General features: G+C 45.1%; 2 protein-coding genes across 3 annotated transcripts; both read right to left on the bottom strand.

Moving 5' to 3' along the window:
- Positions 1-16,517: 16,517 nt before the first annotated feature.
- Positions 16,518-114,335, bottom strand: ALG12 (homolog of asparagine-linked glycosylation 12). Of its 2 annotated transcripts, none has more exons than XM_086795886.1 (20): positions 114,212-114,335; positions 71,934-72,019; positions 59,519-59,560; positions 59,340-59,385; positions 58,984-59,073; positions 58,697-58,752; positions 58,426-58,543; positions 58,238-58,296; positions 22,471-22,542; positions 22,293-22,356; positions 19,813-19,916; positions 19,613-19,684; positions 18,908-18,994; positions 18,714-18,781; positions 18,447-18,515; positions 18,258-18,340; positions 17,993-18,155; positions 17,821-17,914; positions 17,505-17,719; positions 16,518-16,880 (listed from the first exon to the last, which is right to left on the bottom strand). In XM_086795886.1, exons 1-19 carry the CDS (start codon positions 114,231-114,233, stop codon positions 17,630-17,632), a joined length of 1,485 nt encoding a protein of 494 aa, XP_086652012.1. In that variant the 5' UTR covers positions 114,234-114,335; the 3' UTR covers positions 16,518-16,880; positions 17,505-17,629. The 2 variants fall into 2 exon arrangements, with proteins under 2 accessions (XP_086652012.1, XP_086652013.1); XM_086795887.1 differs by having other exon boundaries at positions 114,190-114,236.
- On the bottom strand, positions 97,348-99,327 carry LOC147603698 (uncharacterized). The gene is made up of 2 exons (XM_086796360.1): positions 98,566-99,327; positions 97,348-97,652 (listed from the first exon to the last, which is right to left on the bottom strand). The coding sequence occupies exon 1, from the start codon at positions 99,311-99,313 to the stop codon at positions 98,732-98,734; it is 582 nt and encodes a 193-aa protein (XP_086652486.1). The 5' UTR covers positions 99,314-99,327; the 3' UTR covers positions 97,348-97,652; positions 98,566-98,731.
- Positions 114,336-124,461: the final 10,126 nt, after the last annotated feature.

The following is a 124,461-nucleotide window of genomic DNA, read 5'->3' as shown; positions in this document are numbered from 1 at the left end:
AAGCAAGCATAGTAGAGAGAGAGCAAGAAGTCCAAACAACACCTCCATAGGCGTGTTTCTAGAGTTCGTCTTATAATTAAGGATGCCAACTGTAGATGCTAAAACTGTAGTTTCCTTTTGCAAAAGGCTGCTTCCGAATGGGCCTTTGTGCACAAGGGTGGACTCCGGTACCACGATAGATGCTCCCCGTACCAAGAAACTAATAGCCTTGTTATGACCACCACGATCACTCCGCAACAACCGCAACACAACCTCCCAATGTATGCCTAGTGATAACCCTTATCGAGAGCGGTATATTTAGACCACATCTGTCATATCCACCTTTGGTATTATTACTACGTCAACCAGTTCCTCCAAGAACTGCACTAGTACAACATTATTCGTGGCGGTGACTCTTTGTAGAGATAAAATCCTAGGAACAGGAGAGCCGAGTCTTACAAACAACAAGACCCATATAAGTAGCAGTATAATCCCTATGGGTATCCTGAATAGGATTTAACTCTAGATTATGCCTCCTTGTTCATATCTATGGTCCAACAAAGAGCAAGAGACTTTAACAATATGGCATGTAGGTCATTGATGCAGTGCTTTTTGGATGTAAAGGCCCACATTGTATTGCGGAATGTCCTCACAAGGACCCTACATCAAATCCCCCAAGTGCTCAAAGAACTTTAAATCCCATCCCAAATCCCAATGTTATTCTTTCTTATATGGAGGCACATGTTAAGTGCGGATTCAACCATGCTTATAAGGATAATGGGCTCTTTGCCCTTCTTGGAGAGCATGCATTTTTAAACCAATTTTACTCTAGGGCTAAAAGGTTGTTATGGTAAATTATCATTTTTAGGCAAGTTCATAGGGTTTTTATTTAGAACCCAATCTTGTGCTTTGTAGCTTCTTATGTTGCCAAATTGGCATTTTCGTAAGATTGTGTTTTTTGTTTAGGTAGTCAATTGTTAGGATTACCTTGATAAAAAGCTTGATATTAAAGTACATATTTAGGAACCCATGTTTATTGTTGATGGTCAGTACATTGACCTTTGGTTACAACTTTTCACGAATGATTACATGTGACCTTGGAGCACACACCTTTGAGCGTTTGGCAACTACATCCATTTTTTAATAGCTTTGAAAAGAAGCTTCCAAGATTGTTAACCCATTTTGGGATTAACAAGGCACTCCACCACTAAGTGGCATGAAAGTGGAATGAAAAGACACTATAAATATTGCAATCTTTATGAGAAAACATGAGACTATAGAGAGAGTAGAGAGAGAGAGAGGAGTGTCCTTGTAAGTTGGTGTAGCAGCTTCTTGGTGACATCAAGAGGTGAGGCTTGGGAGAGTGGTGCTAGTAATCTGGGTGGAGCTTGGAGGTTATGGAGATCTCGAGCTCAGAAGCAAGGTGAGTATCTCCACGACAATTGGTGCCTATTTCCTTTCCTAAGTGAATGGGAAGGAAACGGAGCTTGGAGGTTATGGTGATCCCGAGCTGAGAAGCAAGGTAAGTATCTACATGATAGTTGGTACCTATTTCCTTACCTAAGTGAATGGTTGGGAGTCTTTAGGGGGTAAAAATGGGCTATAATATCTTTGGCATCATTGTCGGGGAAGTAGTCTTGCTTCTTTCTCTTTCCTTCGAGCATCCAGCTCCTTCCTTACATGCTTACATTTATTGTTTCTTATTTTTGGTGAAGTTGGTGAGAAGAAAAGAGTGGATAAGGTTTCTATTATTATGAGAAAAAAAGGGTCGTAAATGTTACTTTTTATTGTTATTTGGTTGAGAGATTAAGTTGTGAGTACTTAGATAACTTGGGGGAAAGAAAACTGATCATTTTACTTTCGTCTCCACGTAAAAAGCCAGGGTGCTAGCCTTTTTTTTTGTTTTTTTTCAAAAAACTTAAAAAAATAAAGTTTGAATCTTGTTGTGGTTATCATTGCTTTAAACCACTGACATGGATCAAAATGCACCTTTTGAGTTGGAAAACCAAGATCTGGAACCCCAAAATCAAATTAAGCACCAAACACTCGTTTTGAATGCTAGTTGAGATAATCATGTTACGAAAACCTCTTGAAAAGCATGTCATTATTATAGGGATTACCTTACTAAAGTTAAAAAAGCTTTTTCTACGTCTTTTATCTCCTTATCTATAAAGATTTTGCATGTGCAAAACTCAGAGTTAGTCACGTGTGACTAACTTGAGTTTTACACATGATGCAAAACTTAAGTTAGTCACACATGAGTAACTTGAGATAATTATGTCCAAAATAACACTAAGACCAAGACTATTAAAGGGATGGAGGATAGCTACTAAACATGTGAAAGAGTTAGGAGTGAATTTGCACTTGAAGAGTAAAGTTCTTTGGACATGAAAACTAGGTGAGTTAGGCACGTCATGTGACTAATTCACAAAAGTCACGTCTTTGAGACTCAATCAATTCTTACTTATACATGGTGACCTTTTTGTTGGAGCATTACTTGTGCAAAATATCACCTCACAATTGAAAGGCAAGCAAAAATATTTCACATAAGAACCTGGGGTTCGTTACGTTTTGACTAACTCAGCTTCTAGGCAACCAAAAACTACAATAGAAAACTAAAATAGTAAAAGATGAATTTTCTCTAGAAGTCAATGCATCAAACCACCAACGATCTTTCTACTAGAGAAGCATTGGATCAAGGGGCTTGGTTAGCACAGATATGAGTGTGATCTCTAGGACAAGCCATGTTGGAGGAAGTGAAAATGAAACCCCACTTAAGCATATCCTAGACTCTATTTTAGAGCCAATCCTAGAACCTATGAGGGAACCAAAGGCCTTAACCGAACCTATGACCATTCTTAAGAGGCCGCAAAAAGAGTTAGTTTGGGAGCCTGTGCCTTTGGAAACAATTCAACTAGGCCCCACATTGCGAGATGTAGTGAGGAAGGATTCAATGGGGGAGAGGTGAAAATCAGCCTTCCATGGGTCAACATAGTCATCACAACATTTTCTCTAAGGTGATTGTTGGCGATGACTTTATTTTGTCCCCTTGAGAGGTACCACCTCCTAGGGAAGGATCATTTCACATCCCTTACATATTAGTAGCTCATGTTACTTGTGGACTAGGGGAGACTCATCCCATGGGTCGAGGCATTCTCACTAGCCTGATACAATTGTCCAAACCGCTTCCGCCACTTTGTAAGTTCTTGGATAGTGAAGATGAGAACTACAACTACGAGCTTCTTTCTCATCTTGATGACTTTGAAGAGATTAGATTCATGTCTGTACACTATTCCACAAAATCTTAAAACAAGGTTTGCAAGATCGGGACAAATACAACCTCTTTGTTTATGCTTAGTGCAGTAAGCATGCATTAACTTTGAACCAGGGATAGCTAGTGATTTATCATCTAGAGAGGAATCCTTCGTGTAAGAACACAATTTTGCAAGATCGGGACAAATACAACCTCTTTGTTTATGCTTAGTGCAGTAAGCATGCATTAACTTTGAACTAGGGGTAGCTGGTGATTTATCATCTAGAGAGGAATCCTTCGTGTAAGGCTAATGCAAAGAAGGAACAAAAACTCAAAGAGCTCATTGAGCATGTTAAGAGAAAGATCTGAGGTAAAAGTGCTCGAGTATTTCAAATCTTGGATCATTGGAGACATATTGGTACATGGCGAGAAGTCTCAAAGAAGCCCAAGGAAAGAGCATCATATGCCTCTTATGATAGCCCATGGAGGTTAAAGAATGTCAAGACAAGGGTAAGAGTGGGTTAGGACGAGAAACACTAGCACACTAAGAGTGTGGGCGGGTTCAGGGGTGTTTGGGTAAGTGTGGACGGCCAGAGCCCAGCAGCATCACCAGCCATAGCCGACCGTTGCAGCATATCCCATGCCAACAGCCCGCAGCCTGCGTTTGATGCAAAGCCAGCAGCCAATTTTTTTTTGATATATATATATATATATATATATATATATATATATATATATACATACATAAAAGAAAAAGAAAAAACAAAAACTAAGGGGCTGTTCGTGCAGAGAAACATCTCTATCTTTCTCTTGTATGTGAGCAGCCGTGGGCAGCAATCAAAGACAAACATCTTCTCTCTCTCTCTCTCTCTCTCTCTCTCTCTCTCTTGTATACTGAAAGGAGAGAAGAATCTCGAGGAGAGAAGCATCTCTCTCTCTTTCTCTCTCGCATCGACGGAAGGAGAGAAAGAGACACGCAGCAGCAGCAGTTGAACGATGAAGCTTTTACTCGCCCCCAGACTCTCTTTCTTGCTTTCGAGGAGGTTTTCTTTCTATTTCTCTCTAGTCTGCACACAACAAGGGACAAGAGCGGTGTCTATATCAAGGTCGCCAGTACTATCGAGACGCGAGTAAGACGAGCCGGTTTTGGTCAGGTATTCATCTTCATTTTGCATTCGAATTTGATTTGTTACCATGACCTCAGAAGATTCCGGACACTCCAAGGGTCAACAGCATGGCGGTCATCCATCTTTGGATACCGATATCGTTGATCTAGATGTGGGTGATCATGGATTTGTGGATTTTCATGCACATACTTTGTTAGAATCACGCACACCTCGTATTATTGAGCACAGTTTACTTGTTCTTTCTCAAAGTTTACAGACCATGCAAGAGACTCTTAAGCAGTTGGTCACTAGTTCAGAGTTTTGGAGTGTCACGGTTGATTCTCTAGGGGCATCTACTCTTGGGACGTCAACAACGCTTGGGAATTAGGAAGTGGCATCTATACTCAAGAGCATGAAGTCTCCTGTGTTCCGCGGGGAAGAGAAGGAGCATAATAAAGATATAGTGAACACTTTTTTACAAAAGTGGACAGACTTGCACCTCTTGAAGCGTTTTCCTGATGCTGTTCGTGCGCTCGAGGCAAGTCTCATGCTTGAGGGAAAGGCCTACAAGTGGTGGATGAGTCTCGGTTGTAAGAACGATCGACCTATGACCTGGGCTGCTTTTGAGGTACTCTTTTGGAAAGAATTCTTACCCGATATGTGAAGGATCGCAATTGGGATGCTTGGGACAATTGTAAGATGAAGGTCTTACGTTGACCCAATTTATTTCCAAGTATCGTGAGATAATTCTCAAGCTCAAAGGTTTGGATGATTTCCAAAAAATACGAGGTTTTCTACATAGTCTAGATAATGAATATAAAACTAAGGTTAAAACTCAATATCCTAAAACTTTGGAAAAGGCCATAAAAAGTGCGTGGATCTTCGATGATAATATTGAGAAGAAACGCACGGCCAAGATACCTTGGGTTGGAGCATTCAACTTCCGTAGTTCTAAGGGGAACAAACAGAAGGGGGCCAAACAAGGTAATGATGCGGTTAAGAAGGTTAAAGGGCCAAGGGGTCCCTTATCTCAGCAAGATTATGAGAGAGCTAAAAAGGAAAAATTATGTTTTATTTGCATGGCTGCTGATCATCTTGCCAGTTGAAGCTTCTTAGAAGTTTTTTGAAGTTCAAGTATGCTATACCGATGCCACACATGAGTGTTGTGTAACCTCTATGATGTGGGCATCCTCTTTCGAGCCTTATGATTTGGTTCGGATGCACGGACACATTAATGGACGAAGAGTTTGTGTCATGATTGACGATGGGGCTACACATAACTTTTTGAATTATCACTTGATTAAAAAGTTAAAATTGTCACAAAGCCCTAGTGATCATAAATACATGGTATCTCTTGCTAATGGGCATGATAAGCATGTATGGGACACTATGGTTAAGCAAGTACCACTTTGTATTCAGCGACATGAAATGCACTTAGATTTTTAGGTTATGCATATTATGAGAGCTGATGTTATTTTGGGTTGTGAATGGTTGTTTCATCTAGGATCATCTCTTTCTTGTAGTTATTTAGATAATACTTTTGATTTTGAGGTCAATGGTAAACAAGTTCGTTTGCAAGGTGAACATGATGTGCCTCCATCTCCACTCATTTGTTCTACCGAAGTGGATCGCACATACTCATGAAATAGAAAATTTCTGTGTTACATGTCTCCTTCATTTTTGTCTCATGATGATGCTAGTGGTGGTGATTTTAATTCCAATTTGAGTATTAAATCTCTCAATTTTGTCATGTGAACAACATGTTAATGTTGTGCATAATAATGAATAAACTAAATTTTTTCCTCAACTCACTCAACAAGTTTCTACTTCTTTGCAAAATCTTTTTCATGAATTTCATGATGTGTTTCCAAGTGACTTACTGTCTAGTTTGCCCCCTGAGTGCAATGTCTAACATACCATTGAAGTGCTCAAGGATGCAAAGCCAGTCTACAAGCCTCCCTATAGGCTTAGCGCTAGTGAAGCCACTAAGGTAGAGCGTCAACTTGCTAACTACTTGGCCAAGGGCCTCATTAGGCTTTGCAATTCACCATGGGCATCACCAATTTTATTGGTGAAGAAGAAAGATGAGTCTATGCGTTTATGTGTGGACTATCGTGGTTTGAATGCACTCACGATAAAGAATAAGTATCCATTACTGGCTAGTTGATGAGCTTTTTAATCAATTGCAAGGTGTGCAATACTTTAGCAAGATTGACTTAAGGTCAAGCTATCATCAAGTTTGCATCCGCATGGAGGATGTGCCTTATGAGTTTTTAGTTATACCATTTGGTCTAACTAATGCTCCAGCTACGTTTATGATGCTTATGGATAACGTTTTACGCCTTATCTTGGTCAATTTGTTGTAGTATTTCTTGATGATATTTTAATCTTTAGTCGCACCGAGGAAGAGCATTTGCAACACTTAAGATTAGTGTTTGAATTGCTAAGGCAAAACACACTTTATGTTAAAGAGAGCACGTGTGAGTTTTTTGTCTCTCAGAGATCCATCATTTGGGTCACATCATATCAGTAGAGGGATTTCAGATGGATCTTGCGAAAGTAGAAGCAATCCTTAAGTGGCCTCATCTAACCAATTTGGAGGAATTATAGATATTCCTTGCGTTGGTAGCGTTTTATCGTAAATTCATCCGAGATTATGCTAAGTTAGCGGTTCCTATGACGGACCAATTAAAGGCAAAGCATCACAACTTTGTTTGGGTTGCTGACCAACAACAAAATTTCGATAGCCTTAAGGTTGCCATAGCTATCGCACTTGTGTTGGCAATAGTAGATCCTAATCAACCGGTTTGTGGTTGAAACGGATGCTAGTGACCATGTAGTAGCTGTTGTCCTTCTTCAAGGAGGAAGACCGATAGCTTTTGAGAGCAAGAAGTTGGATAGAGCTCAGTAGAATTATTTTGCGTATGAGCATGAGCTTTATGCCATTATTTATGCTCTAGGCAAGTGGAGACATTATCTCTACAATGCCAAGTTTGAGATTGTCTTTGATCATGAGAGTATCAAATGGTTGACAACTCAAACTGATTTGAAAGGTCGTAAAGCTCGGTGGGCAAAAATCCTCCAAGAATTCGACTTTCAACTAAGGTATCACAAAGGCCGATACAATGTCATGGCTGATGCCTTAAGTCACATGCCTCAAGTCAACTCATTGAGTTTCATGGAGTTGAAAAGTGAATTTTTAGATTCACTAAAGACAAGTGCGAACATTATCAGCCACATGCACACGTGTGAAAAGTTGTTACACATAGGGATCCCTCCCACTCCGCAGTAGCGAGTGCAGATGATAGTTCCACACCCAGCTCTTCTCTTTCTAGGGATAAGCTTAATCGTTGGAAGCATTTTTCCATCGATAATGGGTACTTGTTACACAAAGGCAGAGTGTGTGTACCCTCAGACTCCAACACTAGGCACACCAAATAATTTATGAGTGTCATGATAGTCTAAGTGTAGGTCATCCTGGAATTACGAAGACCTATGCCTTCGTGAGAAGGTAATTTTATTGGCATGGACTTCACAAGGACGTCTAAGAATATGTTTTGCATTGTCAAAAATGCTAGGTCAATAAGGCTGAGCGTCTTAAGATAGGTAGGCTATTACAACCATTAGAGATCCCAGATGGTAAGTGGGAAAGCATCTCTATGGATTTTATTATAGGTTTACCTACAACTATCAGAGGTCATGATGCCATCTGGGTTGTAGTGGACAGGTTGACCAAGATGTCTCGATTTATTCGGACTAAAACCACAGTGAAATTGCCAGAGTTAGCTAGGCTTTTCATTGAGAATATCTATGGAGTTTATGGGTTGCCAATATAGTTAGTGATAGAGACCATAAGTTTAATAGTCACTTCTGGTGAGTAGTGTTCAAAAAGTTGGACACAATGCTCAGTATGAGCACAACTGATCACCCCCAGAGTGATGGTCAGACAGAACGGGTCAACCAAGTACTCGAGGATATGCTAAGAGCATATGTGAGTAAACGAAAAACGAATTGGGAAGATTACTTATTACCAATTTTAGAATTCGCCTACAATAGTGCGAAGCATGTTACGATATAGTCTTTAGTCCTTTCATGCTTATGTATGGGTTTCAACCCCGATCTCAAGTAGCGATCGGGTTAGCTACTGAAAGAATTCAAAAAGTGAAAGATTTTCTGCAAGATCATCATGATATGATGCAAATCGCTAAAGAAAATGTTAAACAGGTCCAAGATCATTACAAGCATTATATGGATGAAGACCGTAGAGTGGTCACATTTGAAGAAGGTGACCAAGTATTTCTCAGAGTTCCCTCGAGTTCGAAAACTTTGAAGACAGGCAAAGTGCCAAAGTTGTTGCCTAGGTTTTGTGGACCTTTCACAATACTTAAGCGTGTAGGTGAAGTTGCCTACAAGTTAGCTCTGCTAGAACATTCCAAGGTTCACCCAGTTTTTCATGTTCGTCGTCTGCGAAAACGACTAGGCGAAGATGCCAATGTGGTGGATACAGGTGTTCTTGTATATTTAATTGAGTCTCCGGTGTTACCACATGAGCTAGAGTGCATCTTAGATTTTCAAGAGAAGCAAACTCGTCATAGAATTAGACAACAGTGTCTAGTTAAGTGGAAGGATAGACCGGAAGAAGGTTCAACTTGGGAGGACGTTAGTACTCTCAAGACTTGATATCTTACCTATTTTTTCAAGGATGAAAACTCTTCTAAAAGGGGGGAGTAGTGTCAGGACAAGGGTAGGAGTGGGTTAGGACGAGAAACGCTAGCACACAGAGTGTGGGCGGGTTCAGGGGGGAGTAGTGTCAGGACAAGGGTAGGAGTGGGTTAGGACGAGAAACGCTAGCACACAGTGTGGGCGTATTCAGGGGTGTCCGGGCAAGGGTGGACGGTGCTAAATATAGCACAGCTAGGTCTCTATAACCGGTGGTTTGGGAGGTGAGCCAGGATATTCTCGTCAAGTCTTCTTCTCAAGGGTGCTTGGCGATGGTAGGCATGAGTTCTCACAAAGAAGTTAGTCTTCCTTACTGAAGAACCTAAGAGTGTATTTATTACCAAAGATCTCACCCCTGAGCAAGAAGAAGAATTTCTAGCCTTGATCAAAGAATTCCAAGATGTTTTTTCCTAGAAATATACTAACATGAAGGAAATTCCTCTAGGTGGTGAAACACATGTTTTGCCTAGAAATATGTTGACATGAAGGGAATTTCTCGGGAAGTGGTGAAACACCATGCCTCTCTATGAAGGCATAAACTATCCAAACACAGAGCCTACCACATGAATTCTATAGACAAATGGGCAAAGAAGAGTCAAACAAGCTCATCAAAACGTGAGATTTATGTATGAGATTGAACACACCAAGTGGTTGTCACCGGCGATAGTGAGATTGAACACACCAACCAAGTGCATAAGATTAAACACACCAAGTGATTGTCACCGACAGTGAGATTGAAGACACTGCTTGGTTTATCATTGATATGATCCTTCCTAAGAATAACATAAAGCTTAGAGTGCGCATTAACTACAAAAAGCTTAATGCTACCATGGTTTGTGATCATTACTAGATGGCTTAACTATTGTGGATATACCAAGATGACACTTATGCCACTAGCATGGTTGGTGAGATTGTGGTTGATATACAGCTAGTGGTTTACAAGCTGTATGATAGCCACTTTGGTTGACTAAAGCTATGGCATAGTCATGTTAAGGTTGTACAGAAGTGAATAATAATAAAGAAAATTTAGCAACGTATCTCTCTCTTGTGAGCTTGTCTACTCGTGTGTGAAGAAGTTTACTTGCAAGGACCTCAAGCTCACCCTCTCCCCCACACATTCTTCTCATGGTATCAGAGCACCTTGTATAATGAGCTCAAGAGATAAGTAAGAGGTAAGCAAAGGAAGCAGTACTACATAAGTAAGGGTAACTCCATCTCTTTTCCTTTGATTCAAAAGTAAACCTTTGCAGGTCAGGACAACGAACGACAATATAGGCACACTAGGAGAGGGCATTGCCATATCTTGGGGAGCCCTCTTCAGTGAATCAAAGTGTAATGTGTATTGTGTTTAAGGCACATCCTGAGTCATTTCGGTGCCCATTTTAGCCCTACAAGGTTTTCACAGGCACTGTGATAGTGAGATAGTTTTTCACTAGTGTTTATGTGCATGTTTTGCATAGGCTATTGTTTGATTTGAAGTGCCTAATGAGATTTTTGGATCTACATGTGGTGGAATATGTATGTTGATTAGTTCACATAAAGTGGCCATAGAACAAGTTTGCAATATTGCTAGTAAACTAACTAAGAAAGAATAAGGACATAATCATTATCGTCCTTATCACTCTCTCTTCTCCTATTCCTCCATTGATGAACCAATATACATCTTTCTATGTATAGAATTTAATTTGAATAATTAATATCAATGATATCCATGCATGTTCATAGGTGAATATGCACATGGAGTAAATAAAAATATTTCTTTTAGAATACACAAACGGTGGGAGTTACTCTTTTAGAATAACATAAAAACAAACTTTATTTTCCACAAAATTTAAGAAAATTTTACCATAACCTCCTTTGTATGGTTGAGCATAGACATTATTTGTAGGATTGTTGTGATTATAGAAGTTATTACAAGTTCTATTTTGCTTATAGAATACCATATTTTGATGTAAGTGAAAGTTACTGTATGTACCAGTGTCTGATAATATATCCCAAATTGTGAGAAAAAAGCTGGACAAGAATAACTTTCAAGCATGGAATTTAAAGATGATAAAAATTTCACACATACGGAAGCATTACCTTGGTACTAAGATGATTTTGGGAATCTAATGTATAAAAACCTTATAGATGCTACATGAGAAATCACACGAGTTATAGAGGTGACTAGTGGAATCACAAATCTCAATGGGTATGTAATCCTCACTTCTGAATTAAGGGAATCAAGAACTAGAATTCTTAGGCATCTAAGAGGCTGAAGGGCATTGTGATATAGATTTACGAGATGAGCTCATGTCAATGCAACTCAAGAATGAAGGAGGCCAACTTGCCAAGGTTAGAGAAACTCAAAAGGTAGACAAATGGGTAAAGATTCAAGAAGGGTAAGAAATCGAATCCTAGACCAAGCAAGCCCACCATGTGTAGCTAATAGAAACCCACAATATATATATATATATATATATATATATATATATATATATATATATATATATATATATTGTTTTGGATTAGACTAGTGCGTCTATTGCAAACACATAATATCTATTTTATTTTTTTGTTTTTGATTAGAGTGGTATGACTTGAAGTATATGTATTGGTCCCAAAGATCATATAGGTGCTTCATTGGCGATAACATCTCTCTATGTGTGTGGGTGATGGGTGTGGGTGTGTAGAGAGAGAGAGAGAGAGAGAGAGAGAGATTAACACCCACTAAAAACCTAAAGGGTCTACGATGTGATCCATGAGTAGATTGAATGTTCATGAAACATGACATACAATAGAAAAGCTAACTATCCCAAAATAGGGCCAATGTACTGGTGAGCTCTGTGTGTAATAATGAGCAATGGAAGTAACCCATCTCATTGTGTAGTAACCTCCAGAGCTGGTGGGAAGAGGGTTTGGATATTGGGGAGTAAGTGCATTTAACTCTTTGAAAATGTATGCTCACTTTCTCACAACTCAGATGTGTGTGCGAGTGTCCCCATCAACACTTGTGAGAGGTGCGGATAGTACTACCTTGCTAGGATTCAGGGGGGCTTCCATGAGTTGGTTGCTTCCTTGGAGTGGTAACTATGATTTGGTGGGAGAAAAAGAAGTAATAGCTATCTAAGTGGTATCACATTGGATGTCCTCGTCGTGAGCTGTTCAATATCAATGCTCCACTATGATATTATATTTTCCAAGCACTGAGACTAGCTCATGTTTGTATGTCCCCCCATTACGAGGAATAGCCATGGGTTAACATAGGCACCCAAAACCTTGGGAAGGTGGCGTGTGAATTCAGATGGTTTAGAGACAACTTGGATTATATCTGGCACACTGCCAAATAAGCTACATGGGTTACACTGGACCATTATCTCACAACGGTCCATAGATCTAGCACACTACCAAATAGGCTACATGCTATAGTGGAGCGATATCTCACATGGAGTAGGTAGACTTTACACTTGGACACCCTGTCCCCTAACATTGTAAGACCCGAACGGGACCAAAGATGAGCCTGGATGGCCATGGGAGGTGGTAAACTGTAGTTCATAGTTCATCTTATGAGGGGCCGAGCCTATACTACGAATAGTGGCACTGACTATAAGTGCAGACTTACGTGGTCATGTCATGGCCATGTCCCATCTCGTCCTGTATAAATACATGCCCAGTCCATTCTCCACATAAGTCATCAGTCATCATCACTTGTGAGTTTAGTTCCTAGCTTCTACCAACATACAACCTCCATCTCTTAGTAGTCCTAGATCATTCATCAAAGCTCCCTTTATAAGAGCACATGGGTGTGGAGCTTTGCCATCTATTGTATCACTTTAATAATACAATATTCTTCTCTATCTGTGATTTGTGCAATTTGAGTTTTAAAGATTTGTGTGGTGAAAGATTCTACTTCTTGTGAGTATTCTCTTTTATACATTGCATGTTGTATCCTCTTACATGGTATCACAACTTCAGCTCAGTACAAAATTCTTTGCAAATTACTTTCTAGCAGTCCGTTAGAAGAAATGCCATCTTCGCAAGACCCTTCTCTCACCACATTCATTGTTGATGGAAAGCTTAATGGCATGAACTGTCTTCTTTTGGATATTCAAGCTTAAGACAATCATGCTACAAAAATAAAGCTATTTATTATTACCATTGAAGAAGTCTGTACCGAGATAGCTAATGTTATGGCACACATGATTATTCTTGGATCATCAATAGTGGGGCTCCTAGGCACATGACTTGTCTCGCAAGGATTGGTTTTCCTTTCTAACGTCTATGGGAGATGACATCATGGTGGTAGTGGGAATGACACAATGCCCGATCACAAGGTTTAGGTACTATTTTAATTATCTGTAAAGAAGATTGTACAAAAAGTCTTTCAAATGCTTTTTGGATTCTAGATATGAAGATAATGTTCCTTTCTATATTGGCTATCATTGACCCCGTGACTTATGGGCTTACTTGGACAAGAAAAGTGCAGTCATTCTTGATGGAGATGATAAGGTCACTAGTAAAGGGCATTTGGAGGAACAACTTATATGAGCTTAACATTTACAGTCCATGCCGATTTGGGTAGCATCAAACTTTAGCATGAGAGATATAACATCTCAATATGCAAACTCTTTCAAAGATGTAGATTAGTAAGCGGCGTTTGCCACCAATTTCTAATAGTCTAGATGTATGTGTAGCTTTCATGAGCAACACCCATAGAAACCCTTTCCACAAGAGGCTAGTTTTAGGGCCAAGGCTCCTCTTCCACTCATACACGCCAATCTCTGTGGAAAGATGAGTACAATTGCACTTGGAGGTTCTTCCTATTTTTTCACATTAATAGATGATTACAATAGGAAGATTGGGTGTCTTTTCCCTTAGGCTTTTGGAAAGTCTAAGGAATGGTTTACATTAGTTGAAACTAAGACATGAACAAAATTAAAACAATTCACAATAAAAGGAGGATAATTCATGTCATAAATCTCTCGGGCTTCTACATTAAAGCACATCATAACTTTCATCTCTATGCAGAAAAGCTAGGTTCTACATTACAAATACTTCCAAGTCTACAAAATAATCAAGAGCTTTAGCAAATGTAATCTTTCATTGCAATGGGACATACAAGATACTCATGATATGGTTTTTCACCACCTCACGCACCAAAATTCTTGTATCAATTAGATTTTAGAGGCTGATCTTGGTTGCCAAAGGATGGTAGCTGCCTAATCAAAGGATGTTAGATGTCTAGCCAAAGCTATAGTCTTTTTACAGCATACAGCACCCCTTCGCTCTTGAAAGGAGATCGGTGACAAAGGGACCCATGTGCATAGGATGGCCTCTCACTGTCTACGCATGCAATCGAACCCGCCCTAAAACCTCCCCCATTGACTGCAATGGGTATGACGTCCAAATGGAGTTAGAATGCCCTTGATGGCCTTGTTGCAAATTGGCCTGCCAAATATGCTGTGAAGCTATGTTCATAATGATCTCCTATCTCGAGCTGGTGCTCAGAGTGACCACGGCTCCTGTTGTTCTATCGAGGGTGGGATTGGCGATGGGAATTGTATCAATTTTTGCAATGAGATTCATAGTAGTGTGTCACGTTCTCCCCTACTTGAATTGTAGATTTCCTCAGTTGCATGGCCTCCTAAAAACTCTCAACATGGGCAAGACTCATTCGTGAATTGATCCTCATCAAACCATATTTATTGCCCATGAGATTGGATAGCCCTTGAACTTGAGGAGATTATTGTAGTTGCTTATGACCAAAACCCCACTTGTAAAACAACTTGCTCTGGTACCAAGACCTCCAATAATCCTCTGTCATCCACCAACTCGCTTTTGTCCTAATCAAGTGGAGTGCTCAAATATAGCCCATCATGGTTCCTCGAACGAAACACTCAACACATCTTCCACTGAGCTTCTTGAGTCTATTCTAGTACCTGCATATTGCACCCCTACCTATTACAACCTTGAGTTGTTAGGATTAAGATGGATTTTACCCTCCATGGTCCACAATCTTACCCTTCATGGAGGTCTTTCCTCCAACAATCTTTTGGTACCAAGACCTCCAATAATCCTCTGTCATCCACCAACTCGCTTTTGTCCTAATCAAGTGGAGTGCTCAAATATAGCCCATCATGGTTCCTCGAACGAAACACCCAACACATCTTCCACTGAGCTTCTTGAGTCTATTCTAGTACCTGCATATTGCACCCCTACCTATTACAACCTTGAGTTGTTAGGATTAAGATGGATTTTACCCTCCATGGTCCACAATCTTACCCTTCATGGAGTTCTTCCTCCAACAATCTTACCCTTCATGGAGTTCTTCCTCCAACAATCTTTTGATTAGATATGCGGGCCAACTGACCCTTATTGAAGGTAGGATGATCTAGCATCTATACCTTAAGTCTTAGTGAAACTTTGTGGAGGTTAACATTAATTTGTGAGGGTATGCATATTAGACTAAGATGTAAGGGTGTAGGAGAATCCACACATGTATCATTATTGATGTAAGCGTCCCCCTACCTTCTCTACATCTAGTGAGGTGGAGAGAATGTAGGGGTGGTGGTGGAAAGATTGGGGGGAAGAAGACACCTAGCTCCAATGGGCCTATAATACCTTTGCACACTATGTGAGTGTGAGAGCATGCTATGTAGAGTACCTTACTTTGTGGTTAATATACTTTGTGATTCTTTGTGAAATCAAGCTCTTGCTCTTATTTGTGCTCACTCTTCATGTGAATTAGTATTAATCATCATCATTTAGGTTTGAGATTAGTACCAATCCTCTTTGTTACGCATTAGCTGTAAGTGCTATCCCTAGGCATGCTTCTAGTTCATGAGTCACATGATTGAAATAGCAAGCTTCATTCAATCTTTGTGGGGATTCTAACCCTAAACCAAGACGCTATGGAGGAGGATATCTGAGCTCCATTGCAGAGGGTTCTAATTGTGGAGTTTCATGACCAGAGCTATTACTCCTAATCTGAGGTTGCAAAGAACCCAACCTAATTCTATGGATTTGGGAGAACCCCTTCCCTACATTCGTGGTCAGACACCACTATGTTTGCCTATGCCTTTTCACCCTAGATCACCATGATTATCACTTGGGATATGCTTGCATGGTCGACAAAGCGGGCATCACCCTCCTCTCTTACTATTGTGAGTGTTCTCTCTCAGATGTATACATTTTTTACTAAAAGAAGGATCTTGTTGTTGGAAGATTAAAACAGTGGCAGCAATATGAATCCATTACAAGGTTTTGTCAACAGATATGTCTTTCACTTGGTTTATATGAAGTGATAAAAAGCACTTTCAAAGAGCCTCTAGCATCACCCAGGACAAAGTATATTGCATGTTTTCTAGCAGCTTACAGAATGTTTCAACATGAACCTACCATTATGAGGCGAATATGGTATTAAACTTTCTAAATAGCATTTTTAATTCCACCATTGGGTTAAGAACACATTTTGACAGTTGTTTCTTGAGGGCATCCAGTGTCAAGGGTCATCCACAAAAAAGTTATTAACATACAGATCCCACCCCATCGGACAGGCAGGAGGTGGTAAAGGGAGGTCCCCAGTCCAGCAGGGACAGGTGGGTGAGATCTCCCCTTTTCATGGGCAGTAGTTATCTGAGTAAAGACCCTGAATCATATGCTAGTCACATCATAAGCACTCCTCTATCACAAAGCTTAAATGGAAAAACAGTGAGATCACAGCACAAAACATTGAATGTTTCTCCAATCACTCAAAAATACACTGTTAAGCTGGTTACATGTTTTTAAGGGGCATGCCAGTGAGGTGACCCATCATGACCATTTGCAATCTCGCCCATCCAATCCGAACACCTCTATATCATTGGATATGGACTTTCTTAATTTGTCCTCTTACTTTATGTCTATTCTTCTGTACCATTATTTAAGTAACTACCTCATAGGATTGGAATCTTTGATTCCACCTCCATGTGATGTTGCTTTTTGGAATCCGCATTGAGATTGCCTGTGAGATCGCTCGATGCCTTGCGTGGATCATATCACCACACTTCCTTGTTCAGTGAAGTATGAACCATGAGCCTCAAGTATCTGATGCATTAAAGAACAACATAGGATACCCACAATTAAACTTAAAATATTACATGTACATTTTAATTATAACTAAATAGTGACCACTCTTTCCATATTGTGCATAATGCAATTTGAAGTCCACGCTTGCATCATTGAATTATAAAAGTTTACCACCGCCTCTTTAAATGCATCGGCATTATCACAATTAAATGTCATGTTTTATGAAAGTGTGCATAGATGTATCATATACCACCTCTTGGAAAAAAAATATATTAATCCCATCAGAGGCTTGCAGGGCCCTTGTCCGTAGGCCTACAGAGGCTTGCTTTTTCCTCGTGCATCGCGCCTTTACAATATTTCTTGCACCAATCTTGAGAAAGCTACCTTGGGTATAATCAACTAAATGCTCGTCCCACGAGCGGGTCTCCAGCCTTAAAGTTGGAACTCTTTCTCACTTAAGATTGCACTTTACTCATGCATCAGGCAATGTCTTCTCCTTGGCAAATCTGACAGCCAAATGTGCAGTCTACACTTGCATTTCGCATCCAGGCCATTGCTTCATATCAGCTAGCATGCTCCCTTTGTTTCCATGTATGAAAACTGTGGGCTCTGTTACCTGCGAAGTCCGGCCTCACAATAAGCAAATTAATGAAAAAAAAAAAAACATGATGTATGTACAAGCCTCTTCTACCCTGAGAGAGTGACACCAAGTTTTACCAGGGTAACTGGTGGCAGAGAAAAATGCAGTTCAACTTTCGAGAAACCCTCAATAGACATCAGGCAGCTGAATCCAGGTACATTGGGCTGTGCACTGTTCACACCTTCATATATGGGCATCATATTCGAAATAGGAAGAACATTGACCACTGCATCACAATAGAGAATGTACCTGAGCAGGTATGTAAAGTTGTGCATGGATAGGTCTTCGACAGAGAGACCCTCCTCCTTTGAATACATCCATGGTGGGCCTTTCTCGCAAAAACGGGAGACTCCAGTCATTGCAGGCAGGACATCGATGTGGACGATTCGAGGAGCCCCACTCGAAGAATTATCTGAAACATCATGCTTTTTGTTCATATACCAAGGACTGCAGAAGAGGAACTGGTAGGCTAGATTTCAAAGGAAAATGCTTTACTAATGGCCTGCATACACACCCATTACATGGAGGATACCAAGAGCCTTTCCTCCAGGATAGTTACCATAGGAAGCTCCAGAGAATATGCCTATGATACTTGCACTGTTACATGAAGGCTTTTCACCCACTCAGCTTGACTAAATCAACAAACAACATGCTGCAAAAGGCTAAACTCAACAACAGCCGCAAGATAAGTCTGCAAAATTACCTTGCCAAAAACATGAAAATGCATCCGGTAAACAACAATGCCCACAATGGCTTCCTTCGATTATTGTAACTGGAAGACAAGAAACTAAACACACGTAAGTTTCCACTTAGAAACGAGGGGGTAATTAGCCCAATTATGCATAGTTTTGCCACTAATCAAACCTTAATATTAAGGTTTGATAAGGGCTGTAATGATGGCTGCACTTCTTCCTCTGCATACTTTCATCAATCAATTACGAAACTGAAAGATTTTTTGAACAAGCCTTACATTCTGGTAAGAGCAACTGCAGCAGACAAATTGAGGATCGGAAGAGCAAATAGGATAAATCGAAGCTCCTTAAGGCCACATCAACTGTATTGTTAGCACCATTTTCTCCAAAGCATGGATGCCTAAGACAATCCAAATCTTTAGCTTAATTCAAAATTTTTGATTTTTTTCCAAGGGAGGGCCAGCAGGCTCACCTTATGCGCAAGCTTGGAATACAGTAAAAGAAAAGCAAATACCGGAAGCACATATTGAGCCATCCGCCGTTCCAATACCAAGCCTAGCTGTCCATCTCAGGTATTCACAAAATATATGAAAATCAGGTCCAAAATCTGATTAATTTACAGGCTTTTGGGTGCTTAAACTATTCAGTGATCTACAGGTATTCACAATATATGAAAATCAGGCCCAAAATCTGATTAATTTACAGGCTTCTGGGTGCTCAAACTACACAGTGATCTACAGGTATTCACAATATATGAAAATCAGGGACTAATTTACAGGCTTGTGGGTGCTCAAACTACACAGTGATCTACAGGTATTCACAATATATGAAAATCAGGGTCAAAATCTGATTAATTACAGGCTTTTGGGTGCTCAAACTACACAGTGATCTACAGGTATTCACAATATATGAAAATCAGGTCCAAAATCTGATTAATTCACAGGCTTTTGGGTGCTCAAGCTACACAGTGATCTAAAGGTATTCACAATATATGAAAATCAGGTCCAAAATCTGATTAATTTACAGGCTTTTGGGTGCTCAAACTACATAGTGATCTACAGGTATTCAAAATATATGAAAATCAGGGCCAAGATCTGATTAATTTACAGGCTTTTGGGTGCTCAAACCAGACAGTGATCTATAAACTTTTTTCAAAAAAACTGGCAGTTTCGCTTACAAAACACAATGGGTAAGCTCCTAGCATCGCTCGTGGAAGAGCTGATGTGAAGTACCAGTGAGACGGAGATACCTGCATTATAAGTAAACATATAAGCCACACCGACACAGACAAGGATACTGACACCACATACAGGCTCTTGTTCATAGAAAATATCAAAGCAGGGACCTGAACACTCTCACAGGACAGAAGATATTTACCCCCCATTCAGAGCTACGATTCAGTATGGAGTTGAACCAAAACACCTCCATTTCCGGCCACAACCATCGCCGCCACATGACTGAATCAACTGCGACTGTTAACCCTATGTGAAGACCAATTCATAATAATAATCAGAGGTGCACCTTCCGCCAGCAGCCTTCGCTTTGGGGCCATGAACAACATAAACAAAGCAATTGAAATCCAATTGCAAACTCTATATCAAACCATTCTCATATCAAGTATTAATGTCGACCACGTCTACAGCATGTAATTTGTGTGACAAATAAGGATGTAGGATTCCCAACTATGTGTGTCAGTTGGAAATGTCAAGCTCTGGTTAAGTTGTGCGTTAAATGTACTCAATGTATCAAAAGAAACTACATGGAGGCTAAATTGAAGTGTCTTAATGTACACATGAAAAGCAATTAGGAAAGCCTGTCATATTTCTGAATCATTGCAGGCACCTGATATGATACCACAACATGGTGGTGAAGAATGATTGGACAGATTTCCAAAGCTTTCCTTCCTGCAAATAGGTTTGGGAAGTTGTGGGAGTACTATGAAGAATACTTTGCAATGTATGATCATGATTTGCACAGTGTCTTGTGAGAAACTTGGTCCCGGTCCTCTAGAGAAATGTTTGATCCCAGGATGGAGGGACACAAAGATAAATCAAAGATAGCAAAAGCTAAGGAAATAAGGATGAGGTTGATCGCAGCACGTTTGGTTTACAGGTACATGTATGACAATGCACATCAGATTCATTTACTGCAGGATTCATATAGATGATTGGCAATGTTAGCAAGGGATCAGTTGTTGATGATGAGAACAACCTTGAGATCAGTTGAAGGCTAACACACAGGAGGCACGAGTGAAGTTGCATTCGCTTGAGGTACTGCAGAAACCTCTGCAGAAGAGAGCCGTGAGTGTGGAGTGCTCCATGAGCTACAAAGAAACCCGACCAAAGGACTAGTGCAAGAGTGGGCTTGCAAGCATAGTTACCACGGAACATCGTTCCGCCTTCCTGGAACGCCGGAACACCGTTCCGGGCGAAGGCACGTTCCCGGAACGTCCCGAAACGTTCTGATTTTTTTTTTAAAATTATTTTTAAGTTTTGCTTGCAGAAATGTATGTTCATGTCGTGGGGGAGCAAATATTATGAAGCATATTTGGCTATCCGTATACAAAAAAATACATTTTTTGTGTCATATGCTGACATGTCATATGACGTGGCGTTCCGCGACGTCCCCGATCCGCTCCCGTTCCCGTTCCCGCTCCCGCTCCCGTTCTAGCATCCGACGTTCCCGGAACGTTCCCGTTCCGCGGTAACTATGCTTGCAAGCCGCAAATCATTAGGGGGGGGTGGGGCTAATGTAGTGTTTAAAGTGGGTTTAGATGCACAAGCAGTAAAGGAAGACTTTGGGGAACATAAGTTTACTGATTCTAATGATGTGCAAGGTTGTGAGCCATTCATAGTTAAGACAACTGAGACATATATTCATACAGTTGTATTGAATGACGAGTTTGATACCCTGCTTCTAGAGTACAGTAATGGAAATGTGAAAGGGGTAAATGGGTATATGGGTTTGCGGATTTGGTGGACACTTGAGAATGAAAGCATTTCTTTCGTGTTACTGAGGTTGGTGTATCTCTGTTTTTTGGTGGGTAAGAGACAGCCCTTACTACTCTTTAAAAAAACTAAATGCCAGTGCATAAATATGGATCGGGAGCTGCTTGGCCCCCAGATAAATTATGTCAAATTTTGGTGCAGAGGGTAGTAAGGGTTCTTTGAACTTTCTCAACCTCCTATGGACATATTACGTTTGCAGTAGTCCTTTTGGAACAATACACCAGTTAGTGGGATGTTGGAGAACCTTCAAGCACTCTAGTGATGGCCCTTAGGGGTTGAAACAAGATGCCCACCCTCCCCTAAAATCTACCCTCAAATCTATCATATAGATGCAGACAAGCCCCTGGGTTACATGCAGGAGATGGACAAAGGGGGTGGCTATTTGTGTACCCTTGCAGATTATCACTGTTTCTGGAGAATATGCAGCTGTATACTCCGTGGGATGTCATAAGAGGCTTGCTACAATGCAGAAGCATTGAGCATGATACAGTTTACCTTGCATTCAATATAGCAAATCCTGCTTCTCCTAAAATGGAGGGTATGAATGGAGGACCGTCAATCTTTGTCTGAAATATATTAGGACCAAAAAGAGTGGGCAAAGGCCAAGAAGACTAATGATTTGCTTTGATGGAAGCATGACTGATCCCAGGCCTCTGCAGGACATCAAATACAGAAATTGAAAATGTTTCAAGAGATCCACAAGTACTTTCTACTTTGCAGGGCTATTGGCAAATAGCACTTTATTAACCACTTGAGAACTATTAAGGCCACAGAAACATGCCTGAACTCTTCAAGCATAGAGCACACCGAAAGGAGAAAATCAAAGTGGTAGTAGGATTGGTTGGTTACCTATGCTCAGGACCAAGACGGTAAAACATCGCTTTACAGCACTCCGTATCTCAATCTCTCTCCTCTGTTGCATACCAACCACACAAGAACAGCACAGTCCATGTATATCAGCAGCACATCATCACTTACGATGACATAAAATTGAAACATGCTTAACCTCTTCAAGCGCAAAGCATACCAATAAGAGAGAGAATCCAATTGGACCCATAAGCAATATGACATCACACCTAAACACAACGGCTGCAAATACCTGCAAGGCAAACAAAGATATTGCATTTTTTGCAAGAAAAAAGACTTTCAAAATGCAGCTTTTATTAAAGGAAATGGTCTTAACCTTTTAGGCACAAGCGTGATAGTTGGTGAAGTAAGTCATGCTTTTGGACCTTGAATTTAAAAAGGCTCCATGCAAACCTATAACCGTGAGGTTGAAATAATTGAATATAAAAACCATTTAAATATAGCATTTGAAGATAACTAGGAATGGGGGAAACTTCAGTCTTGGACACTCAAGGCCTCTAATTTCCCTTTATAGCTTTGGGCTCACTGCATGGTTGATACCTCTAACCATCATTAGTAGCCCTACCAAGACACATACATCTGAGTGTTAGAGCTTATGCATGTGACATCCCCTCTTGAAGAGTGGGAAAGGTGATCATCCGAATGCTCCACCTAGAACTGGATTTACATCAACCGGGATCAGTACTACTCTAACAGCTTGGAGGTCGGAATCTAATACTTAAGACTGCTGCTTCTCGATCTGGTTCTATCTTCCCCCTAGTCTTGCCAAAATCTCTTGATTTTCTTGCTCCCAAAACAAAACCAGAACTGATCAGAGCTGAGGCAAGATAAATTAGCAAAGAACCATTTGAGCTAAGCCGACTTGAGAACATGTTGGTGGAATGGTTGGAAAAAAGACGGGTCCTCCCCAAGCCATGCCATCAAAAATAAATGTAGTGCATCTGGACAATGATGTTTGTTACCCATTCACAAGTCCCTTGCCGATAAAATGGGTACAATCTGATATTGGTCTGAAGAATCCATCCTTTGAAAAGTTCTCTTGTGAACTAGTTGGGAATCAAGGTCTTACCTGTGTGTGTACCACTCATATAAGTGTGGTAGTATGTTTCTCTCTAAGGCTATTAAGCCTGGTTCTGTATGCGAAAGGCTATTAAGCCTGAATATGTATGCGCGTGTGTGAACATCCTCTAGCAAAGGAGTAAACACCCACTTACGTGTTTATGTGTGTGAACCACCTCTTAGAACCACGATGAATGATATATAGATATTTGTATCTGTAGCAATGATGTCAGAAGAGAACCTTTGTAACCTATAAAGGCACATGTACTTCATTGAAAGAATACAAGCTAATGTCACATCATTGAGTCGTGTACTCTCTCTCTCTCTCTCTCTCTCTCTCTCTCTCTCTCTCTAGTGGGCAAAAAAAGCGGAGGCAACGGGGAAACATCAAAGGAAAGAGCTCTCATACTTCGCTTCCCTTCTATTGAGGCGAAGAAGGAGTTCTTGAAGAGACGACCCACTTTAAAGAATACAGGCATTTTTCTTGGTGATGATCTTACTCTTTCACAGCTTGCACATATGAAGGAAGTCATGCCAGAGATTAGAGCAGCAAGAGAAAAGGGTAAGATAGCATTTTATAGAGAAGGGAGGGTGGTCATCGTGGAGCGACGCTCTACATGACGGTGCGAGACCTATGGGACCAAATTAAAGCTGGCAGCCTGGAACTGCAATGGATCCCTCAGACTTGATGTGGGTGCCTTTGAGGACAGCTTTAGAGATAGAGATATAGTCTTCTACTCGGAGACTCACCAGGCCCCTGGTCAGATGATGCCACAGGTGACAGGATACAGATGGGAGACAGCTTGCAGAGTAGGGACGAGATCGGTACACAGTAGTAGAGGATCAGGAGGGGTGGCAGTTCTTTTCAGGGAGGAGCTGCAACCGCTTATACACATAGTTCGGAGAGATGATCAGGCCAGATATATGTGGGTGAGACTAAGGGCCGACACAGGCAGATTCCTGTATATTGCCATATGCTATTTTGCTCCTAGTACATCGACATATGCAGCACCTAGAGGGCAGTCTCCTTTCTTTGTGCTAGATGATGACATATGGGAGTTCTCTAGGGATGGAGACATCATCCTGTTAGGGGACTTTAATGCCCGGACGGGCAACCGCCAGACAGCCTTTTATGATACCTCGGAGGAGATGCTGAGAGAGTTGGACACTCTGGATATGGGATTAGACAGAAGCTCACAGGATGTGGAGTGCACAGAGTATGGGAGATATTTGGTAGATATGGGGACTGCGCATGGGTTGGCCATACTTAATGGCTTGCAGAGGTTTCCGTCAGCAGCTGGATTTACTTGCTTTCCACATAGACATGGTGCTAGCACAGTGGATTATGTTATGGCTATGCCGAGCTTTGTTCCATGCATTGAGGACTTCACAGTTGGATCTCGGCCCATTGGGGTAGTAGTGGATCATGCATTGTTGACATTGACTATCTCTTTTCACTTTACCACAGCTCAGAGGACACGAGGGGCAGATCACACTTGATATACTTTTACCTCAGAGACTGATGCTGTCTACACAGATGGGATTTATAGACGTCTGTACACAGAGGAGCCAGGGAGACCTTTGGAGGAGTTGACCCATATACTGACAGAGACTTTACATGATGCAGCGAGAGAGGCATATCCACATACTCAGCCTGGACAGAGACAGCATTCTAGATGTATGCCCCAGAACAGCTGGTATGATGAGGAGTGCAGAGAGACCAGAGCCCGACTGCAGCGGGAGGTTGCTTTGGGAGTCACTACTCACCGACAGTCACGTATTGCCTTCCGACGCCTTGCGCGAAGGAAGAAGCGGGCCTTCCTTACTCAGCTAGAGCAGGAATTATACCAGCTGTTCTTGAGCCAGGATTCGAGGGAGGCTTGGCGTCTGTTTCATGAGTCCTCCCCTGCTTTGGCCATCACTTCTACAGAGGTCTGGGGTAGTTATGCAGCATCTCTATATACAGTTCCTGGACAGACACCTTTTCCTGACCCGCCAGCACCATGCCCACAGACATGTACTTTCTTTACCGCAGAGATGGTAAGGAAGGCCATTGATAGGATGAAGACTGGGAGAGCATATGATCACGATGGATTGGTTGCTGAGCACTTTATTCATGCGAGAGACATGCTGGCAGAGCTTCTAGCAGTGATGTTCAATCGTGCTATGTGCGAAGGCTTACCCGAGACTTGGAGTAGGTCCACCATCGTGCCTATCTTCAAGTCAGGGGACCCTATGCAGCCAGGGAATTATCGCACTATTATGATTGGTCACACACTAGCACGATTGTATGCATCCATTCTTGAGCAGCAGTTGAGTAGATGGGCAGAGAGAGTTGGCATTCGAGCAGAGGGACAGGCAGGGTTCAGGAGAGGTTTCTCTACTCTTGACCACATCTTGACTCTCCGGGCCATTATTGAGGAGGGCAGGTCGCATGGGCGACGGATTTATTGTAGCTTTGTGGACTTCCGCAAAGCATTTGATACAGTGCCCAGAGCCAGATTGATGAGGCGATTACAGGAGATGGGGGTACCCACAGAGCTCATATGGGGAATTATGGCTTTATACAGATCAGTTGCAGGACAGGTACGCACCCCAGAGGGGGTCTCTACTTTGGTTCACTCCACTATAGGAGTGAAGCAAGGTTGCCCGTTATCTCCTTCACTGTTTGGTATGTATGTGGATGAGGCTTCTGACTACATTGAGAGATTGGGGGACAGAGGAGCCCAGCTAGCAGGTACATGGATCCCACTATTGTTATATGCTGATGATATTGTGTTGATCTCTGACTCTCCTGAGGGTATGCAGCGTCATCTGGATGCTTTACATGAGTTTGCACATGATAGTGGATTGTCTGTCAACCTTGGCAAAACCAAGGTTATGGTGTTTAACACCACGCCACAGTGGGTTAGGCAATCAGCTTCCACATTTACATATGGGCAGGAGATTGTGGAGTATACAGATGCATATACATATCTTGGGGTAGTATTCAGTGGGCCAGTGTTTTCGATGAGGAGAGCAGCAGAGACTAGATTGACTAGAGCACATGCAGCCCTGGGTGGTTTGGAGAGGATGTGTTCGCAGGTTCAGTTTCAGGAACCTCGAACAAAACTCTGGCTTTTTGACACTCTAGTGACATCAGCTATGCTTTATGGAGTGCAGATATGGGGACCTTCAGTGGGCCATCACAGCGCAGGCGGGTGGAGAGGTATGGAGAGGCCTTTGGTATCTATGATTGCTAGGCTTATTAGAGCCAAGGCTGTGGTACCTCATGAGATTATTCGAGCAGAGCTGGCGGCTGCCCCTCTGGTGATTGAGGCTCTTACGAGATCAGTCTCCTACATACATGGCTTGTGGGATCTCCCCCGAGACAGATATGCACGCCTCACCCTGGAGTCCTCCCGACAGTTAGCTTTACAGGGAGACACGGCTTGTTGGTATGGACAGATGACATCTTGGTTCCAGGCACATGGTTTTAGCATGGACAGATTGCCTCCCTTCCAGTATTCTCTGGAGGCACCCTCTCTCACTCTTACACGGACAGAGATTACCAGACTCATCCGTCAGGATTTAGTTCAGCTGGACATTAGGAGGACATGGATGCAGCCGACTGAGGAGCTGGGCACGAAGATGGCTTTCTACAGAGAACATTTTCTTCAGCTCACAGCAGATGGTTTTGTGATCAGACCCAGTTACATGGATGTACACTTGTCTCATGCAGTACGATGTGCTATTGGTCAGATTCGCACATCCTCACACCAGCTTGAGATTGAGATTGGCCGATATAGAGGTATACCAGCTGAGGCCAGGATATGCCGAGTATGCCATGGGGAGCCAGAGACAGAGCTGCATTATATATGCCATTGTACTGCATACTATGAGATACGTGGTCGTTTCCACTGTTTATTCAGAGAGGGTTTTGGACCACTTTCCAGAGTCATGGGGTACCAGGACCAGAGGTGTTTGGGATTGTTCTTGCTTGAGTTGCGGAGACATAGAGATAGCCTGCTTAGGCGCACAGAGAGCCAGACTCAGAGGCACATTACAGACTTCTTTAGTCCGGCCATCACTGCGCGAGATGGACCACAGCAGCAGCAGGACATGGATACCGCCCACACCAGGGGTACACTGATTGATCGTGCGATTGAGCTTGGGTGGTCCAGACGCCCACGACCACGGAGGAGGGCATCCCAGCATAGACGGAGGTTGCAGCGGCAGATTCGGATTATTCTTGCGAGGCATGCGAGACACCCAGTCAGGGTGCTGACCACAGAGGATATTGAGGAGATCCGCCAGGGTCCGATGCGGCACATATTATGAGATGGAGGTACCTCCATAGTGTACCTTCCAGTTCCAGTTTCATTTTCTAGGTGCCAGTAGTATCATCTTTATTTTTCATTTTTCATTTTCTGGGTTTTTTTATCCAGACATTGTATCAGATCCACCATGATGTAACTTTTGGTCTCATAGGTCATTATGGCCTTTTGAAGACGTTAATATAACATTTCATTTCACAGGCACACAGCCTAACGGAGAGCAAGGGTGGCCATTGCAGCGAGCAGGGCGGCGGCGGCGGCGTCGTACAGCGAACAGGGCGAGCAGGGCAGCGGCGGCGGCGCACAGCAAGCAGAGAGAGAGGCAGAAGCGAAATGTTATATTAACGTATTCAAAAGGCCATAATGACCTATGAGACCAAAAGTTACATCATGGTGGATCTGATACAATGTCTGGATAAAAAAAACCCAGAAAATGAAAAAATAAAGATGATACTACTGGCACCTAGAAAATGAAACTGGAACTGGAAGGTACACTATGGAGGTACCTCCATCTCATAATATGTGCCGCATCGGACACTGGCGGATCTCCTCAATATCCTGTGTGGTCAGCACCCTGACTGGGTGTCTCGCATGCCTCGCAAGAATAATCCGAATCTGCCGCTGCAACCTCCGTCTATGCTGGGATGCCCTCCTCCGTGGTCGTGGGCGTCTGGACCACCCAAGCTCAATCGCACGATCAATCAGTGTACCCCTCGTGTGGGCGGTATCCATGTCCTGCTGCTGCTGTGGTCCATCTGGCGCAGTGATGGCCGGACTAAAGAAGTCTGTAATGTGCCTCTGAGTCTGGCTCTCTGTGCGCCTAAGCAGGCTATCTCTATGTCTCCGCAGCTCAAGCAAGAACAATCCCAAACACCTCTGGTCCTGGTACCCCATGACTCTGGAAAGTGGTCCAAAACCCTCTCTGAATAAACAGTGGAAACGACCACGTATCTCATAGTATGCAGTACAATGGCATATATAATGCAGCTCTGTCTCTGGCTCCCCATGGCATACTCGGCATATCCTGGCCTCAGCTGGTATACCTCTATATCGGCCAATCTCAATCTCAAGCTGGTGTGAGGATGTGCGAATCTGACCAATAGCACATCGTACTGCATGAGACAAGTGTACATCCATGTAACTGGGTCTGATCACAAAACCATCTGCTGTGAGCTGAAGAAAATGTTCTCTGTAGAAAGCCATCTTCGTGCCCAGCTCCTCAGTCGGCTGTATCCATGTCCTCCTAATGTCCAGCTGAACTAAATCCTGACGGATGAGTCTGGTAATCTCTGTCCGTGTAAGAGTGAGAGAGGGTGCCTCCAGAGAATACTGGAAGGGAGGCAATCTGTCCGTGTAAGAGAGAGAGAGAGAGACTAGAGTGCGTATGTATGAGCCTTGAGGGAGGGTATGTATGAGAGAGGGAGAGAGAGTGTGTGTGAAAGAAAGAAAGTTGTATTAAACGTCTGCAAAAGGCCAAAATGACCTATAAGACCAAAATAGTCCATCCTCATCATCCGGATACATCATCAAGATTCAAGGGTACAAAGTAAAATGAAATGAACTGAAATGAACCAGTAGAATATAGAGAGAGCTCCAAAAGTGCGTATAAAAAACATCATCATCCTAGTGTGTTTGAAGTTTGAACTTTGAACTTTGGGTCTTGAGAAAGGCTTAAGGTAGGGAGGGAGAGAATGAGGGAGAGATAGTGTGTGTGAGAGGGGCTCTACCTTGGGCGCTTAAAGCCCCTGTCTAAAGACTCACACTAGCAAAAAATAAAATAAAATAAAATTTTGTGTACGCCTCGATCAGGCAGTCGTATGCCTCGAACGCCTCGAACTGTTAGAGGCGCGCCTCGTAACAACTATGATCAAGGTCTTACCTGTGTGTGTACCCACTCATATAAGTGTGGTAGTATGTTTTTGTGTAAGGCTATTAAGGCTGGTTCTATGTGTGAAAGGCTATTAAGCCTGAATATGTGTGCCTGTATGAACATCCTCTAGCAAAGGAGTAAACACCCACTTATGTGTTTGTGTGTGAACCACCTCTTAGAGCGGGTATAAATACATACGCAATGATGTCAGAAGAGAACCTTTGTAGCCTATAAAGGTACATGTATGTCATTGAAAGAATACAAGCTAATGTCACATTATTGAGTCATGTACCTTCACTCTCTCTCTAGCATTGTTGTCATGTGCAAGACATGTGCATGCTCATTCTCAGGGCTGATCCTTGAAGGGCAACAGATAAAGAACCAGTTTTGGACTAGACTCCGGAGCTTGCGTTGCTTGTATGAGCAAGGGAAGGCTTGTGGAGAGAACAAGGTGGACGTCGGCCAGCGCAGGAAGGGATCTATCTTTTGTCAGGGCAGTAGCAGATGGAAATGGATTTGTCCAAGACCTCGCTGATAGCAGGTCGGCCAGTCCATAGGGACTCCCAAGGCCTATATAAGGCATAGTTTGCTCATTGGTTATATCATTCACTCCTCTAGGGAGTAGACTCACTAGACTAGGACTCTTTTGGGTCAAGAACCTTTTCATGAGGGGCAGCCTATGGCTTGCCACGATGTACACCTTTTTTTACTATATGAATAAACTGAAACTCAACTATTTGTCTCTCTTCTCTCCATCTCTCTTGCTTGCGTTTTGCATCAAGTTGTTCTAGGATGGTGTTTAGGGTTGAAAGAAGACTCCTAGAGCTTCCACATGTGACATTGGTAACAGAGCTTCAGGCTGGTTCTGAGATATTGTTGCTGCCCATGTCCCACGCACCCTTACTGCATCGCGCATGGATGAAACCATTGCCCATGTCTTGATCTTTTGAAGGTGTGGTGACCAGGCAACAGTGTATCAGCATCATTAGGAAGTTCCAAGGAGGTGGGTTGGTAGTGTTCCATAGGACCCAGGGGTAATGGCAATCCTGTGAGTCGGGTGCCACTTGGGGCATATCAGGAAAGCTTCCAGGCAACGGTTCCAAGGGAGGATGATCCTCCAAGGGGTGGAGTGAGAGTGCAAGACTCAATACTCAGGAAGAGAAGACCACAGAAAATGTTCAGGGGCAGGACATGAAGGGAATAGAGGCATCGATCTTCAACAGATTTGGAGTTGGATTTGGAGACCGGGCAGGGTTGTCAATGAAAAGGTTGCCACCAAGAAGGGAAGCATGACAAGTTTGGGAGTCCAGGAAAAGACAAAGGGACAGTCATCCATGTTGGGTGTTGGACTCGCACACTCACACACACAAACCTGCACATTAGGGTTAGGTGCAGGGTAGAGAAGCTCACACACAGAAATGAGAGAGAGAGAGAGAGAGAGAGAGAGAGAGCCAAAAGTGTGGTATCCACAAAATGCAAGTCAACCCTTGCATGTGTGCCACATCCATATAATATAGAAGTACAAAATATTATATGTTAGAGTGTCCTTTCACACTTGATGTCCAAGGGGAAAAACCACATGGGAAAAAGTGCCCTTGGTTAAGCCCTGTTCACACATAGCACTACCATAAGTGAGCATATGCCTACAAATCCCCCCTGTAGTGGAAGTGTGAACCTGTACAAGGTAGCGGATCACTCTCTGTATGAGAGTAAGCCCAAAGCTTTGCGGAAAGCTTCAAACTTTTCTCGAGGTAAAGCCTTTGTGAATAGATCTACAACATTATCTTGTGTAGGGCAATAAGATAAACTGATCTCCCCTGCATGTAGCCTCTCTCTGACATAGTGATAATGAATTTCTATGTGCTTGGTACGTGCATGAAATACTAGATTTCGTGCCACGGCCATAGCACTCTGGCTATCAGTGAGAATGGTGGTGGGTGTCTGCTGACACTCACGAAGATCAGCCAATAGTCTCCTCAACCATACACAATCTACTGTAGCTGTAAAGACTGCCCTGTACTCAGCCTCACAAGTAGATGTAGCAACAGTGGGTTGCTTTTTACTCAACCAAGATATGCATGAACTGCCAAGAAAAAAACAATTCCCACTGGTGGATTGCCTGGTATCATAATCACCAGCCCAATCTGAATCACTGTATGCATAAAGCTGCAAGCTGCCCCCCCGGGATATAACAAACCAAGATCCAGGGTACCCTTAAGATAGCGAAAAATGCGTTTGACTGCTTGCCAATGCTTTGTGCCTGGGCTGTGCATGAATTTGCTCAACAAAGACACTCCAAAAGATATGTCTGGCCTCGTGTTACACAAGTAAATGAGGCATCCCACTGCCTGGCTGTAAATGCCGGCCTCAAAAGGCTCTCCAATATCATGCATAGTAAGCCGTACACCAAGTTCTACCGGAGTAGAAATGGGCTTACATTCATCCATGTGAAACCTTTTTAGCAAACTTTTTATCTACTTAGTTTGCTGCATAACAATGCCATCATCTGTATGCATAAACTGTATGCCAAGATAGTAGTGTAAAGGCCCCAAATCTGACATATCAAATTCAGCTTTCAAATCAGCTTTGAAATCTGAAATTTGTGCTTTGCTTGTACCTGTAATGAGCATGTCATCTACATACAAGATGACTATGAGAATATCGGCATTGGTTTTCTTCACATATAATGTGCTTTCAGCTGGACTATTCTCATAACCTTGGCTGGTTAGATGAGCATGTATCTTATCATACCAAGCTCTTGGAGCTTGCTTTAACCCATACAATGCTTTGTGCAACCTGCATACTTTATGTTCCTCACCAGGAACTACAAAACCAATGGGCTGATTTACATATACTTCCTCCTGTAAATCCCCATTTAAGAATGCAGTTTTGATGTCCAATTGATGCACTTTCCATCCTTTATGGGCAGCCAATGCAATCACAGATCTTATTGTGGTCATTCTCGAAGTAGGAGCAAAAGTCTCTTTATAATCTATTCCCTTTTTCTGGGAGTAGCCTTTAGCCACAAGTCTTGCTTTGTACCTGTCAATAGTACCATCAGACTTTTTTTTGACTTTGTACACCCACTTTGTTCCAATTACATGCTTGCCTTTAGGCAATTCCACAAGATCCCATGTATTATTCTTCATGATAGAAGAAATTTCAGCTTGCATAGCTTGCAACCAATGCTCGTTCTCATGTGCTTCTTCATAAGAAGAAGGCTCTTCTGAATCAAAGAGACCACCCATTGCGAAAGCAGACTCCCCACGATGTACATTCAAAGCATGGCTAGAACTAGCCCTTGTTCTACCTGTGAGTGGAGCTGCAAGTTTGCTTTCTTGCAAAGTTTTCAGCAACCATGTTGGCACTGACTTGGCTGTGTCTATGGCTGTTTGCTCTTCCCTGACAAGATCTTCCACTTCTTCCACAGAAGGGGGCTGAATGGCTGGCTGGTCCACATGTTCTACATGTGGATTTTCTTGTGTAGGGGCTGGCTGATCTGAATCCCCCCTAATTGCAATGGGTAAAAGTCCATCAAACATGTCCTGTATGCCTGTATCATTGGTTTTATACAAGCTGACCATGGGCTGTTCTGAATTTTCAGCAAATACCACATCTCTACTCACAAAAATCCTTCATGTAGTTGGATTATAAAGACGGTATCCTTTGCTTTCATTGCTGTAGCCCACAAAAATGCATTTAATTGCTTTGTCATCAAGCTTTGTTCGGAGTTGTTCTGGCACATGTGCATATGCCAAACACCCAAATGTACGCATATAATCCACTGTTGGCTTTCGGCTATACCAAGCCTCAAATGGTGTTATGGTTTTCAAAGCTTTTGTTCAACACATGAGTTGCACACATTATAGCTTCCATCCAAAATTTGTGAGGCAACTTTTGTGCTTTCACCATGCATCTTGCCATTTCCATGAGAGATCTATTTTTCCTTTCAGCTACACCATTCTGCTGCGGTGTATAAGGCACAGTACATTGGTGTTTGATGCCCTTTTGAAGCATATAATCCTTGAATGCATTTGACATGTATTCTCCACCTCTATCTGAGCGGAGTGTTTGGACTTTACATGCACACATATTTTCAGCCATTGCTACAAAGTGTCGAAAGCATGTAAACACATCTGCTTTTGCTTTCAAAGGGTAAGCCCAAGCAAACCTGGAGTAGTCATCAATGAATGTGACAAAGTAAAGATGCCCCCCTATGGATGGTGTCCGCATTGGACCACATACATCACTATGTATGAGCTGTAATTTACTTTCAGCTCTAACAGCTCCATCTTTGGGGAATGGTTTTCGTTGCATCTTTCCCAAAATACACCCCACATACATGTCTTGGTGGAGACTCAAGAGGCGGCATATTATCAACCATATGATGCTTCTGCAAAAGCATCAAACTCTGAAAATTTACATGCCCAAAACGAGCATGCCATAGCTCTGCATCATGCATAGCAGGAGTGTGGGCAGCCACTGTATTTGCATCATAAGTGCGCTTGTCATAGCTGTCCAGCTTATACAAGCCTTTGTATCGTGTTCCAGAAGTGACTATTTCATAACCCTTTGATGGGTCTTTTACCAAACACTTCCCATCTACAAATTCAACCTTTAAACCTTGGTCGTTTATGGCTGAGACGGAGAGCAGATTTTTCTTTATTCCTGGAACATACAATACATTTTTCATACATATATTGGCACCAGTGGTGGCTGCAATAAGTATGACATTACCAATTCCCTTTATTGGATATGTGGTATGATCTGCACATGATACAGTGCGGCCATTTGAAGCATAAACCAAGTGCTGAAATACATCTTTGCATGAAGTGATGTGGCTCGAAGCACCACTATCAAAATACCATGATGCATTCTGTCTGTCAGATGCAATGCAAGACATATCAATGTCTGAAGCACTTGGTGTGTCACTAGTGCATGTGACCAAAAAAGTGTACTCTTCCTGGATTACATTAGCTGATTGCTGTGCTTTGTCATCCGAAGAGTCTGCTACTGCATTGCCTGCTTCTTTTTTTTTCTCTTTTGCAATCCTTTTCCTACATTCACTGATGTAGTGTCCAGGCTTATGGCAGTAGTGACATTTTCCCTTCTTTTTGGGCTTGTTTGCATCTCCTTTGTCAGACTTTTCACCACTAGAAGAGGGCTGTCCATGACCAGCCTTGCTAGACTGTTGTCTCCCATGCCTAAAGCTCTTTGCTTTACCCTTATCCTTGGCTGTAAATGCCTTTTCTCCACCACGGTTGCTCGATAAGTTTGCTCTTGTTTGCTCTTCTTGCAAGAGTAAACCCACGAGCTCTTCAAAAGTGACGGGATCACCACCTCCTCTCATTGAGAGGTTGAGAGAGGTGTGAAAACCCAAGTAGGAAGGTGGTAAAGAATGAAGAGTGTTGGTGACCATCTGTCTGTCTGGGATAACCTCATCAATGTTGAGCAATTGTTCCTGCAAATCTTTCACTTTGGTGAGATGATCTGCCATGGAGTCACCCTCATCCATAGAAAGAAGATCCAATTGCCTCTTCAAGTAGGCAACTCTTGCCTCGTTGCGTACCTGATACATTGCTTCCAATGTGTCCCATGCAAGCTTCGACGTCTTGCATGAACGAATGTGCGGAATAATAGTCCTTTTCACTGAAAGGGCTATCAATGACATGGCCTGTGCATCTCTAGAGTCCCATCTCTTCTGCTCGTGTGGGAGCAGGATCTACATCAGGAGCTCTTTGAGCACCTCCCCTTTGAGGCGTGGCTGGCTGTATGGTAAGTGGGCGTGTGTCATCACCACACATGATGCCCCAAAGCCCTTTGGCTACAAGCAAATTACGGATCATGAAACTCCAGAGGGAGTAGTTAGATCCATCTAGCTTGTCCTCCTGGGTGAGCACACCAAATACATCTGTAGCATTCTCTGCCATGTCAACAAAATATATCTGCAAGCAAATCAAGCACCAATGTGCACTGCCAGGCAACCAAATGTCCTGTGCAAATGTATGCCTGCAAACCAAAGCAAGTGTAAACCTGCACCAAATTGTCCAATTACACACAATGTGTATACATGCGCGACAAATCGCAGCTGTAATGCCCAATTACATGCTCCAATCAGAAAATCCCCAATTTGTATGCACTCCAATCGCTTCAATGTGCATCTAATTGGCCAATTTTCACAAAAGTCCCAAATTTCTGCAAATGTAAGAGGTTCAATTTGCCAATTTTGACCTCAATTTTGAAAACCCCCAAATTTCTGCAAATGAGAGAGGTTCAATTTGCTGATTTTGACCTCAATTTCAAAAACCCCCAAATTGCAGGCAAAGCAACATGCCCAATTTTCAATTTGTCCTGAAATTGGTAAATTCCCCAAATTGGACCTGCAATTTTTCTTTCAATCTGACTTGCACAGAAGTGCCTGCAAAATCTGCATATGACCTGCACTGGAATGGCTGCAAAATCTGTATTTGTATTTGACCAAAAATTTGTACAGTGAAATACCTTCAGGCAAGAGCAACAGGCTTGGAGCAGACAGTATAGCTGAAGTGACAAGTGTGAGGCCATTTGTCTCACTTTGATCCTTTTTCTAACAAGTGTCAGGCCACTTGTCTCACTTTGGTCCACTTTCTTGCCACATGTCCCAATCTAAGAGATGGGTCCTTCCATAATCTTTACCTCTAAAAATATCCCAATTGGTAGACATTCTGTCATAGGCACTTTGCCAACTCTTGGTATCTGCTCAATTCCAGATGTAATGACGCGAACAGAATTTCCATCGGAGTCGGGCCAAAAATAGCAACTCTCCTAAATTTTAGGAGTGTGGTCCTTTGTATTCTAGGATAATCCCCCATTCCCAAAGCTTGTACTTTCCAAATATTTAGACATCCTGGAGTCTACCAGACCCCTTTCATACTGGGAAATGTCCAGGCTGGTGACATCCTCCCCAACTTCTTAAAAGTTGTTCGCAACTTTAAGCTTCAAGCCATATATTCAAGATATAATCATGTCCCATGAATTAGGCGAGACGAGACAGTCTCAAAAATCCAATATAAGTGAAGAATCCATGTCCCAAAGAAATGGGCGAGACTAAACAAGTCTCCATAATACCAATATCAAAATCATGTCCCAAGATAAATGGGCGAGACAAAAACAGTCCCATAAGTCCAGATATCATAATCATGTCCCAAGATAAATGGGCGAGACAAACCAGTCCCATAAGTCCAGATATCATAATCCATGTCCCAAGTAAATGGGCGAGACAAATCAGTCCCATAAGTCCAGATATCATAATCCATGTCCCAAGTAAATGGGCGAGACAAATCAGTCCCATAAGTCCAGATATCATAATCCATGTCCCAAGTAAATGGGCGAGACAAAACAGTCCCATCATGTCCACTTTACCACTTGCACTCCGTGTTGGTACTCTGACCACACACCTTGGATGAGAGGTGGGCTTACAAAAGACACACAATGAGCCGGAACGGCCGACCCCTCCCTTGAGTAAATTGTATTACTATTGGAGAAATTCAATACATAGCTTCACGGGCATCCATTGCCAAATCCTCCATGCCAATGTATATGAAATTCAGCATTTAGAAAACAATGGTATGTCGATGTAGATCACCAGGAGCTGCCTTGACGCCCGGCCCGACTTCAGTGCCCATATTCTCTACCATTGGCTCTATGTTCTACCAAGCAAGGTAGCAACATCTTGAAGAGCACTTAGGACAAGAGAAATAGTACACAGGGCGGCTAAACAAGGAGTCCTGAAAACAATCACTCGCACGCATAGATAACCTGGTGTTCCATATGCATTTCTGCTACACATAGTTTATAGGCATTTCGGCCACCAACTCACACTACTCTCTCAAGTGCCCATGTTCCCTTCCATCTGCTCTCTATTGTTCCACCCACGCATGGTAGAAACAATCTTCAAGAGAGCATGTAGGACAAGAGAACACTACATAGGGTATGTTGTGCTTGTCTCACTACCCTTTGAAGTGCCCATGTTCCCTTCCATCTGCTCTCTATTGTTCCACCCACACATGGTAGAAACAATCTTCAAGAGAGCACGTAGGACAAGAGAACACTACACAAGGTAAGTGAACCATGAGTTCCATAAGTCCACTGCATCCCATATAAAGGGAGCCAAAAAGAATAATCCATCCCAGTAAAAGGGAGCCATAAACATAATCCATAAACCTGAGGATGGATCCAAATTCCTAGAAAAGAAGTCCAGGAATCCATAGACCTGTATACCATAATCCTTGTATACCATAACTCTTACCACATACTCCGTGCTAACCACACACCTTGGAGTAGAGGTGGACTTTATCCATAAAAGCATCATATCCATGAGATAACCAAAGATTTCTTTTCTATAAACTTGGACAGATTCGTCCAAAGAAATTGCTTGTAAACCCAATATCTATATAAATCTCGTCCAAGAAAGAAATCTCCATAGATATATTCCATCCCAATAAAGGGAGCCATGAAAAGAATTCATCCCATTAAAGGGAGCCATAAACAATGTTTCCCTGAAACCATCTCAAGGCAAACAACAACACCTTTCTCCTTGCATAGCTATACAAGGGTTAGTGAACATCAAAAACACTTGATAGCAAAAGCACTAACTTTGCAAACTCAAAGTACACTTAGCTTTTCTTTGCCAGGTTGGTCATGAAGCCAAAAGAAATATCTCCTCACCATGTCCTTAAGATATCCCAAGATATATCTCCATATAGCTTGCCTGTAAGCTTGATAATATAATCCACAATATCCATATGGAAAGAGTGCTAAATGTGTGCACATAAAGCCAACTCCATACTTCCAAGATAAATTTTGTGAATTCATAAATCCTTAGACCAATCTGTCTATTGCTCATGCTCTTGCTTCATAGGCTCTGAAGTGGCTGGCCATGCTTAATAGCGATGATGGTAAGTGTGGTCCCCACTCGAGATCTTTTCTCTTCCTTATTGATAGAAGGAAGCCTCCGCTTCCAAGAAAGCCTATGCTCTGATACCAATGTAACTCGCGACGGCGGGTGCCCGGGAGACTAGGGTCTTTGACACACTTGTTGATACCATCAATGCATATTAAAACATTTAAACATAGCCACAGCCTTAACACATATCCATCATCACTTTGCATAAAACATAAAGCTGGACGAAACATCCACAAATGCTGCAAATGGAGCTTGCACGAGTGACACTGCATAGAGGCCGGAATGGGCCGACCCCCCCCTTGGAGTATTTTATTACCCAAGGAGAATAATATCATGTACAAGCTTTGAGGGCCTTACTCTCCACACGGGAGATGCCGGATTATCCATATACAAATGCCATAACACAGCCCAACACGAGGCAACCAAGCCGGAACATAGGCTGCAGAAATGTCGAGCCAAGAATATAATCCATATACCTCCGTGTGGGTACTGATTCTTCCCCAAAAACCATGGGTCTTCATGCAATAGAGAGGGTACAGCAAGTACAACTCTCCATTCAGCCGGTATAGCAGGTACAATGGCTGGTACAGCCGGTACAGTGGTTGGAACAGTCGGTACGGTGGCTGGTACAGTAGGTGCAGCAAGTACAGAAGCTAGTACAGCAAGTACAATGGCTGGTACAACAAGTTCAGTGGCTGGTACAGCCGGTACGGTGGCTGGTACAGCAGGTACAACAAGTATAGAGGCTGGTACAACCGGTACGGTGGCTGGTACAGCAAGTACAAATGCTGGTACAACACATACAATGGCTAGAAATCATAATAAATGATTGAATACCCTTGCCTTCAGTATTTCTTCGCGATGGAAGCCTCCAAAACAGTCCCATACAGCCGGTATTCTTCATGGGCAGCCTTCAAGTGAGAGAGAAAGAGAGTAGCCATCGTTAGGGAAGCCTTCAACGGTGGTAGAGGCTAGTGTGCAGCAAGAGAGCCTCCATTAATGAAGAGAGAGGGCTCCAATTTATAGATTTGGGCCTCCCATGAGCTAAAATGGCAAGAGAAGGCTACGATGACAAGTGGAGAGCCACTCAATAGCTGAAGTGACAAGTGTGAGGCCACTTGTCTCACTTTGATCCTTTTTCTAACAAGTGTCAGGCCACTTGTCTCACTTTGGTCCACTTTCTTGCCACATGTCCCAATCTAAGAGATGGGTCCTTCCATAATCTTTACCTCTAAAAATATCCCAATTGGTAGACATTCTGTCATAGGCACTTTGCCAACTCTTGGTATCTGCTCAATTCCAGATGTAATGACGCGAACAGAATTTCCATCGGAGTCGGGCCAAAAATAGCAACTCTCCTAAATTTTAGGAGTGTGGTCCTTTGTATTCTAGGATAATCCCCCATTCCCAAAGCTTGTACTTTCCAAATATTTAGACATCTAGGAGTCCACCAGACCCCTTTCATACTGGGAAATGTCCAGGCTGGTGACATATATACATAGCCCTATGTTACTTTCCTCCATCAAGATCCTCCTATGTCATTACAGAGGACATGCCACAAGAGGAGGAGACAGGCCATACACTTGTCTGTCAGAGGAGATTATGCATTATTCTACACTAGGGGAGGTATTTATTACGGGTGACTTCAATGCCCACACACAGAGCAGACAGTGTGAGGTGTATGACTATGATGACATGGAGATCCTTCCACCCTGTGGATCCAGAGGAAATAGGGGCTAGTCGGGCATCAGAGGACACTGGACCAGACAGAGGACATTATGGGGACCACTTACTAGAGTTGGGAGCCAAGCATCGTCAACGGGATGCTACACTGGCCAGGATAAGGAGGGCTGACATGCTTCCCACATGGGGGTCATACATGGACCGGAGGCACGGTGGTAGACTACATTATGGGGTCTTTGGAGGCATCATAGCTTGTCACCTCATTCTCCATCCCACCTCGTCCTATTGGGGCAGATCATACATGGCATTTTCACTAGCCGGATCACCAGTATCACCAGCCCCCCACATACCGACGCCACACACTACCATCTACTTCACACATGACATGGCAGACATATACACTGGCAGAGTAGAGGATGGGATCCTACTCATGGATCCCCTGGCACCTATGGGTACCATTACAGCCCAGTTGGCATCACTCCTACACACGACTGCATTACAGAGCTTCCCACATCGTGTCCACTCAGGAGACCCTGCGAGATCTGGGACTATGCCCCAGAACAAATGGTATGATGACGAGTGCAGAGCCCTATACTCACAACTCCGCATACAGAGAGCCTTGGGAGCCATCACAGAGCAGGAGTTGAGGAGAGAGATGAGGAGACTTATTCGCCGCAAAAGGCGGGCCTTCGCAGAGATACAGAAGCTAGAGATCTTCCATTTCTTCATGAGTAGAGATAGCCCTATCTCATGGCGGCACTTCAGAGAGCCTCGGCCACCGACACCCATTGCAGACCCACAGACATGGCACACATATGCAGAGGGCCTATACCACGCCCCACAACAGCCACCTATACCTCAGCCACAAGAGCCTCGACCTATCACAGCTAGCTTCTTTACCCACTCGATGGTAAAGGAAGCTATCCGCTGCCTATAGCATGGACGGGCCGCCGACCATATGGGCCTACAGGGTGAGCATCTCATATATGCAGTAGATTCTTTGGCTCCTTTTCTTGCACACCTGTTTAACAGGGCACTAGCAGAGGGTTTGCCTGCGAAGTGGACGATGCACACCATTGTGCCGATCCACAAAACAGGGGATATGCTCGATCCGAGCAACTACAGGACGGTTATGGTTGGCCACGTGTTGGCCAAACTCTATGGTGCAGTGTTGGAGCAAGAGCTTAGCTTATATGTTGAGCGAGCAGGTTTATGCTCATCAGGGTAGGCAGGCTTCACAGGAGAGCTTTCTCTACCATTGACCATGTATTCACTTTGAGATGTATGATTGATCAGGCCAGAGTGAGGAAGAGAAAGCTCTATTGCTGCTTTGTGGATTTCCGCAAGGCATTTGACACAGTACCACGAGAGAGGCTCTTTCAGCCGCCTGCAGTCTCTTGGCATACCAACAGATATGACATGGGACATCTATGCATTATATGAGCAGGTTTTTGGTCAAGTCAGATGCCCAGGAGGTATGTTTGCTAGCACCATTGGTGTGAAGCAAGGATGCCCACTTTCCCCCACATTATTTGGATTATACATTGATGAGGTGGCCGACTTCATTACACGGGGAGGTGGAGATGGAGTTGATCTAGCAGGTATCTCAGTACATATTATGCTTTATGCTGATGATATTGTATTAGTATTTGAGTCTCCAGGAGGTCTACAGCAGCATCTACATGTACTCGATGATTTCTGCACATAGAGGGGTCTTACTGTGAACCTCGGGAAAACCAAGGTTATGGTCTTTCATACATCGAGACAGGGCAAGAGTCAGCTGACATTCACTCTCGCAGGACGCCAGGTGGAGGTGGTGACATCATACGTGTACCTAGGGGTTACCTTCTCTGCAGGCAGCCACGCGCTTCACCATGGGTTCAGCAGCCAGAGCTAGATTGACACGAGGATATGCAGCATTGGCTATGCTAGAGAGACAGTGCCGCCAGGCGCATTTTTAGGAGCCCCGGACGAAGGGGTGGCTATTTGACACATTAGTCATAGTGGCACTGATGTATGGAGTAGCGGTATGGGCGCCAGGCCTTGCTACCCATTGGTGGACATAGATAGAGAGACCACAGGCCCTCATGATGGCACGCATGATACGCAGCAAACCGTCAGTACCTCATGACATTATCCGAGCAGAGTTTGCTGCGCCTCGTATGATGGTAGAGGCCATATTCCAGACTATATGCCTGCTAGACAGATTCAGAGAGATGCCACAGGACAGATTGTCATACAGAGCTTTTGAGGCATCTAGACAGCTGGCTGAGGCAGGAGACAGAGGATCATGGTATGCACACGTCACACATTGGTTCTCACAGCATGGCCTAGACATGGATCATCTACCACCATTCCAGTATGACAAGGATGCACCACATATCCGTCTCTCATAGTGAGAGGAACAGAGTATTGAGACAGGACCTATGGCAACTCTATACACGAGAGACATGGATATCGCCTACACAGCCTCTTCCACCGGAGATGCTGCAATACAGAGATCACTTCATGAGTATCACTGATGATGGATTTATAGAGAGGCCTAGATACATGGAGGGCTTTTTACCACACTCCTCAATTCTTTCTCTTTATGGACAATCTTAAAAAGCTTATATCTATATGCTACAAAGCTTTATTCTTTTTTTAAAAATCCCGGCCCAGAGCGCATCTTAGCTTCTGCAAAATTATTTTTTCTTGCCAACAAATTTTATAAATTTGTAAAGCTCTTTTTGGTTCCCAAAATTCATATTTTTTAATTCAAAAATATAATTTTAAGCCCAAAAGGCCCTAAAAATTACCATAAAAATCTAAAAAAATATCTGAAAACTTTCTTGAGCTTTTGCTAGCAATTAGGTAAGTTTTCAGCGACTTAACCAAGCCACCAACAAGAGAATTATTTATCCTCCTCAACTGTCCGACGTATGCGGAGTGTCTCTGACTAGCTTCTATATCGGAACGGAATTTAAATTTATTATTAATAACAAACTCGAAGATAAATGATCAAAAATCTTCAACAACAAACCCGAGGATGAATGGTCGAAAATCTGGATGTGAGATCATGAAGAGTGTTTGTTATGATTCTTATTGGCAACACTCGAGTTTTTGCTCCAAACATTCGTTTTTGTCGAGTCATGGAACGACATGAAATCATTCGAGAATATAGCATCGAAGATGATCCGACAGTGATCAATAAAGACTTTTTAGATTATCTTAAATCTTACTTACCACCTAAAAAGATATTTGCTTTGGCTCATTTAGATGTTCTTAGAGGACAATAATGTATTACATTTTATATTATAATAATTTTTACATTTCATTTTATAGCAAACAAATTCTCTAGTAAAGGTAAGATTCTCTTACTCCAACATCAATAGTTACTTTTAACTCTATTTTGTCCAACTAAGTTTCATTTGAGCATTTGCTATTTAACTTTCATTCTAAACATAAAACTTCTCTACCATCTTTATACATAGTAAATAGATTTTTCCTTGTTAAATATGCTCTTCGAGTATTAACTTCTTTTGCCAGGACTTCAGAAACAACAATAAGAGAAAGTATTTATCAAAGATATGTAGTGAAGTATAAAGGCTATCCCATTGAAGAGTCTCAATGGCTCCTTGATCATATCCTCGCTGTCTATCCATCCGTGATTGCATCTTATATTAATTCTCGTTCATGATTATTTCTGATTTTGTAACAACTGAGAATACTTGCTTCTTATCTTCGCAGCATGTTATCAGGATAAATTTATGAAATTTTATATTCCCAGGTTTCTCATTATTTATAAATTTCCCTAAACGGATTTAGATTGGGACATCTTTCTAGATCTGCTATACTTTACACATACACAGGTGATTCCGTAATGCGCGAGAGAATGAGTTGCATCATCTTAATTTATTGAGTTTCATATGATAATTTATATTTTTAATCAATTAATTTATTAATTGATTGGTATAGTCGATGTAAGTGCAAATCCTTCCGTTGGATAATGGGAACGAGTTGGTGTGGTGGTTCAAAAAATTTTAAGATACTTGACTTTGGGTGGTATCGATAAATTTTTATTATTTGATTTTATGATAAAGCACACTATTTATTCCATTTTAAGTGGCGTCCATATTTATTGATACTGGTTACATTTAGTGGGACATGTGAAAGCTCTTTTATGCATGTTGAATTTTACAAGAGATATATACATTTATATAGTTTGAGGTTTATACCTATTTTGAGTAGTTTGGTTTGCAAGTTTGATAAAGCAAGCTATTTTTGTTGAAGTTGATATCTTTATAAAAGTGGACACTATTTTGAATTCTATAAGTTATTTTTCAAGCAATATGATTAAAATACACCAAGAGGAAGCGTCGACTCACTCTTGTGTGGAGATAAATTAGACCTAATCTTGTGTTATATCACAGAGGTCTGTTGGAGGAAAAATGACTCATAAAGAAATTGCAAAATAATAATTAACATGGCTTGGAGTAAAATTTACACATAATACAAGATTGGGTTCAATTTGCCTCCACATAAGAGTTAGCCCACGCTTTCTCTTGGTGCATTTTACTTATATTGCTTGAAATAACTTGTAGGGCCCCAAATAGTGTCCAATTTTATAAACATGTACTTCAACAAAAATATTTTGCTTTATTGAACGTGTAAGCCAAATTACTTAAAATAGCTATGAACTTCAAACTATATAAATGTATACATCTCTTGTAAAATTAAATATACATAAGGGAGCTTTTACATGTCCAAATAAATATATCCATTGTCAATAAATACCGATGTTGCTCAAAATGGAATATATGGCGCTGTCACAAAATCAAATAATAATAATCCACTGATACACCGAAAGTCGAGTCTCAAAATTTTCCCGACTATCATCAGCTTGTCTCCATTATCCAATCCATAAATCTGTACTTACATCAACTATGCCAATCAATTGATTAAAAATATAAATCAACATATGAAACTCAATAAATTAAGATGATATAACCCATACTCTCGCACATGTACAGAATCACCCGCCATCCACGTACGCGTAAAGTAAGCGGATTTAGAAAGGCGTCGCAATCTAGATACGTCTAGAAGAATTAATAAATAATGAGAAACATGAAAATATAAAATTCCATGACTTTACTCCTCATAACATGTCTCAGGAGTAAAAAGCAATTATTCTCAGTTGTTACAAAATAAAAATAATCATGGGCGAGTATGAATATAAGATGCAATTCAGGATGGATAGATAGTGAGGATATGATCAACGAACCATTAAGCCTCTTCAATGAGGTAGCCTTTATACTTCATTAAATGTCTGTGATAAATATTTCCTCTTATTGTTGTTGTCTGAAGTCCTGGCGAAAGGAGTTACTAATCCAAGAGTATATTTGACAAAAAAATATATATTTACTATGTATAAAGATGATAGAGAAGCTTTATGTTAGAATCAAAATTAGATAGAAAATGCTCAAAATGAAACTTAGCAAGACAAGGTAGAGTTCAAAATAACTACTAATGTTGAATCTCACCTTTACTGGGAGATTTGTTTGCTACAAAATGAAATGTGAAAATTGTTATAATATCAAGTGTAAGATATTTTATAGTTCTCTAAGAATGTGTATAAGCTTAGACAAATATCTTTTCAGGTGATAAGTGAGATTAAAGATAATCTAAATGAGTAAGAAAGTCTTTATCAGTCACTGTCGGCTCATCTTCGATGTTGTATCATTGAATGATTTCGTATCGTTCCATGAGTCCACAAAAACAAATGTTTCAAGTAAAAACTTGAGTGTTGTCAGTAGAAATCATGACAAAACACTCTCCATGATCTCGCGTCTAGATTTTCGACCATTCATCTTCAAGTTTGTTAAAGATCTGAAGCAGAGTCTGGAATAAATTTGAATTTTGTTCCGATATAGAAGCTAGACACTCCGCTATAAGACATCAATGTGATGCACATAGCTGTGATCAACATAGATTAAATCCTCGCGTGCATTATCATTACCACATGTATAATCCTCCCTGGTATCCCAAGTGTGATCCTCAAATTTAACATAGGTACGACTCCCGTCAATACTGGACTTTGATAAGACATCCACACATGGAAGTAGTCTCATAGAGCTCACAATCAAAAACCTTCCAATCCGAACTAGAAAAAGCATCATAAGTTGGATTCACAAATGTCCATGGCCACCTATCAATGCGTGACCAATACTATCCATAGGTGAATCCAAGGCACGGTTGTCCACACCAAACAATGCATGAGTAACACTAATCGATGCATGAGCATCACATAAGTCCACATCATGAGCATCACACAAAGTGGATGCACAGCTGTCCAATCTCTCCTGAACATAGGCATCCATCTCTTCCGCAAAGTCATCATACCCATGGATACATGCACCAATAGAAGGTGTAGTGTCCAAAGCAAAACCATCCACCTCCATAACACATGGACTCCATCATCTCATGCACATCAATCTCTTGAAGACGACTCCAAGTCAACTCTAAGAAAAGATGAGTCATCCCAAAAAGCTCGGTGCCAATCCACATGTGCCTGTTGCCCACAATAGTCATCAATCAATGCATCGTAAAGCCAAGAGAAAGGTGAAGGAGACTCGTCCACACAAATATCAATGGGCTGAAATTTTCCAGCTGTCATAAAGCTCATCATTGGCTCATGATGGGTTGCTAATCAACACATGTGGAAGTTTCCAACATAGGAAAAACATCTATGCAAGCCGGAACACAATCGACATGAGATAATGTCCAAAACTTAAACATTGCTTCTTGCTTGCATAGCATCAAAATCCTCTTCATCATTGTCCTCATTAATTGAGTCCGTAAGATCACTCTCAAGGGTGTTGAGTTGAGATTCGACTCCACTTTCTTGATTCCAATCACCATTGCTATGAATGACCTCATAGGAAGAATCGAAGCCACCTTGATTGAATTGAGATTCAATTTCACTTTCATGGATCCAATCATCATTGCTATGAGTGTTCTCATAGGAAGAATCATAGCCAACTTGATTCTCATAGGCATAAGCATCAAAATACATACCTTCCGTATACCCTTGAAGATCATACAGTTTTCATCACATTGATCACTATCCATGCATACTGAGTCTTCATGATTGTCACTATCCTCATTGGAAGTATCCTCTTCAATGCAATCTTCCTCATCCTCCGTGGTATAACTTTCATTGCAAGTACTATCATCGGTACTATAAACATCTTCATCTCGATAATAGCTTTCATCATCCTCACTATCATAGTCACCCATGACTCTCGAATAGTATACCGGATCCAAAACTGCTCTACTATGCTCCCGGTACAAAATTTGATCTAACTAGTGACTCTGGAGTTCGATCAACAAGGTTGAAAGCTTGTTGTGAAGCTTATAGGGTGAGAATTAAAGCCCAATGATTGCTTTCTGATCAGCCCTAAACCCTCTTGACTGAATTAGAGTTTAGTACTCTACTCTATGCAGTCAAAAACTACAAAAACATCAAATAAGCCGTATTTTGTTCAAACGGACTCCAAATTTGATGAGCTTTAGTTTGCCACATCCGTAATAGAGAGAAGAACGCGTGTGCCACCCTGGATCCCACTTTGGATGTGCGTTATACCTCTCTGTTCTAAGATTTGTGCCGCACGCCTGTTTTCTACTACACCACTCAAACAAACTCCGATTTTCATGATCTTTGGGTCATTGGAATGTTGTTGATGAGTAGATCAAGGATATGTGAAAACAGATTTGAAAAGTCAACTGTCCTTGTTGACCAAAATTGACTCGTGAAAAGTCAATCGCTTTGAGTTGACTGGTCTCCGAACTGGACATGCCTGGACTTGTTGGAAAGCTCTTGATATTTCCTTTCATAATGTGCAATCACTTATTAACCAGCACTAAGCATTAATGACTGGGCCACACTTTAGTGCACATAGTCGCAAAAATAGTGTGGTAGAAAATATTAAAGTTGACCGCCTTTCCGGAATCTGATTCAAGGGATCAATAGCTTGTTAGAAAGCTCTCAAATGAGGCTATCCAAACACTCCATAGGGCTTCAAATCAGGTCACACTAATAATGACTGAATTTGATCCTAGCGTACAGCCTGTATATAGTGAAAATTGATCCGCAAGTCTCAAGTGTGCAAAGCTTGATCACCAATGATATTCTCAATGTCCATAAGCATATATTGGTCCAAGAATAGCATTTGACATTGACTTTTGACAAAACTTTGGTATGACCTTTACGCATGTGCAATCGAATCTCAATCCATAATGATCCAACACATACCGGCAATCAATGCCTCAATGCATAGGCAAATTTGCATAAACTTTACCATAATGCAAGTGATTCTAAATCACTCCAATTTGCATACAATTCACTTGCTTGTATCAATGTATTCATCATTGCATTACCCATGCATTTGCCCTAGTGTCAATGCCAATGTACTTGAATCGAATTGTCGTCGGAGAAGTGCGTTGAAGCTTGCCGATCTTGCGGCCAAGCTCTTCTCACCCTCTTACCAAGTTTGAATCCAAGGCAAGAGTTTAGGCCATGTCTTCACCACCAAGTACCTAAACTCCCACCGTACAGCTTTACCATGGCACTCACGCCACGGTGAGTTCAAGACACACTCCCTCTTGGCCTCTTCTCCAATGCCAAGAGTACTCTCACACACATTCTAGCTAGCTTTTGAATTGAAAGGTGTTTACAAATGTGTGTGAGAGCCAATGATTCAATGCCAATGAGAAGAATCACTTACATCCAAGGCATTTATAGATACATGCATACAACTCAACCAATACAAGGGTTTTATATTGATGATGAGGTTCAATGGTCATACAACATCTTCTTGCTTGAATTCTACTCCATTGCTTGTTGACTCTTCAATATCTTCATCAAATAGCTCAATGCATATATGCAATAAGCTTGCTATGCATGAATGCATGAAAGAAACCCCAAAGATGAAGAGCACTTGGTCTCAATGAACAAAAGCTTGACGTATGATATTCCCAAAGCTAAAAACTATGCAAGGCATGATCAATGAAGTCAATGGGAATATGATTATGCATTAGAACCAAGAAACCCCCAAATGAAACCCTAATTTTGTTGAATTTTCCCTATAAAACCCTGTTTCAACCTCACATGCAATGGCGAGAATGCCAAAAATGTTGACCTCCTTTCTATAGCAGAGTCAATCTTGGACTAGGATACTTAAAGAGCTTTCTCTGAATATGACTGTGAGTTGGCAAGGCAAATGGAGGGGACTCTCTTGGATTGATAAGATTTTTTCCCATACTCCTCTTGTCTTTAAAAATATGCCCTTTGCTGAATTTCTGATTAAGAAATGGAAGAGGATCATTCCCCTCATTCAATGGTAGGGATCTCCCAGAATCACGGGAAATTCATTATTCATGTATAATGTTTGGTGGTCCCCAGTTTTTTTCCCTCCATTAGCCCTCATTGAGCCCAAAGTGAGCAAAAGACTCAACAATAAAGCGATAAACAGATTTGAGGATTTCTGGGATGGTCCTCTTCTGGGGTGGAGAGATGAGGATCAGCTATCTGTCATGTATGGTCTCTCAAGATTTGATAAGAATCATTTGCATGTAATTATTGGTAAGCTCAAGACGCTAACTATCAATACTTCTAAGCTTACGGAAAGGTGGATCAAAGATTGGGGGTGGACAGATGGACTTTCCCTTGGTCGGGAATCAACTGCCAAGTTTTATCATATGTTAATGTAAGAGAAGAGAGATTTTAAACATTTCAATACAATATGGAAAGTAGCTTGGCCGAACAAATGCTGGGAATCCAGATGCAGAAGAATTTGGGGATCCAAACTGCCAACTCATGGTCAGACTTTTTTGTGGAGGATCATGGTTGGGGCTCTTCCGTTAGGCTGTAAGCTGATGATCGGAAATATGGCCTCAGGGATATGCCCAAGATGCAAAACAGTCATCGAGGATTTCAAGCATGCCTTTTGGGATTGCCTGGCATTAAGATCCTTTTGGACACAGCTCTCTAAATGGGGGGGGGGGGGGGGACATTTTTGGGCTGCAATGTACATGGTCCCATTGGGTTTTGGGTAAAAAGATTGGTCCAGCAAAGGAGAGTAATAGCCTTTTTGGATTTGCAAGATTTACATGCTTGTGGGAGATATGGTCTATGAGGAACACTCTGGTCTTTGCTAATGATGGCATGCAAAGTGTAGATGATAGTCAGATACAATGAAACTACTCACTAAGAGGATTTTGGATTGAGCAGTTTCTGTGGGTAGTTCTCCTCTTGATTGTTTGAGAAGACTATCCCACAGTTTATATGTACTCTTTTCTTATTATTAATAAAAATACATCTTCAGTAAAAAAAAAAAAACCCTCTGTTTCAACCAAGAAACCCTAATTTCTTCATCATTTTGATGCAATGAATATATAGATGATCAAAGGGAAGGCTAATGAACATGATTAAGGCCCTCGATCCCCAAAAAGACGAGAAAACTCTAATTTCTCAAGAAATTCAAAAATGCAAGTAGAGGCCAAAATCCATGTAGTCTACTGCTTTAGCATCAACCAATCATATGTATGAGTATAGCAAAGCATGGAGAAGAAGATTATTGAAGCAACTTCCCAAAACTTTGATAGAAACTCTAATTTTCATGAGAAACCCCCATTTGCAAGGAGAGATGATGATTCAAGGTAAGATTGATGAAATTTGGGAATAAAAATACTAATTAGGAGAAGGAAAGGCAAGAAAAGGCTTAAGTATGCCAAAGCCCCTAATTACAGTAAACACAGCCCGTTTTCCCTTATTGTGGCTAATTTCATGCTAATCATCATCAAATCATGTAAGGCATGCCTTGTTAGCCTTGTATTATGAGAAGGAAACATAAGAAAGCAAGTTTAGGTGATGCAAGAGCTAGGGTTTGAAGAAATGACCAAAACGCAGGCGACACGCTCATGAGCAGATGTGGAGAGACGAAATCTTGATCGACGACCGTTTTTCACCATTGAAGCATCAAATCAATGCTCAAAGACTCCACGGTTCCTTCCCAAGCTTCCAAGATGAAGAATATTTCTTCAAATCCACCATGGAAGTAAAAACATGAGGAGGGAGATGAAGAAGGGGAATGTGCAAGCCCATACCTTCAATCTTTGCCCACCCTAACCAAATTTTGGTCCAAACTGTGCCCGGTCACCAAGATTTCTCCAAGTTTGATGCAATTTTTACCAAATTAGGCTCCAATCTTGACCAAGCTCCATGATTCTCATACCCATTGGTCCATGTGTGATCAGCCATGAACATGAAACAAGATTTTCTAGAAATTGGAGAAATTTCAAGAAAATTAAGAGGATCAAGAAAGTAGGAGAAATTGATCAACGGCATGGCTTCGATACCAATGAAAGAAAGGAAGGAGATGACTTGTTAACGTGGAGTTGGGAATACGAGACATCATTTACATGGAGTCCAAGACATGGGTGAAGTTCACCATGGAAGCTTGCATGAGCTACACTTAATTGATATTGAGTAAAGATGATAAATGAGTTTTTTTTTTTCCAAGAAAAAGAATCCTTCAATTAGTAAAAGAAAAACAACCACAAAGGGCTAAGTACAACCATGAAGAGCTAAATACAAACTCGCCTCATATAAGGGCGGGAAACAAGTGATCATAAGGGGAAGAGATGCTTCTCCTCCGACTCGCCACTCTATGAGGAGAAGGCTATCTCATATATGGGGAGGGGGGGGGAGGGGGGAACAACCACAAAGGTGGTCTGTAATGCCAAATGGGATCACCGCCTCTATCTCTGAGGAAAGGGCCAGGCCTCCAAAGTAACAAGAAGACTTCCCGCCGCTTCGGCATGTGGTCAGAACCTCCCTATAACCTCCCCCACTGACTGCAGAAGGTGTGAATGATATCAAGCCATATGCTCCTGATGGTCTCAGCGGGCGGAGTGTGGGTACCCTCGATGGCCTCACTGCATCTAGCACGCCAGATGTGCCAGGCTGCGATGCTACTTCAAATCTCCCATCTTTGGCATGAGCTTGGCCGCTAGTCACCTGTAGGGGGGGCTATGACTGGTACTACTGCAATATGATGGTGAGAGACATGAAGGGCTAGTCCTCCCCCATCCTCCTCATAAGCCCTGATCACTCCACCCTCTGTGGCCCAAGTGACAGTGCCCCAAGTCATGATCCGGATCGATGCCCTATTCATAGCGAAGATGCAAAAAATCCGCTGCCAAATCTGCTGAGCCTCCGGGCAATGTCGCTGAGACTCCTGCTAGTAGCCGCACTGCAGACAAAGCCGCTGACCGACCTCCAACTACCAGCCAAGTACTTACCGCCAAACTCCTGTGTGCCATCAGCCAAAGAAAGAGTGTGATCTGTCTAGGCCGAAAGCTATCCCAAAGCCTCTTCCAAAAATCTGAAAGGAAGCGCTGTGATAGGCCTTGTGATTGCCAATGTGCTGCTGCTGCTGGCGGTGTGTCATCTATCTCAGGCATATGGATCCTGTGGCCTAGTTGGGTTGTATATGCAAAGCCACAGTCTCCTCCCGATCCGTAGGATCATGCTAAGTCCACTCTTCTGAGTTCCACGGGAGCCGCGTGAGAGGTCGGCATTCCCAAATCCATAGCCGCAATAGTCTCTCCCTGGCCACCTTGGCCGGTGCTAGATCTATGTGCCATTCCCGTGCCTGAAAACTGATCACCCTCACTCTCTGCAAGGTGCAGCCTCTGAAATTCCCCAAGGGAAGCTCTGATCTTTATAGTCTGCCCTAGGATCCAATAGAAAAAGTGAGCAGACCATTGTCCTCGTTTGCACCGTGGACCGCCAGGAGGATATCGTGTTTGGTAAACACTCCTAGCCACACTGGGGGTCGGGTCTGGAATAGGCGTCAACAACTCTTGAGGGATAGCTGAGTTAATGTCGATGCTGAGCCGATCTTGACCCCAGATCCCTGTCAGGCCTCTCTCCTGCTCCTCTAGGGGTAACTGCCCATGTGCAATCCAATCTCCAAGAGACCTCGTTGGTCCTGTGCTCAAGGCTCCCCAAGATACATGCGGTCGGGCCCCTAACATGTGGCCATTGGGTAAACAAATCAGGGGGTTCTAGACCAAAGGTTGCCGAAGCCGATCGTCTGAGGCAACTGGTACTATTTGTCTGAGGGATGGCTTGAGATGATCCCAAGCCCGAAGTAAACTAGCTGCAAATCTGTCCTCAAAAGCTAGGCTAAAACCACGGGCTAACATCTCTATGAAGATCCATGGGGCACTTTGCGGCCACGGGACCCCCAAGGCTCGAAGTGCGGGATGAAATCCGGGCCAGTAAGAAATCCTTTCCAGGGCTCACCACCGGGAAGGAGTCCTCTGATAATCAACTTGCCTAGCAGGGCACGGCTCTGAATAGCGAGATCGATGAGGCCAAGCCCCCCTCTGCTACGTGGCTGAATGATCACTTGCCATGCCACCTTAGCCCTGGCTGGCCTCCCATCACTTCTAGCCCATAAGAAGTTCCGGATCAATCGTTGTACTTGGCCAATGCATGCCCAAGAAAAGGCCCAGCATGAAGTGATGTACCACATGGTGGCTAGAAGTACTTGGATCGCCACCACCACTCTGCTTGCTAGGGAGAGCCTCGCCAAGCTCCAATATAAAAGCTTCTTCCAAATACTCAGAAAAAGCGGAGCGAGCTGCTGCTGCTCGAGAGATATCAATGCCAACTGGCAATCGAGATAGCGAACTGGAGTGTCCCTTAGGATCCACTAGGAAGCCTCAACTGGTCGCCAAGTTGGGGCGGGTGCTGAACCTACCCAAAAACCACACGACTTGTGCTAGTTGATCTACGCTCCTGATGCGTGGCAGAAAATCTCAATCGCCTCCGCGAATCTCTGGAGATTCCCAACATCTTCTGAAAGGAATGCTGCTATGTCACCTGCAAACATTGAATCAAGCAACTCCTCCAGTGTACAAAGGGGAAGACGCAATCCTTGGAGCCCGGTCTCCTAGGCAGAGAGAAAACTCCTCATGGCCTCGACGACGAAAAGGAAGAGGTAAGGTGCCAATGGACAGCCCTGCCGAACCGAGTGGGAAAGGGGAAAGCTGTCACCTCGGGCCCCTTGAATGAGGACCTAGCTATGCGAGGCTGAGTAGAGTCCTGAAACCCCATGAATCCACTCCACGGGGAATCCCATCCGGCTCATCGTGCCCTCCAGAAAACTCCAATCCACCATATCATATGCTTTCTCAAAATCTAGGAGAAGTACAATGAGGTCCTGCTGCCGCATCCTGGCTGAGGTTGTCGCCTCCCAGAAGGTGAATATGTTGTCCAAGATGCTCCTATCATAAACAAAGCCAGTCTGAGTGTCATGGATCAAGTCTGGGAGAAAAGGCTGAAGTCTCTTGCTAATGGCCTTGGCCAATATCTTATAGGCTGTCCCAAGGAGAGATGGGTCTCCACTGCCGGATCTCCAATCTGTCACCACCCTCCTTGGGAATCAAGTGAATCAAGCCCTCTGAGAGTCTCTCTAGCATGGCACCTGTAATCATAATCTCATTGAAGGCAGCTCGAAGGCCACCTTCCACCACCCTCCTCTCCTTTATGGATCTAATCTCCCTGCAAGCGGTGGCGAGCTGACTCTCGATCCACTCGCTATACGGGGACCTCTCCTACAGCTGCTGTAAAGAGGCAAGACTCCTCAAACTCCTCTCCTCCTCCTTGAAACCCTCTAATATGCTATGGGCTCATGTGCACGAAAGAAACTGGGAATTGATGCATCTTACTTTAGTAGACATGGGAAAGATGTACACTTGGGAGATGGACAGTAGTATGGAGGACTTGGGAGCTTTGCATTTTCCCAGGATTTGTAGCCTATGGGTGCAAGCTCCGACAAGCAGCAAACCTTGGGAGTAGCTTGGGATCCCCGCAAGAAAGAGAAGGTAGATGCAGCTCTTGCAAGGTTCTTTTATCATGATCATGTAGCATTCAATGTTACCAGGCCTCCATATTTTATTGAAATGGTCCAGGAGATTGCACGGTATGGCCCAACATACAAGCCTCCTTCTTATGAGACACTACGCACCACCTTGTTGCAAAAGGAGAAAGCTACAATTGAATGTGCTTTAGAATTTGTGCATGAAAGTTGGGCAAAGAATGGTGTGTCACTTATTGCAGATGGTTGGAGTGACACTCGAAAAAGGTCCATTCATGGCATGGTTGCTTATTCTCGAGAAAGAATGCAATTCATTTTCTCACATGATGCTTCTGGGACTGGAAAAACTGTAGATCAGCTTGTGGAAGAGTGGGCCCAAGGTATTGAGAAAGTTGGCCCACAGAATGTTATTCAGTTCTTAGCTAATGGTGAGGCAACAAATAGAGCAGCTGGTCTAAAGCTTGAAGACAGGTATTTGCATATCACATTTAGTCCATGCTTTGCTCATTGTTTGAGTAACTTACTGAAGGATATTGGCAGCTTCTTGTCATGGATTGATCCACACATTCAAAAAGGCAAGGAGATAATAAGCTTTATTCAAAACCATCAGTTTATTTTGAATGAATTCCGCAAGAGATCGCTCAAAAAGGATCTCTTGAAGTACTCGGAGACACGCTTTGGTTATAACTTTCTCATGATGAAGAGGTTATCCAAAGTGAACTTGCCTTTAAAGCAGTTGGTTGTATGCAATGAGTCGATGGGATGGGCTCTTTCTCAGTCAAGAGCCAGAAAGCACCATCTCCCAACCATCCATCACCTCATCATCGGCCTCTTGTCCACATCCTTGGAACTCAGGATCCAACACATACGCAGTAGCATGCATGGAAGAATGATAACCATTCCATCATGCTTCACATAATTCTCGAACCTCTACATATTTCTCACGAGACAAGCCCATTTCCCCTATTTTCTCGATCATTCGGTCAATCCCCTCATAAACGTTGCCAATGCATGGGTCCCATCTATCTGCAATCCGCATCAAGCGCATGATTGGCTTCATCACAGCATTGATAGTGTTTACTTCATCCCAAAATGTGAAGTCTTGTATGGTTCTCGCAACCTCTATGCCAGGTAGGTTCGTGATGCAGATAAACGAAGGTTGGTGAAAGATAAACTTGGATTTTATCGCAGCAAGTTGGGAAGGTTTGGATCGGCCAATGCACACAGAGATAGGTTTAAGATAGGGGCTGCTTTATGGTGGGAGGATTATGGGACTCATACACCAGAGCTTCAATCATTGGCAGTAAGGATCTTGTCTCAAGGTGCAAGCTCCTCTCCTATTGAGCAACTATGGAGTGTGTTCGGCCATGTTGCAACCAAGAAGAGGAACAAATTTGGGACAAAACAAGTCAATGACTTGATTTTTGTTAAGTGCTAATTTGTGCTTGCTTGGTGATATGGCTTCTCCCAAACCAAAGAAGTTTATATTGCTTGATGAGGAGTCCTCGGATGATGAGGAGACACATGGACTTGCAGATCCTGGTCAGGATGCGGTTGAAGATTTGGATGCTGCAGATGTTGGTCTTGATGATATGGCTTTCTTGGATGACATAGATGATAGTCTCCTTAAAGGCATCACTCGCATTAGCCACGCATATCTCCTTACTATTTGCATGTCACCTTGAGGCTTGGACTCTGGACTTGGGTTGCTAGGCCATGGGCACATTTTATTCTATAAGTATGTCTTTTTGTTTTAAGGTTACGTAATACGGGTTCTAAAATGAACACTACGCTAAGATTTACTGTCATTTCTAGGAATTATCTAGGTCCTTCCCCCTTTCCGTTCCCCCTTTGGCCCGTTCTCGTTCCCTTGGTGGGGCTTTCGTTCCATTCCCGTTCCCGTTCCGTTGCTACTATGTCTGGACTGCCGCCGAGGGCAAGCTCTAGCTAAGTGACCCATCTGTCTGCAGATGAAGCATTGGCCTAGGAGGCTAGAATACTCCACGTGCTGCTGTATGGGATCCCCTCAGAGGCTAGGAATAGAAATATAATGCCATACTAACTCTGGCGAGGCCACACAGATGCGGAGGAATGGAATCCCAGCTGCCCTCGCGAGGGACGAGGCAACAGTTTTGGGGGGGGGGGGGGGGGGGGGGAGGGGACCTCCATTACTCTCCCGATGGCACCACCAATAACCGGGAGAAGAGGAAGGTACTTCTTCCTAAGACCTGGGAAGCAAACTGTCACTGGGAAGCCCGAAACGCTAGCCAATGGGTCAGACTTAGGATCGAAGTGTGCTACCACCGAGCAAAGAAGGCTTGCGTCGTACGCATCTTTGCAGGTTCGCCAATGAGGCTAGCCTGAAAAAGATCCTGAGCTGTCTGCGTGCGGGGCGGCTACCAACAATTTTGTAGACCAGGGTGGAGGCCTCAAGTGAGGCAATAGTCGTGGCAAGAACCTGTAGATCCGCTTTGGAGAAGGAAATGCAAGCAACGGCAGAGATGACGGAGTGGCTGCCATGGAGTCCTCCTAAGGTGAAGACCAGAATGAGCCGAAGCTTGCCAAATAAAACTAAAAACCTCAGAAGCCTAGAAGCATCAACCTGCACGGGAGGGGAGGGAGGAGAGGGGTGAAGAAACGAAGAGAGAAAAGAAAAAGAAGAGAGGAGGGCGGCTTAGAAAAAAAAAAGGGGGGGGGGGGGGAGGTGGCAAAAGAGCAAAAAGGGAAAAGGAGGGGGGAGGACTGCCCTGCGACGGGGCGGGCAGAGAAGCGAACAGGGAGGGAGGGGGGGGGGGTCTTGCGCACGCTTATTTGTGTAGATACAACGTGGTCTTATAATTGTCTTATATACTTTCGCCACCATTTCACATTTATTAATGTCCTTGACATTCATATTGGGCCATGCAAGGCCCATGGTCCATATGGTCCCATAGCACTTTATTCCAATGCATGAATTGGAACACTTACAAGTGAGCAGGTATGCACCTCTTGCACATACTTGGCAAGGTTCTTCAAGCATTGAAGGCATGGTTAAGGCTCTTTTCTTACTTTTAGAAAACTTAAGCACCACCAGAAGCAGAGGTAAAAAACAAAAATTTCTTTCATTAGTTACCAAGAGAGCCTACCAAGAATGCAAGGGTTGTTTCCGGCCTTCCAGATATCCAAGCAGCATAGGCTAAGTTCACTGTGGCAATATAAATCAAGCACGCACAAGCAATAATTCTACCACTTGAAATTCGTAAACTTACAAATTTGAAAAAACAAAATTAGGCAAGTGCTGGAACTGATTTTCTTTTAAAGTGCTGGAACGAACCTACTCCCAAGGCAAAAATGTTTGGAAGTGGCCTTGTAATATAAAAGAGGAGATGGAACTGCAAAATTGTGAATATCGTGTATGCAAAGGAAACTTGGTGCCCAAACCGTTTATGTATCTGCCCATGAACAATCAGCACAAAAGTTACAGCCGCCAGTCAACAAAATGTGTAGTATGATAGCAACAATGTAGTATGATAGCAACAATGTGTAGTGTGATAGGAACAAGTCTTGCAATTAAAAAAAATAGCACAAATCTCCCCTAACACTACCTGCAACCTCAGCACAAAGAATGTAGTGAGGACCAAACCTCCAAAAACGAGCCGTACTGAAATAATCCACATGCAAGTGTCAGTCAGATAGATGCCAAGTGGAGTAAAGAGCAGAATCATACGCTGGTCGGAAAAGGACACATCTATCATAACACACTAGAACATGGCCAGATACCATGCTAACTTGATGGTGAATGAAGGGGACAGGTGTGAAGAACAAATGTGATTTACTTATTCAAAGAACCATTGAAGAACCCAATCATTTTAAGGATCGAGGTTTATTGTACCAAACACAAGGCTCGAAACCTTGGTGGGGAGATCCAAAATGGCAGCTACCAGCGCAAATGGCGAAGATAATAGGCTGACAATCATAGCACCTGTACAAAGTCAAAAAATGGAAGGTGTCTTGACAAAAAAAAGGTGCCTTAACAAAAAATAAAACACTCATAACCCCCAACCCCTCAATTTCACATGGACCTTTGATAATTACAGCCTAATAAAACATGCATAACCCCTAACCCACCTATTTCACATGGACCTTTGATAATCACATGCTGTTTTCACAACCAGTGTGCTATGTCAAGCATACAAACACAGGTATCACTTATAGCAACTCAATGCTTTGGTTAAGACATGCACCGACCTATAAAAGTCCGAGGCACCACACCTGGAAAGTCTAGATGATCATACTGAAACACATCAAAGTCAAGTGAGACTGTCAAATCTACCTCTTGAGTTGGGAAGATAATAAGAAGAGCTAAAGAAAACACAAGATGAAGTCCAAACATCGATCTACACAACGTGAAAGAAAGAAGCACTTACCTTATCTAGTTGGTGTCTATGATACAAGAGATCGTGCATTGCCTGTCATCGCAATGGCAAATAAGACATACACAGTTGTGTCTAGTAAGAATTGATTGTTTCATAAAACCCAAAAACTTGACTTTATAACAAATATCTCTCTCTCTTAGTTGTACTTGTTTTGTTTTCCTTTTCCATGATGAGACATACCATGGATAGCATTGTATCACTTAGGTCTCATCGACCCATTGGGTCTTTAGAAGACGTTTAATATAACTTTCTTTCCCCCCCCCCCAGTATGGCCCCCCTCAGTACAGGATTCCAGAAGGAACTTAACAAAGTGGCAGACAGCCTGAAGACAGTAAGAAGATTGCAAATAGGACTTTCAACAACCATAAAAGACAGTTTTCAGAAATCAAGAAGGATATGGACAGTCTTAAGCTGTTCATGAAAGATGCTCTCGCAGCCAAAGATACCCAGATTGCTACCCTACAGGAGGAGGTCACAGAGATGAAGAACCAACAAGCAAAACACAAGAAACAAATCCAAAGGGAAGTGCAGAAGAAGGATGCCAAGATACAGGAACTCGAAACACAGATATGCTCACAAGCCACATCGATCAAAGGCATGAAGGAGAACCCCATGGCTAAGCCTACACCCATCATAGGAGAATTTAGGGCAGAGATGGAAGCACTAAAAGCCACCATAGGTGCTGAAGATGGTGAGATCAGCTTCCAAAGGGAAGTGCAGAAGAAGGATGCCAAGATACAGGAACTCGAAACACAGATATGCTCACAAGCCACATCGATCAAAGGCATGAAGGAGAACCCCATGGCTAAGCCTACACCCATCATAGGAGAATTTAGGGCAGAGATGGAAGCACTAAAAGCCACCATAGGTGCTGAAGATGGTGAGATCAGCTTCCAAAGGGAAGTGCAGAAGAAGGATGCCAAGATACAGGAACTCGAAACACAGATATGCTCACAAGCCACATCGATCAAAGGCATGAAGGAGAACCCCATGGCTAAGCCTACACCCATCATAGGAGAATTTAGGGCAGAGATGGAAGCACTAAAAGCCACCATAGGTGCTGAAGATGGTGAGATCAGCTTCCAAAAAGCACTACTGGCTGATGTGGAAGGGCTTAAAGCTGCCAACAATGACAAGCTCAAGGAAGAGTTGAAGAGCACTAAACATGAATGGGTCGTGCAAGATAAGAAACAAACGCAGCCACAAGCCATCATAAATGACACACTTGATGAGTAGAAACGTAGGTGGGTCCAAGCCCTACATGTACGAGTGACGCGCTTGAAAGTTGGAATTTCCCCCAGGGAGGATGCAAAGGGACTATGCCAGATGCTTGGAGTAGAGGGCACCCCATACACGGATGCATGGAGAGCGGGGAAAAACACGACTCAGGATAGGCTTCTCCTCTTGAAATTTTCAGATTTGGCTGCCAAACTGGCACCTAGGGAGACTTAGTGAGACATCCACAGGCTGGGACATCATCTTCTACACAGAGACACACCAAAGCCCAGAGAGAGGGCTACCAGATATAGCCAGATATGAGTGGGAGTCAGCATTCAGAGGAGAGACCTGCACATTAGGAGTACTTCACGGATCTGGAGGGGTGGCTATGCTATTCAAACCACATCTACGGTGGATACTTACCATAGTCCAAAAGGACGAGGAAGCTAGATATACGTGGATCAGCCTGCAAGCCAGCAGAGATCAGGTTGTCCACATGTTACTTCCCTCCTGCCTCACAATATGGCCGTCAAACCCATGGCCAGTCACCATACCTCCCGAGCTACAGTGATACCATGGAGTTCTTGAGCCACGGGAAAGTCCTCCTGGGGGATTTCAATTCCCGGACAAAGAGCCAGCAGGTCACCTTCCTGGACTTTGAGGATACCATCACACTCTGAAAGTTGGACACCAGGGACCTCGCCCTGCAGAGATCATCCCATGGTCACGGAAATCTCACCACATTCAGGAGACACTTCCTGAATATGGGTACATCACATGGCCAGGTGGCAGACATCCGGAGCCCTAACATGCCACATATACCACCACACTCTCTATCTGGACCTCATGCCTCCCTGGATACCTTCACCACCCAGCTCACTGATGTCCTCCACAGCTCCGCTGGCATGCCCAGGTGGCAGACATCCGGAGCCCTCACATGCCACATATACCACCACATACTCTATCTGGACCTCATGCCTCCCTGGTACCCTCACCACCCAGCTCTCTGATGTCCTCCACAGCTCCACTGCTGCCTCATTCCTATTCACCGAGAAATCTACCGCCAGGCCACCTTGTGGAACTTTTGCCTCAGAATGGGTGATATAATGATGAGTGCCGGACTACACGGGCCCACTTATGAGAGGAAGAAAAGCAAGAGAAAATCTCATTGCAGGAAAAGTGAAAAGGATTTTCCGGCGCTTGACTCGCCAGAAGAAGCAAGCCCACTACATCTGAATCGAGGAATCATTCTATCGCAGGTTTTTTGGCAAGGAATGCAAGGAGGCTTGGAGGAAGATACTCCCTCGCCGCGACCCCACACCCATTTCCTCTCCTAACCTTCACACCCACTCACTCTACTCCATCCCCAACCAGCCACCCTGCCCACCCACAGGATTGTCTCCCCACCACATCCACTTTCTTCACGAAGGTGATGGTGCTCAAAGCCATCAAGCGACTTGGGAATGGTCCATCCCCAGATCACAAAGGGCTTCTAGCAGAACACATCTCTCATGCCGCAGATGCATTGCCCAGCAGCCAGCTCTTGGCTCACATGTTCAACCGTGCTTTATGTGAGGGTTTCCCACTCACATGGACAACCAACACCATCACCCCCATCCTGAAGGCATGAAACCCCCTGGAACCTATTGACTACCGCACCATCATGATTGGCCACACACTGGCTAAGCTCTATGGGTCCATTGTGGAGATGCAATTGAGTTCCTTAGCCGAGACTCAAGGATGGAGGGCCCAGGGGATGGCAGGCTTTCGGTGGGCACATTCAACACTGGATCTCATCTTCACACTCAGAGCCATCATTGAGGAAGGAAAGGCATCCAATAAGAAGATTTACTACTGCTTTGTGGATTCTGCAATGCGCTTAACACAGTGCCCCACGCCCACCTACTACAAAGACTACAGGTCATGGGGGTACCTTCCAAGGTGACATGGAGCACCATTGCTTTATATGAGTCCATTATCGGACAAGTTAGAGCGCCTGGTGGGATGTCAGGTGAGGGTCTCTAGCACAATTGAGATGAAGCAAGGCTGCCCGCTCTCTCCGACTTTGTTTGGCTTATACATTGATGAGATCTCGGACTTCATTGACAGCTTCAGTGGACTGGGAGGAAACTTGGTCGGCATATTGATCCCTCTACTGCTGTATGCAGATGACATAGTCCTCATTTCAGATTCAGTGGCTAGATTGCAGAGGCATCCGGATTGCTCTACAGAAGTTCTGTACACAGCAGGACCTAACGATCAACCTTGGCAAGACCAAGGTGATGGTCTTGCACACCTCTTCGATACACCTTAGGGACCACAGCTCCACATACAGGGGAGACCCAGTCAAGATTGTCACCTCATACACCTCCCTTGGAGTGATATTCAGAAGGCCCAAATACACCATGTTACCAGCAGCAGATGCCCGGCTAACCCGGAGGGTATGCAGCATTGGCCTTGCTTGAGCGACAGTGCTTCCAAGCACACTTCCAGGAGCCCAGGACAAAGCTACGGTTGTTTGACACACTAGTCACACCCACATTGATGTATGGCACGGCCTTTTGGAGACCTGACCTATCACCAAACAGATGGAAGAAGATTTGAGCGGCCTCAGATCATGATGTTCTCACGCAGAAAACTATCAGTGCCACATGAGATTGTGAGAGTAGAATTCGTTGCACCTCCAATGGAGGTAGATGCCCTCTTCCAGACCATCTCATACATCCGCTGAGATGGGCCCACACAGGTACCCCCCATCTAGCCATGGAGTCTTCATGGCTACTAGCAGAAAAAGGGCATGACAGTTGGTTTGTGAAAGTCTCCGCATGGTTCACATCACATGGTATACAGATGGACCACCTCCCACCACTACAGTATGACCTCGCCTCCCTTCTCCTACAGATCACACACGGAGAGATCAACCGGCTCACACGGTTGGACCTCTTCAGACAGCATATTCAGGACACTTGGGTGACACCCGCAGCTGGGCTTGCCCCATGGTCGATGTTCTACATGGACCACTACCAGGGAGAGCTCCACCCCATCCACGAGGAGTCACTTCAGAACACGCTTGCGCTTTTCGACGTGCCCGGAATCCCAAGCCTGTGGGACACCAACTACGATCCTCCCATCAGCTCCAGATCCACAACATGTTCTTTCTCTCCCTCTCTCTTCGCCCCCTTTTGTTATCTTTCTTTATAAACACTTGCGCTTTTCGACGTGCCCGGAATCCCAAGCCTGTGGGACACCAACTACGATCCTCCCATCAGCTCCAGATCCACAACATGTTCTTTCTCTCCCTCTCTCTTCGCCCCCTTTTGTTATCTTTCTTTATAAACACAACTCTCTCTCTCTTTTCGCCACATTTCCTCACCCGCCCTTGCTCAGGCCCCCAAGGCAGCAACATAATCCTATCTGCTGCTACTTGCCTCCCCACTTGCAGCTGGCCATCTATGGGGGCCACCAGCTGAGGAGCAAAATCAGTACTAGAAGGGGGACCCCTTCAGTCCAACATGGACAGCTCGCCGGCAACAAGGACTAGAGGTGAGACGGAGAGGAAATACAGCTCGATTTGGGCGAGCACACAGAAGATCGGCGACCCCCATATCAAACCATGCCTGACCACCATGAGAGAAGTATGCAAAATGCAGGATACGGACATTGAGCACCTACAAAAGAAGCTCAGGGAGAACAAGGATAGTGATGACCTTAGGCATGAGTTTCGTGCCTCCATGCAAGAGGAGATGGATAGGTGGAAGGCAGACATGGAGGAATACATGGCAACTCAGCTAAGCAAGATGCAGGAGGAAATGGTCCAAATGTTGGACGCAAAAACCAGCCACCACACCTCACAAATCACGGAGCTGGAGGCCCAAGTTGCCAAACTTAAAGTGGAAAACGAGACCTTGAGGGCACGTACTCCATTCGAAGAAGGAGAGATTCAACTATCCCTCAATGATGAGCTGAATACACTTAGAGAGCAAATGAAGACCCTCCAAGAACAAGAGGAGAAGAAGGCAAACGAGGCAACCACATGGGCCGAGGTGATTAAGAAGACATAGAAACAAGTGGAAGAAGCGGGCAGCTGGATTGAGGTTGCCAAGAAGCAACAGAACCCACCATCATCCCCAAACATCATCAATGACACACTCGAAGAGGAGAAAAGAAGGAAGATTAGGGCATTGAATGTGAGAGTGGTGGGATGGAAGGAAGGAGCCTCGCCGAAAGAGGACGCCATAGTACTATGCAGAAAGCTGGAAATCGCTGATACCCCCTTCGTCGAGGCATGGAGGGTGGGCAAAGACACCACCAAGGAACCCGCACTCATTCTCAAGTTTGCGGGGTTGGAGGCAAGGCAAGCATTCCTTACCAAAAGGCGGGCACTAAAAGGAGAAAAGACTTACCTCGAAGACGATCTCACACTAGCACAGGTGGCACACGAGGGAGTGCATGCCACGCATCTTGGATGCATGGAGCACGGATCCCCAGAGCAGAGAGGATATGCAGACTATGCCAGGAGGAGATTGAGAGTGAGGAACATTATGTATGCAGATGCAGAGCATATAGTGTCATTAGAGAGAGATACACCACCATCTTCAGTGGACATTCCTCACTCCGCCAGATCATGGAGTCCGCAGACCAGCGCAGATTTGGCCAGTTCTTGCTAGAGACACAGCGCCACAGAGAGACACTGCTACGGACTCATACCACGGGGAGAGGTGGGCGATAGCTCCAGCTCATTGATTTCTTCCACAGATCTATCCCAGTGCCTATCCTCACACAAGAGGGGGTTACACTTCAGCGCTCTGCGAACCTCGGAGCCAAACAGAGACCGAGAGCACCAGGCTACCAGACTCCCATACTACATCATAGGGAGATCACAGAGATAGGGGCTGGACATCAGCACCATATCCAGGAGCGGCTAGCTCACTTACACTCACACCCGGAGATCATGCTCCAAGGTATTTTTGCCTCACCATCGCCTATGTATCACATATTACACCCCCATTATGGTACTGGTTGGAGCTAGACAAATCTGCATTGCATTCTTGTATACCTTGCGCATATAGGTTGCATACTGAGCCTCTAACAGTAGTGCTCCATCCATCACACCCCCCCACTAGCTCAGTACTTTCATAGTTTATTTCATGTTCATTGTCCTTTTTTTTCTCTGGACATCCAGAAGACATTGACAGTTGTATATTGATTTGTCTCATAGATCGAGTTGGGCCTCTAGTAGACGTTAATACACCTTTCTTGCTTTCTTTCTTTCTCTCTCTCTCTCTCTCTCTCTCTCTCTCTCTCTCTCTCTCTCTCTCTCTCTCTCTGCACGTCTTCTTCTATGTTGGGCGTTATATTCGTCGCGAACGATTGCTGAATTCTGAGCATTGAAGTTACCAATTCTTCCACCGAGCTTCCACATGTTACATGAAGAAGGGTCTCGGAAGCACCTTGGCGTGTTTTCTTCCTCGTAGCTCTATCCTAAAGCATGCTAACAACTGTATGCAAATCGGGAGTAGAGGGAAGAAGTGCGAGGAGCAAAGTCTTCATCAGTAGCATTGCTCCCCAAAGAGACCAACTGCTTTTGGATGGTAACAAACTCCATGATGGAATCCATGATGTTGGCAGTATCAGAGACCTTCAGGTTGGCAAGCTGATTCTCCAAGGCAATCTTCTCTTTATGATACCTCCTTTGAATGGCATCCCACAATTCTTATGTGGTCTCATCATCATTGTCATCAAATTGACGAGCAACAAATGATTTGATGTTGAAGATGATGAACGCATGTGCCCAAGGATCCTTATCAAGCCAGTCATCAATTTCAGCCCAAGGAGAGAAGTTGCAGTGAGCTGGGCATTGGCCCCGGTAACAATACCCCATAGCCGATAATACAAAAGTAAAGTCCATCTGCAAAGACCAATCAAGGTAGTTGGTCCCATCTAGGATGGATTCCTTGCAAAGTTGGGGAATAGACGAAGAGATGACACTCGGTGTAGAAGCCATGGAATCCTCCTCTTGAATTTATAGTGGCGGAAAGCCTGCAAGTAGGTACCCGGGGGCTGCCCACTCCTCCCTAGATGCTAGGTGAGGTGAAAGAAAGATGTTGAGCTAAACTCCTTCCAGAGATCAAGGTACATGAGTGAAGATGGGAGCCAACCCAATGCGCGATGAAGTAAGGGAGGGAGAGGCTGATGGAACAAGTGCATGGTGCTACCACTAGTCCGGGATAGGGACATAACCCAAAAAAAAAAAACGATTTGCGTTAAACTACAAAGAGGGAGGGTTGAAAAAAAAGACGACGTGAATGTCTTCCTGTAGAGCCTGAGAACCTCAGCGCTCTGATACCATGAGAGAATAGTTGAAGGTAGCAAGCGGACGCAGAGGAGAGACTTGGAGCCCCCTGAGTGTGACACACCTACAAGTATGCACGGCAAAGCCAAACATCAGATAGCAACCGACGGGCGAAGTCAGACAGCAGGTGCCACGTGGTGGTGGAGACATGGCACTGATGACATGGCAATTGAGTATAGCTGGCCGACAACTTTAGAATTGGCCGACTAGGAGCATTGGTGCATATATATACGTGGGTAGCCAAAATCATCATAATCATTTGTTTTCCTCAATGTTGGACTTCGCAGAGCGTTTCTCAATAGTAGGCGAAGTGCTAGCCAAGAGTGTACAGTAGGTCACAGGGCTATGATTTAACGTCTCCATTCTTAGCCACATCTTGTACTTGAATTTCAGTTGTATTACCTCTTTCTTGTACATAATACAGGTGTGTGTGCTATATGTGTGATTCCGCCACACTCGTCTTTCTATCTCTAGAAAACTCCAACACATAGGTGCAAGTGTTATAAAGTCGGTTAGGGAACCTACAAATTTCTTTTCCTTTCTGCCATCCGTGTGTGTTGACTGCTTGGATAGGGTAGAGCACCTAGATTCCAAGAGTGCACAAGTTTGGGCTTGGGGAGAGTTTCTCTTCAATGCACCTCGGTTATTTGGGCTATATTGTACTTCCTTACCCCACCAAACCCTTACCTCATCGCATAGGGCTGAAATCCCTCACATGGTCCTTGATCACTTGATATTTGTCATGGATTCACACCTCATTGATTTGCTTCTCCGCATGAAGGCATCCATAGACACACAGGTGGCTAAAATGGAGGCTAAATCTGCTCGTCTCGACAGGATGGAGTCGGCACCTCGAGCACCTAGTATTCTGGATCTAGAATCTACAAGGGCCCGGGCTTCAGAGCAAGTGTTGGATGATTCCAAGGACAAAGTGGCAAAACTTTATGGAGAAGGATTTTTCAATCCTTTGGATGCAGGCAAGGATGTATTGGATGAGCTTCGCTCCTAGTCCGACAGTCATTCTATCAAACCTTATACAGAATGGTTTTTAGTACCAGCTCTTTCTATCCATACCGCAGCTGAAGCACCTAAAGGAGAATCTGGTGTGTTCAACTGCACGTAGTAGTCGTGGTTCGTGTTATTGACGACCTCCTTTCTGGAGAAGGATTTTTAACTCCTTTGGATGCAAGAAAGGATGTACTAGATGAGCTTCACTCCCAATCCGGCAGTCATCATTCCACACTTGTGTGTAGTCTCAGCAGGAGAGTCGTCGTTCACATCATCGACGATCTCCTTCGTAGAGTTCCTCTCAACCTGATTCTCCGAATAGTTCCCACTCACCTTCATCGGCTCAACGTTAGCGGACTACCAGTTCAACAAGTTCTTCCTCCATGCCTTGTGAGGAACGAGGTCAATTATTGAAGCTTTTGAAGCCTCCCAAGTTCAGTGGAAAGTGGACAGAGAAGTCGTCACCAATTGGACTTGCGAAGTGGCTGCCACATTGGCGATAGCACGTGGTTCATATATTTTTCAGCTCCGTTTGGTGCATACAACTTTGACGGGTGCCGCTCTCTTGTGGTGGGAAGACCACCTTAGGCACCACTCCATGACTTGCTAGAATGACTGTTGCAAGGCGGTCTTAAAGCAATTTATTCCCGCCATAGATTACGAGTGTGAATTGAAGAAACAATGGGAGCGTTTTATGCACAAACATGACGAATCGATAACCGACTATCTCGCTCGTTTCTAGAAGCTTTTGCTGATGGTCACAAGGACCATCCGGTGTGGTCAATGCAGGTTGAGCGATTTGTGGATGGTTTGAAACCGTCTTTGCACGCAAACGTTCGTACACATCAGCCCCGTGATCTTTCAAATGTGGTTTGTCTTGCTACAACCCTCGAGACACTCGAGAGTTCCAAGTCTGGGACTCAACAACAGGGCACAAGGGTAGCCAGTCCAAGGCCAAGGATGGTAAGGACAAGGCAGTGGGGGAGCCTCGGTGACTCACCTCACCCCTAAAGGGCATTGTGCCAAGATGGCTGCTGAACAATGCTTTTATTGTGACTCCAACAAGCACAACACAAAGGATTATCTAAAGACCTTGGAGGAGCAATCCAAGGAGGCGGCTTCTTCAAAATCACAAGAGCAGTCCGAAGAGGCAGCTTCTTTAGAACCGGAGGATGTGTGTGAAGGAGATGCATGCGTGCGCATCTTAGTTTTTTTCATTTCTCGGGAGGGTGCTTCATTGCATCAGGCCACAGGTACAAACAGACGAAGTTTACAAGTCTTTGAGGGAGAGTCTTCACAATTGCCGTTTGCACTCAGTGGAGAATCTTTGGCTTCAGTGGTGGTCGCTTCAGGTTTTGAGGTCGTTCAAGAGGATCCTTCTCACTTGCCGTTTCCATTGGGGGGAGTATCTTCAGTGCCTAATGTCAAGGAGACACCACAGAAGGACATGTCATCAGATTTGTCTTCGTCATGGGAGCCTGGAGGATAGGCTAGTTAGTGTATCTTCACAATCAACAGATTTCTTGGAGACTGTACCAACAATGTCACCATTTGGCCACCCAAATAGTTCTCTCCGGTTTCTTGTGCCCATGTGTGGCCAGTTTGTGGATCCAAGTCTCTCGGATCCCAGTTTCTCACGCGTATTTATGACGCCTATTTATCACGCTTATTTATGGCCAATGTGTGGATCCAAGCCCCTAAAAGTTCGACGCGGAGCTGTGAGCCCCCCCGAACCTGCGCCCTGCCATTCAAGCAATGTGCCTCCCCCCCTTCCTGCCCGCCGTTGCCCTGTCCTTCCCTTTCACCTGCACACTGCCCCCCTTCTGCTCCTTGCCCACCCTCCAGCCCCCGCTTGCTGCCACCTGCTCGCCCTTTTTCCTCCCCCATCTACCCCCTTGCCCCTTTTTCGGCCTCCCCACCACCCTCTTTCCTCCCCCGTCCAGCACCTAAGTTTTGGTTTTTTTCCTTTTCCTGCTTTCTTCCCTTGCTCCTCTACTCCTCATGTCTCTCTTGCTGGCCGCTCCACCTCTGCTTCCTTTTACTTCATTTGAGCACCCCCTCGCCTTCCTGCTCCTCAGCACCCCCCCCACTCCCCCCTGGTCACCTTCCTGCTCCTCGTGCCCCCTCCTCGCCTCCCCTTCAACATTTTCTCAAGGCAGGTTTCCAGCTTTCAGGCAGTTTTTCCTATCAGCAAGTTTCGGCCTCTTCTGGTCTTGAACCCTCAGGAGGACTCCATGGCAGCCGCTCCGTCATCCCCGACCAAGGCCTCCGTCCCTTGCCTCTCTTTTTCAAAAGTGGACCTCCAGCTCCTCACTTCGATAGTCGAATCCTTAGAGGCCTCCACGTTTGTATGCAAGATTATGTGTAGCCGCCCGGCGTTCGGAGAGCTCAGGGATTTGTTAGAGGCGAGCCTCCTTGGCATGCCTGGAAAGATCACTGATATTCATCCTTTGGGATGTAGCTACTTCGACTCGCCAACAGCAGCGTCAGACAGAGTCATGCAAAGCTAAGCCCCGTTGCACTGCTATGGCCGAGGCCTTCTTTTCAAGGTGGCAGCACGGCTTCGACCCAGCATCCGACCCTCTTGCTGGTGTTTTGGGCTTTCTCGTGACAGTCTGCTTCCAAGGCTTTACGAAGGAGTACTCCCAGTGATAGGTGGTGCTATCGGGAGAGTGATGGAAGCCCCTTCACAACAGCTTCGGTTCTTGCCTTGCTTGGGCGGTCGGCATTCAATCCCTTCGTATCTACGTAGCCTCTCCGGAGACTGCCACGTGCCATATCTCTTTCTTGCCTTTGGGGAGCCCCTATTCTGCAGAGAGAGGAGTACTCTAGCCTCGCAAGCCAATGATTATTATGCAGGCAAATGGGACTCGGACAAAAAGGTTTCCCGTACATAATTCAGTGCCCTTGTGGCCGGATCTACATGGAGACTCGACCAATGTTGCCACCAGTAACAGCCTCCCCAGTGACTTATAGTGCCGCTAAGTGGACTTTGTCTTGTGTACCTGTTATCTTAGCCAATGGAAAATATGCAACAAACTGATGAATAAATTGTGTAATTGCAGAATGATCACACTTGTCGTCATACTTACTAAAGTTTGGGTGAGCACGGATGACGGTGGGTGGTGGCCTCCTAGCCATAGAGTCGTCCAGACTCACCCCCGAGCTGGAGGCCATAGCTACATCCTTGGAGAAGCTCCCCCGCAGTAAGACTTAGCATCCCATACAACTAGGCCACACCCTACAGGTGTCATTGTGGCAAACATCCCCAATGGGCCATGCACAACGATGTCAGACTAGGTCAGCAACACGCAGCCAGCGAGACAAACGAAGAGGATGCAATATACCACAATGCCGCTCAACCACGGCGCAACCACAACCACGGTATGCCCTCGTTGAAATTTGAGACATCCAGATAGCTAGTTGCATCTAGGACTTGCTCTATAAGCTTCCATGTTAGTTTTTGACTAGGTGCCAATGTGTGTGTTCTCGATGTTCAAGCTATATATGCGTACCTTTTTAGCTTTCAGTTCAATATCTTCTCACTGCAATAGGTCTAGCTTACCATGTGAGAGTGATATAAAAGGCATTTGACCCGCCCAGCAGGAATAAAGTTCAGTTCACACAGAAAATCCTTCAAACAGAATTGACCATTAATTTGCTTGGTTTCCTTTTGTTATGAGCTTCTATCTGAAGCTTCAAATTTTCAGGAAAAATAGGTACTTAGTTACTCATTTAAAACCTCGAGCAGTTAAAAATAATGACATTTGTTTGTCCTCATATTTCATTCAACACCTCATGAGGCCAGATATTTTCAGCACCGAGCACCTGAATATTGAAGCTCTCCTCTACTTTTGTAAATGGAGCCATCAATACATGACATGCAACAATACCCAAAACCAGCAGATCCAGACCTGCAGTAGCAAACACAAGCATAGAATGAGAGACTGATGTGCAGCAGGCACTGGCGACCTTTAAATTTCGTACAACGAGCGATGATGATGTATCATAAGCCAAGCCTACTTAAAATTTCAACATTACCAAAGCGTAAGCTACCCACTAGGTCTTGAAAGGGTTTGAACTTCAGAGGTAAATTAACAAACATAAAAGCAATATCTTCAGAAGACTTGAAACGAGAAACTAAAGGTAACAAGTCTGATAAAAGAGCATAAGATGAAAGTGGAAATTGTGCTGGGGTAGTAGAATGTGGACTCCCAATTAAGGCTGCCTGTCTTTTCCTGATGGTGGGTAAACCCTCATTCTGGGCCTAGGACAGTACACAATAATCTGCACTGCATCATCTACCCTTACTCCAGCAGGTGGCCTCCGAGCTGCTCTGAAAGTCTACTGGACACACCACACACGAACATATCCTGGAAAGTCATGGGCTTGTTTAAGACCATAAAAGTGATACGATGACTTGCAAAAGCACATTCAACTATGTTTTTACAGCTGTCCTCCTGGGTATTAGCTAGGACAATAACAAGATGACAAAGTGATCTGCTTTTGTAGAGAGACGACGAGCCCCTCCCATGCCCCCCCCCCCAACAATAGGGCCCGGATGGTTACTTTTGCTGCCTCCCCTCCCTGTTCTGCTCAGTCTGCTGCCCTCCCCAGCCTTAGTTCTGCCCTGGTTTGCTCAGCCCAGCATCCTATCTATGCTCCTGCTCCAGCATCTTCTCCCTTGATATCCTACCTCCCACAAATTCCAGCCCCTTATCTGCCTCTGAGACATTCCACCTTGCCCCTTCCCTTGCTCTCTGGTCAATTCAGCCCCTACTTTCCCATTTCCCCACCTGACTGCTCTCTCATCCCCTTCTTGTTTTGCTCTCCTTATCACCTTCAAAACCATCCCCTGTTCATTCCTCGGGCCGATGCCCGCAGCAGCTGTTAGCCTAATGTCTCCACCGTGCAACTGATGTCCACATGAAGATGGCCGACGAGTGTGATTGTCCATACACACCTTTCAGGAGCTGTCTGTTAAAGCTGTGCTGATTGTACATCCCTACATATGGAGAGTGTGTTATGTACCCGATGCTAACCATAGGGTTAGCCGACCTGATCCGGGGGCTAGGGGGCCTAGGGATCCAAAAACTCTGACAATCCACCTAAGAGCCTTTCCTGACCTCAGCTGACTACTAACTGACCAGAAATACTCCAAGCTGCCACAGACAGATCAAATGTTGACAGAATGCGTGCTTCCGAATTCTGATGCTAACCACAGTCCAAAATGAGTCTTCCAAGATCCTCTATTGTCCTCCAGCATCGGCTAATCTTAAATCCACAACCCTAGGTCCTTCATGGACCCCTTGCTAACCCTCTTCCGACCTTACTCTAACCTTCACCTAATGGGAACTGCTTTCGAAGTCTGACACAGAACCGACCGATTCAGAAGCCCTCAACTAAAACAGAACCTTCTCCTCAGGTGTCCTCTGACATCTGCCGACTCTTAGGCTATACTAATCAGATCAAGATATCACCGTAGACGATCTTTGCTGCCTACAACTGAGACAGTTGCCTCCAATCTGACTGTCCTCGAAGCTTGAATTGGCTAAGACAGAGCCAGCTGTCCGAAAAAGTCTTGATTGACCCAACTGTCTCAACTGAAGCAGAATTCTTCGCACACGGGTCCTTTGACCTTCCCTGACTCTCAAGCTGTTCAAATCTCAAAGAGTTACCACACCAAAGACTCACTGCTTACTCCAATAGACTATATTCTGACTGTTTTGACCAAACTGACCCAGCTAACCTAACAGGAAAAAAATTTCCCCTATGTGTCCACTGACCCACTTAAGCCCTCAAGACACTCAAAACCCACCAGGACTCACCTTTCTACACCCACAGCTGATAGCTGCTGACGGTCTACTGACTCAGGAATATCTTCTCCTTCAATTCTGCCTAACTGTTGACAACCAACAGTCAGACCTAACTCAAAACTTCCCTCTTCAATACAGAGAGACCAAAATCAGTTCTAAACACCTACGACTAACCCCTATTGGGCCTCAACTGATCCAAGCCAACTCCCTTCTGACCTGTCACAGTCTTTAGATGGCACGTACCCCAAGACCAATGCTCAACCTGTCAGACTGACTTCTGACTGCTTCTGATTGTCAGCCCAGACCTCACAAATGTTAAACAAGACCAAACCAATACTCAAACAACCTCAGCTAACCTATGCTAACACACAGCTGATCAAGGTGCCTCTATTAGAACTTGCTGACTTAAACACAAGCTAACACACACAAATCTGATTCAACACAAGTCAACTCTTCATTCACAGCTGCTTCTTCTCAACAAACTCCATCAAAACAACATAACTAAAACCAAAACATAAGATTTCATAAATCCAACATAAACAGACTTCCTATGTATATACAACAGAGTAAATCTCAACACCCCTAAGATTTGGGGATAAAGCAAGAAAAAGAGAGCACAAAGAAACCAAGGCACCTCTGCACAATTATCCCAACAAAACCCAGTATTCTCAACTTCACAAAGAACCAGAAACAACCACCATAGCTGCTGCAAACAGCCACCAACATACACTGCAAAGGATTGTTGATAAAGGCTTTGAGCTGTCCAAGCTCTAATAGAATTGCAACCATAGAGGTCTTAGGGAAACCACCTCCTACAAGACCCACTCACCTTTTGCAACTTTTGCTCTGGGCAAACTCAAATCAACTCAAACAAAGCCTGCGTTCTTCTGCTCACACAAAACAGTCGCATCAAACTTCTCCAGAACTGCTTCACCCAAGAACATCTCTCTATCTCTCCTCACGACTCTCTTTCTTCTTTGCGCCCTTTCGACCTTCTTCTTGATTTCTCCTCTCCACTCTTCTCGACGTCCATCTCACACAATCCAATCTTCATTGTCTACAAACTTCTTTTTCCACGTGTCTCCAATTCCAAGCTTCTCTCCATAGCTTCTCGCAACTATTGCCTTTCTTTCACAATCTCCCCTCTCTACTACATACATGTGTACTTTTCCTCGGTTGGCTAGGGCAGCAATGGCTAATTTTTTAATTTTCTAGAAAGTGACCACACATCAATTACCTTTCCTAAGGTTTCTAACTATACATCCATGATGGGCATCATAGCCTCTGCTAAAGAAACATACAAATCCCACTGTTTGGGATACTCCTCCAGACATTTATTCAGCACAGTACACAACTCTCCATTGAATCTTTCTGCAAGCCCATTATATTGTGGATAGTAGGGAGTAGAAAACTTATGTGTGATACGTAACTTCTGCATGAGCTTCTGTACAACCTCTCCTCTAAATCCAGGCCCCTGGCCTATCAACAGCTCTAATGGCATGCCAAATCTAATACATATGTCTTCAAATACAAATTTGGCCACCTCTTTAGCAGTTACATTCTTCACACATTTAGCTTCAGCCCATTTGGTTAGATAGTCTACTCCAATCAATATGTAGGTCTTGCCCCTAGCAGAAGTGGACAGAGGACCAATTGCATCCAACCCCCATTTCTCAAAAGCCCCATATGCATAGTTGTTTCTCGTACGCGTACGAACAGGTTCGTACGGTACGGTACGGTACGAGTGGTACGATATCGTACGGTATTTTTAGGTTCCCCCCCCCCAAAAAAACCATTTTTCCTTGAAATTTTTTTTTCCAAATGCTTAAAAAAAATATAGAAACCTTGCTTTACGAAGATCCCAAATGCTCGCAATACTTCGCAACTTTTGTGTCCACTCAGTATTCCATATGGGGTTGTTGAGAGACCTAAAAAATCTGGCGAGGTAGACTGGTAGTGTAGACTTGATTGGTAGGATGAGAGAATCTTGCTACATCACTTGGGGATCCCTGGTATAGGTAGGCTAGACAATTAGATTCTCAAGTTATGTACGAGGGAGAAGATTTGGACATGGCCATTTTGATCTAGAGAGGAGTCCCTAACATTATCACCCTAGATGCACTCCTCGTATTTGTGCAAGGACGGTCCCTTAGTCATAAACGCTACACTGGGAGACCTTTGGTATTGCATTACCCATCCAGGTTCTTTTTTGGAGACAATCGGGAGATCCAACCGGGAGAGACACATATCCATGTTCTGGTTCCTCAAGCACTGTAGACTCCTCCCCTCCCAAACTTCCCTCACATTCAAGCTTGAAGCTCCATAGGTTGTAAGTGTAAAAAATAAAAACCGTATTTTATCGTACGGTATCCGAAAATTTCATATCGTACCAAAAATTCCCGTACGGTATCGTATCGTACGGTATCGTATTTTCGTACCGTGACAACCATGCCCATATGATACAATACTTCTTCTCAATTCATATTGCAAAACCTTCCTGCCTTGTTTCTGACAGGGTTCACAACTCCTACACATGAAGAGAGAGGAGAATCAAGCTGTAGATGCATTAGCAAAGGAGGGGTTGGGCAAGAACCTGGATGTAGATGTCATCACTGTAGTCCATCCCACTTATGTTGGAAGAGAAAATTTACAGAGAATTGAAGATTTTCTACATACAGGTCTTGTACCTGCAGATGTGTCCAAGAAGCAAAAATATGGTTTTATAAGGAAAGCTTTGCAGTATACTCTTTTGAATGATCAACTGTATATGAAAGGTAAGGATTTGATTCTGAGGAGAGTTCCAAATAAGGAGATCTTTGTGATTATGGCCTCTTGCCATGAAGGGGTTGTGGAGGGCATTTTGCCGTGAAGTTGACCCAGCAGTTTATCCACTTCCTCTCTCAACACCTGCTGCTATATAACCCCAATCTTCTCAACCTCTGTACACATGGCTTAGCCTCTCGCTTCAGCTTGATCTCATGTTGTACTGCAGACACTCCCCTAACCTATGTATAAGAGGAGATCAGCGTTTTCCTCCTACAGCACTAGGCGCCTCAACGCATGATCATTCAACCCCTTGCATCAGCAAAACGCATTAGTTTCAGCATTCAGCCAACAGTCCACCTTGTGTTTTCTGCATCCATACAGTTTTCAGCATTCATCTACTCATCGTTTTGCTCCAGCCACTTGGTGAAGGTAAAACGCAGCATTCATAATCATTTACAGCATTCATACTCAATCTAGAACAGTCCCAAACAGCCCCTCTCTCAGCCTCAGCTTTGCATCCCTCCCTCATTCCATTGGGAAGAGTGCATAGGCTCGAGATTGCACATCATTGGTGCTTCTACATTCGTGTACAGTTCAGCCCAACTCTCGGTCTTCAGAGGTCTTCATCAGTCACACCGTCAATCTCTTCAAAGATAATAAAGCAAATACTATCTCGATAACAGGATAGGGGGCCCTTCAGTGGGTAATTCGGGACCCCATACGGTGTACAGTTCTCATCTCTCTCTCAAATCTCTTAAAAGTTTGAAGTCTTAGAGTGGATTGCTAAACTCACGAAACTCAGAATACAGAAGACGGTGTGAGCATTTGCGTGACAGGATCCTCCAATACGAATACTTCCGCTGCATGTTACATTGGTATCAGATTCAACTTGTCCACACACACCGTATCCTAGCGTGAGGGCATGCTTGGATGGTCAAATTGCGTTCCGGCATGACCACCGACTTCAACATCATGTCTACAGAGGAGAGTACCCATCAGCTGGAAGACATCTCCCCCGAAGGAGACCTTGCTCTTCCGACTACAGCAGACACAATAGCTCTTCTTCGAGCTCAGAACTAGCTGCTCATGGAGCGTCTCCAACTCTTGGAGGCAACAGCAGCACGTCCTCCTCCACCTCCAGCAACCCCCCCTCAACTACATCTCCCTCTTCTTCCAGATGGAACAACAAAGAAGAGAAGACGAGACCAGACGGAGAGAAAAAAAAAGCAGAAGCAGAAGCAAGAACACAACAAGAGAAAGCAGAGATGAGACTATGAGGAAGCCCAACGCAAGATTGACGAAGACCGGCGTCAGGCTGAACTCGCCGCTCGGGGGCACCAACGAGAGCTCAATCGAGAACGTATGTTACTCGAGCACCAAAGCGAAAAGGAGGCCATTCATCTTAGATACCAGCACCTCTCTCCAGCTTCCCCCGCCTCAGGTGCCACCAACCCAGTTACAGTCAACCAAATTTCAGTAAGTATGATGGTAAGTGTGATCATTTAGCAGTTCATAAGTTCATTCATCAATTTACTGCTCATTTTCCATTAGCTAGGATCACAGATCCTCACGATAGAGTCCACGTAGCGGCTCCCATCTCACTGGTGAGGCAGTCACTTGGTGGCAGCATTTCTCTAATATTTATATAGACCAGACCATAGGTGTCGCAGCTTTTAGCAAGGATACATTTGTCCATGACCTGAGGACCAAATTCCTCCCGCCCCAATACATGACCGGTCTGGCAAATGAGTTCTATGGACTCAGACAGAACGGATCCCAGGATCCCCAATGCTTCAGTTTTCCGACAAGGTTATTACTTTAACACAGTAGTTAGGGCTATCTACGCAGGCCAAGATGGAGCAATTCATTCGTGGATTGGATCCCAACATTCGGTTCACAGTTCGTAACTTTGAACCCAGTACGTATGACCGGGCTTTGACTCTCACTCAGAATGAAGAAATGAAGATGAACGGAGGCAAGCCCAAGCAGTCATCCCAATCCAGTACCAAACCCCAGCAGCAACAATCTACTACATAGCCAGGGAAAGGTAATGCATCTTCTAAAGATGCTAAGAAGGACGGCAGTAATAGCTCTAGTTCAGGGGGTAAGAAATATAAAGAATCTAAGCCTATGAAAACCCCCTATGAAAAGGCTAAAGCAAGCATTACTGGAGGTTATCTTCCTCCAGAGAAGCAAAAGAAATACCAGTCAGAAACCAGATGTTTTTTCTGTCACATCATAGGGCACGGTAAGAAGGATTGCCTCAAATGGCAAGCGGAACAAGCCGCCAAAGCCCCTTCTGCCACATTTGCCATAGCATCCCCAGCACCTCCAGCCCCACCTACTACCACCAATGCCGTTCAACTTTTACCTTCTATGCACCCTATGCCATCCGTGGTATTTGATGCTAAGCAGGAGGGTAGAGCGATACTGCACAGAAAAGCCTCATCCAAGCTTATGGCTCTGCCAGTTTGTAGTCCTTTTCGATATGGGCAGTTCTAAGGACGCCACTTCTCCCTAGTTGGGTAACAAAATGAGCTGCACATTAGTCCCATATCATCTAGATGTGGACGGGTTCACACCTGGTCTCCGCATCCACATTTCTCAGAAGGCACAACAATTTGCCTTTGACGTCAGAAGGCCTCATTCCAAAGAGATTTCATTGTCTCGCCTCTGTTGGGGTGTGACATGATCTTAGGAATTCATTGGTTTCCTCAGTATGAGCCTATTCCCGATTGGGGGCAGGATACTTTTACCATCTGTAAAGGTTTTCCTAAGCCTGTCATGATTCGTGGGGATATAAGTATTCTTGGTATCCCATTGATTTCGCATCTCTAGGCTCGACGAGCTATCTGCAAGGGAGCAGATAGCTATCTGCAACAAGGGAGCAGATATCTATCTGCAAGGGAGCAGAAGGAGAACTACTTTATATTTGTGGTAAAACAGCCTTTACCTCATCGGTAGCATCCATCTCATCTTCAATCCCTCAGGTAGTTAGCAGACCTCCTGTCCATACATTAGGACATTATGCTCAGGGACGATCTTCCGCCCAGTCTCCTACCCTCTCGCCCCGAGGACCATCATATTGATTTGGTCCCTAGATCGGATCCTCCTAGCAGGTTTCCCTATCGTCTTTCCAAGACTCTAGAGGGCGAGTAGAAAAACAGTTATCTCAGCTCCTCCGAGCAGGATTCATTCGGCCTTCTTCCTCACCATTTGCTGCACCTATCCTATTTGTCCAAAAGAAGGACAAGTCTGCACACCTTTGTGTAGACTACAGGGCATTAAACAAACTCACCATCAAGAATAAGTTTCCTATGCCAAGGATTGAGTACATTTTGGAGCGTTTAGACGGTGCTAAATTTTTCACTAAGATCGACCTCAAGAGTGGTTACCATCAGGTCCGCATTTTTGAAGTTGACATTCCAAAAACAGCTTTCCGAACAGAGCGTGGTCACTACGAGTTCGTAGTCATGCCTTTTGGGCTTACAAATGCACTCGCAACCTTCAATAAAATGATGTCAAGGATTTTCGCAGTCCTCATTGGGAAGTGTGTTTTCATATTCCTTGATGACATACTAGTCTTCTCAGCCACTGCGGAGTAGCATGAGAAAGATGTGGAGACAGTCTTGCAACTCTTGCGAGATAATGGGCTCTACATAAACGCCAAAAAGTTTGTTCGAAAACTTTGGAACTAAGTTACAGTTGTTTAGTGCATTCCATCCACGGCCAGACGGCCACACAGAAATCTATAACCAGTTGGCCTTTGATGTTCAAGTCATATCGTCATGACCAGCAGTCCAAATGGGAACATTATCTTCCATTCATCTAGGCTATCTTGAACGACACTCATTCATCCAGTGTCGGACGGACTCCATATGAAGCAGCCTTTGGTCGCCGTTTCTCTTCTCTTTTGACGAGATTGGTGTCTCCATCTCTAGAGGCTAATAAAACCACGGAAGCATTTTCCTAAGACATTGAGTCAATCAAGGACCGCTTGACCAAAGCACAAGAAGCCTATAGCAGATAGGCAAATAAGTCAAGACGAGATGTCCACTTCAAGGAAGAGGATTGGGTCTATCTGCGCATCATGAAACAAAGATTGAAACAAGTGGGCAAACGTTGTCCCGAGCTTTAATTCCATAGTTTTGGACCTTTCCCAATAGTCAAAAAGTTAAGTGATGTCTCCATGAAGTTGAAATTGCCTAACAATTAGACGATGCATGATGTTTTCCATGTTTCTTGGCTAAAACCATATGTTGGACCAAAAGTTTTTGATGTTTCAAATCAACAGCAGCCATACGTGGTAGACGAAGCCGAAGTCATCGAGCCCGAGCAGATCCTTCTTCATCGTTGGAAGCATGGTTCCGGTCGACGGATACATCAGTTCTATACGAAATTCCGAGATCGAGGTACCCACGAAGCCGTATGGCTAGACGAGGAATTCTTTCAAGAGTAACCCCAGTTGTTGGCGGGCTACTTGGAAGCCATGAACCTTCCGCCAAGCTAAGCATAAGGGAATGCCACATGCACTCTGCACTGTAGTGCATGGTGACAAACTGGCTCATCATCATCAGTGCAACATTGTATCAGTATTAGTACCTTTCAGGATGATATTTATCGTACGTCGTGACCCCATTGTAATCCTTAGTCCAGGATAAGTCAGGCACGAGCTACGTAGGTCATTCTCAACCTTAGACAATCAGTCAGTCAGTCCAAGTCCCTTGACCCACTTGAAGAGACGCATTCATGCATGTAGAGTCAGTAGAAACCTTAGGGTTTGCATTAGAAAGCATTCTGCATATTGCATATCATTCATTCATTGCATCTAGACCATTGCAGAACCCTCAGATATCATCTAGTATTTATCAGAATATTTACTAGAAATTTTTTGGTATTTTTCCCATAATTTCCAGCATTTTATACATCATTTAGGTATTTTATGTGAACATGAGCAGTCAGCCAGCCCTGTAGCCAGCCGACTAGCTCATCTGGCCCATATAAATAGCTAAGCATGGTATTCATTCATTCATTCATCATATTCAGCAGTAGAGCATTCAAGCGCTTGGCATCTTTAGCACAAGGAGCATAAGCGATTGCAGTTTCCAGCCATCATACCTCAGCGTTTTCCTCCTACAGCACCAGGCGCCTCAACGCATGAGTATTCAGCCCCCTGTATCAGCAAAATGCATTCAGCCAGCACTCCACCTTGCGTTTTCTGCATCCATACAATTTTCAGCATTCATCTACTCATCGTTTTGCTCCAGCCACTTGGTGAAGGTAAAACACAACATTCATAATCATTTACGCATTCATACTCAATCTAGAAATAATGTGCAGGTTTCTCTGTGTGTGAGAGTGTGAGTCCAACACCAACAATTGGTATCAGAGCTGGGGGCTGCTTGTGGAGTTATGTCCCTGAAATCTGCAGCAAACTGTGAGTTTCCGTCCGACAACTGTGAAATTCTGTCGCCTTCACAGTTCCGTCCGTCGTCGGAAACAGTTTGTCTGTCTCGCTGTGGTTTTCCGTCGGCTGCTTGTCTCCGTCCGCGCTGTTCCACCCGTTTCGGCCGCCCATAGGCCGGCGGCATTAGTGGGGAGAGCACCACCGCCGCTCAACCCACGAGCGGCACCTCCCGTTTCAGATGCCTCAGCCGGCCACGATACTTCACAGCGAACCGCCAGTCAGCGTCCCCGCCTTTCCGTCCGTTGCTCGCGTTTTCCATCCGACGCACAGTGGGCGCCTGCACGTGTTTTGCTGACACCCCCGTCGGCCTGCTCCAGCCGTCTGCACACTGCGGCGTCTACCTGACGGTCGTCCACTCCACGCACTCCAGCATGTACCTGCCAGTCTGACATCTGTGCCAGAGTGCATGCCTCCGACCATGTTCAGTTCCGTGCACCGTTTAGCCTGCCCGGCATCAGCGCACCGCCTACCTGCAAATTTGCCCCGTTGCTAGGTACTTTGATTTTTGGAATTTAAGAAGACAAAAAATAAATAAAATAAAAAATTTACAGCAATTTCAGGGCAGGTTAGGTTCAAAAATTTCCTGGTATTTGCCAAAAACTCCCCTTTGCCAGAAAAATTCATGCTGTTTGGGTTGGAATTTGGGGGTTTTCCAAACTGAGGTCAAAATTAGCCAATTGAGCCTCTTTCAGCTGTAGAAATTTGGGGCTTTTGCGAAAACTGGCCAATTAACTGCACATTGAAGTGATTGGAGTGCATAAAAATTGGGGCTTTTCAGATTGGAGCATGTAATTGGGTATTACAGCTGCGATTTGTCGCATATGTATACACATTGTGTGTAATTGGACAATTTGGTGCAGGTTTACACTTGCTTCAGTTTGCAGGCAAGAATTTGCACAGGACATTTGTTTGCCTGGCAATGCACATTGGTGCTTGGTTTGCTTGCAAGTATATTTTGTTGACATGGCTCAAAATGCTACAGATGTATTTGGTGTGCTCACCCAGGAGGACAAGTTGGATGAATCTAACTACTCCCTCCGGAGTTCCATGATTCGTAATTTGCTGGTAGCCAAAGGGCTTTGGGGCATCGTGTGTGGTGATGACACACGCCCACTTACCTACAGCCAGCCACGCCTCAAAGGGGAGGTGCTCAAAGAGCTCTTGAGGTAGAACCTACTCCCACACAAAAGCAGAAGAGATGGGACTCAGCGATGCACAGGCCATGTCATTGATAGCTCTTTCAATGAAAAGGACTATTATTCTGCACATTTGTTCTTTCAAGACATCGAAGCTTGCATGGGACACATTGGAAGCAATGTATCAAGTACGCAACTAGGCAAGAGTTGCATACTTGAAGAGGCAATTGGATCTTCTTTCTATGGATGAGGGTGACTCCATGGCAGATCATCTCACCAAAGTGAAAGATTTGCAGGAACAATTGCTCAACATTGATGAGGTTATCCCAGACAGACAGCTGGTCACCAACACTCTTCATTCTTTACCACCTTCCTACTTGGGCTTTCACACCTCTCTTAACCTCTCTATGAGAGGAGGTGGTGATCCCGTCACTTTTGAAGAGCTAGTGGGTTTACTCTTGCACGAAGAGCAAACTTATCGAACAACCGTGGTGGTAGACAGCTCTCTTCTGGTGGTGAAAAGTTTGACAAAGGGGATGCAAACAAGCCCAAAAAGAAGGGCAAATGTCACTACTGCCATAAGCCTGGACACTACATCAGTGAATGTAGAAAGCGGATTGCAAAAGAGAAAAGGAAAGAAGCAGGCAATGCAGTAGCAGACTCTTCTGATCACAAAACACAGCAATCAGCTAATATAATTCAAGAAGAGTACACTTTTTTGGTCACATGTACTAGTGACACACCAAGTGCTTCAGACAATGATATGTCTTGCATTGCATCTGACAGACAAGATGTATCATGGTATTTTGATAGTGGTGCTTCAAGCCACATCGCTTCATGCAAAGATGTATTTCAGCACTTGGTTTATGCTTCAAATGGCCGCACTATATCATGTGCAGATCATACCACATATCCAGTAGAGGGAATTGGCAATGTCATACTTACTGCAGCCAATGGTGCCAATATATGTATGAAAAATGTATTGTATGTTCCAGGGATAAAGAAAAATCTGCTCTCCATCTCAGCCATAAACGACCAAGGTTTAAAGGTTGAATTTGAAGATGGGAAGTGTTTGGTAAAAGACCCATCAAAGGGTTATGAAATAGTCACTTCTGGAACACGATACAAAGGCTTGTATAAGCTGGACAGCTATGACAAGCTTACTTATGATGCAAATACACTACTATGCATCATGCAGAGCTATGGCATGCTCGTTTTGGGCGTGTAAATTTTCGGAGTTTGATGCTTTTGCAGAAGCATCATATGGTTGATAATATGCCACCTCTTGAGTCTCCAACAAGACATGTATGTGAGGGGTGTATTTTGGGAAAGATGCAACGAAAACCATTCCCCAAAAATGGAGCTGTTAGAGCTGAAAGTAAATTACAGCTCATACATAGTGATGTATGTGGTCCAATGCGGACACCATCCATAGAGGGCATCTTTACTTCGTCACATTCATTGATGACTACTCCAGGTTTGCTTGGGTTTACCCTTTGAAAGCGAAAGCAAAGGTGTTTACATACTTTCGACACTTTGTAGCAATGGCTGAAAATATGTGTGGATGTAAAGTCCAAACACTCCACTCAGATAGAGGTGGAGAATACATGTCAAATGCATTCAAGGATTATATGCTTCAAAAGGGCATCAAACACCAATGTACTGTGCCTTATACACCGCAGCAGAATGGTGTAGCTAAGAGGAAAAATAGATCCCAAGCACAAAAGTTGCCTCACAATTTTTGGATGGAAGCTATAATGTGTGCAACTCATGTGTTGAACAGGTGTCCAACAAAAGCTTTGAAAACCATAACACCATTTGAGGCTTGGTATAGCCGAAAGCCAACAGTGGATTATATGCGTACATTTGGGTGTTTGGCATATGCACATGTGCCAGAACAACTCCGAACAAAGCTGGATGATAAAGCAATGAAATGCATTTTTGTGGGCTACAGCAATGAGAGCAAAGGATACCGTCTTTATAATCCAACAACACGAAGGATTTTCGTAAGTAGAGATGTGGTATTTGCTGAAAATTCAGAATAGCCCATGTACAGCTTGTATAAAAGTAATGATTCAGGCATACAAGACATGTTTGATGGACTTTTACCCATTGCAATTAGGGGGAATTCAGATCAGCCAGCCCCTACACAAGAAAATCCTCATGTAGAACATGTGGAACAGCCAGCCATTCAGCCCCCTTCTATGGAAGAAGTGGAAGATCTTGTCAGGGAAGAGCAAACAGCCATAGACACAGCCAAGTCAGTGCCAAGATGGTTGCTGAAAACTTTGCAAGAAAGCAAACTTGCAGCTCCACTCACAGGTAAAACAAGGGCTAGTTCCAGCCATGCATTGAATATGCATCATGGGGAGTCTGCATTAGCCATGGGTGGTCTCTTTCATTCAGAAGAGTCTTCTTATGAAGAAGCACATGAGAATGAGCATTGGGTGCAAGCTATGCAAGCTGAAATCTCTTCTATCATGAAGAACAATACTTGGGATCTTGTGGAATTGCCTGAAGGCAAGCATGTAATTGGAACAAAGTGGGTGTACAAAGTCAAGAGGAAGTCTGATGGTATTATTGACAGGTACAAAGCAACACTTCTGGCTAAAGGCTACTCCCAGAAAAAGGGAATAGATTATGAGGAGACTTTTGCTCCTACTTCGAGAATGACCACAATAAGATCAATGATTGCATTGGCTGCACATAAAGGATGGAAAGTGCATCAATTGGACATCAAAACTGCATTCTTAAATGGGGATTTACAAGAGGAAGTATATGTAAATCAGCCCATTGGTTTTGTAGTTCTTGGTGAGGAACATAAAGTATGCAGGTTACACAAAGCATTGTATGGGTTAAAGCAAGCTCCAAGAGCTTGGTATGATAAAATACATGCCAATCTAACCAGCCAAGGTTATGTGAATAGTCCAGCTGAAAGCACATTGTATGTGAAGAAAACCGGTGCCGACATTCTCATAGTCATCTTGTATGTAGATGACATGCTCATTACAAGTACTAGCAAAGGACAAATTTCAGATTTCAAAGCTGAATTTGAAAGCTGAATTTGATATGTCAGATTTGGGGCCTTTACACTACTATCTCGGCATACAGTTTATGCATACAGATGATGGCATTGTTATGCAGCAAACTAAGTACATAAAAAGTTTGCTAAAAAGGTTTCACATGGATGAAGGTAAGCCCAGTTCTACTCCAATAGAACCAAGTGTACGGCTTACTATGCATGATATTGGAGAGCCTTTTGAGGCCAGCATTTACAGCCAAGCAGTGGGATGCCTCATTTACTTGTGTAACACGAGGCCAGACATATCTTTTGGGGTGTCTTTGTTGAGCAAATTCATGCACAGCCCAGGCACAAAGCATTGGCAAGCAGTCAAACGCATTTTTCGTTATCTTCAGGGTACCCTGGATCTTGGTTTGTTCTATCCCAGGGGGGCAGCTTGTAGCTTTATGCATACAGTGATTCAGATTGGACTGGTGATTATGATACCAGGCAATCCACCAGTGGGAATTATTTTTTTCTTGGCAATTCATTCATATCTTGGTTGAGCAAAAAGCAACCCACTGTTGCCACATCTACTTGTGAGGCTGAGAACAAGGCATCTTCACAGCTACAGTAGATTGTATATGGTTGAGGAGATTATTGGCTGATCTTCGTGAGTGTCAGCAGCAAACACCCACCACCATTCTCACTGATAGCCAGAGTGCTATGGCCGTGGCACGAAATCCAGTATTTCATGCACGTACCAAGCACATTGAGATTCATTATCACTATGTCAGAGAGAGGTTACATGCAGGGGAAATCAATTTATCTTATTGCGCTACACAGGATAATGTTGCAGATCTATTCACAAAGGCTTTACCTCAAGAAAAGTTTGAAGCTTTCCGCAAAGCTTTGGGCTTACTCTCATACAGAGAGTGATCTGCTACCTTGTACAGGTTCACACTTTCACTACAGGGAGGATTTGTAGGCATATGCTCACTTATGGTAGTGCTATGTGTGAACAGGGCTTAACCAAGGGCACTTTTTCCCATGTGGTTTTTCCCCTTGGATATCAAGTGTGAAAGGACACTCCACATATAATATTTTGTACTTCTATATTATATGGATGTGATACACATGCAAGGGTTGACTTGCAATTTGTGGCTACCACACTTTGGCTCTCTCTCTCTCTCTCTCTCTCTCTCTCTCTCTCTCTCTCTCTCTCTCTCTCATTTCTGTGTGAGCTTCTTCTTCCTGCACCTAACCCTAATGTGCAGGTTTCTGTGTGTGTGAATGTGTGAGTCCAACACCAACACTCTCGGTCTTCAGAGGTCTTGCGTTTGGCTTATCGTCAGTCACACCATCAGTCTCTTCAAAGATAATAAAGCAAATACTATCTCAGTAACGGGATAGGGGGCCCTTTAGTGGGTAGTTCGGGACCCCATACGGTGTACAGTTCTCATCTCTCTCTCTCAAATCTCTTAAAAGTTTGAAGTCTTAAAGTGGATTGCTAAACTCGCAAAACTCGAGATACAGAAGACATTGTGAGCATTTGTGTGACAGGATCCTCCAATACAAATACTTCTACTGCATGTTACACTCTCCTGACCTCAGTTGACTACTAACTGACTAGAAATACTCTCAGCTACCACAGATAGATCAAATGTTGACAGAATACCTGCTTTCGAATTCTGATGCTAACCACAGTCCAAAATGAGTCCTCTAGGATCCTCTATTATCCTCTAGCATCTGCTAATCTTAAATCCACAACCCTAGGTCCTTCATGGACCCCTTGCTAACCCTCTTTCCACCTTACTCTAACCTTCACCTACTGGGAACTGCTTCAGAAGTCTGACGTAGAACCGACCAATTCAGAAGCCCTCAACTAAAACAGAACCTTCTCCTCGGGCGTCCTCTGACATTTGCCGACTCTTAGTATATACTTATCTAATCAAGATATCACCCTAGAAGATCTTTGTTTCCTACAACTAATACAGTTGCCTCCAATCTGCCTGTCCTCAAAGCTTGAATTGGCTGAGACAGAGCCAACTGTCCGAAAAAGTCTTGACTGACCCAAGTGTCTCAACTGAAGCAGAATTCTTCGCTCATGGGTCCTTTCACCTTCTCTGACTCTCAAGCTGTTCAAATCTCAAAGAGTTACCACACCAAAGACTGACTGTATTTTGACTGTTTTGACCAAACTCACCCAACCGACCTAACAAGAGCTGAATTTTTCTCCTCTGTGTCCACTGACCCTCTTAAGCCCTCAAGACACTCAAAACCGACCAAGACTCACCTCTCTACACCCACAGTTGACAATTGCTGACCGTATAATTCTGCCTAACTGCTGACAGCCGACAGTCATACCTAGCTCAAAACTTTCCTCTTCAATACAAAGAGACCAAAACCACTTCTGAACACCTACGATTCACCCCTATTGGGCCTCAACTGATCCAGGCCAACTCCCTTCTGACCTGTCATAGTCTATAGATGGCACCTAGACCAAGACCAATGGTTAACCTAAGTCACCATTGAGCAACAAGGTATCCTCAAATAAATGCAAAGATAGATTCTCTTCGGATCTTTCTATGCATTTAGACACCAGTTTGACTGGTGAATCACCCTCAGGCTGTCCAGTATTTGGGCTTTGCTGATATGATCAGTAGTCGTATGAGACGGATTGATATTTCCAAAGGGATGAGAGCTTTGCTAATATGATCAGTAGTTCGTCTGGTAGTGCTAGTGTGACTAGTAGGCCTGGAGGTGTGACCAGTATGATTGGGAACACTAGAACTCAGGGTCATCTAGTAAGCCTAGACCCCTAAGTGAGATACATGGCTTGAGAATGGGGGGTTTCCAATGTATATTTACATATGCACTTCACTTTATGTCTGTGCGAAGATAAAAGATTTTCTAGGTGCATGATTTGTTTTCGTGTCCTACATGCTTGCCCATGTTTGGTCTCGTAGTGTTGGGGATGCCCAAAACTACTGGCTACGAGACTGTGTGGATGCCTTTACTTGTTGATTTGCGATTGGCTTTTTGCACGCATCAAATATGGCCATCGAAAAGGCTCAAAAATAATGTCTAAGGCTTAGTTATATTTTTAAAGGTGGAGTGAACACCCCAATGGGCATACAATTTTGAAACATCTACATAGGAAGAATCGTACCATTTACGAAGGCTTCTAATGCTTTGAAATAAAATAATATTAAAGCATGGTTGTCCATGTGTGGCTTGCCCACTTCTACAGCATGGGAATCGACATCGAAAATGATGGTGGCTGGCCAACGTTGACGGGTTCTCTCACCAACGGGGAGAGAACCCGTTGACGGGGAGAATGTAAACCGGCCTCAATCTTCAGACAAAACCGAAGGGCGGTGCAAAAACAAACTTGCACACCAAAACACTTGAACACCTAGAAAAGGAAAACAAACAAGGGGAGCTAGAGTGCTCCTGCAAACAGTACATGGACACCAATTGGCCCCAAAACGCAGTAGCGCCCCTTGCGGTATTTCTTTAATTGATTATAAGAGAGCTTTGATTATAATAAGGCTCGAAACTCAGCCGTCACAGTAGAACTCCTAAAGCCTGCAAAGACCCTGCATCTTCTTGTTCACTCGGCATCCACAAACAATTTCAGCTATTGTTCACATCAAAAGACTCCCACACATTGAGTCCTGCATACAGAAGCTTTCTCCCATGATCAAGGCTGCTACAACCATCCATAGCCTCTCACCCTATGAACAGCATCATTCAAAGACAATGCGAACAACAACACACATCCAGTGACCTATTCCTCATGAAACATCTGGAAACATAGATATGCCCACAGCTGCAGGTCCCTCTATTCCTTTCAAGCAGGAAGAAAACAATCTTCTCCATGAACATGTACCCATGCGAGCTAGCATCACTTACATGCCAAGAAACACATCCAGGTGACCCTGTACTTGCAGCCAGAAACCCATGCACACAACTGTACTTGCAGCCAACAAAAAGAGCCCATAAATAGTTTCAAAAACAGTCCTCGGGTCCTTCCTGCAGTTCTGCCCGCCCCCCTTCCAAACAAGAGAGAGAGAGAGAGAGAGAGAGAGAGAGAGAATCCTGTTCAACTCTGTGCGCTACCTGCAGTCTGCCTGTCCCCCCTTTCCAAAGGAGAGAGAAAACGCAGTTCAGCCTTGCCTTCGTGCTGACCAGCCCACCGGCGTGTTGCAAAGAGGGAGAAAGCGCGTGTGCCCTGTTCAGTGACCAGTCCCACCTCCCGTCGTACTGCACCTCCTGCAGCCGCCATCCACGAAAGAGAGGGAGAGCACCGTCCAGCCTTGGGCTTCTTGCCCCTGCAGTCCTGCGTTTTTTTCCAGCCCACACCAGTCGCCAGCTTGTTGCAAAGAGTGAGAGAGTGCTGCACAGCCCTGCTTCTCAGTTCAGCCCACGTGCAGTCCAACCCACAATTGCCCTCAGAGAAAGCAAAAAAAAAAAACACGCCTGAAGCTGTAGCCGATTATCTATGATATTGTGTACTAGTCACATGAGATGGTACAGTTGGGTGTGGTTCACAGTCGGCTGCACCATGAACTATAACTGCAACTATGGATAACTCTATCTACACCTATGGTTAATAGAGATGGTTTTTGCCTTTGGAACTAAGGTATGACTGAGGAAGATTGGGACATTGATCTTTGTCATATGGTTCTAGCTGTTATTGACTGCAAGATTGGTCAACTGGATATTGAGATGATGCTATTTGTGGAGGTGGTCTCCTTTGGAATGGCATGGTTTGGTTGAGCTCAAAGTCTGCGACAGCCTGAGCTAATACTTCGAGACTCTAAGGAGGGCATAAGTCTTGCGAGCAGTCCTAGAGTTGGTTTGGTTCATGGATATATGGATCGAACTCTATTTGTGTATGTATGCATTGTTAGCACATTCATCCCCAGTTTCTGCCCATGTTTGGTGGCCTTTTGGTCCCTTTTCATGGCCCTTGATTGTGGGCTAGCCACCCCTTATTTATATATTTTTTTGGGATTTTTCTCAATCTAGATGTATTTTCCCAGTCGGCCAACCTTATCATGCCCAGTGGGCCAGTTCTTGCATGTCTAGTCTTCCAGCTCTCCCCACCTATAAATAAGTGGGCTGGCCTCTCACTTTTTCATCTTGCCTAGTCTTTCTTTTGCTCCCCACCGCCTAATTTCCATATTAGAGAAGCGAACTGAACCCAGCCCCCACATGCTCGCATGTTTGGTCACCATCGGAGCTCTCTCACTTATGAGACACTTTATGTCTCTTGCTTGGGACTGTATCACTTTAGTATATTCAGCATAATTGCTCCATAGCTCTTCCCACCTATTTATAGGTGGGCTGGCCTCTCACTTTTTCATCTTGCCTAGTCTTTCTTTTGCTCCCTCACTTATGAGACACTTTCTGTCTCTTGCTTGGGACTGTATCACTTCAGTATATTCAGCATAGTTGCTCCATATCTCTCTCTCTCTTGCACTCTCTGTTCAGCACACTCTAGTGCTTATTTGCTTTTGCTCTATGCACTCATTCATGGTATCATCGCTCCCGGTTCAGCGATTCCCTCTGCTGCCCCAGATTCAGCCCTATCTACAGCCCCTTTACCTCTGCGTTTTTCTCAGATTTGCAGCCCTCTAGTTGCTGCGTTTTCTGGACAACTTCTGCTGATTGCTTTCCCTTCAGTTTGGCTTCATCGCTTACAGCCAGAAGGTAATTTCTCATCAGCGTTTTTCTTCTCCTTGGAGTTTGGATCTAGGCAGCCTGTTTTTTCAGGACAGCAGCCCCTCTTTGGCTGCGTTTTCCTCTCCGGTGGACATTCCCTTTTGCAGAGGAGGTATTGTGGTAGTTCGGGCTTTGGTGGCAACCTTGGTACCTGTGGTGGACACTTCTTCTTCTAAGATTGTGCGTTTTTTTTCTTGAGGAGAGCCCAAACTACAATCCTGATTCCTAGTTGATGCCTTTCCCTCTTGCACCCTCTTACAGCATATTCCCAAGCCCTGTGTGGCTGCCTTTTTTCTCTCTATATCAAATCTGCATTTTTTTGCTTCCCTCTTCTGGTGGCCTCAAGGTTGGAGGTACAGTCGACACAAGCTTCTGCGTTTTTTGCTACAGGAGGATTTTTGGGTGTTGTCCAGCCTCTTAGGGCTGCATTTTGGTGGGAGGCAGGGACCTACATCAGCGTTTTCTGATTTGGACAGTTTTTTTATCTTATGAGGTTTGGTCCTATTGGTTGGATCAATGATGAAAGCTTCAGATTTGGCTCCCGTACCACTTTCTTGTTATTTCCTAGATGAGTTGGATGGTGGTAACTTTCAGTCATGAAAGTTGCAGGTTACTTCTATTCTCAAGGAGTATGGTTTGATGGAGTTTCTCTCGTACAAGAATCGGTGCTTGCCGGACCTTGCCTCTACAGGGGATGTGTGTCGGTGGAGGAAGACTGATGGACAGATCTATGGCTTTCTCCTCCTGAATTGTCAGGATTCGGTTCTTCGACACTTCATCTATGCTCCTGATGATGCTTCTACTTTCTATGTGTGGCGATTGCTTTGTGACCTATATGGTGATGCTAGCGATCGGCAGATGGTTTCTGCTTCTGGGTGCTATGTAGCCAGTGATCTTATGGATACTTCTTTTGGAGATGTTCCTGCAGCGAAGGATAGTGAGCTAGTTTTTCTCACTGCATCTGAGGAGTTTGTATCTCCTATTGCCTTGCCTTCAGTTTCATTGCATACTTCTCCTTGCCAGGATGATATCTCTGGTAATGTTTTTGAGGAAGACAGTGGGCTATCTTTGCTCACAACTGAGATTTGTCTCCTATTGCTTCGCCTCTGACTCTTTCCTTGACACCCAGTGACCAGCATGTGTTGCTGGTCCCTTTGCCTTCTATGGAGGAGCCTGCTTCTACGCTGTATGATGCTATTGAGGAGGCTACTACTACTTCAGTTACCACTACTATGAATGTTCCTATTTCCCTTACACTATGTGAGGATTCTGGATTGTGGTCAGGTGTGTCCATGACCGTGCTTGGGGCACAGTGGTACTTCCAGGGATTGAAGGATTGGGATTTGGATTTGGTTGGGCTTGTGGAGTCCCGACATCAGTTTTCAGAGGGGGCAGTAGAGTTCTTACATCTAGCGATGCCGACCTTCAAGGAGGATGCTATTGTACAGCCTATGCAGGAAGGCTTATGCATGGAACTCCAAAAGCCACGTTTATGCATGATAAAGGCAAGGTGCCACATGTAAATGCTAAGAAGAGCAAAGGGGAAATTTGTGGTGGTGATGCAGGGCTAAAGGATGCAGGCAAAGGAAAGGAAAGCTGAATGTGTGTATTATGGAAGATGCCTTATCTGAGGACTCCACACCTAAGCATCTAGGGAGAGTAGAGTTTAAAACAAGTAATAAACGGGTAAAATTTGATGACTATCATGGGGATTTGCATGTAGACAAGGCATTGGCTTTCATATGATAGCCTTTATGGAAGAAGACTATACAGAGAAGTCAAAGCTTCGACAAGTGGCTTTAGGGTCATCATCTCAAAGGAACCGCAAGCTCTTGGAAATTGCACCAAAGACTTGGACAGAATTTAAAGAGACCTTTCGCAAGCAGTTTCTACCTCCTCATTTCAAGAGAGAGATCATTAAGAAGTCGGATTCACTTGGGCAAAAAGAACATGAAAAGGTACAATCATATCATGCACGCTTTTGGAAAGTTTTCCTCAAAGTTTTACCTTTTCTACATATCTCTGAGGCCAAGAAGTTGAGAAAGTTTGAAGCTGGCTTACAACCCATCATTCGGGACAACCTAGACCTCTATCCTCATGGAGATTTTCAGGAGGTATTTGCTTCAGCCATGGCAGCTGAAAAAGTGCATGTGAAGCATCTCACAGAAATAATAAATGCATGTTTGGGAAAGGACCATAAAGCTAGTCCGAAATTACACAAGTCGGGACAGCAAAAGAAGCCTGAATTTCGTGATGCAAAGGGCAAAAGAGGGCTGCAAATGCTGAACCAAATCAGCCTCTTGAAATGAGCAAGAGCATATCAAACATCTAACCATTGTGTTTGAAGAATTAAGGAAACACCAACTCTTCATAAATGCTAATAAGAGTGGGTTCTTCCTTTCTAAGATCCATTACTTGGGTCATATTGTTTCTAAAGATAGAGTACATATGGATCCAGAGAAAATACAAGCTGTAATTTATTGGCCTCAACCCAAGAATGCACATGAAGCACGAAGTTTTCTTGGCTTATGCTCATATTACAGGAGATTCATAAAGCATTTTGCTCATAAGGCATCGTCCTTGCATCATATCCAAGGGCCGGGCCGCTATCCGTGGCCCAAGCCACCGCACCCCACGTCACCATCATCTCACCTGGCGAGCCTGCAAAAACCATCCTGAGAGCGCGCTGCCAGACCTGCTGTGCCTGTGGGCAATCCCATAAGCAATGCCGCTGCGACTCCTATGCATGGCCGCACCGAGGGCAGGACGCTGGGTGTCTGCCAAAAGCTAGCCAGGCCCCCACAGCCAGTCCTCTATGCGCTGTAAGCCAGAGAAAAAGCGTCACCTTCTGGGGCCGGAAGCTGGCCCAAAGGCGCTGCCAGAAGTCCCTAAGAAAGGCAGGGGAGAGCCCCTGTCGCCGCCAATGCTCGGCCGCCGCCGGGGTGCCCGCTATCCTGTGCCTCTGAATCCACCGCCCCAGCCTCGCTGTGTACTAAAAAAAGGGGATGCCTGGGCTGGTAGGGGCCGAGTAGGGATCTCGCCAAAACCACTCACCTGGATCCCACTGAAGGCGAATAAGAGGCCTGCTCTCCCAAGCCCATAATCTCCAAGAACAGTCCTCCCCTATCGAGGCCGGTGAGGGGTCTACATGCCACTGTCTCTGATGAAAGCCGACCACCCGCATCCTCTGAAAAATACAACCCTGGAGCTCATCCAAATCTAGTCGTGTCCTCTGAAGCTGGCCACCCTCTCCCACCTCGAAAGTGAGTGGGGCGACTCTCTGTGCTGTGCCGCAGACCGCTAGAAGGATCTCATGCCGAGTAAAGACGCCCATCCACTGTGGAGGTGGAGGGTCCTGTTCTGGGGTCCGCCACTCCCGGGGGATGGCCGCCTCAATGTCCTGTCTCATCAACTCTCTGCCCCTCATCCCACTGAGTCTCCTCTCCTGAGCCTCTAGAGGCAGCTGCTAAAAACATATCCAATCGTCTAGGGACTGGGCTGTGGGCTGGGCTGTGTGGGCTGTGGGCCGGAGCTCAACGGGCCCCACGACACGTGAGACCGCGATCCAACCATATGACCACTGGGAAGTCAGATCAAGGGGTTCCAGAACAATGGCTGCCTCAGGCGCTCCTCATCGGTGCCCGGGGGAGTCTCGAAGAGTGACGGCCTCAGATGCGCCCAGGCCCTCAGAAGGCTAGCTGCAAAACGCTCCTCGAAGCCAAGGCCCACTCCTCTGGATCGCTGCTCTGTAAAGATCCACCTGATGCTGGGGGTCCAGGGGCCGCCAAGAGAAGGAGTGCGGCTGAGAATCCTGGAAACAAGAAACTCCTTCCACGGCTCAGTGCCTGGTAGGAGGCCACGAACTACCAACTTGCCAAGCAAGGCTCGGCTTTGGCAAATAGGATCAACAATGCCCAGGCCGCCTCTCTCCCTCGGCTGAGTGATCACACCCCATGCCACCTTGGCCCTGGCGGGCCGCCCGTCGCCACCGAACCAAAGAAAGTTCCTGATGAGCCTCTACACCTGGCCGATGCATGCCCGAGAGAAGGCCCAACAAGAAGTGATGTACCACATGGTAGCAAGCAGAACCTGGTTGGCCACAACCACTCGGCCAGCCAGAGATAAACGAGTGGTACTCCAATACAGAAGCTTCTTCCGAATGCTCAGAAGACGGGGGGCTATCTGCTGCTCCGGAGATATGTCAATGCCCACATAGCATCCCAAATAGCGCACTGTAGTGCCGGGGGGCAGCCACTGAAAACCATCAACTGGCCTCCAAGTCGGGGGGGGGGGGGGGGGGGGGGGGGGGGGCATAGAACTGACCCACAACCCACACGACTTGTGCCAGTTGATCAAAGCGCCCGAAGCTCTGCAAAACCTGTCCATGGCTGAGGCGAAGCGGCGGAGGTTCTCCTCTCCTCCCTGAAGATAGACAGCAGTGCCATCCGCAAACTCCGAGTCTAGGAGCTCCTCCGAGGTGCGGATGGGGAGCTGGAGGCCCCGCAAACCTGTATCCTGTGCCGTCAAAAAAATGCTCATGGCCTCCGCCACAAAAAGAAAAAGAAAGGGCGCCAAGGGGCACCCCTGCCGCACCGAGCGCGAGAGCTGGAACCTCTCTCCGCGCACGCCCTGTATCAGCACCTGGCTATGAGCCGATGTGTAGAGTGCAGAGACCCCACGGATCCACTGAGGGGGGAAGCCCATCCTCTCCATAGTGCCTTCCAAGAAGGCCCAGTCCACCCGATCATATGCCTTCTCGAAGTCGAGAAGGAGCACTGCCAGATCCTCCTGCCGAAATCTAGCCAAAGCCGTAGCCTCCCAGAAAGAGAAGATGTTATCCAGGATGCTCCTATCCTGGATGAAGCCTGTCTGCGTGGAGTGGATGATGTCCGGAAGGTGAGGCTGAAGCCGCCTGCTGATCGCCTTAGCTAGGACCTTGTAGGCCGTGCCTAGCAAGGTGATCGGTCTCCACTGTCTAATCTCCAGTCTGTCTCCTCCCTCTTTGGGGATCAAGTGAATCAACCCCTCTGCCATGCTGTCCGGCATGTCTCCCGACTCCATAATCTCCTGGAATGCCAATCTGAAACCCCTATGTAAGAGACCCCAGTACCTCTGGAAGAAAGCCACTGAGAGACCGTCCTCTCCTGGGCATTTGCCCCGAGGAAGTGCCTGAAGAGCCTCCTCCAGTTCCGTATCCGAGAAGGGGGAGAGAAGGGAGTGCTGCAAATGGGCCGGCACAACCGGTCTCGTGAAGCTCCAGACTGCCTCCCGAGCCTCTCTCACCCTCTCATCTGCTAGCTCAGCAGAGAGCAGATCCCTGTAAAAATCTGTGGCTATCGCCCGAACCCTGGGGGGATCCACCACAACCTGGCCATCAGCCTGCCGAAGACGCCTGAGACCCTCTCGTCTGAAGCGAGGCCCTGTCGCCTCAAAGAAATCTCGAGTCACTCTGTCTCCAGCCTGTGTCCAAAAAGAAGCCCGAGCATGGAATCGGAACTCCACCCTCCTCTCCTCGATGGATCTGATCTCTGTGCGAGCTGACTCCATCTGCTCTGAGATCCAAGGGCTCGTAGGATCCCTCTCCTGGAGTCTCTGAAGGGATGCTAGACTCCTCCGCAGGCTCCTCTCCTGCTCTCTGAAGGCCTCCAGACGGTCCAGGGCAGCCTGTCTGAGCATCCTACTGATCTCCTGCAAGCCCCTGGCAAGATCGCTGCTGCCGATCCTCTCCTGAACTACAGCTCCTGCCAGACCTGCTCAACTCTGGTCGCAATCTCGGGCTCCTCTATGAGACAATCTGGAATCCGGACGCTCTGGCCTCGCTCTCCTCTCGTAGGGTCCTCGATCTGGAGAAGCACTGGAAAGTGGTCTGAAAACGAGGAGCCTGCAAGTATGCCCACAGTGCCACCTCTATCACAAGCCCACTCATCAATGTAAAACCTGTCGATGCGGGAAAGGTTAACTCCTGTGGCCCGTCTATCCGAGCGCGAGAAAGATAAACTCCCCTGCAACCTGCCAAACTCCGAGAGAGTCCACGGATCCTGGCCTCTCACCTGTAGCACTAGTTCCTCCCAGGCAGCGAGCTCCGGCCCATGAATGGTCCCCTGGCTGCCCCCCATCCTGTCCTCTGCATCCTCCAGCATGTTGCAATCCCCCCCTAGGCACCAATGGTCTGCCATGGGGAGGGACTGCCTAATGGTGCTCCAGAACTCGGCTCTCCCGGTCGCCCCATTAGGGGCGTAGAAGTTGAGGAAGCCAATGCGGTCTTCCCCAACCCGAAGGATGATCCACTGCGCTCGACCCTGGACCAGAGTGCCAGAATCCACAACCTCGGATAGAAGCTGCTCGCTGACTGAGATGCATACTCCACCCTGGTTCCCCTGGGAGCCATATGCCGGTGACCAAAAAGTGTGACTCCTGCCTGGCAAGATCTTCCCGCAGGTGCGGGTACGCCCGGCAGAAAGGTGGTGTTCCTGGATGAAAAGGATATCTATGGGTCCTCCAACGAGAGCCCTCTGGATCTCCTGGCGAAGTCTGCCCCGACCAATGTAGCAGCGATGTCCACCGAGACCCTGGATGTTCCATGAGAGGATCCTCATGGATGAGCTATGGCAAGTGAAGCAGCCGCCACTGGCTCACCCCTCTCAGCCGGCCCGGATGATCTGCCCTCCACTCTGTGAGTCTTGGGCGCCGGCTTGGAGGGAGAATAGTCACTGTCTGTCCGGGTGCGGAGTCTCTCCAAAAAAAGGGTGACCTGTCTCTGTGTCCAGCCCCACTCCGCCTTCACCCTGTCCAGGGCATAGCGCAGACCAATCCTCTGCATATATGTATCTAAAGGTAGGCTGCACCCTCGGGGCGGCATGGAGGAGAATCAGTAGCACCGCCTCAACTGAGGTGTGGACCGGATCCGCCCGCCAATCTCCTATACCAAACAAGCTCATGCGGGCTGAGTGTAATCGGGTCTGCAATAGGTCCGTGAGCCCCAAGTCACTGAAGTGGTGAGAAAACTCCAGTATCTGATCACGCAAAACTTCCTCTACAGAGTTGCAATCCCATGCTGTGTCTGGGGCAACACTGAGAGGAAAGGAGAAGGCCACCATGCTGCTCACCACTGAAGGAGAACGAGAGGGATGGCACACCACGCAAACTCGCAAGGGCGCGACCAGTGTCTCAAACGGGCCAGCATCCAGCTGGAGGCACCTGAAAAAACCGTAATCCACTGGGAGCCCCATCACTCGCGGGCCAGGGGAGGCTGGAGAGAACTCTGTGGCGGACGAAGCTAGGATCGCCATCTCCACCGGCTCGGAGTGGCGGTGGAACAGCCGCTGGACTGAACTCTGGCCTACCCAGCTGCGCTGCCCGGGGACAGTGGGTGGTCTGGCGAAGTATCCTGGAGAGGCCGAGGGGGGGATGGGGGCTCGCGGAGAGGAGGGAGGAGAGCGAGGAGAGGATGGAGAGGCATCTGCCAGAGGATAGGTGTCAGGGGGGGCCGCCAAGGGAGGCGGGAGGGGGGGGCTGGGGGGGGAGAGGGGAGGGTGGAAGGAGTGCTCTCCGGGTGAGGGGAAGAGGAGCCGGGGGTCGCAGAGTGCGGCCCGGGATCCTCAGGAATCTGCTCCATGGAGGGGGCGAGGCCCCCCGCGGGGGGAGGCGGCGGGAGCGGGGTCTCCACGTGGGGGGCTCGACCGGCGGCCTCAACGGGCAGCACTGAGTCTGAATCCTCGTCCATCGGGGTGGGACCTGCTGGCCGCCTATCCCTGACTGGAGCATAAGTGCGGGTAGGTGCCTGGATGCCAGCCGGAGTCGCCTGTCCGCCAGCCTGTGCTGCCTGCTGGCGTCTGCGACGGTCCCTGCGGGCCAGGCGTTTCCGCCGGCGAACCTCCTGCCATCCGCCAGCCTCCTGGGTCTGCGCGGCCTCCTCCGCCGGGGCCTGCTCGTCAGATGATGGCGCCTGCTGAGACGAGCCAGAGATGTCCGGTCTCTGAGGTGGATGGCCACCCCTCGGGTCTCCTACTGGGGGTCCAGAGGCGGCAGAGCGTGAAGGATGAACCCCCTTGCGGGGCCAGGCGCGTGCGAGATGGCCCATCTCCCGACAGGTGTAGCACTGGCCGGGGAGGCCCGAATACTCCACGCGCTGTATCAGATGTCCTCCAGAAAGACAAGGGAGGAGGATCGTCTTCGGGAGGGACTCCGGTGACGGAACCACAACACGAATGGCCGGGAGTCCTGCTGCCCGAGCTATCATTGAAGCCGCTGTCTGAGGCGTCTCCACCACCTGCCCGAACGCCTTGCCAATGGATGACAAGAGGGGCAAGTACTCCCTACGGAGTCCAGGAAAGCAGATAGTGATGGGAAAACCTGTCGCGCCTGCTAGCGGGTCAGAAGCGGGGTCGAAACCGTGAGTCCATCGCGCCAGGAACGCCCGGGATGAGCGGAGGGCAATGGGGCTCCGAGCCAACACCATCTGAGCTGCCTGGGGGGACTCGAAATCCACCTGGTAGTAGCCACGTCCCAAAAAATCGACGCTGACGATCTTGGCAGGCACGCCAACGAGGCTGCCTTGCAGAAGGTCGCGAAGCTCTCTCCGTATCGGACGGCTACCCACCATCTTGCAGACCAAGGAGGAGGCCTCAAGAGCGGATACTGTGGAAACAAACAGCTGATGATCTGCAGCTGTGAACTCCAGACGGAGACCGGAATCGGCAGGGGTAGTCGGAGCGGCTTCCATGGAGTCCTCCAGAGGCAAAAGGCTAGAAACCGGGGTCACCAACGGGAGGGACACAGCCCTACAAGGAAACGGAGGGGCGAAAGGTTAGAGGATAGCGGGGGCGGGGGGGGGGGGGAGGGGGGAGCTGAGGCGGGGGATAGCGGTGGGGGGAGGGGCGAGACGGAAGGGGAGGAGAGGGAGAAGGCGGGGGGGAAGAGCCGCGCAGCGGAGGAGAAGGCGGGGGGGGAAGAGATGGCGGGGGAGAGAAGCGAGGCGGAGGAGGTGTGGGGGGTAGAGATGGCGGGGGAAGAGATGGCGGGGGGAGGAAGCCAAGGCATGGGGGGAAGGAAGAGATGGCGGGGGAAGGAAAAGAAGGCGAGGGGGGAAGAGATGGCGGGGGAAGGAAGCGAGGAAGGAGGCGGGGGGGGAGAAATGGCGGGGGAGGAAACGAGGAAGGAGGCGGAGGAGGAGAAGGCGGGGGGGGGGGGGAGAGAAGGCGGGGGGGGATGCGAGGAAGGAGGCGGGGGAGGATGCGAGGAAGAAGGCGGGGGAGCGATGGCGGGGGAGGATGCGAGGCAGAAGGCGGGGGAGAGATGGCGAGGCAGGAGGCAGGGGAGAGGACGGAGGAGAAGGCGGGGGGACAGGCGGGGGGGAGAGGGGGGCGCGACAGCGAGAAGCAGCGGGAGGGGGAGAGGCGGAGCTCGCAGGCGCAGATCGTCAGTTCGTGGTGGCCAACTGAATATAGGACTATCATGATTGGTCACACAATGACCAAAATCTATGGGGCAGTACTAGAGGACATGATGAGCTCTATGGCAGAGAGGATGGAAAACGGAGCATCAAGCCAGGCAGGCTTCACGAGAAACTTCTCCACGCTGGACCATATCTTTACTTTACGGGCTATCATAGAGGAGGCGAGGTCCTCAAAGAGACGTGTGTATTGCTGCTTTGTGGATTTCCGCAAAGCCTTTTGACTCCATCCCTCGATCTCGTCTGATAGGACACTTGCAGGAGCTCCAGTTCTCACATGAGATGTGTCTCCGTCAGAGATTGGTAAGAAGTGTGAGTTCTACAGAGATCACTTCTTGAGACTCTCCGAGGATGGATTCTTTGAGATCCCAGGATACATACAGATACACATATCACATGCCATGCGTATCACGATCGCCCGCTCAGGGTATCCTCCCACGGCCTTAGAGTAGAGATTGGCAGAGCTTAGGATATCCCACATGAGGAGAGGACATGCATAGTATGCATCACAGGAGTGTTAGCACATTCATCCCCAGTTTCCGCCCATTTCTGGTGCCCTTTTGGTCCCTTTTGTATGGCCCTTGATTGTGGCCTTGATTGTGGGCTGATTGTGGGCTGGCCACCCCTTTTTTCCATATTTTTCTGGGATTTTTCCCAGCCCTTTTGGTATTTTACCAGTCGGCCAGCTCATATGCTCCAGTCGGCCAGCATATTCTGTCCCAGTCGGCCAGCATTCCGCACCTATAAATAGGTGGTGCTGGCCTCTCATTTCTCATTCAGTCTTGTATATATTTTGCTCCCTCACTTATGAGACTTTTAGTGTCTCTTGCTTGGGACTGTTTTGCTTCAGTATATTCAGCATAGTTGCTCCATATCTCTCTCTCTCTTGCACTCTCTATTCAGAACACTTTAGTGCCACTTTGCTTCCGCTCTGTGCACTCTTTCATTGCCCCAGATTCAGCCCTATTTTCAGCACCCTCTCCTCTGCGTTTTTCTCAGATTTGCAGCCTCTTTGTTGCTGCGTTTTCTGGACAGCACCTGCTGATCACTTTCTCTCCAGATTGGCTTCATCGCTTGCAGCCGTAAGGTAATTTTCTGATCAGCCTTTGTATCCACGTGGAGTTTGGACATTGGCGGCCTGTTTTTTCAGGACAGCAGCCCTCTTCTGGCTGTGTTTTCCTCTCCGGTGGTCATTCCCTTTTGCAGAGGTGGTTTGTGGTGTTTCGGGCTTTGGTGGCACACTTGGTACCTGTGGAGGACGCTTCTTCTTCTGAGTTTGTCCATATTTCTAAGATCGAGCCCAAGCTTTTGTGATGGCTGCTCCGACTTCTCTTCATATGTTCTCTGAGTCTGCAAAGTTGGATGATTCCAACTACATCCTATGGAAGGTGAAGGTGAAATCGGCCTTGCGTGGCGTGGATCTTTGGGATTGGCTTGTTACACCGGCCAACGCCACCCCTCCCACCCTTTCTTCCAGTGGTGTGACTCAGGCGGCACAGATTGATACATGTGGCAGGCGAATGATCGTCGCGTTTTCTCCTTTCTGATGTTGAACTGTCAGGATTCTGTTCTCTCTCATGTGCGTACAGCAAATGCTGCACATGAAGTGTGGAAGGCTTTTGCAGATCTCTACGAGATTAAGTCTCCAGGTCGGATTTTGGCGTTGGAAAAGCAACTTATGAACTTATCAGTTTCTGCCTTTCCATCTTTATCTGCTTTCATCTCAAAGATGAAAGATCTCCGGGACGAGCTTGCTGTTTGTGGCAAGGACATCTCTACAGAGGACATGGCTATTCGGCTTCTCTCCAAGCTTCCAGAGAGGTTTGATGCATATTTTCAGTCTCTTGTTTCTTCTCCTCGTCCTATTCCACTTACTTGGGAGGAAGTTCTCCCCTCCGTTATGCAGATTGAGTCTCGCTTTGAGGAGCGGACTAGCACCTCTAGTGGCCCTAATGGAGCTTTGGCAGCATGAGATAAAGGGAAGAATCAACAAAAGAAAGGGAAAGGGGTTTTGATTTTGTGCACATGCATTTATGCCTGCATGCATAAATTTGTTTTTGCATGACTTATTTGCGTGTGTCTGCCTATTATGCCGTGCCAATACACTGGTCGGGGACGCCCCCAGTGTGCCGTAGAGTGCTGTTTGCTGACTTGGTGGTGTGGCGTGTGAACAAGTGGTAAGTATTTTTCGTTTTGGCCTTTTAAAATGGTAAAACCCATAAACTTGAGTGAACTTTAATGTTTATAAGGAATTGTGTTCTAGACACTTGCTTATGTGGGGAAGGCCCAAAGTAATAAGTTGATTAAAGGTTTTATAACCTGGCTGTACCCGCCTGTAGTACTTGATGTACCTGACTGTACCTACCTGCTGAACCTACTATACCAGCTGTACAAACAATACCTGCTGCACCTGCACGTGTGAAGCATTTAATGTACTTGGTGTATCTGCTGCAAAGTACAAAACCCCAAAATAAATTGGCTAGCTATGCCTGCACACATGTGAAGTTCCTGACGTGCTTGATTGTACCTGCTACAAATTGTACCAGCTGTATCTAGATTGTACTCACTGTACCAGGTGCTCTCATATTTTTCTCATTTGTGTAAATCTGAAATTTGCTAATTTAAATTCAGAGAATGCTTTAAGTTGTGTAGTGCAAGAGCATGGCATGTGTATGCTGACCATGTTCAGGAAGTTCTTCCTGGTGTGGCTAGTATATTTCCCTGTGTGGTGTTGTTAACCGCGCTCTCAGAGTTTTTGAGAGCCAGTGAAGGTTTGACTCACCAGGGAATTTGGGAGCAAAGCATCATTGGGGAGAACTAGGCCACGTTCCCTCCGTGGTGTACTCCTTGGCCTGCGTTAGTATGGGCATGCCTGTTGGTGCACGGTCCCGGAAGACCAGTGAAAGGCACGTGTACACCCAATGAAGGTGGGAATGAGCCTGTGATTTGGGGCTACTCCGACCAACACCTCTTCATCGATTTGAACCGGTTTTATTTGGTTGTTTTCACTCCCTTGTGGAGAAATCTGGCCTGTCAGGTGAACATTGCTCGCTGAAGCTCCCGCCTTCACCCTGCGCACGCTGCTCGCTGCTCGCCTGCCCTCCCTTGCGCCCCCTCTCCTTCCCCCGCCTGCCTGCCTTCGCTTCTGCGCCCCCCCCCTCTCTTCTCGCCATTGCGCCCCACCCCCCTCTTCGCTGCTGCGCCCCCCCCCCCCCTCCTCGCCTGCTCGCCCCCCCCCCCCCCCTTCTAGCCTCTCCGCCTGCTCGCATCCCCCCCGCCTAGCCTCTTCGCCTATCTTCAGCAGCGCCCCGCCCCCCCCCCCCCCCCCCCTTCCTTGCGCGTTGCTGCGCCCCCCCCCCCCCCCCTCCTCGCCTGCTCGCCCCCCCCCCCCCCCCCCCCCCGCCTAGCCTCTTCGCCTTTCTTCAGCAGCGCCCCGCCCCCCCCTGGTTTTATCCTTCGTCTTTTCGCCCACTCCCCCCCCCCTCCTTCGCGCTGTTTTCCACCCCCATGGGGTTTTGTGTTTTTTCCCTTTTCCTCCGGTCTTCCGCCTCTTTGTGTGCAGCCCGTTTCTTGCAGGTTTTCCGCTTTCGCCTCGCTTTCGCCTCGCCTTCGCCTGAGCTTCAGACTCTGATGGAGACTCCTCCCGCCTCGTCTCAGAGGGACTCACCCGCAGCCCCCTCGCCCGCCCCCGAGGTCATCCCCATCAGGCTTTCTCTTTCGCCGGAAGAGGAAGCGAGCCTCACCGCAGAGGTGGAACGCCTCCAGGCTCATTCCACTATCTGCCGTGTAGTCGGCACTCGCCCCAGCAGAGGGGAGATCAGGGATCTTCTTCAGGCCCGCCTTCTTGCAGATGTGGGCAAGATCCTGGATGTACACCTCCTGGGCCGGGGCCATTATCAGATCGAGTTCGAGGCCGCCCAGAGCGTTGCCAAGGTCCTTGCCATGAGTCCTCTGGACATCAGGGGTGCTCGGGCTTTCTTCAGACCTTGGCAGCATGGATTTGACCCAGCAGCGGCGGAGCAGGGAGAGCGCCTCTTCCATATTACAGTTTGTTTCCCTGGTCTCCGCCGGGAGTATCTTCCGCTCCTCTCCAGGCTCGGAGCATTGGTGGGCTCGGTACTAGAGACGGGCCCCTCTGCTGCTTCAGTGGTGGCCAGAGCAGCGGGGCTACCCTCGGTCAGAGTGTTGGTGTCTGACATCTCCTCCCTTCCTAAGGTCATTCAGCTACCTAGGATAGGGGGGGGGGGGGGGGTGGATAGATCAGAGAGTGGAGTTCTCGGGGCTCCCGAACCAGTGCTTCATTTGCACGCAGGTCGGTCATCTAGCCAAGGCTGCCCTCGCAGGAGACCTCGACCCTCACCACAGCAGCAGGCTACTGATGGCCCGCCCACAGATTCGGCTCGGCAGCTACCTCAGGGACGCCTGCTCAGGCCACAGAGACCTCGGAGTGGCAGCCTGGACAGGGGCGCCGCCGAGGGAGACAGCCACAACAGCACGCCCAGAGACCGCTGCAGCAGCAGCCACAGTCTCATCCTCATTGGGTTCCCGTGAGGAACAGCTTTGCTCCCCTTCAGGAGGAGACCCCTGCAGCGACCGAGGACCAGGAGATGCCAGCTCCCCCTCCTTCACCCCCCCCACCCCCGTCTCCTCCCACCGCCTCGCTTCCGCCATCGCCTCCTCCCGCCCCCGCTCCGGTTTCGGCAGCGGCTCCCTCTCCACCTCCCTCGCCTCCCCCTCCTCCCCCTCCGCCCGCCTCACCTTCCCGGGAGACCCTGGCAATTCCCTGGCGCTCACCTGCAGTTCGGAGAGCGCTGAGCACTAACCTCGCTCGAGCATCACAGAGGAGACCTATGCCGATTAGGGCCTCACGGATTTCATCTATCCGCAGTCGGCTGAGTCGCCTTGGCATTAGACAGCGCTCGGAGGCCTTTGACTATACCTTCACACGGCTTTTTGGAGCAGAGGGCCCCCATGAGCCAGCACCCATTCGAGTTCATGTAGTGATACCTCCGGCCCGAGGGGAGGAGGCACTAGACTCAGCGGTGGCCTTCTCGTTCCCTCTATGTGGACCTTGTGATCGGGAGTGGACTCTTGAGCTCGCTCTCAGCACTTTGAAGACTCAGGCAGTTGAGTTTTCTCACCACATGAGCGATCTGGAGGTGCAGATGTGATAGGTCGACTTTGGGAGTTGGCTCATTTTTTCTTGGATCCCGGGAGTGTGGATATCTCAGGGATTCGGCATTTGGTCGTGCGCATAGTGGCCGACTTGGCACGCGACCCTGGATATGTGAGTATACACGAGGTTTCTCTGTCAGAGCAGGAGGCAGTCGCCATGGGCCACAGCCACTGGCGCCTGATCCGGGATTCTTGCAGTACACCGGGTGGGCAGATTCGCAGCCGTTCGGATGGGGACTACTCTCCATCCAAGCCGCTTGCGAAGGCCCGCCGTACGGCTGAGACAGCTTCCACCTCAGCAGGGCATCCATGAGGATCATCTCATGGAATGTACAGGGCCTTGGCGGAGCACACTTTATACGCTATCGAGGTTGCTTGAGGCAGGAGCTTCAGAGGTGCCTGGTTGGTGGCATCATTGACATTTTGATGATGCAGGAGCACCACTTGGGTGAGAGCAGGATCCGGAGATATGGTTCGGTGATGCCTGGCAGATGGGACACTTTTTGGTCTGCAGGGTTTGGTCCTTTGGGTGGACAGGGAGGAGTATGCATGGTTATTGCAGATGTATGGCGGCAGGCCATTGTGGATCGTGGGGTCATTGTGCCTGGTAGAGCACAGTATGTCATTCTGAGGATGCATGATGAGCTATTGGGTGTGCTCAACATCTATGCGCCCAATCACGCTAGTGCCAGAGCAGAGTTCTGGACTCAGGTTACAAATGCATTGCCAGAGGCCGCACATTGGTGTGTTGGGGGAAACTTCAACATGCTTGAGGACCCGGCAGATAGGGTGGGAGGCAGTCATGTTACAGTGCACGGCATGGAGCTTGCAGCTTGGGACCGGTTTTGCATGTCACTGAGGATCACTGATGCATGGCAGCACGGGGCTTTCTCCCGGTCTCAGGACAGTCTTAGTTTCTCTCGGTCGGATCGCCGGCAGGGAGGGACTAATCTATCACGGATTGATCGCTTTTATGTGGGCGATTGGTTAGGGGAGCGAGGGGGCTCCGTCGGCATTCTCGCTGGCACCTCATTTTCAGATCATGCGCCAGTTATATTGACATTGGAGGAGGGGACACGGGAGCCCAGCTTGCAGTTGAGGATCCCAGAGAGGGTACTTGCAGATCCCAGTCTCGCTGAGGACATTGAGAGGATCTGGCATGATAGTCAATGCTCTGACCAGGATGCAGCGGGCCAGTGTGCCCAGGGACTCATTGATCTTAGCTCTTTTCTGCACGCTGCAGCTTTGACACGACTGGGAGAGATTCGCGAGCGGGAGCAACGGCTGAGACGCAGCCTTGCTTCGCTACAGCGCCTTCAGGAGCACCAGCCTGCATGTGAGTGGGTGGCGTCCCAGCTGAGCCAGGCACGCCAGGAGGTTAGAGAGGTAGAGGAGCAGAGACATGAGTTTTATTATCGTCGTCAGGCCTCTCAGTGGACGCAGCTTGGTGATAGAGTGACTGGGGAGTTTTTTGAGATCACTGGACCCCGTCATGCGCGAGCAGGAGTCCGCCAGCTTGGCAGACCGGATGGATCGGTAGCTACTGAGCTCGGGGAGATCAGAGCCATTGCCACTGCTTTTTATAGTGACCTGCTTTCAGCGGAGCCTGCCACTGAGGATTGAGATGTTTGCAGACAGACTGTGTGGGCCCATGTGCAGAGGAGGGTCACAGACCATATGCGTACAGTTCTAGGTGCGCCTCTGTCAGAGATTGAGCTTGCCGAGGCCTTGAGGGTCCTGCCGCGACATAGTTGCCCAGGGGAGGACGGACTGACGCCGGCCTTTTTTATGCGCTATTGGGACCTTTTTGGGGCCAGGCCTCCGCAGGGGCTTTCAGCATGTTTTGGATCCAGCCCTTCCTGGGGGAGTTGATTCATGCTACTCAGACAGGATTTGTCAAGGAGCGCAGTATCCTTGACAACATCTTTACTTTCTAGGAGGCGACGGCCCGAGCTAGATTTCTTGGCGAGGACTTGGTCGTGATGCTTCTTGATTTTGAGAAGGCATACGATAGAGTTGATTGGGGATTCTTAGAGGGCACTATGCTTCGCCTGGGCTTTGAGCCAGGATGGATCAGAGGGGTGGCAGCTCTGTATTCCACAGCTCGCAGCCAGGTGCTGATTGCAGGAGGACGGGGGCCGAGTTTTGAGCTGACCAGATCAGTCCGTCAGGGGTGTCCTCTCGCCCCTTTCCTTTTTCTCTTCTTTGCGGAGGCTATGAGTATGTATTTGACGGCAGAGGAGGTTGGTTTGAGAGGACTTCAGCTCCCAGTCCGGGGGGAGGATTTGCTTGATGCTGAGTTTGCAGACGACACGGGCTTATTTCTGCATGGCCAAGAGGCCAATCTTATTCGAGCTGAGCAGTCGCTCCAGGTTTTTAGTGCAGCTTCGGGAGCATTGATCAATTGGCGCAAAACAGTGGCCTTTTGGATCAGTAGTGCTCCCACTCCGGCATGGAGCCCGGACCCCGGTTTTAGATGGATTCCTCCAGGCACAGCAGTGCGGTATTTGGGATGCCAGATTGGCCTCGATTTGTCACCAGAGCAGCAGATTGCCCCGCTTCTTCTGAGCATTCGGAAGAAGCTATTGTATTGGAGTACAGCTCGACTATCCTTGGCTGGGAGGGTGGTGGTGGCAAATCAGGTGCTGTTAGCGACCATGTGGTACATTACGTCTTGCTGGATTTTCTCGAGCTCTTGCATCAGCCAGGTACAGAGGCTGATCAGGAACTTTCTGTGGTCTGGGCGGGACGGTCAGCCAGCTCGGGCAAAGGTTGCATGGGCAGTTATTACACTTCCGCTGGCTCAGGGCGGTTTGGGCATTATAGATCCAGTTGATCAGAGTAGAGCCTTATTGGGGAAGCTCATTGTTCGGGGGTTGCTTCCAGGCGCTGAGCCTTGGAAAGAGCTCCTCTTGCAGCGACTGCAGGCTCGGGCGCCCCCTGCAGGGGGTACTTGGGCACCAGAGATTCGCTGGATCTTCATAGAGATGAGGAGGACAGGCCTCAGTAGAGGATGGGAGGACAGATTTGCTTTGAGTATCCTGAGAGCTTGGGAGCTGCTGAGACCGGGGCTCTCTCAGCGGCCTCCTTCTTGTGTTGAGGAGCGGGCCAGGCAGCCGCTCATCTGGAGCCCAGCGGTTCGTACGGAGCAGGGTCATATGCTGGGTTCTCGGCCTCGTCTAGCCTGGGGACCTTTAGCGGCAGGCCCAGCTCGTAGTTTTGGAGACTGGCAGGCTTTCTGCAGTCTACCAGAGGAGATCCAGGTGGAAAGGCTCAGTCACTTCAGAGGGGGGTTGATTATGAGGGATGATATTCAGGAGGCACTTACAGAGGAGTGGTTCACACCTCTCGAGCCAGTGGCCCCACGGTGGATGGGAGCCTTTACACAGTTGGAGATCCTGATTGCTGTCAGAGCTAGCACTGAGGATGGCAGATGCCTCTACTATGAGATTCAGGATGAGGGCAGACTCCAGAGAGTGGAGGTGGAGTCGCCTTTAGTTGCAGAGTGCACCTTTCAGAGGATTCGGGTAGTGGCTGCCGCTTCTCGGAAGTGGCATATTGACCCCGACCCTGCTGATGTGCTCCCGGATTGGCGCATATGGGCATATGCAGCGCGCCCCTTGGCCCGACTACAGTGGGACCCCGGGGAGTACGAGTGGCATGATCCTTATGCATCCCTTGAGGCCACAGAGATTTCCTTTTTCCAGTATACTGTTCGGCTGGGACGGCATATTTTGACGGCGAGGAGGATGGTTTCTCCAGCGGCAGCGGGGCATTGGCGATTGCAGGGACTCTCACAGGAGTTCCTGGAGGATTTCTGGGCTCGGCTCTGGGCTAGTCGGCAGGCCCGCAGGATCTCGGCTTTTCAGTGGCTGGTCGCCCACAGGGGCTCAGCAGTTGGCACTTGGCTTGTTTACAGCGGTCTTCCGGCGGCCTGCGTCCGATGCGGCCACCCTATGGAGACACAGAGACATTGCCTTTGGGACTACCCTCAGGCACAGCAGATTTGGCTGCGGATACTGCGTATTCTGGGCCCCCTCTCTCCAGAGGGTGTGTTTACGTGGGGTGCCGCTGCTTGGTCGACTTCGTCAGGGCCTGCTATGGGCTATGAGATGGAGCAGGGCAGTCAGGCCATTAGATTTATTAGGGGCCAGCCTCGCCTGGTTCCGGCACCGGATTTCTCGTCCGCCAGCTGGACACAGGAGAGGGATTTACGATGGGAGCTCCTCAGCAGCCTCACCATCTGGTTCACCTGGAGGGCCCGGTGCTTTACGGCCTTTGAGGGGAGATTGGAGCCACCAGCAGAGACTGTACGGGGGATTTGGCAGGAGTTGATCCACACCCTGCGAGGACAGTACGATCGCATCCGGGGAGACTCGGATGAGGCGATCTTACGGCGCCAGGCCTTTCACACCACTTGGCGTTGTGGCCCGTTCTACACCTTACACACGGGATCCCCCCGTTGGCACTACAGGCCACCTGTTTGGCTCTTCCCCCCCCCTATTGTATGATTTAGCCGCTCAGTTCTTTATACTGATGCTTGTATTTTGCAGCACCTAGGGAGAGTCTCCCGGGCTGCCATGATGTATTCACTGCTCTTCTCTCTCTTAGGAGCAGGAGAGATCTTTTGTAGCCCTACAAGCGTTTTTATATAACTAATGAAAGGATCTTTTCTCGGAAAAAAAAAAAATCTGGCCTGTCAGGCCCGTGACACTTGTACAAATATTAATACTCCAAGAAATACAAAAAGTATTGAGGGGGGGGGGGGGGCCTTTCCAGCCTCAATGCTGGTGTCATTTATATTTTCAGTATTTCCAATATTTGTGTTGCTGATGTTGTTTCCATTGTTTAATAACAGTTAAATTAAGTGTTCTAAATATGTGTATATTGTCTTCGGATCTGTAGGCCTCCTGTAGGGAGCGGTCACATTGGTATCAGAGCCCGGTCGTCTCTCTTTCTCAAGAGGAGACACGGATTTTTGAGATCGGAAGCAAGCACGCACACTTAATTCAATGGACAGCCAGGGCAACCCATTCGAAGTGCCGAATTCAAGGGGCCAATCAAGTGCTTCACGGGATTCCGATGCATTGCATGGAAGGCATAAGCCTCTTGAAAGAGTCTATGATAGTGCATACATGGGACAGCCATCACGTGGTAAAGAACCCATGCACGAGGAAGAGCCCAATGCATTGAGGGCTGTGTTGGAGCACATGAAGAGGCTCTTGCGACAAAAGAGCAAGAGCTGAAATTCTTGCATGAAGACCCTCATGTACAAAGTGTCATAGAAGCCAAGAAAGCTGATGCTATGGTGGACATGACTTTTGAGTCTATGTCTCAAGAAGTGGGCAAGAAGCCAAGGGAGCTAGCACTCTCTTATCTTATCCGCAAGGGTGACCTTAAAGAGGGAGAGGATGGACAACTTATGTTCAAGAATCCACCCCATTTGCAGCATGGAGACCCAGCCTCTCAAAGGTTGACATCATACTTGCATAAAGAAGAAGTTTCAGTCACCTCTCACCATGTATCCACTCCTCAGGGCACAGGAGGAAACAGATTTATGCATGCTCAAGGCCATTTGGATTCCAAGAATGTACATCATGGGGACATTGTTCGGCATGCAAGCCGAAAGACTTTGCCCATTGAGTTGTCTCGTGGTGAGACATTGCATCATTTGGGGAGGTCACATACATCGGGGCCACAGATTCATAATGCACATGCCACCGTGCCTTTTGAAACATCTTTGGTTGCCCATGAAGTCCATGCAGAGAAAGCTGCCCCGTTGGATAAGGGGAAGAGAAAAAGAGAAGAACATGTACCACATCCCAAGAAGCTCAAGGAGTTCAAGGCAGGGGACAAGTCCGTGAAATTTGATGCCTTTCATGGAGAGTATGATGCCTCTAAGGTGCTGACTTTTGTGACCCAGTTTGATATTGCTTTTAGTGATGAGGACTTCACTGAGAAGTCCAAAATTCGTCATGCAAGCATGTTCTTGAAGGAGACAGCTGCCCATTGGTGGATCACTGAAAAGACCGCCAAAGATCCCATTTGCACTTGGAAAGAGTTTAAGGACAGATTTTATGCCCAATTCTTGCCTCCTAATGCGGAGCAAACTCTCACCCAAAAGTGGGATAGACTTGAGCAAAAAGATAATGAAAGTGTACAGCAATATGTCAATAAATTTTGGAAAGTGTTGCTTGAGGTAACTCCCTTTATGCAACTCTCTGAGGATAAAAGAAAGGATAGTTTCGCTCCGGATTACAACCAGCTTATCGTTCGGGCATTGAATTGCACCTGAAACACACTCTGCAATAGCTTATAGCCTCTGCTCTTGCTATGGAGCAATTGGTGCTCAAAATTAAGCAAGATCAAGGGGGTTCTAAGGACAAAGAGAAGGCTATCCCAAACCTGCAAAAAGACAGCCACCTAAAAAGAGCTTTCGGGATGTCCAGAAGGGAGGTAAAGCTGAAAATACCCCATCCAAGAATCATGGGCCAAAGAAGAACAAATTTGCTCTCTCTCTCTCTCTCTCTCTCTCCTCTCTCTCTCTCTCTCTCTCTCACACACACACACACACAGCCTATTGAGGGACAGGAGGGCAGTGGGACCAGAGCCACCTAGACAGAGAGCCCTCACAGATTTTTTCAGAGCCAGCACTGTAACCCCACCAGCCTCTACTCCCCCATCTACAGGCCTACCTGGCAGACCACCCTCCAAAGGAGTCACCCTGGACAAAGCCATTGCCATCTGTAGAGCGAGATGCCCACGACCACGAGGATCGCGTCCACGACTCCCTCACCATCGGCAGATTCGAGCCATCATTGCCCGCCACCGGAGGAGTTTACCTCGACAATTCAGCGGTTCAGCTTTCAGCTCTTAGCTCTCTTAGGATGTTACTATTTTCATTCTTTCTTTCAGATTTGTTATGATGAGACATCATCATCATCAGTTGTACCTTGTTTTGGTCTCATGGGCCATTTCGGCCTTTAGGAGACGTTAATATCTCTCTCTCTCTCTCTCTCTCTCTCTCTCTCTCTCTCTCTCTCTCTCAGCTATCAGCTATTGACAGTCATGTAGGAACTGGCGAAGATTGGCACGAAAGAAAGCATAAGTATCTAGAGAAGGCTGTCGAAACATAATATGGTTCCTAGCCTTCCAAATAGTCTAGAGTGCCTAGTATCTCATTCAGATCATGAAAGTGTCAGATCAAGCCATGCAAGATAGCAAAACATCAAAAATTCATTCAAATCATGAAAGTGTCAAATCCAGCCATATAAGATGGCAAAACACCAAAAATTCAGAAGAGTTTTGGGACAATTTTGAAAAAGAAAAAACACACACACACACATGCGCGTGCAGACACACACACGCATACATACATACATATAATGGGCGTGAGTAAAATACTACAGGGTATGATCATTGATCAGGAAATAACAAAGCTAAGAAAGCATATTTTGTTATGCCTTGTTTTCTTACTTACAGCAAACTATGTAGAGAAAATCTAATAAACTGATAATTTGTTCATGATGTTGATCTTACCAAGCTATGAAAAACGACTAACCTCGTCTCCAACATGTCTCCATGCCAGTCTGGTGACAGTCTCCGAATACGTGCAAGTTATTAGGCAATCCGCAGAAACGATAATTTGCTTGTAATTATATATAGTAACCTTAAGATATCAGTAATCCAAACATGTAAATATTTTTTTTTATTTTATTACTTATATTCATATTTATTCTTATATTTATATATGCTTTTTTATTTATTCCTTTTTGTATTTGTATCTATTTTTGTATTCCTTTTTGTATTTATTCTTATATTTATATCTATTTATTCTTATATTTATATATGCTTTTTTATTTATTCCTTTTTGTATTTACATTTATATTCTCCTAAGGGACTATGCCATCAAAAACAATTGCTTTTTTAAATGACATATTCTACTTCTTGTGGGGGAGATAGCACAGCAGTAAGGGCACTTGCCCTACACCGCGAGCCTGGGCTCAATACATGCCCCCTCCTCCCACATTAGGCATGCAGTTTGTCGATTCCCACACTAAAAAAATCCCTCGCAATACAAAAAACAAAAAACAAAAAAAAAACTACTTTTGCATATTTAACTTCATTTTTTTAACTAGCTTTGGTTGACATATTGGACTATTTTGTACTTATGAGTGTTTTATTTTCGTTTTTTTAACTAGCTTTGGTTAACATATTGGACTATTTTGTACTTATGAGTGTTTTATTTTCGTTTTTGAAACTAGCTATAATGCAAGCAATAGAGCATTCATATTTCATTCCTCGGATCTTCTCTATATCTCTGTATCTCTATATTATATAAAGGAAGAGTTTCGCAAAGCTACCACGTGCTAAGAATTTGAATGTTCGGGAAGGGGAGGACAAAGTTTGAGGGGGTTCGGGTAGAATTTGAATTTCGAGGTTTCAAAAAACATGTGAAACATGCGTCTGCCCACTAGTACTTTACTAATCACCAACTGTATTAAAGTTTGATCAACTCACTACAAACTTAAGAACTTCTATTAAATCCTGAACATAAGAAAAGCAATACCCCAACGTCATTATTGCACCCAACCAGTGCAGCACAATCAAATGAGTCGATATGACGGTTTTCCTTGAAGATCATAGGGATTGGTAAATGTAATGCTTCGAGGCAAGAAAAAGCACAAGGAGGACAACGGCCAAAAGAAAAAATCTTCCCTCCTTTTTTGTGGATAAAAAGACTCTTTATAGATGCCCTTTGTAGGTGCCCAAGAGTGGAGAAATCGAAAGGAAGTGTGGAGAAAGGAGTGAGGTTTTTTTTTCAATTTTTAAAAATCTGTATGCTAAAAGTAGAGGAAGGAACTTTACTTCACGAAAGAGTGGAGAGAGTCATGCAGACGTCTCATGAGTGTCAACTCATGTTGAGCTTGACATCTCAACGCTCCCCCTCAAGCTCAACTCCAGCTCATGAACTTTAAATTTTTTAATTTGCTTGGTAGCAGCCAACTAACCATCAAGAACAATTTCTTTGGGGAGAAGGGGGTACAAGATGAAGTCTTTGACTCTTAATTAAGATGAATTGAGATATAATTAAGCATAATTAAGAGTCTTTTTCTAAGAAAAAGCTAAAAAATGATCTAAAATTAGTCTCTTATTGAGCAATTGGCTTGAAATTTCAATTGTACTAACATCAAATGAGATAATGCTAGCAAGATTACAATCTATTATGCACTCAAGCTTACTTTATCTCATTAAATGTTAGTACAACTTGTTAACTTTATCTCATTAGATGTTAGAACAACATCAAGCTATACTAACATCTAATGAGATAAAGTTAGTAAGATTACAATCTATTATGCACTCAATTTAAGCTAATTAAAATCAATTAAGTAAAATTAGCAAGTAATTAGTCAATTTATGCTATTTTTTATCTAGATTTAATAAAATGGACCCAACCAACATGCAATAAAATGGACCCAACCGGCATGCAATAAAATGGACCCAACCGGCATGCAATTTATGCAGATTAAGCTCAAATATTATTCAATTATGCTCCACTAGAAAAATGAGTTAGATTTGCATATAAATACGATCAATTAGTACATAACTGATCATATTTATATTGGAGTGGAGAACAATGTAGCAACACACACATAGATGCAACAAGCAAGGAGAGATAGATGGAAGCACAACACTCAAAGTAGATTGATATCCATGAGTGAAGTATGAGCAAAGTGATATGATAAGGCCACTTACACACACTCATAAAAGTGCATACATACACTCATAAAAGTGCATACATACACTCAAGGGAAAAAACCAAGGAAACAAATAGGGGCTAATCTTCGCCAATTGGCTATTCTTTGGGACTTTTTGTTTAAAAAAAAATTGCCCAAATTTTGGCCGTTTTAAAGGGTTTTAGAAAATATTCACCCAATTTTCGACATTTTAGGACATTTTTTGAAAACATTCACCCCATTTTCTAAAATTTTAGATTTATATAGGAGGAATAATCGCCAACCCACCTACACTTATATATTCATGGAGGTATCTTATTTTTTACCCTAGTCAAAAAGCCTCCTAAAGAAGGGAACCAATGCTAATATAACGACATTCCAAAGCCTTTTGGGAACCAATACATGATGCATTATATATGACCACAAAGGGTAGTTGGTCATGTCAAGCTTATTCTCAACAAAAAGCATCCCAAATACATCACTGCCTGCCATTTCACCTTACAAATAACTAATATCTGACACATAATGTAAATATCCCAACTACTTGCAACTAATATAGCTGTTAGTAGATTACTGATGACAAAGGAAGCCTACAAAGTGTACAAAAAATAAGTGTGGAAATGATAATTAGTAGGAATATGAAAAATTGCAAAGTATAGAGCATGGAAAATTACAGAGTAGAGTGTGAAAAATTTCAAAGTAGAGTGTAGAGTGTGGAAAATTACAATGTAGAGTGTGAAAATTGCAAAGTGTAGAGTGTGAAATGATACTTAGCCGGAATGTAGAAATCGATGATAATGTTGACAATGCTATATTGAAGATGAGCTCAAAGATGGGATGTCAAAGATGAGGAGGGCCCTATATGCACACCTAATGTTACTGCTGATGTGAAGAAAACAGTTCAAACTGACACTCCCCTAGGATGCCTACGAAAACCTTATAGCATGCGAATGAGCCCCGAAACATGTTCGAAACATGCAAAAAATCTATTAATGTAGTTAATAAAATACTATTTGGTATTCCTTCTCTACTTAAGAGGATAGCTCGTCTGATACAATCAAAAGAGCAGCTCGAGGAAAAGATGACAAGGGTGTGAGGGCAAAGAGAACCTGCTCTGATATCAATTGTATAGTGGAGATCAATGTAGCAACACATACATAGATGTAGCAAGCAAAAAGAGAGATGGAAACACAACACTCAAAGTAGATTGATGAGAATAAGTGAAGTACAAATGAAGTGACATGATAAGGTCACTTACACACACTCATTAGAGTGCATACATATGCTCAGGGAAAAAACCTCCTAAAGAGGGAGAAAGTGTCCAAGGCCATTATTAGCCTATGTCCATACCATCACTACCACATAAATGGCTGCAAATTAGTATGTAATTAGATAATTAAGGCTTTTTTATTAAAAATAAGTCTACATTTTATAATTTATCAATAAATTATATATAATCAAATCTAAGTAAGCTTAAATTAAAATTAATTAATAAAAATTTGATTAACTTTAGACTTTCATTGACCCAATTGAAGGTGATTATGGTCTAAATTTTACTCTCATGGAGCTATAATTATACAAGTAATTAAGCTTTCATCATAGATGATTATGAGACATTTATTAACTTTCAATAGAGCTACCAAGTGCTCACATATATTTGGCTCTCGATTAGGTCCTAGTTAGCCTCCAATGAGTTTTTCTTTCTAAGTAAAAAACATCAATTGGAAGAGTGAGATGGAGAAAACAATCTATTTCTAATGATTAAGAGGATCAATGCAAAATTACTCTAATGGACACTAATTAAAGCACAAAAAGATGCATTTCTACTTTGAATTACTCGCTAAAGGTAGTCTTACCAAAGATTGGAGAAAAACAAGATTACTCTAGCAAACTACTTACCAAAGCTATTCTTACCAAAGATTACTTGCCAAAGCTAGTCTTACCAAAGATTACTTACCAAAGCTAGTGTTAGTCATAACCTCTATGGGGAAGCCCATTATGCTATTTTATTTGGATGCGCCTTTTATTTATATCATTTACCAAGATTAATGTGTTTAATTAGATGTCTACATTGGTGTGATATGGTCGGGATTAATGTGTTTAATCAGATGTGTGTACTCATTAATATTATTTGGCATATGTACAAAGGTACGAGGCCTTAGCCTTACAAAAATATTGATGCCTAAACATAAAACCATAGAAGATGTTTATGTGTCTTTCAACATATCTCATAGTGGTCCAACACATGTTCCACTCACCTACATATAAAAATAATATTAGTCAGTGCACACAACTGATTAAACACATTAATCCGCACCATATCATACCAGCACAGACAACTGATTAAACACATTAATCTTGGTAAATGATATAAATAAAAGGTTTATCCAAATAAAATATTTTGAAATAAAATAATGAGCACAAGTAACACTTATGTTAAGTATCTTATAACTTTTAAGAACCATCCTATTGAAGATGCTAAATGGATGCCAGCAAAGTTTTTTCGTTCTTACCAAAATATCATCCACTCTTACCATCCACGCAATTGAGGTTAATCACAACTCGATCAAGAGGGAATGTTAGTCATAACCTCTATGGGGACATGTTTTATTTGGTTACGCCTTTCATTTATATCATTTACTAGGATTAATGTGTTTAATCAGTTGTGTGCATTGGTATGATATGGTCAGGATTAATGTGTTTAATTAGCTATGCGTGCTGGTATGATATGGTCAGGATTAATGTGTTTAATCAGTTATGTGCGTTGGTATGATATAATCAAGATTAATGTGTTTAATAGCTGTGTGCACTAGCTAATATTATTTTGGATGTACGCGATGATGATTGAGTGGTAGATTATGTGTTAATCACAAGTGGAATATGTGTTGGACCACTATGAGATATTTTGAAAGACATGTGAACACCTTTTATGGTTTCAAATTTAGGCATCAATATTTTTGTAAGGCTAAGGCCTCATACCTTTGTATATACCAAATACCTTTGTAAGGCTAAGACATGTGGATACCTTTTATGGTTTCAAATTTAGGCATTAATATTTTTGTAAAGTTAAGGCCTCATACCTTTGTACATACCAAATAGAACTTTATACTTTTGGTAGGCCCAAGACTTTATATTATTGTTTGATATATTTTTATAGCGCTTTTATGCTCAAAAACTCGAAAGCACTTGTGCTTTATTTTTTGAAGTTATCTTTTTGAAAAGCAAGCTTTTTCTAATACATATAAATATTTGTGAGTGGTACGAGAACATGCAAAAATGGGCTCAAGATCTGAGGGTGATTCATTCAATTTCTTCCTGGAAAACTACCCCAAAATCTGACGGTAATACAGGTTCGCGTGGGAAACCTGCAACTCTCACCACACTCGCACGTACATCACAAGAATGTTGTCTCAGTTTGGTTGGAAGGGGATCAAATGCTTGTCTATGAGTACATGGCACATGGCAGTCTCTGAGACTCTCCTCATACGGGTAAGATACTTCTTTAGGTGAAGAAAGCGCTTGTTTCCAATGTTTATAGTTGTGTGCTCTCAGAGCATGCATGCATACATACATACATACAGATATGCATGCATACATACATACATACAGATATGCATGCGTGCACACGTACGTGCATACATAGACAAACATACATACTATATGCATGTATGCACATGTAAGTACATACATAAACATACTTGCATGCATGCATATGCCCTTTCATACATGTAGACAAATGTATAGGTCCATACATACTTGCATGCATGCATACATCCATAATAGATACATACATCCAATGGAACTGACACAATAGTTTAGTCTGAATTTTGCTTAAATAAGAGCATCTAGGGGAGATTCAATCCAATCTTGTGTTGATGGTGAACTCTACTCTAGTATCCATCTTTCTTTGTTTATTTAATTTTGTTTATTAAGGTTTACACTTTTAATTTGTGTAAGTATATGTTATACTCTAATTTTTGTGGTTGAGAAATAGAGTTCCTTCTCTAAGTGTCATAAAGGTCTTGACAGTTAGTCTTACAAAAGATTGGAGAAAAACAAGATTAATCTAGCAAATTACTTACCAAAGCTAGTCTTACCAAAAGATTTGAGAAAAACAAGATAAATCTAGCAAATTACTTACCAAAACTAGTCTTACCAAAAGATTTGAGAATATCAAGATTAATCTACCAAATTTAGGATTTTTGGTCTATGAAACAAGTGGTCAAAATGTAAGAAGCTAAATATTTAGCTATCAAATCCATATGATATTCTTGCTATTCGATGTTAATCACTTACCAAAGCTAGTCTTACTAAAAGATTTGAGAAAATTTTGGATTTTTCGTCTATGAAAAGGTATATGAAAAGAGTGGTCATAATGTAAGAAACCAAATATTTAGCTATCAAATCCATACAATATTCTTGCTATTTAGGATTTTTGGTCTATGAAAAGGTATATGAAGAGAATGGTCATAATGTAAGTAACCAAATATTTAACTATCGAATCCATACAATATTCTTACTATTATTCGATAAATCTACCAAATTTAGGATGTTTTCCTTACTCTATAAGCTATTCAATGTTTTCTTTACCCTATAAGAGTGTAATCACGGCAACTAGCCTTTTTCTTGATATATTTACTCTAATTTTCCATTAAAATATACTCTTATATGGCAATTCTAATTAAGCAAAAAATTAAAATCGACTACTCTAAGCCAAAATCAAGAGCAAGATCAAGCTTAAATCTATTCCTACACACAAAACTAAAATTGAAAATTGAAAATATACAATGGGAAGAGAAGACTAACTTAAAGATCATTAGACCTACCAAATCATAAAAAACAAAACACATGCAATCATCTCAAACCAATGCAATATTACACGTGGCTTATATTGTGCCGCTACTTCTTATCAAAGGTATAAGAGTCTACATATTACACGTGGCTTATATTGTGCCGCTACTTCTTATATCAAGCAAAGGTATAAGAGTCTACATATTATAGAAAGAAAGCCACAACTTATAAAGCATTGGGACTATCCCTGAAAATGGGGTCAAAGATATTTAACCTTGTTGTGCAAGGGTATTTAGACACTTACCCAATCACTAAGCTCACGGCGGCAGAGCTTCACCTTTATGTGCTAATGAATGATGCTTGTCAAGTGGTCCTCTTGCACTCATTGCTAGACTGAAGTGAATCCAAGTGTTAGGTAGTGCATTTCGGTTAAAGAAGCAATGGCTCACATGGCCAAAACCTCCAAACCGTACAATTGTAATGGCCAAACTTATCGAATCACTAAGCTCACGATAGAGCTTCATTTTCACATGGTAATGAATGATGCTTGTTAAGTGGTCCTCCTACACTCGTTGTCATGCCAAGGTGGCTCAAAGTGTTAGGTAGTGCATTATAGTGAAGCAGTGACTCATGTGGCCAAAAGCTCCAACTTGTACAATTGTAATGCCCATACTTGAAAAAAGAGAGAAGAGAAGAGAAGCAAGAAAATACAAGACCAAGAAAAGGTCATTTCCTTCATAAACACTAAGCAATAGCATGCTCACATGTACTCATAAAAGAGTTATGTGTGTGTGTGTGTGTGTGTGTGTGTGTGAGAGAGAGAGAGAGAGAGAGAGAGAGAGAGAGAGAGAGAGAGAGAGCACTCAATTATATCATACAAATGGAAAGACTCTTATAAACATGAGGAAATTAACTTATATACCTCATAAGTCATTTCATAGGAAAACGAGTAAGTGACCTAAGAGTGCCTATTTCCTAATTCTAGCTCCTTTACATGGCTTTTCATAGGAAAACAAGTAAGTGATCCAAGAGTGCCTATTTCCTAGTTCTAGATGGATTTTCCTAATGGCATACAAATGGAAAGACTCTTATAAACATAAGGAAATTAACTTATATACCTCATAAGTCATTTCATAGGAAAACGAGTAAGTGACCTAAGAGTGCCTATTTCCTAATTCTAGCTCCTTTACATGGCTTTTCATAGGAAAACGAGTAAGTAATCCAAGAGTGCCTATTTCCTAGTTCTAAATGGATTTTCCTAATGGACACTTTTCTTGTGATAAAAGCATGGTGCCCACAATGTATGAATGTTACTGGATGTTTACAGCAATACTTCTACATTATAATGGTGATGTGACAAAGATGACTTTTTTAGTGTGAGCATGCTACAACTTGTATTATTGGAAGGATATAACAAATAGAGGTTGATATGGTGATGATTATTCAATTAAGAAAGAATCTTTAAGATGAAGTTCTGAATAATAGTAAGTTCTCTTCTAACGTGTTTTTATGAATTTCTAATTAGTTAAACATGAAGCTAAAATAGGGAAAGTCTACGATCTTGAATAATAGCAAGTGCTCTTCTGACATGAGTACTTTGTGATCTCTTCTTATGGGTTATTTTTTTTCATGTTTTTATATTTTTCAAGATTTCTTAATAGAAATCCTGGGAAACGCATAGTGAGACGAGCCACATCCCGAGGCACATCCCAGGGATAGGGGTATGGAAAACCAACCTGAAAGAAAGCCCATGCCGCCTCTAGATCCTAGAACAAAGATAGGGTAAAGCGAAAATAACCAAACCCGGACTTATCCACCGGGCTAGAGGGCCATGCTTGTCTCAAGAATGGTTGATTCATACCAAATCCAGAGACCAGTGCTAAACCCAGGATAAGAACCAGCTCTCCAGGGGCCTAAGATGTCCTATCATCATAGAGAAAGGGCCCTCCCGCCGACCCTGTCATATCAGCATGGGGCACCAATGTACGAGCAATACCCGCCCTCGGGGAGCATACCTAGGATATCATATGGGGCTATATGAAGCACATCCAAACATCCCATCATGAGACAAGGACACCCAATGGTCTATTATCCACCTGGCCTAGCTACTTCACCTATTATTACCCAACCAACCAACACCCACTCCAGCCATGGCTGGGGGCTATGGTATAGGGCTAACCCATGGCTAGGGGCTAACCCTTGAAATGTTAAGGATAGCCATGGAAATAGGGAAGGGGGTAGCTGTCGGCATCACACCCCCAACACCAACTCTGCCTGCATAAGGGCCTAGGCAGGAGAGAAACAAACCCGCTAACATATCTAAATTAATCACTAAGTTTGATGGGACTAGAGACCCCATACCGCACTTAGAGATGTTTAATCAGATCTGTGATGCATTCAACCATGTGGATGACTAAGTCAAGGTGAGTGCTTTGGCCTCACCCTAGATGGCATGACTAGCCAATGGTTTAGGTCCTTGAAGACAGAAGATAAGGCCACCTTCAAAGCCTTGAAAGAGGCCTTCAAGGTTGGATACTCTCGTCAAGGAACCCAATGGAATCCTATTGAGAAATTACAGAATGTCAAACAAAAGGATGGTGAAACCATCCGGGACTACATCAACAGGTACGGTATCTCCACTCCCATTGTAGTGCGAGAGAAAAGTTCTATGACAAAAGGCTAATTGGGAGATTTCTGGAAGGCCTAGATGACGTACCCTTACATAATCCTTTGTATGCACTGGCCCATACCTCCTTTGAGAAATGTTGCAAGAGTGCTATGGACTTTGAGGCCTCATTCAAGAGAACCAGCACTAGATCTGAGGGAAAAGGCAAGGAGTCCACCTCAGGACAATAGGTCAAACAACTGGCTGCTCTACATATTAATGTAGCAAATGACCCAACACTAGGAGAACAACGGGATCGACCCCATCTCCACCCCAAGAGGGAGTTAGTGGGGTGCCCGATTTGTCAAGCTAACCATACTAGCACGGAGTGTCCACATATGCGACCTTGTCCCACCCTCTACTGTACATACTGCCACCAAAGATGGGGCAGTCATGAAATTACAAATTGCTATCAGCAAAGGGCTGCTCAAGCCCAAACCCTACCTCAAGCCTTGCCATCAAACCCTAGGCAGCCACTAGCCTTACTAGCACCTGCACTTCATAACGCACCTCAACCAGGCTAGAAAGTGGCCCAAAGAGGAATCCTTAGGGTACCAGAGATTCCCTTACCGTCCCCAATACTCCCAACTCAACCCCCATTACCACCACGAGTCACAC

Source organism: Cibotium barometz, chromosome 63 (assembly GCF_041138505.1).
Source record: "Cibotium barometz isolate CiBa-2024 chromosome 63, ASM4113850v1, whole genome shotgun sequence".
NCBI lineage: Eukaryota > Viridiplantae > Streptophyta > Polypodiopsida > Cyatheales > Cibotiaceae > Cibotium > Cibotium barometz.
The sequence above is the reverse complement of the archived record's forward strand: the minus strand, read 5'-3'. Positions and strand labels throughout refer to the sequence as shown.

What these genes read in the sequence shown, in the direction of transcription:
- ALG12 (XM_086795886.1), bottom strand. Translation starts at nt 114,233, where the DNA reads ATGGAGACATGTTGGAGACGAG. An exon ending in GGAGACATGTTGGAGACGAG is followed by an intron (nt 72,020 to 114,211) that starts GTTAGTCGTTTT and finishes TTGCTACTGCAG; the next exon opens with GTCTGGATCTGCTGGTTTTG. An exon ending in ATAGACACCAACTAGATAAG is followed by an intron (nt 59,386 to 59,518) that starts GTAAGTGCTTCT and finishes GATGTGTTTCAG; the next exon opens with TATGATCATCTAGACTTTCC.
- LOC147603698 (XM_086796360.1), bottom strand. Translation starts at nt 99,313, where the DNA reads ATGGCGATCCTAGCTTCGTCCGCCACAGAGTTCTCTCCAGCCTCCCCT.